General features: G+C 36.9%; 2 protein-coding genes across 13 annotated transcripts; both read left to right on the plus strand.

Moving 5' to 3' along the window:
* Nucleotides 1–9,490: 9,490 nt before the first annotated feature.
* atp1a3a (ATPase Na+/K+ transporting subunit alpha 3a) lies at nucleotides 9,491–43,748 on the plus strand. Its single transcript, XM_051872989.1, has 21 exons — nucleotides 9,491–9,839; nucleotides 18,977–19,093; nucleotides 19,472–19,531; nucleotides 21,261–21,464; nucleotides 22,981–23,094; nucleotides 23,929–24,063; nucleotides 25,265–25,382; nucleotides 27,248–27,516; nucleotides 33,318–33,516; nucleotides 33,702–33,946; nucleotides 34,673–34,865; nucleotides 35,090–35,402; nucleotides 37,224–37,374; nucleotides 37,508–37,676; nucleotides 38,913–39,067; nucleotides 39,187–39,310; nucleotides 39,432–39,577; nucleotides 41,332–41,462; nucleotides 41,616–41,717; nucleotides 41,812–41,903; nucleotides 42,644–43,748. The coding sequence occupies exons 1-21, from the start codon at nucleotides 9,834–9,836 to the stop codon at nucleotides 42,670–42,672; spliced, it is 3,072 nt and encodes a 1,023-aa protein (XP_051728949.1). The 5' UTR covers nucleotides 9,491–9,833; the 3' UTR covers nucleotides 42,673–43,748.
* A 16,471-nt stretch (nucleotides 43,749–60,219) lies between these two features.
* On the plus strand, nucleotides 60,220–112,715 carry LOC127501164 (POU domain, class 2, transcription factor 2). 12 transcript variants are annotated; one of them, XM_051872994.1, is made up of 16 exons: nucleotides 60,220–61,838; nucleotides 96,846–96,914; nucleotides 97,502–97,536; nucleotides 98,651–98,707; nucleotides 99,928–100,041; nucleotides 101,775–102,017; nucleotides 103,667–103,799; nucleotides 103,983–104,074; nucleotides 105,350–105,517; nucleotides 105,625–105,766; nucleotides 105,853–106,001; nucleotides 107,727–107,918; nucleotides 108,168–108,216; nucleotides 108,305–108,452; nucleotides 110,086–110,159; nucleotides 111,672–112,715. In XM_051872994.1, the coding sequence occupies exons 1-16, from the start codon at nucleotides 61,736–61,738 to the stop codon at nucleotides 111,977–111,979; spliced, it is 2,076 nt and encodes a 691-aa protein (XP_051728954.1). In that variant the 5' UTR covers nucleotides 60,220–61,735; the 3' UTR covers nucleotides 111,980–112,715. The 12 variants fall into 12 exon arrangements, with proteins under 12 accessions (XP_051728954.1, XP_051728951.1, XP_051728952.1 ...); XM_051872991.1 differs by having other exon boundaries at nucleotides 60,221–61,838; nucleotides 105,317–105,517; XM_051872992.1 differs by having other exon boundaries at nucleotides 60,221–61,838; nucleotides 96,849–96,914; nucleotides 105,317–105,517.
* The last annotated feature ends 19,124 nt before the right edge of the window (nucleotides 112,716–131,839 follow it).

The following is a 131,839-nucleotide window of genomic DNA, read 5'->3' on the forward strand; positions in this document are numbered from 1 at the left end:
TTCATTTCAGTTGCTGTAGAGGAAGCATTCCAGACAAAATGTGTAGGGGGAGGAAGGAGAGCGACAAGAGGTGCTTAGCAAGAAAGAGAAGAGGAGGGTAAAAAAAACTAGCTTGAAGGCAGATTAGGCGCTCCAGAAAAATGAGAGAGAGAGAATGATATGCATTAGCAACCAAATCATGTTAATGGTAGAGGAAGTGTGAACATTTTACAATTGTGGAATAGTTCCAGCATTAATAGCAGTGGAAGCACAACAGTTTTGGCTCTCTGGATGCATAAACTAGCATGAAAGCTTCATGAGTCATATGAATGGTGGTAATAGTTAGGACATCATTGGCTATAAGGTGTTTGTTTCAAATGCAGATTCTAGTGGTCATACACTTACATCTAAACTCAGCTATCAGCCCTCACTCATGGGTTATGTAACAGCAGGTGTGTGTGTGGGAGGGTTTTGACTGCAGTGGTCCTCACCAGAATAGTAAAATCTGAAATAACCTATTGTGTGGACCAGTTAACGGTCCCTATGAGGAAAACACCTTTAAGGGTTAGTTCACCCAAAAATGAAAATTCTGTCATTAATTACTCATCCTCATGTCGTTCCACACCCGTAAGACCTTCGTTCATCTTTGGAACACAAATTAAGATATTTTTGATGAAATCCGAGAGGTGTCTGACTAATCAACAGACAGCAATTTAACCACCACTTTTAAGGTCCAGAAAGGTAAAGACATTGTTAAAATAGTCAAAGTGACTGCAGTGGTTCAACCGCCATTTTATGAATCGACGAGAATATTTTTTGTGTGCAAAAACAAAACAAAAATAACGACTTTATTCACAAAGTCGTCACACAACTGATGTGTGAGTTGATCAATGTTTAGATGTGAATATAAGCCTAAATTCAATCTGTTCATCATATAAAGTGGTCTCTTAAGAAAGTTTGGACTAAATGTTTATTAAATGCAAAACGGTTTGTATGAGGGATATGTTTAAAGGTAATATAGATAGAAAATCATCAATAATTAAATCATTAGAAAATGTCAGGGTTTGGTTGAGTGAAAGGAGGTACAGTAGGGATCTTTATTAGCAGTATGTTTAAGCAAAACAAACACGATTAAAATATATGCTGTGTCACTGAAGAACAAGAACACAGGAGAACCAAACCATCCAAAAACAACAAGAACAGACAACCAAGAACTAAGACACAGGGCTATGAATACACGTACAAAATGAGGGTTAAAACAAGGAACAGGTGATACTAATGAATCAATGAGTATCCAAGGTAACAAATGAACAGGGACTAAACCAGCAAAGAAACTATGAGCCGTTTGCACGACACCATTTTCAACTAAATGTTAAACTTTTTAGGCATTTTGGGGGCCTGAAAATGCAAACTTTTGAAAACAGGTTTCAAAGTGCAAGTTTTTGAAAACGATACTGTTATCGTCTCCATATAAACAACAAAAACATACATTTTTGTGAAAACAGTGACGTCATGTGCATGCGTGTTCAGTCTATAGGTGCATAGTGTTTCTTTACAAAATGAAATTGCCAACCACTGGCCTGGCATGAATAATACAGCGCTTGTAATCGTTTTCGTGGATCCTTGTGAATGAGGATCGTCTTGACAATGTTGTCGTCTGTACGCGAAAAACGCAAAGGAAAAAAGTTTCCATTTTTAGTACATCATTTTCACATAAATGTACCATAAATACAAAGAACCAAACTAAACAGAACCTAAATGTGACAGATAATCATTCGATCACTTTCAAGTGGTTTTTTCAAGTGGTACTCATTTACATTTTATAACTTTTTTTAAGGGATATTGCATATATTTTATTTCACAGCTCCATATTAAAAAAAAAAAAAAAAAATCCACAAATAAACATGCAAAACCAAACAAAAATAGATTAAATTACACAATTTTAAAGACTAAAATATTATTCAGTTTCAATTAATAAAATTAAAACATTTTTAAATAATTTTATTTATATATTTATTTTTAGGTGAATGATTGGATTTTAAAAAACCTACAGTTTCCTTCTGATTTAAAGAACTTATTTATAGTTACTTGGCAAAATCACCTCAAATACGGTAAATGCACATAAGCTGGGATGCTATGCATCTTAATGACAAATTGTGGGCCAATTTCAACCTGAATTCACCTTATGACAACATTTGCACATGCACACCTCTTCAGTCTTACGGGTTGTGGTGGTTCAGTACTCCTACTAGTACTAATGTACACTTATAAGTTATACTCAAGACACTCAAGATGATTGATCAGCACCAGAGAGCTGCTGAAGTCTTGAGCTGTTGAGAATGGTGCTGTTGCTAAAGCTGCTGCAAATCTTGAACCCTTTTCAAATCATTTCAACCTTTAACTTTCTTGCATGAGAATGAGGGTAAATATGAGAATGACACAATAAACCAAGCACTAATCTAGTAAAGACTGACCAACATTTGTTTTATAAAAAATCTGGTTCCTCCAAGTCTATAAATAACACAGTACTCATAAAGTTATTTGGCACCACTGTTACGTAAGTGCTTGATGTGTACTCAATTTCAATAAATATTTCAAAAAGTTTTCCTTATATTTAGGCACTGGAGAAACATGTTCTAGCATGGGCTCCATTAAGCACTTAGCTTCAGCTCCATTTTCCTGTAGCCACCACAAAATTGGTCTTTAAAAAGCTTTATAAGTTATTCAGGGAACTACCCTTTTTGTTGTATAAAGACCTACTGATGATGACTTCATGCCTCTCACGACACAAAACAGATCGTGATCAGCACAAATCATGTTTATCCTTGCTGCAAGTGAACCTGAATTTGACATTTTAAAAATAAAAAATACTAAAATAAGCCTATTTTTTATATATACATATCAGAACTATGCAGGATATGATTATCTGCATTGTATTATTTGCATTTAACATTTTTTGAGAATTTTTAACCAGTCTGATGAACCCTAGAGGTTGCCTCGAGTATGCATTCACTTACATTTAACACACTTTGGATACTTCAAAAACCCTGCTTATAAAGTTTGATACAGTATTGCATAGTTGCATATGTAATTTAATGAAGAATGCAAGAAGCTGCATATTAAAAAGCAAATGGAATCCAACTAGACCAATGGGAAGACTCCACCATTATAGCCGAGGTTTCTTGCATAGATAAAGACAAAAATAGATACAGCAATGACTCATATTAGTTGACTTCTTGAGCATACATATAAAGAACAATGTGTCATGTCCTAAGCTATAACTGAACTCTTCTCTTACACAGCAAAATCCCCAGAGTTAAATCAACTCTGCTCAGAGAACATATGGTCCCTCTCTACATAGAGTTAAAATAACACTGAAGCAGAGTTAAAGTTAATGAGATAATATGCTGTTTGTGGAGTTGTTTAATCAGATTTTGAGAGATTTAATGTCTTTTTATCTTCAGTTGAGTTCATCTTAGGCTGTGGCTAGAAGTCAGCTGTAGTTCTTGTGTTTCTCTTCAGTGATTCTGCTTGTTAACAGTAGGTGTTCATCACTAATGTTCAATCATCACTTAATTATCTCATTAACTTTAACTCTGCTTCAGTGTTACTTTAACACTATATAGAGAGGGACATATACTCTGAGCAAAGTTGATTTAACTCTGGGGATTTTGCTGTGTACGAAGTAATGAAATTCACCTCAGGGATTGATAACGCATCTATCTGTGGCATAAATATATAACACTAGCTGCAGGATGTTATAGAACGGCAAAAGAAAAACTAATAATCACTGATGAGCGCCAATAGACTTATTAGGGAACAGAATGAGTGCACTTCAATCAAAGAAATATGAACACTGTTTTAACTGCACTTTCATGCCAAGACGAAGGATTAGACACATTACCTGAAACTTCTACAGCAATTCAGAATTCAGAAGTATTGTCTTAAATTAGAAGTTTTAGCTTAGAGAGGTTAATTAATCATGTCCTTCAGCCCCCTGACTGCACCTCCACATATCACTTTCTCAATAACTTACAAGCTTGATTAGGGGACAGGGTTACTTAGCAGCTGTTGCTATGGAAAAGAGGTTAAGTATAGTGTGTCTTAGATACTGTCAGCTAATTTGTTCTCTAGATTTGAAGAACTTTGTTTACCAGACTCAGTGGGACATAAACAGATAATGTGAATAACAAGCTCAGGTTGCAAAAAAAACAACTGTAAAAGATTTATTGATCGAAGCACTACATTCGTGTGTTCTCATGTGGCCTTGAGGACACAGTTGGAAAGTAATTTTATGGATTGCACAGTATCTTATGTAAATACAGACAGACCACTACTTGCACCACTTGTTTTCTGAAGACAGTGTAAAAATCTTGTAAAGGGCAACCAAAAGTATTAACTGTTCATTCCAGGGTTTTGTCACAGATTGAGTTTATTGGTTTGTTGGCAGTTCAATTAAATTCAAGTCTTTGTATGAGGCTGGATCCAAACTGGAGCTGGCGTAGTCTCTAGTTACCACGGGATGGGCATCCCGAGATAAAACAGAAAAAACAAATGGAAAGTAATTAGTGTAGCTGCTGTTTATAACATTTCAAGCAAAGATAATCATGTGCATTTCATCTGATATAACTAGAGTACAAGGTTATGAGATGTATTATTTGAATGTTTGGCTAAAGAGATCTGTCTTTAATCTAGATTTAAACTGGGAAATTGAATCTGAGCCTCGAACATTATCAGGAAGGCTATTCCAGTGTTTAGGAGCCAAATGATAATGCTCTTCCAAAAGTCCAGAGTTTGGTGACCTTAAAGAGTGTGATGGATTTTAGGGTGATAGAAGACTGGTTAAATACACAAGCTGAACCATTTTGGGCCTTACAAGTCAGTAGCAATACTTTGTAATCGATACAGAACATAATAGGTAACCAGTGTAGAGATGATAAAATTGGTGTTATATGATTTCTTGACCTGGTAAGAACTCTGGCAGCTGCATTTTGGACTAACTTTAGTTTGTTTATTAAGGATGAAGGACAGCTAGCTAGTAGTGCATTACAGTAATCCAGTCTAGAGATCATGAATGCATGAACTAACTTTTCTGCATCAGAAACAGATAACTTAGTGATGTTTCTGAGGTGGAAGAAGGCTGTTTTTGTAACATATGAAATGTGATATGATATTCAATATTCGAATATGATATTCGAAAGACAGGTTACTGTGAAATATAACACAGGTCTTTAACTGTCGAGGATGAAGTAACAGGACATCCTTCTAAATGCAAATTGTATATTAAGAGATTCTATAAGTGCAGTATTTTGGTCCAATAAGTAATACCTCAGTCTTATCTGAATTTAATAGAAGAAAATTACTGGTCATCCAATATTTTACATCTTTAACACTGTCATCTTGGATAATTTAGAGATTTCATCTGGTCGTGATGAAATATACAGTATAACTGAGTATCTTCTGCGTAACAGTGGAAACTAATTCCATCTTTTCTTATAATATTACCAAGTGGCAGCATATATACTGAAAATAACAGAGGGCCTAACACAGATCCTTGTGGCACTCTGTAATTAGCAGAGCTAATTAATTGGCAGAGCTCTGACACTCCTATCCTCTTGGTGTGAGCTTGCAGTTTCGAGTTCGCTCGGGCCGTGAGCTCTTTTGTCCACGTGCTAGTACGTGCGGAGCGTGGTGTTCGGATCCTGGCACTTCTGTGAAGTTCAGGTTTTGGTTCAGTGTCAGGTCACAGTTGGTGGTTGTGCAATCATTTTTCAATCTTTTTGTTTAATCTTTAGTCTTTAATAACTGTTAATAAGAATTATATTGTTTGATTCTAATTATACAATAAAAAGAAAGACTGATTAAACTAAATAACAGTCTGTGCTTGGCTATATGGCTATATAATATTTTTTTATGTTAGTCATTTTGCTTCCACCTTGCTTAAAAGGTAAGATATATCACATATGTATTTTTATAATAGAAATACATTATAGCATAGGAAACGTCTGTGTGTGTTCAGAGAGTAAGTTGCTATGGCTTACTATCCTGAAACTTACCTCATTTTTGGAACCGAAAGCTGAGGTTATCCACTGACTTACCCTTAAACATACCCCGGTATGTCACATAACCTGCTATCTGAAATACCCCCTAGCTATTCTAGTGTTGTTGTGTTCTGTATAGCACACAGTTCCTGTTTATCATCGGCCGTGTGCTTTTTTGTTGTCATTTTTTGTGTAGCATGCGGTTTTTGTCGTCATCGGCCACATGCTTTCGTGTTGTGTTAAGTGTAGATACGCAGTCGGTGAGTTCTTATTGGCTGCGTGTTCTTATGTCATGTTTTGTGTGATCACGTCTTTATTTTTTGTGTCTATGTGTCATGTGCTCTGCTACCTATTGTCTTAACCACGCCCTTCTTGTTACCTGATTATTGGTTAATTTGTCCCACCTGCTACCCTGCTAATTTCTTCTCCTGTGCCAGTTCTTCATCAAATGTATCCCTCATGTCCTACTGTTTCTGTCCTGTCCTGGCGTGTACAGCCCTGCCTTGTCTGCCGTCAGCGTTTTCCCTTACGGGGTAGTTTTTGATTTATTTTTAATTCCAAATAAAAGCCCACTGAAACTCATATGAGTCCTCACACCATTCTTAACCCAAAACTTGACACTACATGTATTTATCACATTGTGAGGTTTACTGCCTTACATTAAGTGAGCATTTAAAAAAAATAATCATTTGATGTCACTGATGGTAATGCAGTAAAGTTTTCAAGATCCATCCTGGAAATATGATTCTCTGATAAATGGTGTGACCCTGATTGTTTTAGGCCTCATTAATCTATTCTTAGCACCTGGTGAAACGCTTGTCACCTGTCTTCCTGAGCTTGTTTCATCTGATTTATTCTGTCTCTTTTATGTTTATTTTCTCTCTCTCAATCCAGACTCTGATTAGATGGCTGCCTCATTCTGTCTCTTCAGCTCATTTATATCTCTCTTATTCCCTGTGTTTGACTTATTTTTCTTGCTGCATTAAAAATACCTGATCGCTTTATCTCTGTTTGCCCTTTCTGCCATCCCCCCTTGTACATACACACAAATATCCAGTCTTTATGACTAATAGACAGCAGCATCATCCCCTTTTCGCCACAAGAACCATTCGCACAAAAACAACACTGCCTAAAAACATTTAGTTCTTCATATTTAGTGTTTTCAGTCTATTATTATATTTTTTTTTACATTTTATTATTCTTTTTTCTGTTCATTTCATTCTGTCTTTTTATCTGTAATACACCCACACAGCTTTAAGATTCGGTCCATATTGGGGATCAGATTACACCATTAAATTGGCTGTGCCACGAATCAAAATAAGTTTGCCATCCATTAAATGAACTTTTAGTAATTTGTTAAACAGATTTATTTTATACAGGCTTACAACACATATTATAAAATGAGAAAAGCATTGTATGCCAACATCTCAGTATAAATAATGACTATCATTGACAAAGATTGCTTTTAGGAACATTTAGGATGTGTTTTGTTAATGTTTACAGGTTCCAGCTCCAGTTTTGACCATTAAGAAAAAGTAACCTGGCCGGGTGCTTTGATATATACGTGAATGATTATCATATTCTTCTACCGTGGTAATTTCACTCCAAGGTGTTTCAAAGAATAATACAGAACTCAGAACATCATCGTAGTACAATGGTAGGGTGAATTGCCCTAATGTGGGACACTTAGGGTCTTGTGTTTGTAGGTCCCCCATAAATACAGCCAGTGCCAGTGAAACTATGGCTGCATTCCACTCCAGTTTTAGACCCGCACTCGCGAACTTCCCTAAGCACTTCCCCTCGGGGGAATCCCTGCCACCATTTTGAAGTGCGTTCCACTTCGTGAAGTGGATGAGGGAAGTTTATATGGACAGACCCTTGCTCCCTCGATTTTGACCGAGGGACCGAGTCTACATCATATGTACACTTCAGGCAGCTCCATAACCCACAATGCAACACAACTGTGACATCACCGCATATCGCGTTTAATTTACCCCACCACAAACAACTCTATGATATATAAATTTTTTTTTTTTAAATATTTAAAACACACTTATGTACATATAGAATGCTGCATTAAACAATTTTGTAAAGGGAAAAAATAAATAATAAATCAGCTCCATTGCAGATTCCAAGTGATCAAGGGCTTAGGACGTTCCAATTCAGCCCGTTGCAAAGTTTTTCGCCAGTAGTGGGCTCTCGTGCAACATAAGCAATGATGTACATCCGAGTCAACGAGACTGAGGGAAGTTAGCGAGGGAAGGGCATTTAAAAAACGAACTGGAACGCAGCCATAGGGTTAGCTAAAGCTGTGGAGTCATGTGATCAAAATAACATGACCTCTCAAATGTCTATATATGAGGGTGGAGCAATCATCAAACAGGAAGCACCTTGTGTGAAGAAGACCACCCAAAGGTAAATGACATAAAGTTTTGACAAACTTGATATTGAGGAGTATAAATTTATTTTAAACAAAAAAATCCTGCTACTTTTTGGTCTAATGTGCTTATGAACTGTTTCTCATCACAAAATAGTATAACTTTGTATGTATAAACTATACATTTTATATTTTTATCAAATTTTAGTGTCTCACTTTAGGGGGAATGTGGTTTTGAAAAGTGGGACAGTATGATTAGCCTAATGAGTACTTCAGTCAGTCAAAAATGTGTGTTGGGGCATGGTTTGTGGGACAAAAATGCTTATTTACAGGGTTTTAGTGTTGTTATGCAATATTAGAATGCTGGTACTGCAGATGTTTAAGGTCAGGGTAACTTTTTATTTTGGGGGGATGGCGGTTTGAAGGCTCTTGAAATGCAATAAAGCCATTCCACTTTATTTTATGCATCTAATGATTAATTCAATTAAATGTATTTCAGATCACAATGACAAAGGGGAGAAAGGAAGATATTGTGCAATGAGAGAAGCAGAATCAGGGAAAGGATAAGAGAAAGAAACTCAATCAGTGGAGGCAGGACAGGATGAAAGGAGCCACACTATGTATGCACTAGTAATGATATACATACACTATGTATATCATTTCTTTTATGAATATGTTATCGGCATTTTCTCTTTTGATTTGATTAGGACACATCCTGGGGGTTTTAAAATGGTATTGGTGTGGATTTAATGCTTTGGCTACACATCGCAATATGTCACAGAAGTCTCAAATGCAAAAAATGCCCCACATTATGGCAATTCACCTCACTTCATTGTTAGTGAAATGTCCATTATAACAGTGGTTTGGCTGTGATTCAGCATAATTATCCATTTTAAAATCAGGTAGGCAGGCAATCAAGCAAGTGTCTTATGATATTTTTTTTTCAATTGAGCTGAATACTTGTAATATTCTCTTAATATAACACAATCTCATTGTCATGTCTGTACATTACATGCATTTACGGAGCTACTGTCACACGCGGAGGGATAACGAGTATGTGCACTAGCGGCGGAGGGACACAGAGAGGCAGACAGCGCTTCGGCTCCTCGCCTCACCGGCATCATTCAGCCAGAGACGCTTCATAATCCTCTGCGCTGCATATGCTCTTCTATCATTATATCAAAGGCAGCCACATGTGCTTTTAAAACCAATGCAGCCTGTCCCATTCTTTAAGTTTTTTATTCATGTAGAGCCCCTCTAATATATTATTATGCATGGTAACCTTATGCATAAATTGATTTAATTTATAGACAGAGGGTCGTTCAAACGCCGCCCGTCGTTATCCGTTCAAGAGCTTCATTTTTTTTCTTCTCTCCCGCTTGACTGAAACCAAGCGCAGTTGATAGACTGAAGAGACAGCGACTGACGGCTCCAAAATGGGGGTAAGAATGTATATTAAATGTTTGCACATTCTGTATGACATGCACCTTCAGAATATTTCTGGTTTATGAGATTTGGATGGTACAGGCTATTTCGTGTCAAATCGTTGCATTTAACAGGTGCATGTTTCTCAATTAACGTATTGCTTACTAATGACAATGCTGTAAATGATAACATTTATCAGTTATTATGTGGGACTGTGGGTTTAACATCATTGACATTGTGTATACATAACACTGCACGATCTTTTGGCAATTGCGTCAAGTCGGATGCTTCATTTTTGCACCATATCCGATGCGTCATGATGCGGTTAAAGGGAATAAATAAAGCATATTGGTGAATTTAAATGCACATATTGTCATATTAGGTATATACATCATTAATATTTAAGGCGTTTGGCATAGATAGGCTAGCTAAAAATGGGAATAGGCACTACTAGTCTCATTCGGTGCATAAAGGCGCACCGAGTTAAACGCAAAAATGACATAAAATATCAAAATGAACTATGATGACTAATATGTTTCAAATACATACATGTAAGATAATCATAATAAAACATATTCAGTAGTAGCCTACATTATATGAATAGGCTATAACGTTTCCGTTTGCGCGTTCTGTCAAACGTGATTGCGCGTCAGGAATAGCTATAACGTTGACGGCCGCAGTAATGACCGTTTGCGGTTAGCGATTCGGGATTACGAGTGTTTTTAAAACGACACCAGAAAACATTTCCATAGAGAGGTCAATTTTGTTAGTCCTCATTTGTGAATTCAGGTAACATTGTAACCTATACCTTTTTGAAATCATAAATCGAATATTTTCCTTTTAACGACGACAGCAAAGTTTACTAGCTAGAAAAGCGACATCTTAAATTAATTTGATTGAATGATTTTTTTTCGACAATTATTTTCTGTCTGTGAAGTCTGAGGAGAAATGCTGTCAGTCTCCTAAATGAAAGGCGTTAACCACGGATGGGTGGGGGGAGCGTATGGATTTGGGATGACTGCATCTGTTCTGACCCGTTTCAATAGTTTCACAGCCGACTATGCAACATTAAACTTGTGTATCACAGTTATGACAGTAAATCTCAAAGCCGTACTGACCAGAAGACGCGCAGACAACTGCGTCAAAATGGATGTCTGATGATTCACGATAGAAGCGCGAATATATCGAACTCCTCGTCACACCAAACATCTCCTAAGGTTATTTTTGCGACCTGGGAATTCTTAATAAGATAAACAAATCAGGAAAATAGCCTACTCTCCTTCAAAGGATATCTTTTTATGGAACGGGATGTTTTGTATCTCGGTCTCTGTGTCGTTTTTACATGCTGATATCGGTCGTGATGCCCGGAGGGGTAACCGGGCTCGACGGTCGGTGACTGCGTCAAAGTGGAGGCTGATCAATGAGAGTGGAAATTCCCGAACAAGTACCGTGATTGGTCTGTGTAGCGCCACGAGGGCGGCGATGATGAGAAGGCGGGGTCATATTCACAGTCGCCGATGATTGATTGGTCCTGGGCCAATCAATCAATGGGTAGAGAATGCGTGATTGGCAAAATACGCTAGGCGAAGGCTGGAGCTTGAGAGGGTGGTGGGGATGGAGAATAAATTGAGCATGGAAAGTGAATGATGGGGTTACAGTAGGTGGTTACCTGGTGTCACCTTGAGAGAAGCAGTGAGTCATTTGTTGGAGGCTCAGGTGCTTGGGGATGTTGGCAGTTTGTATCAGGTGGACATTTCTTGCAGTTTGAATTGCATACTACAGTTTCTAGTGTATACAGTATAATGTGTGTATAGTATTTATTATCACATGCATAGAATACCTGTACACTTCTTACAATTATGTACACTGTATAATATGTTAATACTTGTTGGCAGTTGTTTATATTTCCAGTCATTATGAACTGAATATTAGGCAAAAGAACGAAGATTTATTGCATTGATTTACTGTCACTGATTTTAGTACATACTATAGTTAGGTACGTGGTCTCATTTCTGTTCCTACAGCACTAAATGACATGCACTATGTAAGGAATAGTGAATGAGTGAAAAATTTAGTGATTTTTAGACATAGTATCCCACAATGCAGTGCACTCAACTTGCTCTTCTATTTCTAAACAGGAAGGACTAGCAACCAAAATTTGATACACTGTTAAAAATAAAGGTTCCAAAAGGGTGTTTTACGCAGTGATGCCGAAATTGAACTATTTGAACTGTTTTCAGTGAAAAGTTCTTAAAAGAAAAATTTTTTTTCTTAGTGTGAAGAACCTTTTTAATAATCTTAAGAACATTTTTTTCACTGTAAAGAATCTTTTGTGGAACGGAAAGTTTCTTATTGGAACCATCAATGCCAATAAAGAACCTTTATTTTAAGTGTATCTTAAAGGGTTAGTTCACCCAAAAATGAAAATTCTGTCATTTATTACTCACGCTCATGCCGTTCCAGACCCGTAAGACCTTCGTTAATCTTCGGAACGCAAATTGAGATATTTTTGTTTAAATCCGATGGCTCCGTGAGGCCTACATAGGGAGCAATGACATTTCCTCTCTCAAGATCCATAAAGGTACTAAAAACATATTTAAATCAGTTTATGTGAGTACAGTGGTTCAATATTAATATTATAAAGCGACGAGAATATTTTTGGTGCGCCAAAAAAAAAAAAAAGAACAAATTATTTAGTGACGGCCGATTTCAAAACACTGCTTCAGGAAGCTTTGGAGCATTATGAATCAGCGTGTCGAATCCGCAGTTCGGAGCGCCAAAGTCACGTGATTTCAGCAGTTTGGCGGTTTGACACGCGATCCGAATCATGATTCGACACGCTGATTCGTTACGCTAAGAATCTTCCTAAAGCAGTGTTTTGAAATCGGCCATCACTAAATAAGTCGTTATTTTGTTTTTTTGGCGCACCAAAAATATTCTCGTCGCTTTATAATATTAATATTGAACCACTGTACTCACATGAACTGATTTAAATATGTTTTTAGTACCTTTATGGATCTTAAGAGAGGAAATGTCATTGCTCCCTATGTAGACCTCACGGAGCCATCGGATTTAAACAAAAATATCTTAATTTGTGTTCCGAAGATCAACGAAGGTCTTACGGGTGTAAAACGGCATGAGGGTGAGTAATTAATGATAGAATTTTCATTTTTGGGTGAACTAACCCTTTAAAACATTATTTGAGAGTTTATACAATTTAATGCATTTTTAAAAAAATGTACATTTACATTATATACATATATAATATACATACATATACTTTTATTTCAGAGATGATAATTGGATGAATTCAGCCATCATAAATTATGTTTATGATTACTCCCTGAATTAATCATGCAATGTAACATTTGAAATGTTTATATTTGCATAATTTGTTCTCTCACATGGTAATTTAAAGAAAAGTAGGCAGCATACAATGTGGACTGCATAAGCTGTATGATAATATTCCATTGTAGCCAAGGTTTTGAGCATTGAAATAGTAATGGGATGGGCTGATACAGTAAGGGAATAAGGTGGGCAGGGCAGGAAAGGTGAACAATGGGGTAACAGCAGGTGGTTACCTGGTGTCACCTTGAGAACAGCAGTGAACCAGGAGGCTCAGGTGCTTGGGGTTGTCGGCAATTAGTATGCTGTGAATGTTTCTTGGAGGGTGACTCTACAATGCCCTTGGGACATGCATCTAAAGACGCAAGTCTGTCTGAAGGCTTCAAGGGTACTGCAGGTGATTAGGATGTTTAGAATTGCAAGAAAGTCATCTGCTAGTGTGAAATCAGGTGGAACATTTACATTTGAACTTATGTTTGAGCTTAAACAGTTTCTTTTGGTTTTAGTTTCCTAGAATTCCACTATATGGTGTCTCCCACCATTTTGTTTTGAAAATATAGGCCTATTAGTTTGTCGGTGGTGAAAATAAATATCTATTTATATAAATTCAAACCGATTTACATGTTGCTTGATTGATAATTGTCTATGCGTGAATGAGAAAGAGACTGGTGGTGAAATGTCTTATAATAGATGGTTGTGTAATGGACGCCGTTCAATAGCTCATTCTCACTGAGTGATTTTGGATATGTATGTGTGTGTGTACTTTCCACTAAAGCATCCAATCAAGTCTTATTTTGTGTCAAAGCCCCAGGTCATATGAAGCAAAGCTAGCAGACACGCTATCAGTCAATTTGTCAGACGCCAACATGATGTCATATCCTGTGGGACCTTCAAGGTCAGCCGGCAAGCTTATTTGATTGGCCCTCAAATGTCAATAGCAGGTTTTAATCAGTTTGTTCCACGTCAAGGTTGCTTTACTGTATATTTAGATAACCACTGATTGCTTCAACAAACAGTCTGGGGTGCTCTAAAATTAATTCTGTATTATTATACATAATTTAAATTCTAATTACTTACGAATTTTAGCCACAAGGACAGAACAAAAAATAAAAAACAAATTATTTTTTCCCTTTAAATTTATATCAAGGTTTATTTATAGAATTCACATTTAACATATTTAAATTAGATAGAGAATTGTCTATTTAATAGCATATTACAAACATGTAATTTGACCCTTAAACACCCATCGTTCTCTTACATGATTTTCTACTGCTACATGATAAATAGCTCTAACATTTAGTCATTTAGCCTCAGCATTTTTATGTGGTTTCTTTTTTATTGCTGTCTTATATGTAGTTATTAAGAAGCAAGGTTTCCAAAGGGAGTCAATGCGTTTTGTTAATTTACTACTGCATGTACTGTACACTGTGTGTTTCCATGTCCTCAAGACCATTACATGAAGCCTTGGACAGAGATAGAGATGAGAGAGAGAGAGAGGTTTAACTGATGGCCTTGTTTCATCTGTAACTACAATTTTGTGATTTATTTTTTTATCATAATCATTTTTATATCCACTAGCTCCTAATGGAATAGTTCTCCAAAAAATTAATTTATTAAATGAATCATTTACTCATTTACCTTTTGTTGTTCTAAATCTGTAAGATTTTCTTATGTGAAGCACAAAAGGAGATGTTAGGCAGAATGTTCACACTGCTCTTTTACATACAATGAAAGTGAATTTGGACCAATGGCTGTCAAACTCCAAAAATGGCAAAACGCATTATAAAGGTGGTCCATACGAGCCATGAAAGTCTTCAGAAGCCATACAATGGCTATGTATCAATGATACCAAACATTTTTGGTTCTCTTGTGTCTTGTAACCGGTTGTGAAATGTCAAATTTGAATTTTCGCATATTTACATAACACAAATGAGACTTGTTTCCCTCCAAAAGTCTACCGTATAGTTTGACCACAAAAGACTTGCAATACGTCTTAAGGCCCATTTATTATATTTAAGATAAATATAATAAATACAAAGTTCTGTCATGAAACTCTAGATAGCACAGGCTTAACTCTGTCCTTAACTCAACCTTCTTGCAATTATATCATTCTCTATATGGCACTTGGTTAGCATGAGTGCAGCGCTTTCAGAAACCCTCCCTCTTCCCAGCTCCACTTGTATAGATTTGCTACAGGTAATTCATGTATGCTATTTTGTATAGCAGCAGTATGTCTTACTTGCTCACAGCAGCTTGTTGTGTATGTACTGGCAGTAACAAGTCTCGTAGCAATAACAGTATCAGCAGCGTAGCAGATCTATTTTGCCAAATATAGGCAAAATTAAATTATTAAACTATTAAAGACCAAATATATCAACATTGTCATACCCAATACCATGCCAAACACTTGTTGAGTTGTCATGACAGAACTATATTAGTGTCTACACCAGTGGTCCACACCAATATCATTCTGTTTATTCTAAGTACGCTGCAGTTTTGTCGTTTGCCACTTTAAATCCTCAAGCTCTTTAAAGTAGGATGAATTCTGATTGGCTGTCAATGTTTTTATCATTCATCAGCTGGAAAAAAATTGTTCTGAAAGTGATTCCAACGATATTGTTTCTCAGTGCCGTTATCGTTATAGTTATGGTGTGGATTCTGCTATTCTTTTTAGAATTTTTTTTTTTAACTACAAATTTATCATTATAGTTATCGTCCTTGGTGTGAACGGGCCTTTAAGGACTATTTTAATGGTGTTTTTGGATCATTTTGACTATGTATTTAAAAGATGTCAAAACATCTTCTTTTGTACACTGAAAAAAAATTGCCGTAGGATTGAAACAATTTTTACTCAGAAATTGCTTGAAAATTTCACAAATAATTACAAAGAAACGCAAATAACACATTGAATTAAACAACATTTTGAAGTTGAAAAACTGATATAGTATTTTCTTTTAAAACGTACTCCAGTAATCTTTTTTACAACTTCAAAAAATAGTTTCTTAAAAAAAAACATACAGGTTTGGACAACTTGTGGGTGATGACAAAATTTTCATTTCTGAGTGAACTTTCATTAATATAAACATGATGGTCTCAGACTTCAAGTCCTCATCCAGGCACCTCTTACGTTTCAGTCGTGAGTCTCTGAAAGAATGTAATCTTAATCAGGTCTGAGACAGTACCCATTGGATTTACTTAAAGTGGAGCAGCTACAGTTCTCCCGAAGCTTTGACGCTCACACATCCTATGGCACAGCGGCCAATGGGCTTTGACATGAATGTGCACGTGTCCCACATCTGATCTCGGGGTCATGACTGAGTATGTAACTGTGACTGCACGCGTGCAAGTGTGCGTGAGTGATGAAGAGAGAACTGCAAACAGTCAAATTTATGTTTCACTGAATGAATACAGTGAGAACACAGTGTACCCAAGTAAGGCCGTGCTATCAAGTTGGTTAGACTACATTAGACAGCAAACTCTGTAAACTAAGGGCGTAAAGACAGTAAATATACAAGCAGACAGTATATAATGTATCTAAAAGAACGTGAGCGATTGAAGGTATGAAGAGGAGAAAAGGAGGGAGCAGGATTACGATTGTTCAGTAGGTTAATCCAGACTGTAGTAAACAGTCTTAATCCTACATTGCCGTCTCACCCAGAGGATATAAAGAGGGAATCCTTGACAGATGGTCAAACCGTTTCAACACACTGCCACAAGGGTGCTACAATTTTGGCCTTTTGGCTATTTGTAGTGTTTTGGGTTTATTTTTTATCCTTTCTAGTGCTTTTTTTTTTTAAACAAAAGCAAGTCTGTTGAACATAATGATGAACATACTGTATTTCATTTAAAACAAGTGGTTAAAGAGTTGTTTTATCATCGTTTTAGGGATTGGATTTGTTTTCACTTTTTTTTTTATTAATACTATAATATAGTTTCTAAATAATATTGAGTTATCCCTTATGAGGAACATAAGTTGTTTCAGATAAAAAAATAATAGTTGCTAATAAATGATAGCTTTTTTTTTATCATCATTCAGTATTTGTAATCTATCTATTGTAAATTAAAATAGAAATATAAATTAAAATTCGAGAAAATTGATAATTGAATATTTGATAATTGAATATTTGAATTGATAATAATTGAATAGTGTTAAGTGGTAAGTCTTATAATAAACAATTAGTTTTTTTTAATACATTTGGTCTGTTTTTAGAATTATTCAATATTTATATTCTGTTGACTTTCTATAGCATTTTTTTTATGTGTAGTTGAACCTTATAATCAACCAAATGACAAATAAAATCTGTGTACATATATATATATATATAAATGAAAGACAAAATATTTATGACTATTTAATGTTTATATTTTATCAGTGGTTAAAGTTAAATATTAACGACTTCACCAGGTATCCTTCTATGTGCTTGGAATAAAGTTCTATGTATTAAAATCTAAACACTCAAACTATTTTTTCTTTTAATATTTTTTTAGAAAATATTATCAACCAACCTTTACATCAGAAACATTTATGGGTACATTTTATGCATTGCGTTTTAACATCAAGGCAAGCTGGTGTGCTGTAATGGTGGATTTAACCATAATGCCATCTAGTTGTGCATGCAAGCTAAAATAGGTCACAGAGGCACACGTGGCAAATCAGGGGATGTCACATCAATGAAAAGCCCTAATGTGGATTTAACCGCACTAGATCACCCTCAACAGCCCCCATGCTCGTGCCACCCCCATATCCTGCATGGGGTTCCTGGTTAAGCTTTGCAGTTTCAAAGATAATCAGGATTGTGGATGAAGCATTATCTGGTTGGCATTTCCCCTCTCCCCCTCAGACATGGGAAGAGTCAGTTCCTCAGTTCCTGGACTGTGTGTCTCTCGCAGTGCAGCAGAAGGGGCTGCGGCATGATGCTTAAATATGAGCCCATCTGTGTGTTCATTTTATTATATCGAGGTTTCGACTGGGACACTTTTCAATAAAGTCGGCATGAAATGAAGTTGCGATAGTCTTTTCTTCTCTGTTGTGATGTATATCTGAGTGAAACGGTGTCTTGAATAAGGAAAAAATGTCGAGTGGAACTTGATTTTGTCTATCATGAAATTGATTGGATCGATCTCATGTGAGTGACAGGTTGTTCCGCCTTTGTAAAGGCCCTATATACTCATGGCAAAGTTCTTTTTCGTTCTTCGCTTAGGGGTAAAATTAAATTTGAAATATGTGACCAGTGGTATATTGTTAGCGAACATCCCGATGCCACCAAAACTGCTGAGAGCAGCCTTTAGATGAATATGTAAATATGTGCTGCACGCTTTCCTTTCAACAACAAAATAAAAACAGAACAAAAATGACAATGGTGAGAAAACAGCAGTTAAGAAAGCATCTGATCATAGCGATGTTAATATGTTTGCACAAGCTCTGCAAATCGGCACTCCAGTCAAGTCACATCTCGTTTATTTATATACCACTTTATACAGTATATTGCTTTAAAGCGAGCAGCTTTACAGTATTAAACATGAAAAACAGTCAGTCTCACTTTCATTTAGAATTACAACTTCATTTTCTACTATAAAGCGGATCTCCAGTGTGTTCATGTTTTTACTCGTGGACGTCTGACCTCGACAGACTGAACTGAAGAAAGGCGGAGCTCTTTAAAGCAGGATTCTTCAATTTATCTTGAAGTTTATCGGGGCCTTAAACACGTCATCGGAGATGAGAAAAGATACGAGGGCACATGAATTTAAAAATAATGTTGTGCACAGATAAATGATTCGCAGATAAGTAACAAAAAAAATTTCCCTGCAGTATGGACGGTCGGACAGCTACCGCGTGGCGACCACGCAAGACAAAGATGAGAAGGAGTCTCCCAAGAAGGGAAAGGGAGGGAAAGACCTGGATGACCTGAAGAAAGAAGTACCACTGGTAAGACACATCAACACATATAAAACATCCTCATGTTCTTGTTTGTACTATATATGAATATTTTGCTATAAACTTCAAACATTTAATGCTTATACTCCAAGTATTTTATAGGCTTACTTATAAACAGTAACCTATAATGAAACATTTTATGCTCTACAAACTGATTCAATTATGTCATTTTACCACAATGCTTCATAGGAGAAGTAGGCTAGTTCAGTGGCGCATACAGAATTTTAAGTACACCATATTTTATTGATTTACAAATACTATTTTGCCTTGAATCAAATGTAGCAAGGATGTGGTTTGTGGTCAGTTGCACTCTATAGCAATTCATTCATTCTTTGTGCGGCTTTAGACTGTCTTTTTCTGTTTCCGCAGACAGAGCATAAGATGTCAATTGAAGAAGTATGCCGAAAGTTCAACAGTGACATTGTACAGGTGAGTTTCTCACATCTGCAGTGAACAATTCGAACATTTTAAAAATAAATCATGTAAAGTAAAGCCAGCTGTTTCATATGATGGCATTGTAGAGCAACAGTAAAATAAATGTGAAAATCTTACAAGAATAAAGTTTTTACTAGAGACTTTTTACTAGAATAAAGGTATAGTTTTGAGAATAAAGTAACATTTCCGAGATTAAAGTGTAATATTTTGGGAATAAAGTAGTAGTAATATGAGAATCGTAAGGAAAGAAACATCAAAGTGAAGTGGAGTCGGCCACTGCTTGTTATTTGATATTGCACAAAAGAGGCAATTTCCTGAATATCTGTCCTGTTCTTTCTCTTGAATAAATTCAATTTCCTTCATAACTGCTGCTATGTCTGGATACTAAAGATAATGCCTCAGAATCGATGCTGATGCCTCAAAAGACCAAGGATTCTTTCTTGGTAAATCTTATCCAAGTATAATTGAACTAAATCCTCCATTACCTCACAGATAAGGCTGCCCTGGCGCTCTATTCCTATTATTAATGTGATTTTTTTTTTTCTCTAAATATTTCTACATTATTCACATAACGTTACATCATCTGTTTTCTGTTTTTTGGGATAAAAAATTAAAATTAAAGTTGAAATAAAAATTAAAATACAGTCATGTACCCTTGCACCATTCCAAACCTGTATGACTTTTTTGCTTATACGTAACATAAAAAAAGTTTTTTTTGAAAAATGTTTGTTGCATACTATGTAAGTAAATGCAGTCTGACTTTTTTATTTTGACCCCATTTAGTTTTAAAATCTTATTGAGTTGACTCTCCCGACTCCCTTTAATCTTGTAGCATTTATTCTTGTAATGATACAACTTTATTCTCAGAATAAATTTTTTATTATTATTTTGCTAGGCACTAAAACGCAGTCATACTTTCACTATGTACTGCAAAACAGTTAGATATAGCTTGTATTAACCCTATAAAGCCTGCTGTATCACATTTGATATGCACATTTCTAAGGCCTCTAAATTATGAACATGATCAAGTAAACTTAGAAATAACTTTTATATTATAAATGTTTTTTTTTTTTTTTTAAAGATGAACAGTTAGACATCATTTTTAGAAAAAGCATGTTAAGATATGAGAATCAAATATGATACATCAGACTTCTGAGGAACATTTATTTCTCTCAATTATCATTGCATTGTATTGTTTTGCCCCCACAATAAAAACTACAGAGATTTGATAATGAAACTAAGCATCTAAATATCATCTTTCTAAGACATGATTGGAAGATATAGAGTGGCAATTGATATTTATATGCATTTTAAGTTGCCTGATATACTGTTTGCATTATAAGCAACCAAATCTGTTTGGCCACATAAAGATCAGCAAGTGCACCAAATTGCATATATTTGCTCAGTTTGAACGTGTTTTGGAGGTGTTTTTGAGGTGTTTTTCCTTCTTGAGTATGACTTCCATATTCTCCTATATCATACCATATGAGCCATAAAAACCTATGAGCCACACACACACACAAAAAACACATATACAAACATATTCTCCTCATCCAAAGCAGCTTAAAAGTAAACCTTGATGAGCTTGTCTAAAGCACTACTTTTTTAGAGCAGGAGCTGTGATCTCAACAAATCTCCTTCGCCCCCTAGTGGCAGTGCAGTAGTGTTTGAGGATGTGAACTCTTGAATCAGATTTGTTCTCACACTCTCTTGTCCCCTGAAGGGTCTGACTAATGCTAAGGCGGCGGAGTACCTCGCTCGTGATGGTCCCAACGCTCTCACCCCGCCCCCCACCACCCCGGAGTGGGTCAAATTCTGCCGACAGCTCTTCGGAGGGTTTTCCATCCTGCTGTGGATCGGAGCCATCCTCTGCTTCCTGGCCTATGCCATCCAGGCCGCCACGGAGGACGAGCCTGCTGGAGACAATGTGAGAACTCACACATACGCCTCATTAGAACACTGCATACATTAACACTGTTTGGCGGGTGCATGAAATATGTAATATGCTGTTGTCTGGAGTATGCAAGACAATTTTCTTGCAAGTAGATAAGGCCATAATCGGTAATCCTTTTATTTGTAATATGAGTATTGTGTTATTTTTGTTAATAATTCCATATTAAAACTGATCTATTTCTTTTCATAATGTATTTGGCGAAAAAGCACTAAAGCAAAAATTTGGAGAAAAGCCATGAGCGGCAGAAAACATTTTGAAAAGGTTGGGTTAAGAATAAAAATGAGAAGTAATACTGACCTCCTCTCACATTTTAATTTCAGTAAACTAATTCTAAGCCAAAACCATTTTCAGTCCCTCTTACTAAAAAAGTCTTTCACTTTGTTAAGAGGTCAATGTTTTGGTCTATTAACGCATTGGTCTATTAACATGACCAAAATTCATCTTTAGCTTTGAAAAGCTGTCAAAGGAGATTCATATATTTAATTTATTTTTATCATGAAACATACTGTACACTACTTAGCCTGCATTTATTTAATCAAAAATACAGTAAAACAGTAATATTGTGATATATTCTTACAATTTAAAATAAAAAAATTCTATTTTAATATATTTTAAAATGTTTTTTTCCTGTGATGTTAAAGCTGAATTTTCAGCATCATTACTCCAGTCTTCAGTGTCACATGATCCTTCAGAAATCATTCTAATATGCTGATTTGATGCTCAAGAAACACTTCTTATTATCAATGTTGAAATCAGTTGTGCTGCTTAATATTTTTGGGGAAACTGTGATACTTTTGTTTACTGTTTTTTACTTTTTTACTGTTACTTTTGATCAATTCCTTGCTGAATAAAAGTATTCATTTGATTTTAAAACTACTGACCCCACAGTTTTGAATGGTAGTGCATTTTATTACTACATTTACGTTACATTTATGCATTTAGCATACAATTTAGTTACTTACAAATGAATAAAATAAAATAAATATAAATATATTATTATGTTTCAATATGTGGTATCGTCAGGTTTGTATACCTCATTTAAAACCATGTCTACAAATCTCATGATAACAAAATAACAACAAAACTAAGATTATTCCCTAAATCATGGGAAAAAATTAACAATTTGAACTCTTTTGTGTCACATGATATAAATACCTAATAGCGTTGCCTATCGTACCTCTATAAACAGTACTTATTCAGGTTAAGAATACACTGTAACAAGAGCCAAAAAAGAGGAACACAAAATAATGATGCATGCAAAACAGAGAGAAAAGACTACCTTTATATCATAATTATTCATGGTTTGCTTCAATTACATGATTTCTGGTGTGATATATTGGAGATTCTGACCGTAATGCCTTCCGTTTTGGGTTCTCACCTAAATGGGACAGAAAAGCTCACAAGGTGAATCAGAGAAATCAAGGTGTGACCTCTTGTGAATTTTCTAGTTTGATAACCTGTCCTTTTGCTGTCTCTCTCTTCTCTGCAGTTGTATCTGGGGATTGTTCTGTCTGCTGTAGTCATCATCACCGGCTGCTTCTCCTATTTCCAGGAGGCCAAGAGCTCAAAGATCATGGAGTCTTTCAAGAACATGGTTCCCCAGGTACACAAAACCACTTCCTCCAACAGCCTTAATAATACCTTAATACCTTAATAATGAGAATGGGCAACAAATTTCTATCTGGATATTTAAGATCAAAATTTGTTGCATATACTCAATGGTGCCCAAGCAACAACATTCGGCAACATTGCTCAAAAAGTTGCCCATGTATCATCACCTTTAAGGTCAGATTTACTAACTTAGCAATTAATTTCTAGGAGTTTCCCTTTCAGACGCAAAATTTATTGGAGGAGAGTATTTAAATGAATCATGCAAGGTGATTTACTAAGGTTTATGCTAGTCAATTTACTGGTATTTATGCCATTATTTACCACCCAAAAAAAGCATGTCTTAAACCAGACGCTAATTTGCACTAGTCTCGGTAGATTGTGTTGGTCATTATGGAAATGATCTGACTGCATCTGTGTTCTTTCATTTGCCCATCGTCAGTAGATCACACGCAGAACTTTCCACTCCCATCTGCGCTTTTTTTGAGTCCTAATCCTACTTTATCCAAATGATAATTCAAAATTGCCAGCCGTCACACTGCATATTTCTAGTTGAGCTTCTCAACTTGAAAATAACAGTCTGGGTGGATCAAAAGAAGAATGAGGTGCAATATACTCAAATAACCAATATAGTCCAATAATCTTAATCCCCGTTTGCCTCTCCGGTCATAATCCTAATTATTATCTCCCACCGCGGAAGTCTCTGAAGCCTCTAGACTGTATTAATGCTGCTCTAATCTCTCCTTTGGCCTTAGAGCCATTAGAGGTTGAAATTGATGTGTATGTTTGTGTGTGTGTGTGTGTGTGTGTGTGTGTGCGTGGTCCACAGCAAGCTTTAGTGATCCGTGAAGGTGAGAAGCTTCAGATTAATGCTGAAGAGGTGGTGGCTGGTGATCTGGTGGAGGTGAAGGGAGGAGACAGGATCCCTGCTGACCTCAGGATCATCTCTGCACACGGCTGCAAGGTATCTATACAAACATGGATGGAAATATTTACTATGAACACTTGCAATCTTTCTCTTGCACCTGTATGTGGTCTACAGTAGAGATATTGCGGAGATGTACAGTTATACAGAGATGCATGTATATTGCATTAATAATTAATATAAACTCTGACCATCCCACTGGCCCCCCGATGCACCAAGCCCATGTTGATTGTTTGGTTAGTCCACCCAAAAATAAAAATCCTGTCATTTATTACTCACCCTCATGTCGTTCCACACCCGTAAGACCTTCGTTACTCTTCGGAACACAAATTAAGATATTTTTGATAAAATCCGATGGCTCAGTGAGGCCTTCATTGACAGCAAGTTAATTTAGTAAAGTGTTAAAGTGTTTCGATATTTCAATGGTTCACGTGACTTTGGCAGTGCTCCAAACCACTGATTCGAAACAAAAGATTCGTAAAGCTTCGAAGCTTCATGAAGTAGTGTTTTGAACTCGCCCATCACTAGATATTGTTGAATAAAGTCGTTATTTTGTTTTTTTGGCGCACAAAAAGTATTCTCGTCGCTTCATAACATTAAGGTTGAACCACTGTAGTCACATGAACTGTTTCAAATATGTCTTTAGTGGCTTTCTGGGTATTGAAAGTGTAAATTAACTTCCTGTCAATGCAGAGACATCGGATTTGATCAAAAATATCTTAATTTGTGTTCCGAAGATGAACGAAGGTCTTACAGGTTTGGAACGACATGAGGGTGAGTAATTAATGATAGAATTTTCATTTTTGGGTGAACTAACCCTTTAAGGTCTACGATTATCAAACATGGACTTAAATATTTTATATCAAAATTCATCAGCAACGAACATTAATATATTTAAAAAATTCCTTCTCAAACTCCGCCTCCACTTTACTCACACACTTTAATTGTACTGCGGTGTTCGTTTGACTAGTGTGATCGCTCTGTACCGCACCCTGGGCGGTTCATTTAACTGCCCCTAGCCCGCTTGCAAGAGGTGGGCCAGAGCACGGTTCCATTGGTCTTGGGTGTGTTTCTTCAAAACAAAAAGCTGCATTGTAAATGACGTAAGCGTGCTTAAGTGCAATGTGAGTGCAAGCCAGGAGGGGAATGGGGAGGGGGGACAAACACGCCAGGGTACGGTACAAGGCAACCGTGCCTAGTGTGAGTACACCCTAAATGAATATATATTATAATTCTTCAGGTTGACAACTCCTCCCTGACCGGTGAATCAGAGCCCCAGACCAGGTCACCTGACTGCACCCATGATAACCCTCTGGAAACCCGTAACATCGCCTTCTTCTCCACCAACTGTGTTGAGGGTACGGTTGCCATAGCAGCTGCATCACTGCTCCATTTTCTCCCCCATTCTGTCTCTCTCACTCCATTATTTCATTTCCTGTTTTTTATGAACTCATCTTCTCCCATCGATTTTTGCTTTTTCATTTCACTCTTTTTCCCGTCTCTTTATTATTTTTTTTTTCTGGTCATTTTGCCAAGAACAGCCATGGAGGAATGATGTTGTCATGACAACAACCTCTCACTTTTGCTCCCCATCTTGCCACTTGTCAACTGCCCACGCGATTGCTCACACCCTCTTGTTTTTCCACACATTTCTCTTTCTATGTCACTCATATGGCTTCATTTTGATGATAAGACACTAATCAATTCAGATCCAACTGAATAAATGAATAATATGCAGACATTTTCTTCTCTGTATCTGTAAATGAAGTTTCATCAGTTGTTTCACAGGTTTCCATCTTCAGAATGATGATTAATATTCCTTATAACAAATCCAACTGCTTTAATAAAAGCTATTACATATACTGTATAGGCCTAGTTCTCTCAGAAATGACCCTGATTTCCCTCTCAGTCAGTGTTAGTGCAGTATAAATGTGTCAGCACTTCAGTCAGTCGTGTAATGCTGTTGTTTTGATAGGTCAAGAGATGTTGCATATGTCCACTGCTCAGTGTGCTGTCAGCAGGGTGTCAGTGTTTCGTGATATCATGATGTCCTTAGATTCAGGCTCAGCTCCAGGGTGACACTCTCCTGCCACCATGTGGTGGATTAGAGGATTACACAATATGATTATGAGGTTTCTAGAATGTTGCACAGACCTCATGAAAAAACAAGACATCAAACCAATGTCATACTGGATATTTTTACTGAGGGTCTGAGATTAAGAAAAAAATATTATATTAATTATATTAATTAATATTTAGTGTTTTTTATTAAAGAGATTTATTTGGCCAAAGCTAACATCATGTAGTTGTGGTCCACAGTTTCCACAAAAATATGAAGCAGCACAGCTGTTTTCAACATTGATAATAATAAGAAATGTGAAATTAAGATGTGAAAATAAAAAATTTGAAAATAAGAAATAAGAAATTTGAGCAGCAATTCAGCATAGCATGATTTCTGAAAGATCACGTGACACTGAAGACTGGAGTAATGATGCTGAAGATTATGTTATTTTTGATTTATTTCACAATAGTACTGTTTTTACTATATTTTGAAAAAATAAATGCAGCCCTAGTGAGCATAAGAGACTTCTTTCAAAAACATAAAAAAAAAAAAAAAAAAAAGTCTCACTAACCCAATACTGGTGTATTTATAATATATAATTTGTATTAAGGCAAAGTAAGTGCACTTAAAAAAATGTAAGCCTTTTTTAAGATTTTCGCAATTTAATTAATTCCATCAAATTGAATTGAATAGTCCTTACATATTTGAATTAAACAATTGATTAAGGATTATTCAATTCAATTTGATGGAATTTAATTAAATTAATTAAATTGCGTAAATCTTAAAAAAAGGCTTCAATTTTTTTCGAGTATAATTTCATTTGCCCAATAATTGAAATGGTATCTGGTATAATTTATGTACACCTAGCACCACACAATTCAACAGAAATAACAGGTGGTCTGGAATACTTGATTCTGATTGGTCAATCATGGTATTCAGTGGTCAGATATTTTATCAATCTACACTCTCTTTCTTCTGACGTAATAAAATAATTTCAAACCAAATCAATATTTCCTTTTCTTTTTTCCTTACATATTTGGCAAGTAGCCATGTAATTAGTGGAATAATGTAATTGTCATTTATAACAAAATAAATGACAGGTTGATTAGGTCACTAGCCAGAATGGACCATTAAAAGTCCCTGTTTTCTCTTCTCTGTCAGGTACTGCTCGTGGTATTGTCGTTTGCACCGGTGACCGCACTGTCATGGGCCGTATTGCTACTCTGACCTCCGGCCTGGAGACCGGAAAGACACCCATCGCCAAGGAGATCGAGCACTTCATCCAAATTATCACCGGCGTGGCTGTCTTCCTGGGCGTGAGCTTCTTTATCCTGTCAATCATCCTGGGCTACTCCTGGTTGGAGGCCGTCATCTTCCTCATCGGAATCATCGTCGCCAACGTGCCCGAGGGTCTGCTGGCCACTGTCACTGTGAGGATCCCTGGTTTTTCCCCTCTCTTTCTCTGTTTTAGGATTTTGTAGTGTGTATTGGTATCTCTGCTAGTGTTTAAATGTCTTTCTGTGACACATGTTTGCCATTTTTCAGTATAATTAATGTGTGTTTGTCATCTTCTTTGGTTTGGTATCTCATGGCTATGTTCAGAATGGAATACTAACGTACTGCACAGTATGTACTAGTGTTGTCAAAAGTACCAACTTCGGTACCAAGTCGGTACTGAAATTGTAAAAATGTGACAATACCAGCATTTCCCTCTAGCATTTTGAGCCCTGTTGAGCAGATTCTTAAACACCTCTGATTGGCCATTGTGTTCACGAGCTCAACAGATATGTCTGTGATTGGCTACATTGATCAACGCTTCAAAAGCATGTTGTAAATAGACATCTTTGACGCTCTTTACCGAACGACAGCGGTCTGCTGATAGACGCCTGCTTTCAAACGCTCACGTATCTGTCGTATCTCCCGATTTCAAAAGGTTTTCAGACCCTTCTGTGTGTTGGTCATTGTAGCCAATCACAGACACATCTGTTGAGCATGTGAACACAATGGCCAATCAGAGGTGTTTAAGAATCTGCTCAATAGCACTCAAAATGCTAGTGGGAAATGCTGGTATCGTCACATTTTTAAAATTTCAGTACCGACTTGGTACCTGAAATCGGTACTTTTGACAACTCTAGTATGTACTGCATACCGCCTACTGAGTATGTGAAATATTAGGTGAAACAGTACATTTCAAACAGTAGTGTGCTACATTGTATTCACACTATTTGCATAATTAATTCAACAAGTGGCATCTCATAAGTCAGTAAATAAACTTATGTACTGTTCAAAAGTTTGGGTCAGTAAGATTATTTTTGGAAAGAAATTAAAACTTTTATTCAGCAAGGATGCAATAAAATAAATAAAAAGCATTTTAAAATATATTAAAAACTGTTATTTTCATAATATTTCAATACAGCCTTGGTAAGCATACAGTAAGAAACTTCTTTTAAGAACTTTAAGAATCGATCCCAAACCTTTGAACAGTAGTATATTTTATGTAAAAAAGTATAAAAAATATTGGTAGTCCATGTTTGATATTTCACTTTACATCACAGTGGAAATGGAGCAAATGTCAAGTAATGCACTGCACTGTGGGATACAGTATCCCATGAAGTGTGCTTTGTTGTAGAATACACATTTTGTGCATGTTCAATAATATAGACAAAAAACTGTAAGTAAATTTTTGGTTCCGTTTAGTTTCATACTTACATATTTACAGCACTGGTCAGGTCAAGTCAGATAACAGGGTTCAGTTCTCTAGTTCAAATATTAATACTGTGGCATTCCGAAAATATTCCATGAGATTATACACTGGCAAGCCAAAAAAAAGTGACTGTTTGGATTTAAATAGTAGACTTTACAGAGTGCTCGACTCTTGCATTTTCAATACAAGATCTTGACCAAAAACTGATGCACCTTTTTATGGAAATAACATCACAACATTTATTTCTATCGAGAGGTGCATCAATTTTGGGTCAAGATCTTGTATTGACAATGCAAGAGGTGAGCACTCTGTAAAGTCTACTCCAGCACATCCCAAAGACTTTCAATAAATTTAGGTCTGGACTCAGAGGTGCCAATTCATGTGTGAAAATGATTCTTCATGCTCCCTCTCAACCATTCTTTCACAATTTGAGCCTGATGAATCTTGACATTGTCATTCTGGAATATGGCCGTGATTCATCTTCCGTTCATACATGGTTGTTTTAGAAATGAAAAGCTACACAATCCATCAGTTAGGGTTAGAAAGACTGTTGCCAAACATGATAGAAACATAATAATCACTGTAATAATGATCCCATCTTAGACTCTAAAATATTTGTCTATTTAAATCCAAACAGCAACCTTTTTTTGGCTGGGCAGTGTGTTTGGACAATTTAAGCTGTGTGTTTCGTGTATTCATTGTCTGTTCCGTTTATTCTATTCAATCCTTTTATTCCATCATTGCGTCTTTGGTTCATTTGTTTTGTTCTTTAGTGTAACTCTTTACAGTGTTAGTGAAGTGTTTTGGCTTCTCGTCTGTGATTGTGTGATGTCAGTAAACGCTCGAGTAGTGTTATATATCATTGTGTGTGTTCTTGAACTGTATTCCCTCTCTCTAATCCTTCATATCTGTAACTCTTCGTGATTCTATCGCTGTCTCTCTCTCTCCCTCTCTCTGTTTCTTTCTCTCTTTTTCTTTCCTCTGTTCTTTTACAGACTCTCACTGTTGAAAGCCTAGGTCAATATGAAAATCTGAAAAAGTATTACTCTGTGGTATCTCTAGTTGCCTGTGCAAGCTAGTGGCTGCCACATAGAGACTGCCACTCTGAGACGGGGCTCTCACTGTGCTGTGCTCGGCTGTGCATTGGGGCTCTGGCTGCGGTGCACAACTCGGCCTGAAACATACCCTACGCAGACGTCATATTCAGTTTTGTGCATCTTTGCATTCCAAAATGTGCCAGAGTGCAATTCGTAATGTAAAGCAAATATGCATTGGCTATGCATGGCCTACACCGACACTGAGGACATTTGTAATTTTTGCATTAATTATATATATTTACTTTGTTTTTTTTTACTGTAATGTTGTTAGTTATTGGGACCAAACTGGCAAATTATTATTAGCTACATTTTTAGAGTAAATGTTAATTATTCTTTAGCATTAAAGGTCCCATATTATGCCCATTTTACAAGATGTAATTTAAGTCTCAGGTGTTCCCAGAATGTGTCTGTGAAGTTTCAGCTTAAAATACCCCACAGATCATTTATAAATCCATGTTGTAAAAACCCATTTCTGACTAGTCAAGAACAGGCTGTTTTCGCGCATGTGCCTTTAAATGCAAATGAGCTGCTGTGCCCCGCCCCCTCTCTACGATCACAGTTCCTGCCTCAATCGGATTCTCTGCCAAATACAAACATCTGCTTGGTTTTGATTATCATCTATATCGCGAGCACTCTCACGGATAGCATAGTTTTTCTTTAATCATTAAAATTTATTATTTCAACGTGTTTTAAAGCTATATCAGTTTAAACTTCTAATGGATCGTTTTCTGAGCGCACATTTCTGAAGCGCACACACACAGACAGCTGGCTGTCAGACGTCAAGTCTTGTGAGTAACTTCTCTTTCACATTTTTTTGTTTTGTTTAAACTGTCAAATACGAAATACACACAAGGTTCTGTCAAAAACACACACAGTTCACATAAACAGTCTGTTATGTCTGTGAACGTAAAGAACAGGCAACGTTACAGAAATCGTATGTGTATATTAGATCTGTGGCGCATTCCCTTCACAAATAAAACGGATCCACTGCGTTAATGAAGACTGTTATGTTCACTCTTACATCCAACAACAAAACATCTCAATTACTTACCAGACATTGTTGTTGATACAGCTGCTCGAGCGTGGAGAAAATGGCGGACAGCGTACAGCTCGCTGAGGGCGGAAACTATGATAATACAGGACTGTCAGTCAGCGGTTGTGGGCGTGGCATGAATAATGTGACGTCACATTACTCAGAGAATCAAAACGGCTTGTCTAATGAGACTGCTTTGGTTTAATGGGGATTAAAAAAGTAGTGGGTGGATTTTTATCATTGTAGGATGATTGTGTTCACACACTGCCAACACACATTTATATCCAAACACCTTATAAAAGTGGATTTAGCATAATAGGTGACCTTTAAAACACATCATTTTATTTCATGTAAAAGAAAAAAATATATATATAAATATTAAAGGGATAGTTCACCCCAAAATGAATTTACTCACCCTCATGCTGTTCCAAACCTGTAAGAGTTTCTTTCTTTTGTTGAACACAAAAGAAGATATTTTAAAGAATGTTGGTAATCAAACAGTTGACGGTAGCCATTGACTTCCATAGTAGGAAAAAAATACTGTGGAAGTCAATGGTTACCAACATTCTTTAAAATATCATCTTTTGTGTTCAACAGAAGAAAGAAACTCTTACAGGTTTGGAACAACATGAGGGTGAGTAAATGATGACAATTTGTTTTATTTTGGGGTGAACTATCCCTTTAAATTTATTGTTAACCTCTTTTTTTTTAGCTACATTTTATGTCCATAAGAAGAATTTGCATGCTTAACTCCGCTACCTGTTTTTTTTTTTTTTTTTTTTTTTTGGTAGATTTTTAAAACTAATGAAATAATAATAATAAAAAGTTTTTTTTTTAAAAAAAACTACAATAATATGTTTCCCCATGCAGCTTTTTTAGATGTGAACTACTTTTACTATAACCTAAAATTAGAGATACACTGATATATCAGCCAATAATCGGTATTGGCTGAAAAAAGCACATTTTCATACTGTTGGCTATCAGCCGATAGTTTAAAAACAGCCAGTAGTCATGGCCGATATATCCTGTCAGTCGAAAAAGGGCACTGCACTGCATTTGAGCTTTGTGTAAAGAAAATGCTAAGAAAGTTCTGATGTTCAATATTATTAGTAATTGAATGAATTAATAACAATCAGAGAGTTAGGAAATATTCATTAAATTTTCAGAATTTAGTTAATGTTTGTTACTATTAATCTGAGTAATGTGTTTGTTTATAACTGATACCAGTTACTCTGAAACAAGTTGATGAAATGGAGAGAATATATTTTTTATTTGCATTTCTTTCAAAATATAATAATTTTAAAATGTAATGATTAATTATTGATTGTAATGAAATTATCATTAATTTAAAAGAAGGTATGAAAGGCAGAACCCCCAAACTATCGGTATCATTATCAGTATCGGCAGATATCACTCTGAATAATTGTCTATCGGTATCGGTGGAGAAATGTAGTTTCGGTGCATCTCTTATTTTTTTTTTTTTCTATTTTAATACATTTTTTAATTACATTTTAATTTATTCCTGTTATGGCAAAGCTGAATTTTTAGCATCATTACTCCAGTCTTCAGTGTCACATGATCCTTCAGAAATCATTTTAATATGATGATTTGCTGCTCAAGAAACATTTCTTATTATTATTAATGTTAAAAAACAGTTGTGCTGCCCTTTATATCTTCTATAACTTAATCTTGATTTTTGGTTTTATGCAAAGTGCAAAGCTATGTCAAATGCTGGAAGTTTTTTAATTAAATTTTGATTGATTTTTATTTCAATTTACACACTCTATTTTCTATAGTTGAACCAAACTCATCTGTCACAGGTCAGATCTTAGTCTAAAAAGACAAAAAAATACAGTTACTGCATTTTGCATGTTCACGGCAGATAATTGTTCACCTCAGAAAATAAACTGTGGTCTGCACATATGTTTTTCTCACTACAAGTGAACCCTTTTCTAACAATCTGGATTGAATAATTATTTTTTTCCATGCTTTGGATGATGAGGGCATGTCACACCCGTTCATGTTGGCATCTGTCTAATTTGACTGGCTCCTACCAAGTAACAGATTTATGCCAATTTACCTTAGATTTTTCAGATTTTTGCCCTTAATTTGAAGTCATGTAGAGTATGTTTCTGACCACTCTGCTTACCCTATCTGTGCTCTGCTTGCTTTGCTCCTCAGAGCTTCTTTTTGATTTAACACTGTTCTATTAATGCACGATGTTGCATTGTGCCACACTATGAAAAAATGTAATATCACTAAAAATTCTGTTCGGTTCTCTTTCTCTCCACCTCCATTTCCTTTTAACTTCTGCCTCAACCACTCTCCCTTTTGCTCTGTTGTTCTGGTCCTCTGTTTCTGTTCCTCTCTTTCTATCTTTCTGTTTCCATCTCTCAGGTGTGTCTGACCCTCACGGCTAAGCGCATGGCCCGTAAGAACTGCCTGGTGAAGAATCTGGAGGCTGTGGAGACTCTGGGATCCACCTCCACCATCTGCTCTGATAAAACCGGCACCCTGACGCAGAACCGCATGACTGTCGCCCACATGTGGTTCGACAATCAGATCCATGAGGCGGACACCACTGAAGATCAGTCTGGTAAGATGCTAGAGAATTACTAGGTGGTTGCTTGGGTGTTCTGGGTAGCTGGGTAGTTGCTTAGGGAAATAAATGCAGGATGGATAGATGGATGGATACATAGATAGATACATAGATAGATAGATCTGGTTTGTTTCTAGGCTCTAGACAGATACTATATTGATCCCCTGTGTGATCTCTACTAGGTGCGTCCTTTGATAAGAGCTCTGGGACGTGGTTGGCTCTGGCCCGTGTGGCAGCTCTCTGTAACAGAGCTGTGTTTAAGGCGGGGCAGGAGTCTCTGCCGATCCTGAAGCGTGATGTTGCAGGTGACGCCTCTGAATCGGCTCTTCTCAAGTGCATCGAGCTCTCCTGTGGGTCCGTCAAAGCCATGAGGGAAAAGAACAAAAAAGTGGCTGAAATTCCCTTCAACTCCACCAACAAATACCAGGTTTGTTTACTGTTTTGTATTCAGTGTGACTGGATTTACGAAGTAATTGTAAGTCCAGCATCCATTAACTTGGTTAACATTCAGTCAACATAACCTTTATTTACTTAATACTTAAAATAATATTGTATTTTTTACTGTCGGTGCAAAAATAAAATGTAAAAAAAAAAAATACTAGTTTGGTGTAATAACATTTCATAGTTATTGTTCCAGGTAAATTTTGTGCAACTCAAAATAATATTACACAGTATGATATTATTTTAACTTTAATTGCAAAATGAATGGCTGACATGTCCAGGCCCTCTTTTTTTTAATTAACGGCAAGATTTTATGTTAAAATTAATATGAATGTGTACGGAAAGTGTATATTGTAGGTCCTGTCACCATTTATAGTTAAAATGTCAAATGATCCTGCAACCAAGTTGTTTATTAATTAAAAAAAAAAAAAAAAAAAAAAAAAATATATATATATATAATGAAGTAAAGAGTGAATAAGATGAGGAAAATAAAGTTATTAAATACTAATATATTTTGAATTTCGTCAATACCAAACTTTATCCTTTTAATTATAATTTATTACATTAATTAAGAATTATTTTGTATAAAGATAACTATAGACTTGTTTAGTCCATCATTAAACAATGCAGTTTCTCCAAGATTTTTCTTTCTCACATTATTCAGTTCTCATTAGCACTCATTCTCATGTGCTTGGATGTGTTTTCACACCAGCTGTCAGTACACGAGTCAGATGAGGGTAACGATAGCCACTACCTGCTGGTGATGAAGGGGGCGCCAGAGCGCATCCTGGACCGCTGCTCCACCATCCTGATACAGGGGAAAGAGCAGCCCATGGATGAGGAATTGAAGGAGGCCTTCCAGAATGCCTACTTGGAACTTGGAGGGCTGGGAGAAAGAGTGCTTGGTGAGAAATAGAGAGATGTGACCTCAAAATAAAAGACATGGGATATAAAAATTAAACCATCTCTTTTGTTTCCTGTTACCTCTCAACTATCCTAAAAAAGCTCTTAAAAATAATTTGAAAAGGCATAAATATGTATATAAATCCAAGACACATGAAAAACTAAAACATTGGATCCTCAAAACTGTGGAAAAAATCCATTCTGACTGTTTCCTTCTTCCATCCAGGGTTCTGCCACGTGTTCCTGCCCGAGGACAAATACCCCAAAGGATTTGCTTTTGACACGGACGACATCAACTTCCAGACAGACAAACTGTGCTTTGTGGGTCTGATATCCATGATTGACCCGCCCCGGGCTGCCGTCCCTGACGCTGTGGGCAAATGCCGCTCAGCTGGTATCAAAGTCATCATGGTGACCGGTGACCATCCAATCACAGCCAAGGCCATTGCCAAAGGTGTCGGTATCATCTCTGAGGGTAACGAGACTGTGGAGGACATCGCCGCTCGGCTTAATATTCCTGTCAGCCAGGTCAACCCCAGGTAAAGTATTAAAACACACAGAAAACTTAATAAAAAAAAATTAAAATAATCAAGGAAAATAAAAAAATAAACTTCACTTATTTTCTTTTGCCTCTTTCTTCCCCTTAAAAAGGAAAAAAAAAACACACTTTAGGAGGCCTGTGCTAAACATTCATGATTTTCCCAAGGACATGTTCCTGGATCAACATTAAATCCTGGAACAACTTTCCTATCAACTGATCAGATTACAGGATTGGGATTATGTTTGAACAACATTTGTTTCCACCAATTGTATGCTTTTAGAAGTAGGCTAGGGTTAGGATTTGGTTTGTGATTGCTCTATAGGAATATTGTTTCTAGGAATGACAAAGGATGTTGATCCAAGAACACGTCCTGTTTGGCTATATTGCGTCAGGCTGGTTTCAACCAAGGACATCTATAATACCTTCAAAATTTGGTCAGTGGTAAAACATCTACAATAATATACTAAAATATTTGTAAATTATTTTTTACAAAAGTAGAATACGTTGCTACTTTTGAATGTCCATTGATGGAGAAAAATGCTTTTATTTCCCTATAATGGTGCAGTTACAGTATCTACCTGCAGGGAAAAACATGCAGCAAAACCTAGTCACTCTTCAAGAACTACCAATGATCTGGAAAATTAGTTTTTCACTTTAAAATAATAATCCAGATCACTAATAGTTTCTGCAGTGACTAGGAAACATTTTAATAATTATGATGTATTTTATGACCATGTTCAGAGTAAAAAAGACAACTGCTCACATCTCAGACACGTTAAAGGGTTAGTTCACCCAAAAATGAAAATTCTGTTATTAATTACTCACCCTCATGTTGTTCCAAACCCAAAAGACCTTTGTTCATCTTCTTAAACACAAATTAAGATATTTTTGATGAAATCCAAGAGGTTTCTGACCCCACATTATCAGCAACGCAATTAAAACTTTCAAGGCCCAGAAAGGTAGTAAAGACATCGTTAAAATAGTGCGCAAAAAAAACCCCAAAATAACGACTTTATTCAATAATTTCTTCTCTTCCGTGTCATGTGAGCAGCACGAAGCATGCATGTGATGCTAACGCAGGAGCCAGCCAATAATGAGCCGGCGTTCTGACGTAGAACCTGGAAGTGCTGCACTGTGTTTACAACGTGAACAGCGTCAGAGACTGACATGGAAGAGAAGAAATTGTTGAATAAAGTGTAAAAAAGTATTATTGTCACTTCATAAAATTAAGGTTGAACCACTGTAGTCACATGGACTATTTTAACAATGTCTTTACTACCTTTCTGGGGCTTGAAAGTGGTAATTGAGTTGCTGTCTATGGGGGGTCAGAAAGTTGAACGAAGGTCTTACGGGTTTAGAATGACAGGAAGGTGAATAATTAATGACAGAATTTTCATTTTTGGGTGAACTAACCCTTTAATGCTGTGATAATTGGTAATTGATTGGTAATTCTTCATCATTTGTGAGGCTAATCTTATGCAGTAATTATTGATTACCTAATATGGAACTATCTCAGTTCTAAATTTGCTGTTTCTTACTGATTAATTAAAAGTAGTAGTTGAAGTGTTAATGTAGTACTACTCATTAGTCCTGCATTACTTCCTGTATAGTTACCATATTAATGACGGACCATTAGCCAGTGTTACCAAAAAAACTAAACTGAAACTGAATTCTGGATCATGTGAAACTGATTTGTCTAATAATTATTGCACTTTTTATTTAATAGCTTTAATAGCTGAACAGAAGCTGTACATTGTCAGATTTTGGTACAACTGGAGAGCGAGTATCCATTTTGTATTCTTGATGTGTGTGTTGTCAGGGATGCTAAAGCCTGTGTGATCCATGGCTCAGATCTGAAGGATCTCACGCAGGAGCAGATGGATGAAGTGCTGAAGAATCACACAGAGATTGTGTTCGCCAGGACCTCTCCCCAACAGAAACTCATCATCGTGGAGGGCTGCCAGAGACAGGTACACACGCACACTCACATTCACCAAAATAACACATGAAAAGGATTTCAACTGTTCATTAGTAATCATAATTACAATGTCTAAGGAAAAACTGACTTTTTACACACACTTTCTGTCTGTCTGTGTCCTTTAGGGCGCCATTGTGGCCGTGACTGGTGATGGAGTGAACGACTCCCCCGCTCTAAAGAAGGCAGACATCGGTGTTGCCATGGGGATCTCGGGCTCAGACGTCTCCAAGCAGGCTGCAGACATGATCCTGCTGGACGACAACTTTGCATCCATCGTTACTGGAGTTGAGGAAGGTACGAGAGAGAGGGAGACAAAGGATATGAGAAAGGTAGCTAGGAATCCAGTGCAAGCCAGGGGCAACTCATACGAGGAAATTGTTTTCATCTATGCCTCAGATTTTTGCTCTTTATTCTTTAATTGGATCTCTATTAGTTTCCACAAATCGGTTGAGAGTCTACCTGGGGTCCACATAAACATTTATAATATGCAAATGCAAAAAAATCAGAATAAAATGTTCAGATAATTAAAGTCAACAAAAATATGATAAAAAAACAATAAATAAAATGACAAAAAAGTATATCATTTTATAGTATGGTTAGTATAGTATAATATAGTTTAATGCTTTAATAAAAAAATCAACAAAATAACAACAGTGAAAAAAGTAGGTAATATTTAAAACAAATAATAAACACAATAGTTTGTTTTGATATTAACTTTTTGAAAAAAAGGTTTTGAAATATGTATTAATTAATTCAAAATAAACATTTATTTAAAACAACCAAATGACTTATGGTTATATTTAATATATATAAAAACAATCTAAATTAAATAGCAGATAATTAAAAGTACGATAAAATATAACAAATCAAATTTAATATCATATTTTTTTATACATTTTTAATGCTTTAATAAAATTAATATTTTAAAACATCTTTAATATTCAAACCAAATAATAAATAATATTATTATTTAAATATTAATTTATTAAAATAATAAACCAAATAATAAACACAATGTATTAAAATATTATTGAAATATGTATTAATTCATTCAAAATTAATACGTTACTTATGATTATATTTAATATATGTAAAAAAAAAAAAAACAACAACAACAAAAAAAGAATTGGAAAGCAGATAAGTAAAATAAAAAATCTGATAAAAAAATGGAATTTTTGATTTATTGTTATATTTTATTTATTTTATTTGTCTTTTTTAAAAATATTTTTATTTTAGTGTTTTTTAATGCTTAAAAACCCCCTGACAACAACAGTAAAAAAAAAGAAAGAAAGAAAGAAAGAAAGAAAGAAAAAAGTAGGCAATATTTAAACCATATAATAAACACAACTGACAGATTTCCTAGGCAGCACAAGCATAATGCAGGGTACTTTTCTGAAAGCAAATTATCATGACAAATCTTTAAAAAAACAACAACAACAAACCCAGAAACAGTCTAGTTGAATGAGAGAAAAGACTTTAATGACCCGGGTAATAATGTGTCTGTGTTTCTGGTTTTTTTTCCTCTCCCAGGTCGTCTCATCTTTGATAACCTGAAGAAGTCCATCGCCTATACACTGACCAGCAACATCCCTGAGATCACTCCCTTCCTGTTCTTCATCTTGGTCAACATTCCTCTTCCTCTCGGAACCATCACCATCCTCTGCATTGATCTGGGCACTGACATGGTGAGACACATACACATCTAATGTTTTATTTTGATAATGAACATAATTATTTTCTAGTGGCAATGCACTTTTTGCTGTAATACATTCATACATTAACCAATTGTTGCATGTCATCTCAGGTCCCTGCAATCTCACTGGCTTATGAAGCAGCAGAGAGTGACATCATGAAGCGCCAGCCTCGTAACCCCCACAGGGACAAGCTGGTGAACGAGCGTCTCATCAGCATTGCCTATGGACAGATCGGTTAGTGAGCTGCTACATTACAAAAATGTCTTTATTTGAGTTTTGGTTCGATTAAACTCCTGTTATCTGAAATGAACTGAATACTGGCTTACTGTCTCTCTTTCTAAATATGTGTATGTAGGTATGATTCAGGCCCTGGGAGGATTTTTCAGTTATTTTGTGATTCTGGCTGAGAACGGCTGGCTTCCCAGCCTGCTGGTGGGCATCCGGCTAAACTGGGATGATCGCTCTAATAATGACCTGGAGGACAGTTATGGACAGCAATGGGTAAACATTACATTGCATCAGATTACACAAACTATGCAGTGCGTATGTGATAGAACATGCTCTTGTCCAAAGCAACTTGCATTGCATTTCATTTACATTTATTTTTACATTTATATTTAGCAGATGATTCTAAAAAGCACCAACTATCCTGTTTTCAACAGTCTTATCAAAACAAAGAATTAATAATCATATTTCCAGCGTTGGCCTGTCATTAGCCATTGGCTTCCATCTTAGCTATTAATTATCTGCTTTTGATAGTAAAAAACAATAAAGCAGAAGATGCTGATTTTCAAGACAGGAAGTGCATCTAAAGTGCAGAACAGAAGTTTAATTAATAAAGATGCATCTATATAGATCTATAGAACACATCTGGAGGGATATTTCACAAGTGTTCATCAATGCAGGGAAAGTTCAAATCAGATCAATAGATAACAACAACAAATCTAGCAAAAGTATAATGTACACAAACATTTAAAGGTTAAGTGTCAATAGGTTTTTTTGAAAGCATTGCTTATGCTCATTTTATAAAATATGAGTTTTATGTTATATTTTAAAATGTAGTTTATTTCTGTGACTCCAGTCTTCAGTGTCACATGATCTTTCAGAAATCAATTCAATATGCCGATTAGATGCACAAGAAACATTTCTTATTATCAATGTTGAAAACAGTTGTGTTGCGTAATATTTTTGTGGAAACTATAATACAGATTTTTTCAGGATTTCTTTGATGAATAGAAAGTTCAAAAGAACAACATTTATTTGAAATAGAAATCTTTTATGTTATAAAAGTATTATAACATAACAAAAGATTTCTATTGTTATGATATATCCTATAATACAGGATGCCAGTTTTGGGGAAAGTTACTTTAAAAGTAATGCATTACAATATTGTGTTACTCCCTAAAAAAGTAACTGATTGCATTACTTAGTTACTTTTTATGTAAAGTAATGCGTTACATTACTTTTGCGTTACTTTTTCTCATCTGGGCTGGGCTTACTTGTTTGTTTTTTAATAACATCAAAAAAGTTTTTTTGGCAAACGTAAAGGCCCTTTCACACCAAAAGTTAAATGAATTTTCACACAAAAAGTGAAACTCAGGCTAAAGGAAATTCATATTTACGCCTGTCCAGTAGAGGGCACAGTTCAAACAGACATTTCAGCTGTGCTGCCATTCTGGATCAAAGAAGAATAGGATACAGGAGAAGAAAGTTCAACACTCTTATTTCTAAATCTAAAGTAATTTTTGCTTATTAGTATGGTTGAATTAGATCATTGAAGGTCAGCAGCAAAGACATTGGTTAATAAAGTGAGATTAAATACATAAAGTATATTTTATTCATTTTGAGGAATACTGAATGTTTTCGTGCAAGTGATTTGAGTAAATGCACGTTCACATTTAGTCTAGAACCATCATGTTCACACAGCGCACACAACACCTCTGCACTTTATTTCTCTCAACATGGGGACAGGAGAGCTGTTAGTCAATAAATGTGAAAAAGTAACTTGCGTTACTTATTTGAAAAAGTAACATGAAGATATTTTGTTGTAAATTGAAAAAGTAATGCGTTACTTTACTTGTTACTTGAAAAAGTAATCTGATTATGTAACTCAAGTTACTTGTAATGCCTTACCCCAACACTGGTCCTTGCTGAATAAAAGCATTAAAAAAACAACAACAACAAAACATTTGAACAGTAATATATGTAAACGTGGAGCATGCAAGAATGTGTAATCAGTAATCTCTTTCTCTTAGACCTATGAGCAGAGGAAGATTGTGGAGTTCACTTGTCACACGGCCTTCTTCGTCAGTATTGTGGTGGTGCAGTGGGCCGACGTGATTATCTGCAAGACTCGCCGCAACTCTGTGTTCCAGCAGGGCATGAAGTTAGTATCTACCTCACAATATGCTGGTGCTAACAGAGATTTAAAACTAAGATTCTACGTTTACTGGAATTATTTGTTGGATCAAATTTAAAGATTGGGGTTTGTAGTGACTAAACCAAGGTAGCTGAGCTAAAAGATTGTGCTTGTTTGTAGGAATAAAATCTTGATCTTCGGCCTGTTTGAGGAGACGGCTCTCGCTGCCTTCCTGTCTTACTGCCCCGGCATGGATGTGGCGCTCAGGATGTACCCTCTCAAGTGAGTGTTGCGTACAGAGAAACTTCCTCATGGAACATTATAAAGCAATTAAAATAATGTGAATTCTCTTTTTTTCTCTCGTTTCTTCTCTCAGGCCCAGTTGGTGGTTCTGTGCGTTCCCTTACAGCTTCTTAATTTTTGTTTATGATGAGATCCGAAAACTTATCCTGCGCCGAAACCCAGGAGGTACAGAGCCTGAATTACTCTCTTATGCAGATATAATATATATACTTTTTTTTATTTTTTATTTCTGTGTACAGGTTTTTGATATAAATATCGGATTTATTTATATATAAGATTTTTTTTTTTTTTTTTTTAATGGAAAAAAAAAGTCTTTGTTTTTGAAATAAGTATTATTTGTTACATTTGAAAAATAATGTAAACAATTTAAAATATGTTTAAATCATTCTAATATACTATTTTGAAGAAACATTTTATTATTATTAATGTTGAAAACATTTTTCAGGATACTTTGATAATTAGAAAGTTTTAAAAAACAGCATTTAATATATATATTTGTAACATATAAATGTCTTTACTGTCACTTTTGATCAATTTAACGCAACTTTGCTGAATAAATGTATTAATTTCTTTAAAAAATTCTTATTGGCCCAAAAATAAAATACATTAAATATCTATAATAACTATATCTATAAAATATCTATATCCTAAAATGAATCAAGGATTTTTTTTCTACAGTTTTTCACTAAATGAACCAGAAAGAAGAATAAAAACAACATAGCAATAAAAAGCTAAACTGACCTACATACTGTATGTTTTGTTTTGTTGATGATGCAAATGAATCACTGAATCAGAATTTTGAATTGATTCACTGAAGTTGACAGTTTAAACTGACTGAATCAAACTTAACAAATCTTAACATTATTTTTTTTAATTATGGCCTTTTTCTCTCTGTTTTACTTCAGGTTGGATTGAAAAGGAGACATACTACTGAATTGTCAAATATTTCACTCATCATTTCTCCCTCATTCCCTCACTCTCTCTTTCTTAATCTCTTTCTCTATCTCTTTTTCACATTTTACCCATTCCTTCCTTATAAACTATAAAAAACCAATACAGAAACAACTGTGTTACATGTCCTATCTTCTTTCTTTTACTAAAATAAAAAAATGAGACGAGACGAGAGGACCAACAACAGAGGAAGATGACAAACCTGTTTTTTTTCCTGCCCAAAGACTACAGCTGAATCTGCCAGAATCATAGTTGTATGGTTTACTAATACTGTTAAACACACTGTTAGCATGTGCACACGCACAGCTTTTGTAATGGATGTCACACATCACGTCTTTCCAAACCCAGCAGCTGCATTTAAACTCCGTCACGGCCGACAGGGACTCCTGTACAAACACTGCCACGCTAGATTACTGTTGTACATCCCTCTCCGTCCTCGCCATCGAACAAATACAAACAACCTAATCATCATGAAATTCATTTAGACTCTCGCCCTCTGCTGGGGAAAAAGAGGAAGACAGCCGCCGTCTTACCTGCCACCTCCTCCCCTTCTCAGTGTTTTTTCTTTCCATGTCGTTGTTATTTTTTGAGTGTTGTTTTTATTAATCATTCATAACTTTTTTGTTCGATATTTTTTATGTTAGAAGTGTCTGAGAGCTGCTTGGTTTCATTTTTTCTCAGACATGACAAAGCACACTGCCACCCTCTCACTCTTTCTCTCTCTCTCTCTTTCTCTCTTGCTCCTCTTCTCCCTCCCCTTTTACCCTGCACTACCCCCCTCCCTCCCTGCTCTTGCTCCTTCTGTCCGTCTGTCCGTCCCCGTCTGATTGTCTGTTTGTGAACGATGTGAAGAAGCCTCCCTTCTCTATCCGTCCCCCCCTTTCCCTCTTCCCCTGTTAAAAAAAGAGAAAATACAATCTTTCTGTGTCCTAGGAAAAAGAGATTTCTCTCTAATGTCATTGTTTAAATAAGTGCAGAAAAAATTGAATAAAAGCAATGTACCAATATGTGAATCAACAGCAAAAAATGAAATAAAAAAGAAGGATCTCTCTTTTCTCAGCTTGGCGTCAGTTTGTTTTTGTGTCTCATGTCTGGCATGAATTTTAATGAAATATTACACTTCCTTTTGTGTAATTTATGGTAATTTCAGGATATTTAAAGGGATAGTTCACCCCAAAATTTTGTCATCATTTACTCACCCTCATGTAGTTCCAAACCTATATGAGTTTCTTTCTTCTGTTAAACACGAAAGAAGATATTTTGAAGAATATGGGTAACCAGACAGTTGACGGCACCCATTGACTTGTATAGTATTTTTTTCCTACTATGGAAGTCAATAGGTGCCGTCAACTGTCTGCCGTGAACTATCCCTTTAAACGTGCATTCACATGTCACTCAGGTGTTTGAGCACATAATCAACACTTAATTTATAAATATCTTTAATAAAATAATATATAATTAATAATATAGTCAAAAAATAATTTTATATGAGTGAATCATAGTGTGCATCCAAATGTCTTTTCAGTTCAGTGATTCTCATTATGTACTCATTTCTGTATTAAGATGTGTTGTTTTTGTTATTAAAACCATCATAATGTACAAAAATAGTGCCATGATATATAAATACTTCACAATTTAAATAAAATCTTTTGCAGTATGATAATGATAGTTTGGGGGTAAGAAATGTGATTAAATGTCATGAAATAATTATTATTTCATGACATTATTATTATATTATTTTGGGCTGAAATTTAACCTACACCTTAAAAAAATATTTTCATGATTTGTTATCGAACATTTTTTTTTTTTTTCAAATCAACTTCAGTAATTAATGCGGTGAAGATAACTCAATATTTTGAGTTTCTGTTGATTAAACCTATTGCCTTCATTGTATTAACTCAAATATTTAATTTCAGTGAACTCAAAATTTTAAGGCAACCAGGTAACTTATTTTTTAAGTTAAATCAACAATTCTTTTCTTTTTTTTTAACAGTGTAGCCATGTTCTTGACCAGCTTTGTAAGATTCAGCAAGTTAAATGTAGTCAGATAATAAAAATATCACAGCTATTTGTTCGATAACATGGACAGTGTGAGAACTTTTACCTCTGTAATGGGTTTTCTCTGAACTCTGAAGACTGTTAATGGTTTTACTGTCATTAATTCACTCTCACAGGTTTATAACCTTCTTTATAGGTTTTATGAGTTCAGTGCTATGACATTTATAGAGGTGGCTTCTCCCAAAATAATATCACAACAATAATCACATTAAACATCTCGCTTGAAACCACTCACTAATATTTTAGTAACATTCGTCATTTTGAGGATGTTGTTTTTCAATACCATTTCAAAACAGAATGTTATAAATTTATTTTGAGATATATAATAAATCCTGTAAATAAATAAATAAATAAAATAAAATTGCTTTTTCGCAGCCATATCACCTAGAGGTGTGGGTCACCCCGTTTAAAGAGTGCCTGCACACACAGATATAGAGACAAAGGGCCTATAACACCTTATATATTTATACAGGCTGTTATATATATATACAGTTTGGGTTTTTATATGAAAGAGAAGGAGGAGACGGGCTGCAGTAAAGTCTTTGATGAATTCCCTGGTTACATTCAGCCGCTGTTTCATTTTGATGATGAAGAGGGCTCACAAACACACACAGAACCACACCTCTAAAAACAGAATTACAAACATGCCTTGAAGCCAACTCTCCAAAATAACAGAAATATGTCTCCTCATTATGAAACACACACATACACACACGCTCCCCTTGTCAGCTGTCCTGCCTGCTTTAATCTTTCTGCTCAATGCAGACCCCCAATCTCTCTCTCTCTCTCTCCCCCTTTCCCCCTCTCCCTCTCTCGCTCCACTGTTCTGTGTGATAGAATATCGATCGCTTGCCTCGTCTCAGCAGAAAGGGGGAAGGGAGGGGGCAATGGTCAGATGTGCTCCAAGGTTGTCTCCTTGGCAACTGATAGGTTGAACCGGATAGGTCACAGGGTTGCCATGGTGCCTAGGTCGTCAGGGTCACCAAGAGGGGGAGGGGTCATCGGGCTGACCAGTAATGTTTGGGTGATGAGTAATTGTGGACATGCTCTGTGTTTGGGTGTGTGAGTGAGTGCAGGTGGAGATGGCAGTCATGTTCATTCAGCTCATGTTTGGCTGTTGTGTACATTCTTAAAAATAAAGGGGTTTTCACAGCAATGCCATAGAAGAACCATTTTAGGTACCTAAAAAAGCTTTTTGTGAACCGTTCTTAAAATAACCATTTTTTCTTAGTGTGAAGAACATTTTAAGATAATATTTTCCTCTATAAAAACCTTTTGTGGGATGGAAAGGTTCTATGGATGTTAAAGGTTCTTTGTGGAACCATCGATGCCAATAAAGAAACTTTATTTTTATGAAGACGTTTTGGCTGCTCTCCACTTCTCTCTCTCTCTCTCTCTCTCTCTCTCTCTCTCTCACACACACACACACACACACACACACACACAATAACAGGTTACAAACAGACTATATGATTACACATTTCATAAGATGGCGCTCTTTGCTACAATAGTTGTAGGCCTATTCAAACAGCCCAAGTAAAGAGTTCAACTTTGACGTGTTTAAAGGACAAATTCTCAAATAATAATATTAAAGGCTCAGATCAGTTGCTCAAATCAGCTTCTGTTCTTCAAAACTACTTTACTATTATAAGAATTTGAGGAACTAGCATAACAAAATAAAACAAAAGTCAAAAGGAAGTCATTTTCGCGCGTTTTCTTGAGGCCTATATATGTAGGCTATAAAGTACTTTTTGTGATATATTTGTTATATGTAAATCTATAATAAACCATATAATGACATAGATCTTGAGCACTTGAGCGGCAAACTGTTGCTATGGTTACCTCCTAAGGCAAACGGGACTTCTGTTGCATGTGCACTTTGACTTAACTTAAACTAACTTTTGTGGTTACTGAAATCATTGAAATCTATGTATTTAAGACTCCCTCAACCTGATTTTACTTCATATGGCTGTTCAATTCTTAGTAATTCACCTCAAGGAATTTGGGGTGAGACGTACCGTTCATTGTTGATGTTTCATCCTTGTAGAGGACGATTCACACCGCGAGATGGCGACCAAACTCGCCAAATCATGTGATTTCCTTTTGATAATTTTTTTGAACACCGAGTTCAATGGAGATTCAAGATTCTTTGTATTGAAGTTCATCCTTATATCCAGGTGATATTCTTACATATTTATGCTTATGCATATGCTCATCGCACACATGGGGCTTCTGACAAGATTTACTATTGAAAAGTTATTCTGCAATTATTTTATTCTTGTGTTCTAGCCAAAAGGGATTAAAAACAAGACGTAAATTATTTTGTTGCTAGAAAATAAACTAATAGGTTGGTTATAAACTGTGATTATGAGGCTCTTACCTTGCCTTACCTTACTGATTTGTATTTAGACTACGTTAGTATTTACATTGTATAAAATGTTTGTTTACATGATGTTAGCAGACGCTTCCTCTCAAAAACGACTCGACTCAACTCAAATTTAGAGTCAAGTACAGAGAAATGTGCGATAGTCACAAAAAAATAAAAAAATAAATCCAGCTTGTGTTTTGGAACACAATAGTTAATTTTTAGTTGGAGCAATGTGGTTATTGGCTAGTTGAGCAGCCACCATGTCCCAAAGTACACCTTAAACTGGTATGACCGGTTTGTTGGTAACATATATATGACCAGCTAGAAACTAATTGCTATGCTCCAAAACACAGAAGCCATCTTAAGCTTCATTTCCAGTGCATGTACAAAGCTTTGGCCTAAAGGTCAGGTAAGAAACCAATACACAAGAAATTCATTTTGATTAATCAGTAGTACCAATTCACACTAAATCTTAGTGGAACAGTAGTGGATTAATTAAGTTTTGATATGAAGCCAAATGTATGTTTTTGTGGAGGTAACACATGACAAGGTGTATCTGAATTTGATTTTAACTGATCAGCTGTTCTGATATTTGATATTTGGAGTTTGTTCCAGTGAAGAACCAGGATAAAAATGGATGGACGAGCAGGAACTCTTCGCATTGAGGGGATTTAAGCCACCAGTAGTGGCTGATCGCAGTGACCAGACTGGGTTGTACGAGTTTGATGAAGGATTTTAGGTAATGGTTCTGCGGGCCATTGGCAGCATTGCAGGCTAGCAACAGTGTCCTGCGTTTAATTCTTAGTTACTGGCAGACAGTGTAGAGAGCTGAGCACAGGCGGAAAATGAGAGAATTTCCAGAGGTTAAATACAAGTCGAGCGGCAGCATTTTGGATGCGCTCGAAGAACCGTATAGCAAATACAGGTGGACCAGAGATGACTGAGGAGCGGTAGTCTATCTGTGATTTAATAGAGCCATGACAAGCACTATTACTGTTATTCGACATATTCCTTTTCTTTGTTGAGAGCTCTGAACCATAAAAGGTTATCTTAACTGGCATTAACCCTATAAATTCCACTGTATCATATATGATACACAAATTTCTAATTATTAACATGACCAAAACTTAGCTAAAAAAATTGTACACAATCTACTAAATTTTTTTCCAGCAAGTAAAATACCTTTTTGTATAATTCTAAAAATGTCCATATTTATACATTTCTCAATCATCATTTTATTGCACTGTATTATGTTTTTCCCCCACAAAAACAACAACAGAGCTTTGATCATAAAACTAAGCATTTAAAAATCATCTTGTGAGTGATAGCTGATATTTTTAGGCATTTTATATAAGTAGTCTGCTGTACTGTTATTAGGATCTCATTGATTTACATTACAAGCTATCATAATTTAATCATTTTGGCCATATAAATATCTGCAACCACACCAAATTGCATATTCAGGCTTAGTTTGGGAACTTTACAGTCATTGATGCAATGATATCTCCAGAATACTTGCATGCAGCTTGAAGTCAACATGAAATGTTATTTCAACCCATTTTAAAAGTGAAGAAGGATATTTAATGACAAAAAAAATATTTTATCCATTGGAAAGTTGTTGAAGATTTTGATGTAATATTACAAAGCCAAAGATTATTTCTTTGGAACAGAGTGCACCGATGAATCTTGTTTAAAGAAAGTAAATAGCGTAAGTTTTGAATTCACAATGACTTTAAGAGGCAAACATTTTATCTAATAGCACCGTGCCAGTTTCATTAGAGACAAATATAACCCTGCGCTTCAGTTTTTATATATGCAGAATTATAAAGCTCATCCATTAAGTCAAGTATGATGGATTTCAAATGTGTCAATGTCCCACTCTCAATAACTCTCAGGCTTTCTCACAAATGTGCCCCTCTTCCCCATCAGTATCTACTCGGTCGTCATGGAAACAGCCAAGATGCTGGGTACAACAAGGGAAAGTGAGAGAAGGAGAGATGGAGGGTGAGGGACGCAGGAAAAAAGTGTCTGAAGGTCGCTCACAGATTAAAGGTTGGTGATGACAACTCAGACAAAAGGTTCAAGTCTGGGTCCTCGTGTTAGTAACATTAACACTATTTAATGTTGTATTTTTGCATAGTCCTGCACAAACCCCCAAATATATCGCACTTGGTTGTTGTTCCATCGGTTTCTCGCCATGTCACGCCCATTGATCTTCCACTTTCTTTCTCGCTCACTCTTTCTCCCTGAAAGAGCCAGATGGGGTGAGCGTTTTTTATTCTCGGAGGCCTCCTGCACGTGCCTCCTATTCAGAGCCTTAAAGCGTTTAATTCATGAGGGGTTTGATTCTACAGAGAAGGGGCCTCTACATCCCTCCCTCCGCCCGCGTTCTTTCGCCCCTCTCTCTTTCTCTGATCCACTCTTACACCATCTTATTTCTTCCTCTGTTCACCTCACTTTTTTTCCCCCCTCTCAGCTCCTTTATTCACTCCCTTCCTCTCTTTGAACGTTTCTTTCCTTCAAACATTTCTATATTTCTGTTGCTTCCCCTCCATTCAGCCTCCTTTACCTCAGCACTTTGTATGTTTACTGTTCATAACTAAATTTCATATTTAAAAGCATGGCCTTACCTTTTGGAAAAATGCAATGGTAAAAATGGGAAGTGTAATAATAGTAACTGTCATTGGTAAAGAAATGGTGCTTTAAGCTTGGGTTTTTCGTTTCATATAGATGCATAGAGTATGTGCAAGATTGACCCTCCCGCTCTCTGATAATTACACATTGAGTTAGTGACCATTATCCTGTCAGGTGCCTGTTTGATAAAGCCGTGATAAACCTTTCTCCTGTCCTTGCTTTGCTATCTCACTGTCTTTCTCCGTTCTTGAATTTCAGAGCAGGTTGTCTCTGATAGCCTGAGATTCTTACCTTTTTAAAAATACAATGTAGAAATTTGGACCTGGTGTCCCTTGGAAACATCCTCACCTTTCACCCAATAGCTAATATTTTTGATTAGCTTGAATAGGAAAATGGTTTATTTTCATAAACACAACTGTAATCATTTTAAAAAAGTTTAAAGAGGTTCACAAAAATCAAATACATGTGTTTGTAATCCTTATTCTCTCAGAACATGGCTAGTCAGACAAAGGTGTGTTTATGTTATGAATATATTTGTGTAATTTTAATTAATGCTTTTGTAAATGTATTAGGCTATAAATGTATCTATAGGTTATAAAATGACAGAACAGAGGAAGCATAACTACGGGGAAAATGTGCGCACGTGCTCAATTCTGCTTTAGAATACACGTGTTCCCTCCATTTTGACGACCTCTCCACCTGTCGAGGGGACCTCGGTGGCAGAAACAGTGGGATTATTTAGTGCCGTTGGGCTTTAATTGATATTGAATGTGGTCAATATTTATTCGGCTTCAGTTAACGCGAAAATAATAAGGCCTTATGTTCGCGACCGGTGTGTTCCCGGATAGAGAGGCCGATGCGCCGTCGAGTGAAAATCGATGAACACACTGAGTTAATTATGAGAAATCAATTAAAAGGATGGAATTGTGACTTTTATAAAGAGCGAACTGCCATCGGGATATCGACAGGTCGAGAGGGGCGCGAGAGACACTTCCTCCCAGCGCGCGCGAGCGTTTGAAGTCTGGAGCGCGCGGCTGGTATCTCTCTATCTAGAGAGACGGAGAGCGAGACAGACAGACAGAGAGAGAGAGAGACGTGCTGACACCAACTACAAAGATTCAGTGAACATCTTCCAGGTTTAAACTCCGTCTGTCTGTCTTTAGGAAGCTGTATTAGCAGTGTAAAGGGCTTCACGACGCAACTTAAGTTATGTTTAATAGAGCTGGACATTTATGACATTATAAATTTGAGCATTGTGTGTATAGATATTTTAATGCTTAATTTGTCAAAAAAAGTGTCCACTTTTACCTGACTTCACCTTACGTAACCATACGTAAGACCTGCTTAAACATTCTTTCTCTCCTCACATTCTTTTTTTTTTTTTTTTTTTTTTTTTTTTTTTTTTGCCATCATACACCAGTTCGTTTAAGGGTTTAATAGTGAAGTTATTCTAAAGATATAATTTGAGGACTAAGAAAACACGGATTTAAGATTGTTCTTATCCTTTTAATTTTATGGTTTGCCTTTGTTAAATGAATATTATATTTAACGAGACGTTTCCATTTTTTGTCTGCAAAAAGAAAAAAAAGATACACACACGTATGTGTGTGTGTATAGGTTTATTATTCTTCAGCTTTATCATTATTCAGCAAATATACAATATCTAAACTTTTTATGTGTTCACTGTAGTCTATTTCAGAACGAAATGAAATGTAATCGCGTATGTTTCTGTTTAAAGTCTAATAATTTATTATTTTTCGATTAGTTCAGTGTTTAAGCCAATGTTTTCTTTAAGTTTTTTAGTTCTTCGTACCTTCAAGCAACTTGAATGTTGGGGTATTTAGTGTAGTGCTTAAGAAATAAATAATCGAATTTACAGTTTATTTTAAATAGCCTATTAGTAGGCTATTTCATTGCTTCGATATTTACTCTTAGATGTGTGATGTTCATGATGTAACATTTTTATTATTGCTAAGTGTTTACAATTTATAATATGGAAGCATTTGCATGTATTGTTTAATTATGCATTAACATGTTTGCATTTTTGCATATTCAAAATGCAAACATGCTCTACATAAGATTTTAATCTAACGAACATATTAAAATCTTGAGTGTAAAATAAACGCAAATTTATGTACAAACTTGAATATTAATATTAATTCTAGTGCCTTAATCCCTTTGACTTGAATCGTCAAATTTAGATTAGGAACTGAAAGAATGTTTACTACACTCTTTTTATTTACGACCTAAAAGAACGTTTAGATATTTGATTTTAAAAATGCAAATGTGCATTTTTTAAATGCTAGTTATAGGCAAATTGTGTGCAAGTCGGGTAAGAGTATTATTAATGCGTGCGCATGCTTTGATAATTTACGTTATGAATATATTTGTTTAATTTGCTTAATGTGTATTTAGATATATATTCATTTCAAATGACAGAATTACTAAAAGGAAACTGAACGTGCAGTTGTTGATAAAAACTAAATAGAAGATGTAAAATCTACGCAGTGGTCCAGTATTTGATTTATTCTGCACATCCTTTTTGTGGTATTACGTACTGCTTTAGGATAGAATTATAATTAATGTAGTTATGAATTATCATATGCATGCATATGCTACAAAATAAATTAATTTTTTGTAAAGTATTATCTTAATTATTCATGTAAATTACTCAAAATCACGTAAAACATATTGCATAATTACATGATAAATCGGTGAAATATAATATTCATATTTCAAGATATTTAATAAATATTAGTGTGGACATATCGTTCGAATTTTATAACTAAATGGGAGTATAGATGAGTGTGAAGCTTGAAGGACTCGTCAGGTTCGTTGTTTTCACTGGTATTTATTTCGCTCACCTCGGCAAAAAGCTGCAAAATAGTATCGATCTTTCAGTTTTACCAACAATTTAAACAACTTATTGTCCAAAAGGCTTTGATGAGCAAAATAAAAATGGAGAAAAAACAACCCTGACATTAACGCTAAAAAAATACCATTTGTCCACACAATGTGCAAAGCTGTGCAAAGCCCATTAGCTCACGACCTCAGTGTCAAAGGGCAGCTGGTCAGTCTCCAGACGCTCTGGCCGCGCGAGCACGCATCGTCTTCTCTCTTTATTGCTCTATATTTCATTAGTGAAGAAGCACATGCCCAGCATACACATCAAAACAATATAAAATATCGGAAATTCAGAGATATAGACTTTATATTGTGGTAGTGTAAATATCCATACCTATTCATAATTGCTACTTATTTTTACTTAAATGAAAACTAAACCTAGACTGTTTAAAATGTTGTATCAAGACATAGGCTAAATAAAATTATTTTATTTTCTTATATAATTGTATAATATAAATTATAGGCTAAATAATAGAAAATGTATAATGTATGAAATTGAGTGTATAATAGAAAATATTTATGTGTTCCTCCAAAATAATAAATTTGATAGATATTAAATAATGATATTTCATGGTGGCGTTTACTTGTACTTAATTTTGCTAAACACATGGACCATAGAATGGAAACAGTGTGTACTCTGTCATATTTGGTCTGTTTGTAATCAATAGCTTTGATTATCTTGAGCTGATCATTGACTTTTTGATGTGCCATCATAAGGAGAGTCAGTGAGGTATTGACCTCCAGCACTGATGCTTTGTGTGTGCTTATATCAGAGACCAAATCAATGTGTGCATGCATTTGTGTTTTTTAAACGCAAGTTACATTATGTTTTTGCTATATTCATACAAACAAAAAATTAAATAGATAAATCCAGAAAGTTAATTTGAATAAGTTGAAATGATGATGATATTCTCTACAATTGCCAATATATAGGTTTTGTAAAACATTTATCCATTAATTTTTTATGTACAGAATGAATAAAATGATTTGATTGTTTTGCGACAAACACACATACGCATGCACACACACGCCTGCTCCGTGAGCTCTGTGCTGGTTGGATGTTCAGGTGGTTAGAATGCGGGCAAGCGATCAAGTTGAGGGGTTGAAGGTCAATTTCATCCCAGACGAATGACCTCATTCGCTGCAGGCTGACCCCTGTGGTCAAACTGGTAAGGGGAGGAAAGAAAGAGATAAATAGAGAGAAAGAAAGAAGAAACGATTGGCATTAGGGCTGGTCATCTAACAGTCATGATGTTAGGTGTTGTGTGAATTTTCCTTTGGTCAGATTCTGCCATTGTCTTTTAATATTAACTACATTTTCACTCTCTGTTTATACGTCGTCCTCTCTCACTCGCTCTCATGAATTAACACCTGACCTTGACCACTGACACTGAACCTAACCTTCAAGAGTGCCTAAACATCAACCCCCACTGCCCCATAAGACACACACACACACACACACACACACATATAAAGAGAGAGAAGAGAGAAACAAACACACACAGATGTCCAGCTAGAAGCTTGTGTGAGGATGGTAAGTAAATGTCGCATCATGAATTGCACTTTAATCTACACCGGTTTCTCCTCTAAATATTGCTCTTTTTTTATTTAATACAATAAAAAGAGAGGGATGATGTATATCTTATTTTCTTTTGCTTCTTTTTATTTTTATTTATTTTGAGAAAACTACAGTAATAATGACTCCCCTAAATATGATTCCCTTTCACAAAATGTGAGTTTTGTCATGTAGTGTAATGTATATTTTTTTCAACAGCTAGAAGTGAAAATTTTCACTGCCAGCAACAACGATCACCTATCACCCTATACACACACACACACACACGCACACACAGATAACAGATATATATATATATATATGTATATGTATATGTAAAAAGTATTTTTAATCACATGTTTTTCTTTTGTCAAATCAACTTCAATAATTAATGTGGTTCAGATAACATATTTTGAGTTTCTGTTGATTAAATCAGTTGCCTTCATTGTATTAACTCAAATTTTTTAATTTCAATGAACTCAATTTTAAGGCAACCAGGTAACTTGCTTTTTTAAGTTAAACCAACAATTCTTTTTTACAGTGTGTGTGTGTGTGTAATATATATATATATATATATATATATATATATATAAGAAATAGTATTAGACACAAGGCACAAACGCGGGAATGCAAGGCCAGGAAAAAAACGCTAACCACAGATTTCTCCAGACTAAGTATTTACACTCCTATAGGTTTTGTTACTTCTCCTCCCCCAAACACCCCTCTCTTTCTTTCTTTCTCCTTCTTCCTGCTTAATCCCTGCCTACTTCACCACATGTTTTCTAATCCCAAATATCAGAGGTATCCCCCCCTCGCCTTTGAGCCCCTAATGCTGTAACCTCCTTTGATACAACCTTCTTTGCTTCCTCTTCCCCTTTTTTCCCTTCGTCTTATCACTCACTCACACTCCCTGCAGTTGTCCTCTCGTGCCTTGTGTATTGTTTCCCTCTGTTCTTTCTCTTTTGTATATAATTTCCATTTTGTTTGTGCAATTTATTTTTCTGCAATGAGGTTTACCTTGTTAAGCTACAAATAATTTCAATTAAATGCATTTTAAAATATACATATTATATATATTTATTGATTTCTTGATGGAAAAAAAAAATCCATGAAAAATTATTTAATGCTGTATTTTCTTGTTTACTGTGTCTTGATGTTGTTTGAGTGTGAGAATATGTATCCTCATGTGCATGTTTGTTCATGTTGCCAGATGTCATATCAATAGGTTAATAGGTGTGGTGTCACATTCAGTAAGTCGCTGATTAGTTGGCACTTCACCAATCCATACACTAGTCAGGAGTCATATAGACCCTTCCGCATTGATTTCCCCCTCGCCTTAAGAATGAGGTAGAGGTCGGCATGAGGTTCAGGTATTGATCGACCCCAAATCACAACCCACCCGCTTCTAGTCAACCTGTGCCACCATAGCTATCCCATGCTTTCATAGGGTGAGGCTTTGCTCTGCTTCTGCCTCACCTGATTGGCTGGATGCGGCTCGGTCAAGGTGCGTCTGTAATTGGGCCTTGTTTTGATTGACAGCTAGGTTTACATGCTTACCCATGGATGAGCGCTCCTGTGTTTGACCATCTGATGGGACCGTTGAACCAACTGCTATGCTCGCACATAAAAAACATGGCCGCGGATGTGCGCGCTAACCTTTGACACCCTAATTTGCTTAGTCACCATTTAAAGTTGTGTGATGGTCCATTTATGTTGGCCGTCGTCCATAATTGAGTCCTCTCGCCAGCACTCGTTCATTATTTGTGTCAAATAATTCCTCCCTTCCCCTCTCCCGTCCGCTTTTTCTGCCTTTTCTTCACTGCTGGATAATTACATGTCATAGTCCTCTGTTTTTTCTTCATCTCCACCAGTTTCATTGACTCTCTACATCCCTTTTCCTCGCCCACTTCCCTCTATCAATGTTCAGCTTTTCAGCTTCCTGATTCCCAGCTGTAATCTCATCGGCATTGCTCCCCTCGTTCTCCTTTTTCCCTCTCCCTCTCTCTCTCGTCTTCACTGTGTAAGCAAGAGAGTAGAGGTTGTTAAACATTTTTCTTCTCTCTTAATTGTTTTGACTTGTGCCATCGGCATCCCGATTAGGGCCCATTGATTTCCTAGTGCTAAGTGCATTGATTTCTACATTTCTTATTGATCTCGGTTCTAAATCTACCCACACACAGTCTCAATGCACAAGGCGAGACAGAGGGAGAGAAAGAGAGAGGGGAGGAATCTGTTAAGTGTGTCATATTGTTACCCTCAAAAGGAGTTAAAAACTTATTAGAATTACCTTGAAAGTAAGTGTGGCTCTAATGAAATGAGTAGTTCATAAATACTCAGTCATTGGTTGTTTACTTATGTTTGATTAGTTGAATCATCAAAATTTACTTTGAAAACCTTTTTAAAAATTATTTATTAAATATTATATTAATAGTATTAAATATTATAGTGATTTTTAAAAATAGAACACTTTTATTATACATATTTTTATATAGTGAAATGATTTGTTTATATTTTTTCAATGAAATTTAGTTCATAAATGTCCATTTTTAATGCAAAAGTACAAAACTAAACAATGGATATTGAATAGGGCACACTTATTTACCCCACCACACACACATGCTCAGAATAACACGCATGCTTTACCTTTTGCCTCTGCGTAGCCACACACACACACACACACTTAAACACACACTCGGCACCCCATAAAGATCACAGACGGGGTATTGGGGCTTTATCCTCTTCCGCTGTAACGGTGGATCACATATTCAGCAGGCCTCTGACGGGGCAAAATCAGCTCCCCCTCTCAAGCTAGTCTGCGCGCTACTGATAGCCCCGTCCATGTCATAGCATTAGGCCGCTGCAGGCCGCTGCGGGCGAGACACATCGCCAGCACTTTGGGGGTCGATGTCTTTTACTAGCGCTGACTGCTGGATCTTCAGCTGCTGTTTCCCAAGTCTTTGATCGTGTTAAAGCTAGCATAGCGTGGAATGATGGTAGAATCTGTATGAAATGGAAAAGACTTTTTGTGGTGGGTCCTGTAAAGGATGCATTAATAAAAAAGAAATAAAAATCTTGTTTGTGAATTTTAGCCCCCATAAGCAAATGTGTGAAATCGAAATATTGTAAGAATGTTTGGAAGGCTATGCAAGAAAAGCTCAACAAGGCAAAAGATGTAAGCAGCCTAGCATACAGTCAAACTGTATCTGAGATTATAAGGGACATTTGTTGTGGTATATTTAAAGTCATTATAATATTAACTCCATTGATAATTGAATATCTTCTTATTCTTCTCCCTTCATCCCAGATGTTAAAGAGTTAGTTCACCCAAAAATGAAATTTCTCACCCTCATGTCGTTCCACACCCATAAGACCTTTGTTCATCTTTGGAACACAAATTAATATATTTATGATGAAATCTAAGGTTTTTTTTTTTTTTATCCTCATAGAAAGCAACGAAATTACCGTCATTCAAGGTCCATTAAAGACATCGTTAAAATAGTTAACGTGACTACAGTGGCTCAACCTTAATATTGTGAAGCGACGAGAATATTTTTTGAGCGCAAAAACAAAACAAAGATAACTACTTCTACTTTCAACAAATTCTTCTATACCCTGTCAGACTTGTACCAAGTTGACACAGTGAACGCATGTGTTGTACTGCTCACATGAACTGCGTCGGACAATACCGAGCTGGCGTTCGGACGTAAACACGGAAGCGCTGAACTGCGTTCACTGCGTAGGAGAATGACAGGGTAGCGAAGAAATTGTTGAATAAAGTCATTATTTTTGTTTTGTTTTTGTGCACAAAAAGTATTATCGTTGCTTCATAACATTAAGGTTGAACCACTATAGTCACGTTGACTATTTTAACGATACATTTACTACTTTTCTGGACCTTGAATGTGGTAATTACATTGCTTTCTATGGGGGGAAAAGAAAACTTGAATTTCATCAAAAATATCATAATTTGTGTTCCAAAGATGAACGAAGGCCTTACGGGTGTGGAACGACATGAGGGTGAGTAATTGATGACAGAAATTTCATTTTTGGGTGAACTAACCCTTTAACGGTGCCACTTTATCAATGAGGAGATAGAGGCAAATTATAAATCCATTAAACAAGAAATATCATAAAGAACTACAAATCCCAACATTACCTGGCATCGATGAGCATGCTATCTGTCAAGAAAGACAAGATCCAATATCTATTGAAGATAAAGAGGAGACAACATTAGCACTGTGCAATTATTACCCAACTGCGTGTGTGTTAAAAGAGAGCGGCACGGAGGATGGATTTGTATTAAGGGTATTGGCAGTCTTGAGCTGGGTATTGACAATATGTCAGCACTGATCATTAGATCAGCTGAACAGAGAAAGTGTGCGAGTCCCTGCTTGAATCACTTCTAACTCCATCATTCAGGAATTTAACAGACGATGGCTAAAGTCTAGTGAAAGTTGATCATTTTTTACATCTTTTTTTGATTAAGAGATGTGTAACAAGCGCAAAGATTGCATAAAGAAAATAGATTATATTCTGTATGTGTAAGTGAAATCTAGGGTTCTTTCATGTATCTGTCTGTGTTTGTGAGAAAGTATGATATTGTATTCTGTGTGCCAGTGTGTGTGTCCAAGGGTTGCACCGCAGTGGGAATGTGTCCTAGCCACAGTATTAGCTGCTTGTTACAGCAAGAGGGGGTGTTGATATAATTGTAAGCTGGTATTGATTGGGGCGCCTTGTTATTGATGAGAGAGAATTTAATTCAACCAACGCATTTGTCAACATGACATTGCCATTTAACGATGAACTCTTTCACTATCGCTGTCTGGTTCACCCACCCAGTCACACACAGGAGGAAGTTTCTTTTTATGTGTGCACTGGGTAATGATTATTTCTATTGATCGCCAAGTTGTTTATTTTTTTTATCACAACAAGAACAACATAAATGGTGATAATGAGGCCAGAAATAATATTAATATCTGCCAAAAAAGAAAAATGTGCATAATCATTACAGTGACTTTATTTTCTTCACACTTTATACATTGTGGCAGGTGCTTAAACTGTTTTAACTAATGTCTTGGTACATTTGCAATAGTTTTTTCTGAAAGGAGTTTTTAATCTGCATTTGATTTTTAGTTTTATTTTTAAAATGATGACATGTCAGTCATAATGGCTACTGGTGTTCAGGGACGTACTATGAGCTGACCATTGAATGTAACCAAATGGAAATGTCATATTTGGAAACCGTGTTTCAGTCTGCACACCTTTCTTCCTTCTCCGCGTTATAGACGCGCAAAACACACTATATTCTACAAGAAATAATTGCTTTTGTCTGGAAGGAGTTTGGATGGGGGGGTTCGCAACGCGTGCCCTTTCAGGCGAGGGGGATTCGTGAAGGACAACTTGTCGCTTCTTTTTTTTTTTTTTTTTCTTCCGTTCCCCCCTCTCGCTCGTTGGACACGCGGATGTCATCTGTCAAATGGAGGGGGGTGCTTGGGGACAATAAAGCCCAAGGAACCATTGTGAGTCTGTTGTGTTGCAGAAAAATATGATTTTTTAAAAATAGTATGGTATTTAAAAAAAAAAATCAAATGGCAATTAATAGCAAATGAAGTTGTATGTATTTTTTTCTTATGATACCCTGGGCAATAATTGATATAGCCTATATAAAATCTTTCACCTCGGATATAGAAGAATAGATAGTCAGTTAGATAGATAGAGACAGGAAGATTGGGGCGAGTGTGAGTTTGGGGGTAGGGGCGGGGGGGGGATCAAGCGCTGCGCTTTCGATTTTTCCCGTATTGACTGCGATGTTTAGCGTATAGATTTTTCTATTTAAAAAATCTATGTCGGCAATAATCTGGAGTGTAAGTGCGCGGCATAGATTGTAGCTTTATTACTGACAGCATTCAATGTGTCGGAAAGAGGGAATGAAAGGTAGAATCAGAGAGAGAGAGAGAGAGAGAGAAACCCTAGACTAGCAATAGACCAAATGAAACTTTTGTGAGGTAGCGATAATCGGTTTCTGTTTGTTGCCTATTCACAATGTAATCAGCTAGCTACGTTAAATAATCACCATAACATATCAATGTCTTCTCCATAGGATGGTCGCTTATATCGACCGTATCTTTTCCACAGACATATACCTGCATGTAGATGAGGATATAATCACCTGATGTAAGCCACTCGGTGAATGTGTGTAAGCCTATCGATCAGCGGCTCACCGCGATCATCAGAGTCATCATAATGAAGAGTAATCAAGCGATCAATACGCAGGATAGCTTGCCTTATATGGGATTAGTAAAAAAAAAAAAAAAAAAAAGGGAAGGGGAGAGGGGGAGGTATGGATGGAGGGAGAGAAAGGGGGGCGGGGGGAGTATAGCGGCTGCTCCTCTCGTTTCAGTGTTGCTTTCGTACCGGGAGGCGGACAGAGCTCGCAAGCTACCGGGGTTCCCAGATAACGGGACTATCGTAACGGACACACACGCACACACAGACGGATGGTGGTGGGACAGAGCCAAAGAGCTGAATTCCGCTTAACGGGTACCGTGTTGTTTTCTTTTCGTTCAGTTTTAACATTTCGTGCGCAAGCAGTGTTGCTTATTCATTTATTTATCGATTGATTGCGTTTTAATTACTGGCTCGTGAGTGGAAACGAAGGGGGAGCGTGTAGAGCCGCTGCGTAGCCTTATACGTACGTGATTACTTAAATATATTAAGCGATTATATTATATTTTATACAAAAAATAATAATAATATGCTGCTTGAAATGCATGCAATGTGCGCGAGATAAACCACACAGTAGGAGAGCTAGAAACCAAATAGAGAAACCAAATATTCCTGTTAAACCTTTGTAAACCGTTTTAAAGCCAGCAACCGCGATTGATTGTAATGAGCCAAGTAGTTTTTGTACTAAAGTGAACAAAATTTTGACTCGAGATTTGTTTAAAAAGCGAAACCAAAGTGGAACCGGATCGCGGCGCGCACAAGGCCATTGTGACGTTTACCGGCCGCACACCTGGTCTCGCGCGGGATATGCAAAACCCAGGGAATGTTATGAGTTACGACAACAAGTGAGTTTTGAATTTTAAAAAGTTACAGTTTCAACCAACGGTTCGACATTTGCTAGCGTATGTCTAAACGTGCTCTACTCAATTTGCTTGTTAGATTAACCGATTTTTCAGACAAGCAATTGTTAAACCAAGTGTTTAGTGACCACAAAACACTTTTAATATATATTTAGACGATATTTAGACCGCTTGAAAGATCCGGACTATCCGTCTGTGTGTCAGTCCGAGATAGAGTATCCCTGAGGAAGCAGTAATGACTAAGAGGCACAATACCAAAAATGTAAAGATAGCTTGAGCAGTTTACTTACGTTATACATTTTAAACCAAATATTAACTATTACCAAAAAGAAACAACCTCAAAACACAGTCTACTTGACAAAAAGCAACCAAAGAAAACGAAACTCAAGACAAGCGCCAAATACAAGAGACCATAGAAGAAAAGCCCAGACGACAACGGATCATGTTTGTTCCCTTGCCGGTGCCGTTAGTGTTTCAGAGAACCGCTCCTGATTTCAGCGCCTGGCGACTCAAGTCTCCGCTGCCTCTGCGCTCCGGTAACTCCGGTAAGAGATACCTTTACCTTCCTCTGGTTAATGTCGATAACAGCTTTTCTCTTTTTTTTCTCACTACTGAAAAGAAAGAAAGAAAAAAAAAACTAAATGTGGAGTCGAAACACCTGTTCAGACCCAGACAACCGTCTGAATGAAATCCATATTTTTGTATTTCTTACAAAAAAAGGCTAAGATCCTTTTTCTTCCGATTGTGTATGTATCATTAAAATGTGCCACTTTGAGTGTGTATTAATGAAGGCTGGTTGAGGTGAAAAGACGTCTGCCCATAATTGCCCTTGTTTGAATGGTTAGTCTCGGCCTCTTTTGGCTTCTTTCATCCTTCTGTCCTCCCCGTATCTGCTTCTCCATCTGCCGTCTGACTCTCTTCTCACGACCGGTTCAGGGAATATTCATGGTAATTTATCGATTCCGCCGAGATCGATACACAGACGCTGGGGGGAAAAGGACAGAGCGAGTGTGTGAATTTAACGACAAGTTTGAGAATGATGAGACTGAATGTCACTTTATTTGTTGATGTTTTTGTCGATTTTAAGAGCTTTCACTCTAGGGTTAAATAATTAGCTTCATTTAATTTTAAATTACAGTCATCACCTGACTGTAGCCCAAGCTTTGAAAAGGCAGAGAGAACTTTTATTTTTAGACTTTCAAATAGACTTTTAATTGTTGTATTCACGTTGCAGTCATAAGTATTGCAAATAAACAACATGTGGAATAATTTATGGCCAATTCTGTGGAGCTGCTTGTAGTTTAATGAATATTTTTTTTCAAATTATAGTAGACTTGATAACATAAAACGTGTAACATGACTCTGTAATGCAAAGTATTACCAAGAATGTTTCTTGTAGTGAAAAGAAAGAACATCGTATTTTTTCTTGTATACAAGGAGTGTTGGTTCTAAAGTGCTGCATTAGTGAGGGGGGCGGGTACGCGCAATGTGTGCGCGCAGCGTCTGGCATTCAACGAAGCGGAAATTTTCCAACCAGCAGATGGATTAAACGTATACGCCACTTATAGATCATCTGTCACATTAAACACGTCGCACATCAGCACACAGCGACTAAAATGTAAATAAGGAAATTTAAAGTCTCCATTTCGCGCTATGTTTAACTCTAAAGAGCTAAATACTAGAAAGTGGATACACCATAGACCTTATTGAGAGTGGACGCCATATTTATTTTCAATGTACTTTTTTTGTTATTGAAAACGAGGCTGTGAGGGACACACGTAGTTTCCCTCAAAATGTTGGGCCTATAAAGGTAAAGTCTAATTTTTATAACACCTGTTTTCACTGTATTTTTGTTGCTGTTTCTGTAGAATGATTAACAGCAAAGTTAAAAAATAATACAACCAATTAAACAGACTGTGTCCCTCACAGCGTCGTTTTAAGTCACAGAAAGTAGCCTAAATATGGCGTCCCCCCTGAATAAGGTTTATACCTCAAGAAATAAGAGTGAGAGTCTTTAATTACTTACTGGCGCCTAAATGAGCAAAGAGCCAGACGTTAAGCTTTCGTCAGCTGCACCACATAATGGGCCCACATGGTGATGTGCTTTCTTGAAATGCAGGTAGTGTTAAAATTGGATTGGCTTGCTCGTTTGAGGCTGGTTGGTTAGGCTATAGGATTTGTCTTTTTATGTCAGAAGTGAACTGGAGGGAGGATAAGAGAGAGGGGATTCTATATTGGATAGGAAGTATTATTCCTGGAACAACAGAGACATTTATTCTTAAATTTACAGGGGGGAAAAAAACAATGTTAAAATTAATAAATGGCAAACCTAAAAAATATAGTGAATACATTTAATTTTGCAGTGTTTATTTTGAGCAGGTTCTACTAGTAGATGCATTATTGATCTGACAGTGTTGTGTGTTAGTTTTGAAATAACATTATCGCTCAATTTGTCACATTTTATATTTTTTATATTTAAACTGACTTGGAAAAAGTGAGCTGAATGTATTTGGTGTTAGGTTGCCACGTGGTTTCAAGACTTTAACCTTTTTGGATTTTAAAATTATGCCATAGGTTATACCTTTCACTTCTTTGATAATATAAGACTCAAAATGGACACCAGGCGCCACAGCTGACATTAAATGCTGCAGAGGTCAGAGTGACAAGCAGAGCAGCCAGTAAGGATCTTTATGTTGGGTGAGGGAAAGTACATTTATGTTCAGCCTTACTTATGGATGATAGACACTATCAAGGGCATTGGTTCAAAGTTTTTACTAGGTTTTTCCTGGCGATGACCATGAAGATATCTTACAGTTTTTACCCTGGGTGTTTACTGTAGAATCTTGGCGTCAGGGAGATTGGGATAGTCTGCACACTATATTTATAATGAAACTGTGAGTGCTTAGGCTGTTGGGAAGCGTCTATTTTCTAGCAAATTACTGATGCATCAGCGTTCATTTTAATAAATAGCAAAACTTCATATTGCAAACATTATTATCTTTAAATGATTAATTTAACAACCTCTCTGTAATTGTATCAAATATTTCACACATTTTCAGAATTGTGTAACACACTCTCACCAAGAAACGCTATGCAGACCACCTAAACATTGGTTAAATGTAGCTAACCGAACCAATGCTGTCAATAGTGTCTATCTTCTGTAATTAAAGCTGAAAATAAATGTACTTTCCCTCACTCAACTTATCCATATTTGCTGTTATGCTTGTTGAATTAAGATGTTCGGTTTGGTCCAAAAGTCTGAGACGACATTTAAAATATGTTGTTTTTTTATTTTATTATTACACCTGTAGAAATGTTTTAGAGAAAAAATACAAAGAAAAGTTAGGAAGAAAATAAAATATATTTTTATTTTGAGATCACAAAATATAGCAATAATATAACATGACATTGGCCGTGTTAACTTATGGAGTACTTTCAAGCTGAAGTGCACAGTCAGGTTAATATACAAAATACTAAGAAATTCTGATTTCAGTTCAGTTTGTCTCTCAAATTATGCTGATAATATAATTATAATAAAAGAAGTTTAGTACCATTTTTACTAGTGGTCTGAGACTTTTGGACTTTTATCGTGTGTTTTTTTTTAGCTCTTGGGAGCGAATGCTTATAGAGAGGTTTAATAGGTCCACCATCGTCTTTTTAGGCCTTGTCATGTTGTTCTCCTGGTGCTGTGATTATGAGCAACATTGTTGCTTTGTTCGGTAACACTTTATTTTACAGTGTCCTTGTTACATAAGTTACATAAAGTTACTATAGTAATAACTATAAATTATGCATAATCACATGCAACTAATCCTATCCCTAATCCTAACCCTATAGTAAGCACATGGTTGATTATTACTCAGTAATTAAATGTATAATTACACTGTGACAAGGACACTTTCAAAAAAGTGTAACCCATTGTTCTTTTTTTTTATGCAGTCTTTAAACCCCTTTCAGGGTCTTTTTTATGGAATAATAAGTTTTTTTGATTTGTATGCAGTAAATATTTCAACAGCATATTCGCTGTGGCAAAACCACAAAATAGTTTTATGTTGCAGTGTAAATCCAGAAAGGGCGATACAAGTAGCTGGTGTTTAGGAGAATTTAGGGGTCTGCTTGAGGTTAAAGGTCAAATGCGATCAGGTCACTCGATGGTTCCGTCATGTGTCTGTCTGTGCAGGCGAGCTGTGTTTACACTGATACAAATTTACAGTTTGATGCGCCGTAAAGTGTTTTAACCTCAAACAGGTATTGATTAAGGAAGATCAGCCCTGCCGTCCTCAGCAAGAGAGAGCGCGCGTGTGTGTGTATAGATCGGATTTGAGCGGGAACGTCGGCGAGTCCCAGTGCTAACGTGATTGCGAATGACAAAATGTCCACCCGGGTTTGTTAGGGACATAATGGGGAATCAATAGACACAACAGAGATGTCAATACAACATGCTTTATTGCATTAAACCACCTCTCTCTTCCCCATCCCGACACCTAGGCTTACCCTCCACGCCTGCTCTAACTCACACACGCATCAACACACGCATCCACTGGTTTGCGTTTTTTTTTTTTTTTTTTTTTTTTTGATGTTGCACTTACAGGAAACTGAAATCATTTGAAGTACTGCACTCATTGCACTAAGTATCTCTGGACACATACACACACACGCATTAAAACAAACGCACTCACACGCGCACAGCAGTTCCCCGCTGAGAGCCTACCTTTCCGATCGGAGCCATCTCTGTCCCTCCATCCATCTCTCTCTCTCCCTCTCTCTTGAGTATCCATGGAGACATTCATAGGCCATTAAGCAGATGGTAATAAAGGGATGTAGGTAAACACTCTCTCCCCTGCGCCGGCCCTCACCTCTGCGATGGAGACCACCATCAAGACCACTGCCGACTAAATGGACCTCATTCGGACTCCAATACCCCATATCTGACAGGGCCAAGTGTTTTTTTCATGCTGTAGTGTGTGTTTGCATTACCTGGTGTGTAGGTGAGGACGTATGCGTAATGATCGCTGGAGGGACAGTGTGTTGGCCGATTTCTGATAGCTCTTAACACACTGAGCGCTATTACGGTCCAACCGTCTGAAATGGAATCCGGTGGTCATATTGTGCAAGACATCACAATCTCTCTTTTCTCTCGATGGACCTTTATCAGACTCATAAACCAAATTACACGGTACGGCCATGTTAATACACTCTCGCTGGTCAACTGTGACCTGTCCCTTTATGTTTCTATGCCTCTATTGTTGGGGAACCAAGTGACACCAGTTTAAAAGAATAGTTCACATTAAAACTGTATGACTTTCTTACTTCTACAGAACACAGAAGAAGTTTTGAAGATGTTCACACTGCTTAATATGGTGACCAAGAACTGTTGAGATCAAAGTGCGATAAAAACATAATGGAAGTAGTCCATGTGACTCTTCTGAAACCACATGATAGCTTTATGTGAGGAACAGCCTCAATAGAAAAAAGTAAATAAATTAAAAAAAAAGATGACTGACATCCATGGTCACCATTTACTTTCATTGTGTGGAAAAAAAAAAGCAGCTTGGACATTTTGTTTAAAATAACTAAATTTGTGTTAGAATTAAGAAAGTAATATGGGTTTTGAGTAAATTATTTTCTTCACTTTTAAAATTATAGGTTGTTTATTGACTTTCCATTACATAAAAGCTTCTTTTTTAGTGAAAAAAGATTCATCAGAATATTAAAATATTCTGCACACTAAGAAAAATGGTTCTTTTAAGAGCCAAAATGGTTCTTCTATGGCAATGCTGCAAAAACCCCTTTTGGAACCTTTGGCTGAACTATTATTTCAAAGCCTTAAACATATTTTATGTATGAAAATGTATGTACAAACACATACTTTGTCTTAACTAATTTCATAAGGCAATGCAAATACAGTGGGGTCCACATTGAAAATTTTCCATTTTAATCTGGAAATAACAAATTTAAATTTTGAACATTTTAAAGCAATACTGGCTTAAAAAAGGATAAATTAAGGTTCTGCAATATTTCTATGCACAGCATGTACAACAGGACCACATGTTTGCAATGCATTGGCTATGCATTTGCATCTCGCTTAGAGGCTGTTTCTGGCCTAAGGTGTTCATTTATTGCTGGTTTATTGCTGGTCTAGGGTGGTCTTCCAGCCCAAATAAGCATGACCAAGATGGTTTACCCAGTTGAAAACCAAGTCCAGTTGGTATTGGACCAGTAAGAATCTTCAGAAGCTTTGTTTCGCAGTCTATTCTCAATCACCCTTTCACTCTTATACTAGTTGTTTGTACAGTATGTAAACAAATGCCTCACACCTTTGCCTTATTTACAGATTGTAAATATCACTCTTTTTCTCGTCCTGGAAACAGCATGTGAATAGCTGTAGGGCTCGTCATTGAGGTCAGGGTCTTACAGCCCCTTAATTAAACTTAAGAATTAGATTTCAGCACGCACACACACAACATTTACCCATGAAAAACCACAAACATTTACACCTATACACAATTCTTATTGTGGAACCCACATATGAGCCATCTTGCATTGCTTTCTCCACCTCATTCCCACTTTTCTGAGCCCTTGTGAGAGAAAATCCCACTCTTTTGAAGGGAAAGAGTCAGGGTTCACATATTTTATCATTGGGAGAAAGAGACCGTAGCCCTTTGGTTAAGGAGAGCGACTGTGCGCCATGTAGAACAGATGGTTAGCTGTTGAGTTTTTGTGTTAGATGAAGACCAAGGGCAGATGAGTGCAAAACTATCAGGTACACATTCATATTGCTTTTTAATTCCAACTTGCTTGAATTAATATTCACTTTTAAACTTTGATTGATTGATCTGGGTTTACCATGTAGGTTTTAGAGTGCATATGTGTGTCTTTCACAAACCGACCACCCGCGATGTGGCCATTTTAATAATAACGTAGGCTCATAACAACCAGAGCTTGCTTGATTGAATTTGTCCCCCACCCCTGCATTTCATATCAGCTCCTGGACCAAGAGTGTCCGGTTTTTGGGTGGGTTTTTCACCACCCGGTTTAATTTGATGGACAAGCTGTATGAAAATGAGCATGTGCATGTATGTGTGTGTGTGTGTGTGTGTGTGTGTGTGTTTGGACCTCAGGGACGTGCTGCCCTTCCCCATAGCTGTGTAGTGGTTACAGTCAGGTAGAAAGGGAGAAATTTAATATCCCTCCACAATGTATACACAATGAAGGGGGTATTGCAACAATGGTGCGGAATAAGCGAGAGAGAGAGGCAGGCGTGAGCGGCAGCTTTTAATAAATCTGAGTGCTTTTGCGCTTCAATCTTCTCAAAGTAACCGCATCTTTACCCTACACCCCCTTCCTTCGAACACACACATTCACGCACAATGTGAACATGTACTCTTTCACACTTTTGACAGTGGATGTGGCCAAGTGAATTTATAGAAAGTTATTCAAGCCCACGTTCATGGAAAGATCACAGACAAACTCTTTTGAATTGCAAAGTTCTATCAAAAACATTTTTTAGTAAAAAATCTATTGAAAGTTGAAAGGAATGATTGAAAATTCAACACTTGCTAGTGAGCCCAAAGGAATGCTGAGGGCCAGATACACACCGTACATACACATTGTTAGGTCAAGGTATTGGTTTATGTTTTTCCACAAAGACAAATGTCCAAGTTCAGCATTTAATTTTCTTGTTTTTTGTTGTACGTCCACTTAACAGTCTTTTATTATTTTCTTTCGTGGTCTTTTCATTCTTTTGACCCTGAAATCTACCGTCTTTCAGCCAGCTTTCTTCTATATTTCTTAGGCCTGTGCGATTTAATCACTTTTTTTATTCATTTTTTATATATATATAATCATCTTCTGATGGTTTCTTAAGCGGATTGAATTTCATGCACAAGATCAACACACATACACACATTGATATGCATCAAATACATCCTCTCTCACTCCCAGACCTTGGTATGTTGAGCAGTTGTCTGAAACACAACACCATTTAGTTATCTAGTGACCAAACCACACTTACTTTACCTTGATCAGGCAACACAGAATGAGTAGGGAGCCGTTCAACATTGTAGAGTTCAAAAGCAGCTGGATGAAAAAGAACGCATGAATCAAATGATGTGTGTGTTTTAAGTTTAAGGACTTTTAACTTGATAAGGCTTTGTATGTCTCTTTAGGGTCACTTTTGATTAATTTAATGCATCCTTGCTACATAAAGGTATTAAATTCTATTTTTTTTTTTTAAATCTTTTAAACAGTAGTGTACATAGACCAAAAAAAAAAAAAATGGTGCAGATGGAATCTGTCTACTTCAAAAAAAAAAAGACTAACTCTATTGCAAAATGTATTGATGTGGATTGGCTTATGTTCAATGATATAGAAATCAAACAAACTATATATTGACTTCTAAAGCCACTTTTTGCTACTTTGAACTATTTTTGTGAGCTTTTATTTTAGCAAATATTGATATATATGATTAATTTGATCCAAATCATATCATGTTATTAATTTGGCTTCAAAGAAGAATAGCACAAGTAAAAATGAACAGAAAGCAATGTTACCAATCTCCTAATGCACTTCTGTATTTACTCATGATGACACTTCTGATTTGTGTATATATGAATAATATGTATTTGTATGTTGAGAATAACTAGGTCAGGTGACACCCCCATCACTCCTGCTCCTCCCTACGTCTATCCATCTTTCCCTGTTCCATATGCAGGATGAATATGGTGAGTATACATGCCGGTCAGCTGCATAATTTTATAAAGAAATCTTGTGCTGATTACCCAAGAGGGTAACCACGGGAATGGTGCAGTTGGTGCGGGGTGTGGTTTACCTGACAGGCAGCCCGGCTAATCCCGCAGATAAGATAAATAGCTAGCGTAGCTCCGACCGTAAGTGGACTTGACCTCCGCCGGCACGGCAGCGGTGCATGTTTTAAGATAATGAGGGAGTTGTGACATGCACTCATGCGAGTGTACTGTGTCTATATTTAGCAGGAGATTTGTTATCATTTTCTTTGAGTCGTAACGTATGGCAACAAAGGAAATCTCCAGTTGCATTAGCGTATTCAAAAGAGCCTGCGCGCATACGTGAACTTCTAGAGCAACTCTTGAAAAGAAGACTCTTGTCAGGGTGACTGTATTCAAATTTCTCTTTTTTAAGACCTTGAAAAAAATCTGAATGTCTCAACCGGTTCAAATGGACTCAAAGGGATGCGCCGTGAGCATGAAAGACGCTCTTTTCTGCGTGTGGCTAAAGAGACACCCCCGATTGGAGTGTGTTCACCAGTTGTCCATTCAGCCGTGCACTCTGACCCCTCTCGCCTCCCTTTGTCTGCCCATGAGGGGCAGTGGGGGTTGACAAGTTGACCCCTGACCCTCGCCTCAGCCCTACCCCTCCTCCACCCCTCTCTCGTGCCCCCTTCTATTCACATGCAGCCACTCATCATCCCCCCCACCTCTTTTTCATCTCGTCCCGTCTTTCTAAAAGCGCCGTTTTCTTATTGACTCACTCGCCGTCTCAAGTTCAAGGCCTCGTGGGCCGCTTGCATTGAGGCGGGACTGAGGAAACCTTTGCCTATAGTGTCTTAATACACCATGTTCTTGAATTGCAACCAACAATTGTGATGTGCACCAAAAGTGCCTCCAAAATTTGGAGATATTGCACATCGTAATGTTGTTTGTAATAGATCATTGAGATTGCCTCCAAATTTACCACAGTCCAAGTACATCAAATGTGGTTCATTGAAAATAATGACTTGTGTTGAGTTGATAAAGATTCACAGTAATGAACAAATGGATGAAACAAAACAATTCTTGTGGTACTTGTGATGTTTTGTTTGTTTTTGACGACGTATCCATTATAAATGTTTCTGTGATGTTAAAATTATGATAAAAAATACGTATTGATGCAGTTCGAAAGTGATTTGACCTCAGTTTCAAATGCTTGTTGGGAGTCCGTCAGCTCTTACAAGATTCATCAAAACAAGCAGAAAAAACTGCAAATCTGAATGAACCAACATATGATGTGCACCAAAAGTGCCTCCAAAATTGGGAGATATTGCACATTAGGCCTTTTCACACTTGAAATAGTTAACCCTGGGTCATTCTAAACCCCGGCTAAACAGAATCCTGGGTTATCTTGCTTCATGTTTCACACTGCTCATAATTTACCCAGGGTTAACAATCAATCCTGGGTATTCATAAGCTGACGTTTCACATTGTGCATTCCTGGGTTAGGACGATGATAACCCGGGGTTAAGCGCAGTGTGAAAATCAACTTGGTTTGAATATAATGACTTGTGTTGCTTATTTTAGCCAGAGTTAATGAAAGTTAACAATGATGAACAAATGCACAATTCTTGTGATTAAATGTGGTGTTTTGTGTTTTTGGTGATGTAGGCATTATAAATGTTTCTGTGTGGTGTTCCAATAGAATTTCTTGACTTACATATTGATGCATTTTAAAATGTTTGACCTCAATTTCCAATGCTTGTTGTGAGTCCACCAGCTCTTGCAAGATTATCAAAACAAGCAGAAATAACTGCAAACCTGAATAAAATAACATTGGTGTGCACCAAAAGAGCTTTCAAAATGTGGAGATACTGCACATTGTAATGATGCTTGCAATAGATCATTGAGATTGCCTCAATTTATCTCCAAAATCCAAGTAAATAAACTGTGGTAGGGTTTAATATACTGACTTGTAAGCTTGTTTTGAAGGGTTAGTTCACCCAAAAATGAAATTTCTGTCATTAATTACACACCCACATGTCATTCCACAGCCGTTAAGACCTTCATTCATCTTCGGAACACAAATTAAGATATTTTGATGAAATTCAACAAATTTATCTCTCCACTCTCATTCTCATAAGCTATTAATGTTGCAGCGCTTCCAGGTTCTATGTCCGAACGGAAGCTCTGCAACATTAATAACATAGCAGAATGACAGGGGAGAGATGAATTTGTTGAATAAAGTCGTTATTTTTGTTTTGTTTTTGTGCACAAAAAGTATTCTCGTCGCTTCATAAGGGTTAAGGTTGAATCACTGTTGTCACGTTGACTATTTTAATTATGTTTTTACTACTTTTCTGGACCTTGAATGATGGTAATTTCGTTGCTTTCAATAGAGGATAAAAAAACCTCTCGGATTTCATCAAAATATCTTAATTTGTGTCTTACGGGTTTGGAACGACATGAGGGTGAGTAATTAATGATAGAAATTTCATTTTTGGGCGAACTAACCCTTTAACCAAAGCTAATGAAAGTTCACAATGATGAGCAAATGCACAATTCTTGTGATAAATGCAGTGTTTTGTGTGTTTTTTGACGAAGTATCCATTATAAATGTTTGTGTGACGTTTCAATAGAATTTCTTTCCCTACATATTGATGCGTTTTAAAAGTGTTTGACCAGATTTGAAATGCTTGTTATGAGTCTGGAAGCTTTCGTATGATTAATCAAAACAAGAAAGAATAACAGCAAACCTGAATGAACTAACATTATGATGTGCAACAAAAGAGAATTCAAAATTTGGAGATATTTCACATTGTAATAATGCTTGCAATCATCATTGAGATTGCCTCCAAAATCTAAGTTAATCAACTGTGGTTGGGTTGAATATAATGAATATAATGTTGCTTCTTTTGGTAACATTCTATTTTACAGTGTCCTTGTTCCATATGTTACATACTATAGTAATAGCAGTGAATTATGCATAATTACATGCTACTAACTCTAAACCAAACCTTAACCCTAATTATATAGGAAGTACATGCTGTTAATTAATATTACTCAGTATTTAAATGTGGTTACACTGCAACAAGCACACCTTAAACTGAAGTGTAACCCTTATTTTAACAATTCTTGTGGTACATGTGATGTTTTGTGCAGTTTTGGTGACATATCCATTATAAATGTTTGTGTGACAATCACATAGAATTTCTTGACATACATATTGTGTTTCAAAAGTGTTTGACCTCAATTTCCAGTGCTCATTATGAGTCCAGCAGCTCTTACAAGATTAATCAAAACACGCAGGAATAACCTGAATGAACCACAAAATACTTGGCTGTTAGTAAATACCGCAATACACAACCAATGACCTTTCGCATGTCACAGAAGTACAGACTGTGGAAACACACAAAAAAAAAACACGGCGTCTTGCGCACAAATGTCATTATTAGCTGCTCAGCAGACACACATTCTCATGCTTTCCCTCTGTGTGGTTCAATACGATAGGAGAGGTGGAGGTGAGCGACGTGTGAAAAAAGAGAGACACATGTAAAGGTTGAAAATTAATCAAAACATATTTATACACTTAAACTCATTGAGTGTTTTTGTCCGAATGATGTCCTTTCTTTGGATGGTGCAATTGAATGATTATCAGAGCGGCCTCAGAGTTGAGGATTGAAAATAAAAAGAGAGGGGAGGCTTGAGATCGGGACAAAGGCAGAATTTGTCGGATTTCACGTGAATGAGTTCTTAATGTGTTATCAGAAATCTCTGAGCTGTAGAAAAGACAAATCTCAAGGACATGGTATATTTTTAGTGCTATTAAGTCTGGATGTCTTAACTGCAATCTAAAACACAAAAAAATGCAAAGTTTCTGGTGTACTCTGTTAAACTTAATTCTAATATTTATTGAACATTGTTAAAATTTTGCTTGACAACAGACTGCTGAATACTCTACCATGGAAGATGATAACAGTTTATTGTATAGCTGTGAAAGGAAATTAAATATTACTCTGTATGTACAATCTGTAGATGCAGTTTTTAAGACCCCTCTTTTAACACACACACACACACAGATACAAACTTGCTCTCATACACACACACCAACTGCGCTTTCTGTCCTAAAAGCCCCTTTTTACTCCCTCAATTTTGTCCATTTCTCGTCCATCCTCTCGGCTTTTATATTAGAAGGCGGTGAGAAACCACATACTGAAAATAACACAAAAAGATGTGCTTGTCAGAATTATGAGCCTCACCACATGTGTCTTACCTTCAGGATTTTTCCTCACCCCTTTATTTATCTGTTTGGAAATTACAAAGATAACAATTATGTGTATTGATGCACTTAATGGTAAATTGGAGTATGGCCATTCGCTCTGTGGCTGTACGACTTTAGGAATGGTACATTTGTGTGCATCATTTTTCACAGGCTGGAATTATTAAAACATTTGTCACTCTGACGGAGTGTTTGGAGAACGATGTATCTGTCTACATTGTGCTTTAGTGTCATTTCAGCAACAAACATAGTCATTAATAGTGAGCCTATGTTTAGATAATGCTGCATATTAGAGCATTTCCAGTCAGTTTATTGTTTAAAAAGTCTCTCATGAATCCAAGTAATGCTAATGAAGCTGTCATGTAGCATAGTGTATATTGTGTATGCTGTTTTCAAGAATGCATTTAATATCGTCAGTTTGTTCACTAATATGTTATACTGATAAATAGCTACCTGTTGCTTTTTTGGACTACTGAAATTAGCTTTTTAAAATTATTTTAAAGTTTGGGGTCAGTAAGTTTTTTTAAACAAAAGTCTCACCAAGGCTGTATTTATTTGGAAAAAGGAGCACTAAAAAACAGTAATATTGTGAAATATAATTATAATTTAAAATAAATGTTTTCTATTTTAATACATTTTAAAATATAATTTATTTCTGTGATGGCAAAGATAAATTTTCAGCATCATTACTCCAGTCTTCAGTGTCACATGATCCTTCAGAAATCATTCTAATATGCTGATTTGCTGCTCAAGAAACATTTCTTATTATTATTATCAATGCTGAAAACAGCTGTACTGCTTAATATTTTTTTGTAGAAATTTTGTGAAAACTGGATTTTTACTGATTTTTTTTTTTACTGATGACTAGATTACTTTAAAGCTCAAAAGAACAACATTTTTTATTGAAATAGAAATCTATTGTCACATTATCAATATAATTCATCCTTGCTTGAATAAAAGTATTAATTTCTTCCTGACTTACTGAGCAGTAATATAGTTTAACTGACATTTAAAAAAATGAACGAGTGAAATGAGAACATTTTATTTGACTTTTCACTTATAGGTTACTTGTAACTTTTTTTATTTGTTAATTTTTTTTTTTCATTTTTTAAGCTGTATAATCTCTTAGTTAACATGAATTTGCATAATTAAATAATGCTGATTGTTTGTGTTATTTAATTAACACAAGGTAGGAGTTACAGACATCAATAGAGTCACAGACATCGTATTGATGAAGAGCGTCCAGAGAGGTTGTTGCGTGTTTCCATCCGTATCGTTTCTGCAATGAGAAGGCTAGTTAACAGGAAGGGGGGAGGTGAGCGTCCAGGGTTCGGAAATGAGAAATGACCCAATGCCACACCACCAACCCCTCCTTCACTGTCCCATCCCCCTCTCCTTTATCCTTCCCCCAGGAAAGAACGTAGCAGAGGGATGGGTCAGAAGAAGAAGGGGTGAAAAAAAAGGTGGATTGGGGGGGGTATAAGAGAGAGAGAGAGAGAGAGAGAGAGAGAGACAGAAAGCATTAAAATTCATGGCCTTTTTTATTTTCCCCACTGAAAATCAATACCGTCTACTATGGATGAGGTGAACAGTGGACAACAGTGGTTGTGGGCAGGGGTGGGTGGGAGGAGGTGGTTGGGGGGATAGATAGATGGATGATGGTGGGGGGGGATGGATAGGTTGTTGTTCATTAAGTGTAAGCTGCAGTGGTGGGGACCCTCAGTAGAGGCTATTGTCCAAGTGGCAGTAACATAAGGAAAAGGGGACGATGGGCCGAAGCATGACCACTGAACAGGGGCAGGTACACACGGAACACACGCAATTCCAAACTACCCTTATGGATTAGCACTGTGATGTACCATAGTACTTAGATATTGGGTATTACCATCAATGGAAAATCTGGGATTCAATATTTGGAAAAGAGCAACGTAAAACAAAGAAATGTTATGATTTGAAATTAATAAATAAAGGAACAAATCACCCAGAAATAAAAATTCTCTGTTCGTTTTCTCACCCTCATGTCATTTCAAACCTGTTTGCATTACTTCTGTGAAACACAAAAGGATTTTTTTTCTTTTTTTAGACAGTTAAAACATTGTTCAAAATATTTCATTTCCTGTTCCACAGAAGAAAGTTAGTCATACAGGTTTAGAACGACATAATGGTTAGTAAATGATGACAAAATTGTCTTTTTTTTTGGGTGAACTATCGCTTTCAGGTTAATTTGTGATCATGTGAACTCTTTTGTGCAGACAAATTTGAATTTCAATCAATTCATGCTTCAAACTTAATTTGACTCACTGCACTTTTGACTCAGATCCAAAACTAAGCTGAATCACTTCAAACTTTAAAATTAATTTTTCTCTTTTGTTTAATTTCAAGCAGATCTGTGACCTTGTGAAGCATCAAAGCTTTGAATCGAGTTTAAATCAATAAAAGCGGCAAACTAAATTTGAATCACTGCAACTTTGAATCAAATTTGAATCACCGTCTGCAAGATGCAAAATGAATCTGAATCACTCCAACCTTCTAATTGACTATGAATAACTGCAAACATCAAAATGAATTTGAATAAGTCTAAACTCCCTATTGAATTTAAAGAACATTTGTGACAATGTAAAGCTCCAAATCAAATTCAAATCACTGCAACTTTGAATCAAATTTGAGACACTGTAAGTTTCAAAACAAATCTGAATCACTCCTAAATTCTAATTGACTTTGCAATCACTGCAAACCTTAAAATGATTTTGAATCACTCTAAGCTCACAAAATAAATCATATTTGTGACCATGCGAACTTCTTTGTGCAGACGATCAGATGTTCTTCCTTCCACTGAAGCACAAAATACTCTTTAGATTATTCTGGAGAACATGATTGTCAGGTTTTGTTCATGTCAGCTCCATTGCTGCTGTCATTAAAGCAAAAGAGAAGCACATGTAAATTTGAAAGTTTTCACTGAAACGGTTATGCTGATAATATGGTTTGCAATGAAATAAAGGTGTTAAACTAGAAAAAATGCTAAACAGAAAACTTTATATTTATATATAATGTCCTCGTATGCAGACTGTCATGCTTCCGTCGGATATGACAGCTTCTTGTCCCTGCTTGTTCACACTCAGCGGTAGTCTGGTTTCTCACTCTATTCTCAAAGGCATGGAGAGACACTCACCTCTTACACTTTCTCCCCAGGACACCAGGAAGCCCATTACGATTGTGCATACATGTATGTCCAAATGCGCGCACACACACACACTTGTGTATATGTGTGCTCTGTGAGGGGGGCTCTCTGTGCATATACAGGACTTGTGAGGTTGGTTACTATGGGGATAGGTGTGGAGGTGTAGGCCCGTGCTTTTTTCTGACGTGGGTAAAAGAGTCATAAATAATGAAAAGGAAACTGCATTGAAATGCAAAGGCTGAGGCGTAGACATGTGGGTCGTATCGACATTTGTGAATTCTGGGATCCACACAGTGCGGAGTTTCTATCTCGAACCTGTAGAGCCTGAAAGGGACTGAAATGTAGCGGCATTTCTACTGATCTTGATAAGTTGTCAGCTAATATTTATGTCATAAATTATAAAGATGTTTTTTTTTTTTTTTTTGCTAAAAAAATCTGAAGTGCCTGAAGATTTTTGTGCATTTACAGCATTTTTGGTGCATTTAAAAAAATCATTGAATATGCAAATGTATTAATTAATGTATACATGCATATAATTAATTAAGCAGTACATTGACCTAAAAGAATGAATCATTTTATTGCATATCTTTAGTTATTTTTGATCAGTTCAGTTTAGTTTCTTATTTTACCTTTTCACATAGTTTTAGAATGTTTGTTTATAGGGAAGTGTTGTAATATTCATACATTTGTGAATTAATTATAAGTAACAGAAAACATGCATGTTTTTTTTTTCTTTTTAGAATAAAATACTTTTTTTTTTTTTCATAATTTGGATATGGAAGCAGGAATTCAGAAGTATTGGTGTTTGTTTTGTGTTGTGCATCGTCCGACAGCATACACTTGCTAAGCTCATAATAGATCTAATTTTCTAATTTCACTTTTGGACATTTCCATTCTACGATTGAACACTTTTATCATTCTTTTTACACATAAGTGTGCAAATATACGTGCATTTGAATCACTTCAAGCTTTGAATTGAATTTTAATCAATACAAGCTTTAAACTGAATGAACATCAAATCAAATTTGAATCACTGCAAGCTTCAAACTGAATTTGAATCACTGCAGCTTTGAATCGAATTTGAATCAGGGCAAGCTCCAAAACACATTTGAATCACTCCAACTTTCTCATTTACTCTGAATTACTACAAACTTCAAAACTAATTGGAATCACTTTAAACTCCGTATTGAATTTAAATCACTGTAAATTTTGAATCATATTCAAATACATTCAAGATTCAAACTTAATTCTAAATTAGCGTTGTCAAAAGTACAGACTTCGATACCAAGTCGGTACTGAAATTTTGAAAATGTGACGCTTTGAGCACTGTTGAGCGGATTTGTAAACACCTCTGATTGGCCATTGTGTTCACACGCTCATCAGATATGTCTGTGATTGGCTACAATGATCAGCGTTTCAAAAACATGTTGTAAATAGACATCAGTGAAGCTATTCACCGAGCGCTTGCACAGATACACATTTGAAAACAGGCGTCTATCAGCGGACCGCTTTCAAAACTCTTTCAAATTCAAATGCTCCCATGCGTTGATCATTGTAGCCAATCACAGACATATCTGATGAGCATGCGAACACAATGGCCAATCAGAGGTGTTTACGAATCCGCTCAAAGCGTCACATTTTTTAAATTTCAGTACCGACTTGGTAGCGAAGTCGGTACTTTTGACGACTAATCTTTTAAGTTGAATAAGTTGACTGCAAGTTTCAAATCAAATTGAAATCCCTGCAAGCCTCAAAACAAATTTGAATCAACTGCCGCTTTGAAACGGCTTCAATTATAATGGGAGTGTTTTAGTTTTGTCGTGCTGCTCGCTCACTGCATAGATGGGGTTTTATAGACTTTCAGATGACAGATAGAGGTTTGAATTGCACATTGAATCGCACTTTGAGTGGCCTTTTTTATATCTAAGATTACACATGGAGGTGGACATCACGGATATAGGCCTGAAGTACAGATAGAGGTTGGAGTGCATTTCATGCTCACAGGTGAGGACGAATGTATGTGTGTGTGTTTGTGTGTGTGTGAACGCGGACCCTTTGAAGTGGAAAAGGCCTCTGGTTGGCAGTAGGCCAGTGCATCAATAAAGGCAACTGGAGTTTGAGAGCCAGTGAGAGGCATTTAAGTTCCATTTCTCCCAGGCCTTACAGCTCAGGAAAGACCTGCTCTCTCTCTCTCTCTCTCTCTCTCTCTCTCTCTCTGTCTGTCTTTCACGCACGCCCTCACAGAGAGAGAGTAATCAGGCCAGACTTGTGCACTACAATGTACGAGTGTGCCATAATTGAATATGTGTGTCCAGCTGTTTATGTGCGTGTGATTGGTTGCTGATTTTGAAGTGGCTTGTTAGACACACTAGCACAGTAGGGTTGACTTTCAAGTTTAATCATGAAAGATGTATTTTTGCACAACGTACAAAGCACACAACTGCAGCGGGAGACGCAAACATACACATCTTTCTTTAGTTCTTGTCTGTTAATCTGGCTTCATGTTGTCACTAATAACCGCAACGTGTAGCCACACCTCTCACTTTGTCCATCTGTTTCCTCAGCAGTGGTTTACAATTTTCGTCCAGTACAAGAGGTGGAAACCTGTGATTTATGCTGAATGCCTGATAACCTTGTGTTAATCATATTTCTTTCCAGTATAGTTTCAGGCTTTTTGCCATTTTTATTGATACTAAGTGTGACTCGAACCAGAGTCTTAAGGGTTATTGTGTCTGGAGCACTTGTGTAAAGCTAAAAAAAGCATATTTTATGCCGTTACACAAATGCTCACAAATGACCCTTCGCAAAGACCTGTCCCCCTCAGTTACTGTTGTCCAACAAGCCATGACGCTCTCACGCCACACATCATGTTCTTGTGTAGTGAAAAATACATCACGGAGCAAAGAGGACACTGACAACATGCCAACAGACAAGACAAAGTCTCAGATTTTTTTTTTTTTTTTTAAGGAAATTCAAACAATTTATATCGTTTTGTAGCTCTTTAATGTGTCGTGACAGTTTGCTGTAGTGCCTCAGTTTAAGCTGTATGTGAACTGATCATCTCTTCCTACTAGGTATAGCACAAAATAAACATGAATGAACATCAGAAGGTATATTGTTTCAAACTTGGCAAGATGTCAATACACACCAACTCCACCGATCTACTAACTCTCCTGTCTGGTTTGTTTGTTGGACAAAATGGCGGATTCTGCGTTATTATTGGTAAGATTGCCTGTCAAACTCCTGGCGAAGGTTTAATTGTGCCACATGATTTTTTTTAACTTTTTGATGCCACAGACCCTTATATAGAGGAAATAAATGCATATATTGTCATATAAAGACCCATTTATATTGAGAAACAGAATATTATAAATATTATATTATCTGAAAATGTTTACACTGTATTTTTTTTCTACCCACCTTTATAGCACTAAAGAGAAACATAAAGGTTTGGGGTGTAAATAGAATAAAATAATTTTGGTTAATTAAAAATTCAATGTATTTATTTAAATATTATTTATGATTATTATAATTTGCATTTTTACACAATTTTTCTTCAAACTTTTCCGCAAACCTACCACCCATTTGTGGGTTTCCTCTGATCTTAGTTTAAAAATCTCTGGTCTGTGCTATGATTATTAAACTGAATGTGCTGTTATCTTGTCAAGTTGCTTATTATAAACTTATCAACAATTTAAATAACTTTAACTAAGATTGCTGTGCCATGACAGTAGTTGACCTAGAAGAGAAAAGTTACTGTAGAAGACAACAGCTTAGCGCCATTTAGTTCAGTGTAAAACAAACTTGCATTGTATTATGAATTGTGCTCAAATGGTTTGTAACACATTTTGGAAGGCAGTAAGGTGAGAAATTGAGCTTGTGTAGTATGTTTTGAGCTTTAACCACTAGCCCAGCTGAGTTGGCATTTCTCTCTTTTTTTTTTTTTTTTTTTTTTTTTTTTTTTTTGAGTTTTTGAATTGATTTTCAAATGCTATTCAAGTGATATAAAAAGGATAGAAAGAATGAGCAGAGCAACTTTTTTTAATGGTTTCTTCGCAGAGTATTTTTTTTTTTTAGTGTTCACTAACAACGACAAATGCTGGAATCGTTTCCCTGTTTTACTTCCATTGACTTAACAAAACACTTTCTTTTCTTTGTCCACCCCAGTGTTCAGTGTCTTTTTCGGTCCTGTTTGCTTCGTACAACTGTTGCATCACTCAGCTTTTTTTCTGCCAACTCACAACCTATTTGCAGTACCCCCACAAAACACGCAGCCGTCCTCCTTCTCTCTTTCTGTGTGTGTGTCTCTCTCTCTCTCTCTCCCCTTCTCTCTATTGATCTAGTCATAGTTTTCTGTCTTCAGCCTGCTGGCTGGCTGGCTTTAATCAATACAGATAATTGTCTGCTTTCTCCCGATGCCAAACAGTCTGTGTTTTTTCTCAATGAATCCAGGTCTTCCCCCAACTTACACACATACACACACACACAGGGCCCACCTACCCGGGATTCCCCCCCATTAATGACGGGAGATAACCTGCTTTCCTTACCGATTTTTTCTTTCCCCCCCCCTCCGCTCCCCCTCTCATCGATTGCCGTGAGATATCGCCCCACGTGCCCCTCTCTCCCAGTGTAAACACGCCGAACACGTGGCACCACAACTACATGCTCTCGCATAAACAAATACGCATTACGAAATATGCGCAGTTTTACATTTAGGTTATGTTGACATTTGCTCCATGTGATTATAAGAGTTAAGGATTTCAGAAACTTAGTCTTTATATCATACTTAATTAGTAGTTCATTGTAGTTTAATAGAGCAAATTGCTTTAACTTCAAGCCTCATACCTGTAAATAAATGTCTTTTGCATAGTGAATTCAACTTGCTTGGTAGAGTTGGTACATATATCATTGTTCTGATTCAGTTGATGACAAACATGCAAGCCTATGAAATGTTCAGTATGTGAGGAATCTAGCATTGACCTTGGTTTAACAACTTTTTACAGGTTATTATGTGGGCTTAGCATCCTCAATACAGTCAATTTGCCTTTTTTTTCAGCATTTTCTTACAGAGGCGGTTTCAGACAAACTCAATTCCAACTCATTCAGACATTCACACCTGATGACAAACATCACAGGTCAGTGAAAAGGCAAGGACGTCTTTTCCAAAAGCAGCGTTCCTCTAAATATTGCATGATTTTGTAAATCTTTAAAAGCGAAGGACTCTACATATGGATGAATATGAATCTACATATGGAGCTGTTTTATGTTCAGTGTCATTGCTTAGAAATGAGGTTGACAATTCAGAGATGGCTTGAATGGAAGTGTTCACTCGATCAGAACTGAATTGCTATCATGAAATCATTTTTTTTGCACACAACTTGAAGAATGTTCTTTAGATCTCTGAGCATCATTAAGCATGCAGGAGAATCTGTTTCTTTGTCAGGTTAATGCTACATATAATAGCATTCATGTGTTAAAGACAACATTAAATCAATATCGTCTCCATTTACTTTATTAATAAATGCCCCCTGGTCTTACTGTGCACGATTCATCAGTTCATGTATTTTTTAAAAGAAAATATTTTTTATAAACTGTCATTACTTTCTCTGCCTGTGAAAGCGCATGACTTGATTAACCTAATGTAACTTGGGCAGCATGGGTGGGGACAAATAATATTAACCAATAATATCACAGTATGAGATGTTAGGTTAGAGTTAATCCAATCAGGTCTATCAGTGACGCTGGCTTTCTGGCAGTCTGGCTTTCCCCGTTTTCTCTTTATATTGCCAAAAAAGTGGCAAAAAAGGGCATAAATACTCGTGAAGGAAAAAAAATTAAGTTCCTTTCACCTATATTTCAATTTTCTATTATTCTAAAATGAAATATTCATTCACATTATAAAACATTATGGTAGCAGGTCACTACACTCTGCATGTTGCATGTATTTATTGTCTTTATCGTCATTTCTTTACATACATGACTTTACATACGTTATTTCCTTACATTTGTTCACTTTGTGATACAAATTTCTTCCTCTATTCATTAGTCAGTGGTCCAGTGTCCAGTATTGCGGTCCTGGAGATTCAGCCATTTTGTGCGTCTGATTTTTTGCTGGTGCAATGAGAACACGGCCTGATCCAATTTGTGTTGGTCACCAGTGTGAAATGGCGGTCGGCCGGGGGACCGGCGCTCTCCAAAGCCTCTCAGCTCTCTTCCTCTCCTCATTTTTCTCTCTCTTTCACTCTTTCTCTCAGCTGGTGATGTGCCACTCACCCAGCACCTCACTACACTGGCACCCAGCACGACCACAACCCAGCAATCAAGAGACAGCACACATATACATGGTCATACACACTCATACATGCAGGCACTGACAGAAATAAGTTCTCTTAGTCTTTTTTTTTTTTTTAAATATTCACTGAGATATAAATCATTTTAAACTAAAGTTACACTGTTTATATATATATATAATATATATATATATATATATATATATATATATATATAATGTGTGTGTGTGTGTGTGTTAACTATGACTATATATATATATATATATATATATATATATATAATTTATATTTTAAATATAAATATTATATATAATATATATAATAAGACATTTATAGAAACAGTCTTGCTTAGTGTTTTTTAAAAATAATCTGAATATGGGTTTTTTTCATAGTATTTTTTTTTATTGAGATATAACATTTTTAAACTTTTAAAAATGTTACACTTAAATAATAATTAATATAATGTATACATAATATAGATTATATTGTAAGATTTTCAAAAAAATCTATACTTTTTACTGTTCTTACTGTAACTTTGATAAGACATTTATTGAAGACTTAGTACTTTAAAAATAAGGATATACCTTAACAAATGTGCCAAAGAAATTTCATAACTCATAAAAAATACTTCTAAATAATTTTAGTTCATGATGGTGAGAATTTTGCTTGTTCTTAAGTTGAGTTTTTGAATAAGATGGTATCAGTAGCATTCATTTTATACATTTTTATGACTTTATTTCTTTATTTTATTCTGGTCCTTTATTTTTACATCCACAATAAGATCTATTTCAGTTCTGTTTGCTCCTTTTGACAGAAAGTGCAGTTCCCTAACACACTACAAATCAAAAGGTGACTTCACAAAGTACTTTTAAGCCACATTGAGCACACACGCACTCCCCTTTCAACATCTTTAACACAAAAACACATATCTTGCCATTTCCCCTTCAAATACACACACTCACTGTGATTTTGGCAAAATTGCCATGCTTGACGACCATATAGCCGACGACGTAGCAACAAAGAGAGTGAGCGAGCGATGGATGGATGGATGGGGGGAGATGGGGGTGTTTGTGTGTGTCATTTGGTGAGTGAACATAAGTGGCACTGAGGCGGTGGAAAGGTAGGCTGATGGAGAGGGCGAGGTAAAATTAGACAGCAGAGTGGCCACCTTTTTCAGCCAGAGCTTAGGTTGCCGTCCGAGAATGAATGTGGCCATGAGCCTCGCGATTCAAAATGGAGTTTTGTTAAATAACGTGTGATGGCTCTCAAAAGAAGCACAGGTGCCGTGGCCGAAATGAACGAAAGAAAGACAGAAGAAGGAGAAGAGGTTGAGCACACCCCAGGGAACCATGGGTGAAAAACCTTGCCCAAGGGCACGAGCGAAGGGTAGAGGGGGCCTTCATCCACCCAACTATCCCTCTCTTTTCCCCCCCTCCATTCTTCAGGGGAATTGTCGGTCAGTCTATTTCCACACAGCCTTTCTAATGTTTTCAGATGCTGAGGTGCTGTTAGCATCACCGCGCTAGCCGACGACAGCACACCTACCTTACAAAACAGCCTTCGATCCTCAAAGAGCAAAAAAAGCATGTATCTTTCTGTCGATTGCTCTCCCTTTTGTCACTTTTTCACCTCCCTTCACAGGAACGCTGACATTTGTTGAGCCCACATCAAAAATAGCGCTTAGCCAAGTGCGCGAGACGATAAAAGAGAAAGGAATGAAGAAATTAGGCTGAGGATGAGGGAATAGGAGATCTGTAAGTTTGTGTGTTTTCATCCATGTTTGAATTGTGAGGCCCGCTGTTGATTCGACTCCCCGCCGCACTCGGGTAAATACAACCCAGTTCTCGAAGCACCTCGAAACTGTGATTTTTAAATCCCCAGGCCGCATAAACGATGCAAGAAAGAGTGCGTGAGAGAAAGCGAAGCAAAACAAGAAAGAAAGAATAAGAAGAAGAAGAAACGAGAGGAAAGGGGGGAGGAAGCCGGCGTTGCAAAAGTGCCTTCAATATGTGCAGGTCTGAGCGCCCTCCGAGAGGGGCCCCGATCGATACCAACTCGGAGCAATAAAGCTTTCTCCCTGTCATCTCCACAGAATACAAAGCAGAATGGGGGAGAGAAGGGGAGGGTGGTGGTGGAGGGGGGATAGAGGGGTGAAAAGCTGTTCCGCTAGCCAGACCAATTTCCTAACCCTCCCTTCTCCTCTCCCTCCACCTTTTTTAGCCCTCCAACTACTACTACTACTACTACTATGTACAACACCTTTTCTCTCCCTTTTCACGCACTTCTCCCCGTCTGCCTCGAGTCGAGGTGTTGTGTCTGCTTATATTATTAATAGTGTTTGAATAAATAAACTTAATAATTCATCTCCGCAGTTTTAACCGGATTGATAGCGCGTGAAAGATTTCGCAGGATCCATTCGAAATGAAAGAGGCATGCGGAGGGACCGGCCGCCGGGTTTGAGCAGGCCGGAACAGGTTTGAGGTCGTAGCCTTAGAGCGAGAGAGAGAGAGAGATGGATGTGCAGGTGAGGAAAGAAAAGAAAGAAAGACGTGCGGCGCAGGCGGCGAGGAAGAGGTCAAATAAGTGTTCTCTTTAATTGAGAGCCAATTTAAGTCCAGTGCAATCGATAAACCTATACACCAAGCAATCTGCCGTCCCCCATAACACATACATCATGCTGTTTAGTTGCTTAGTAGATTCTGTCACGGACGGACACCGTCCCCCAAATGGGATTCGCAGACACGTCGGATTCAGTACGCTCTTTGAACTTGCCGTACGATTTAGAATTCTCGAAATTTTGCGCTTTTGAGGGTCATAATTATACGCTGCCTCCCTCCCTCTTATCCTTTATTAGGAGACAGCTGTGTAAATCTTCGTTGCCTTCTCCTGTCATTCCCTCCTTTTATTGTACAATCACAATGCACCTGCACTCACTTTTCTTCTCCTCTCTTTGTCTGTTGTCCTGCGTTTACTCATATCTTAATACGGTTGCTGCCACTTTTTTATTTTTTTATTTTTCCCGTCGTCCACTTCATCCCTCCATCTCTGACACCTCCTGTCAGGGTGAAATAATAGAAGGACAGAGGGTCGGGGTGGACGGACAGAGGGATGGAGGAAGGGTAGAAGCGTCGGCCTCCCTCCCTGTTTTGTGCGTTCCCCCGGGGAGGGTGGTAATAATGGTAGCCATACAGGGGAGGGGGGGAGAGGAGCGATTATTGTCTTGTAGGGAGTCAGAGGTATCGATCGGCCCAGAAATATGTGGTGCGCGAAAGAGGTACTGTATCGGATATAATATACACTCCTGAGACGGCAGGCGCAGAGGCGCACACACACAATAATACAAAATACCAACCGAGAGACGCTCACGTACACACACAAATACAAAATGCCCACCGCCGGAGAGGCTTGCGCATACTCGAGCACAAATATATTTACGTAAATCCGCTTTTAGAAACGCGTGCGGCTAAGATGCACTTGAAACACATAACCACAGCTAGAGGCCAAGAAAATACTCCAGACATGCTGCCGTAAACACACACAATACACTAATACAAATAAACCCCAGTAGATTCATAAGAGCTGAAAAGCCTCTTAAAAGTGCATTAAAAAACAAGGTTTTTTTTGTAAGAACCAAAAAAACATCATTTTGACCTCAAAATTATTTTAGATCACTAAAATGCATGTTGTCCACTACGTGATATATTTAAATTACGCTATGGCAGTCAGAAATTAAGGTGCGTCTTTGTTTGAATTGTGTAATAATATTTAAATGTAACAGGTTAGAGAGCAAATTTGATTGTCCAAACAAAACCAAACCAACTTATTACTCGAACACAGAACGTTCAGGTTTTTAGTTTGATTATCACATACACGCTCACACACACACACACACACACACACACACATGCAGGTCTTTCACTGCTGTTGCCTGGCAACGTGGCTAGGTGTCCTATTGGAGAGCTGTGCTGTCCAGTGATGTCATGACCGCAGCTGACCAGCACTGCTGCACGCTGTATCGAGAGAGAGAGAGAGAGAGAGAGAGAGAGAGAGAGGGAAATATACTGAATGACCGAGGCCTAGAGTTACCATAAAGTTTTGTAATTTTTGTTGTAAAAATGTGTTGTGTGTGTGTGTGTGTGTGTGTGTGTGTGTATATATATATATATATATATATATATATATATAATGCACACACACATATAGTATATATGATGTAACTAAATGTATTATTAAAATGCACCATGTCTGAATTGAATCTTGAATACAAAACCTGAGCAGAACATGATGCAACTTTATTAGTATATTTCGGTTAGGAAGAGAGAGAGAGAAAGAAAGTGCGAGAGAGGTCTACTTTTAAACCTGTACCCTCCATTGTTCTGCTCCATTGTCTTTAAATCAGGTCAACAGCCGATAAGATTTAACACCCTAACCTGCCTCTGCATCTCTCCTTGAGACGAGGGGGAGTCACGGCTGTGCTTGAAGTATGGAAAGGTGTGTGTGTGTGTGTGTGTGTGTGTGTGTTTGCACTGCATCTGTAGAGACCTGCATTTGCTGTTTTGGTATTGCATTAGTTTGGATTACAGGAGTATTCCTGGATAAGCACTATGGGCGGTGTTTCTTTGTGGTATGCTCCTGATTACCATCGAAAATGTTTTTGACACTTCCTTCACCTTGTTAAAACAAATGAATAATGTGTTTGGCAGTTTTGCACTTACAATGGAAGTCTGTTAAATGATTAACCCTATAGACTTTCATTTTCATATACATTTTGTTTGTTTGTACAGCAAAATGTCAACCTACAAAATGGGGTTAAAGTGGTAACATTTAAAATTAATTGTTTTTATCCAAGACAAAAATAGTATTTATGTTGTCATAATTAATCTTAATGATTAATTAATAAATCTTAAATAAAATATTATTATAACTTGGATTGGGCAACACTAACAAAAGTAAATTTAAGGTTTAAATCAGGTTTTAAAAAAAAAAGCTCCAATTGCAGGTTACCACTTTTTACGGTGTACAAACTTTTATGCCTTTTTCCTCCTGCATGTCAGTTTTAATATTAAAAGTATACTGTAGCAAAAAAAAAAAAATGTACATAAATATGTTTGCGTACCCATTTTTTGGCACCTAATTACATTAAAACTATTTGAGGGAACGCAACTAGTCTATGATCAGCAGGCAACCGTTATTTATAGAGCTGTCCCTGCGAGAGACCCCGCCTCTTGTTCCTCCGAGGCAGACGTACCCCTCACTGGCCTCCCCAAAGGTCAAGGGGGGCAAGACCAGGGGGAGGGGGGATAAAGGAGGGTGTGCAGCGGAGTGACCCTTGACCCTAACACACGCCACCCAGCATCCCTCTTTCAGTCCCTCGCACGGACACACACACACCCACGCGCCGTCTGTCACGGCCCTGACAGGCGTTACTGAAGAGCTTGGGGGGTACATAAAAGGGGGCCCAAAAACTTGCTAAACCCCTGACCGTGACCCTGAGCATTACACACACACATATTCAGAAGACAGATCCATTATGAGCGCTGGAGTAAAAGGCTTATGCTAGAGGGCACATCAACTGTCCTGTGTGTGAATAAGTGTGTGTGAGGAGTCTGTGTACCACGTTTGTGAAAAAGTGTGTGTATATATTTTCAAAACAAATGCAAGTAGGTGATTGATGGTTGTATAGCTTGGATATTGCATGGTTAAATCGTTAGTGTAACAGAAAAACCCAATGTTTCAAACATTTTCTCACTACACTTGTGAAATGTGTAGTATTATTAGTAGTATTTGTACTATGTAATGTACATATAATAAATGTTTTGTCAAGGACAATTCAGACACCATATTTGTGAAGAATAGAAATTTAATGTGATGTTCTGTTGAGTGTTAATTATTTACATGATGCAACATTGAAAATAAGCCTTACCAAAATTGGATAGCCATTTCCCTATGACAAAAAACTGTGTTGAGAAAATGTGTTGTGAAAATTAGACGTGATATAGACAGTACAGCATATTGAACGGACTGTATAGGCTATGTCTGTCCCTCAGAGCATCGTTTTACGTCCATCCCAAATAAGGTCTATAAACAATTAAATCGCGTAATGCCTAAACTCTTAATATTAGTTACTTATGTTGTACAGATAACACAATCATATACATTGAGATCTCTTTTAAGTCACGGAACGACATAAACATAATTTACTCTGAAAAAAAGATCAGCTTTTCAAATATAAATCTAAACTAGACGTGAAAAAAAAAAAAAAAAAAACCCGTAAAATTAAAATGGACAGGGAAGAAATTAAAGTAGTAAACGTCTTATTATATCTTTCATTTGCACGTCTGTAAAGGCGCTCGTCCAGCGTGAGACTGATTTATTTTCGGACTCTTTTAATTCACAGAACTCACAAGTAGAACCTATTTAGCCTACACGGGAATTAAACTCCTGTGAAATGTAAAATAAACATGACGATGAAAAAGTTAAAAGGTGGTAATATCTGTGGAGAAACGTCTTTTAGACCTGTGAAGAGTCTCGTGCAGGTTTAATAGCCTATTGGTCTCCCTTTTAAGTTTAAAAATTCATTTACACTTAGAAGCTTTATTAATCAGTTTAATTCATGTACAATAAATATGACAAAAAAAATAAAGTCGAAAAATCACAGGAAATCGCTCGTTTGATCTGTAATGCCGCTCGTGAAGCTGGTTTCCTGCATGATTATTAAAGCTACCGCTGCCCTCTTGCGGTTAATTCGCGCTATTTCAGTTTCATTTTCGCTGGGCAGATGTGGTAATTTTAGTACACTGAGAACGAGCAGTGGAAAAGTAATGCGTGTGAAGAGCGAAAATGATATATACTTGTTTTTCGTTCTTGTGATGAGCACTTTCCAGCCACCCCAGCACTTTCTTATGCTGACTAGAGCTGTTAGTGTCTCTCCCTCTTTCTCTCTCTCTCTCGCTCTTTCTGCCTCCTTTCTCAACATTTAGTTACACCACTTCAAACAGCCTTAATTACTGCCCACAACAAAACAACAAAGAATAACCACCTATTTTACCTAATCTGTCTCTTGATAATAACTTTTTCCTTTTTCGTGTGTGTTGTTCACTCTTAGCCGTGCTCACAGATGTCAGAGGAAGTGTAGGGGGTGAATACACCGGTGTTTGGGGGTGGAGAGAAAATGTGGGAGGGAAATGAGGAGAGAGTGACTGTATGAACTCTTATCTCATTCATTCTTTCATGTGACAATTAGTTGAACTGGCACAGCTGGGCACTTTTCGAGCTAGAAGTTTGAGTCAATAGCCTTGTGTTGAGAATAGAACTGAATATTCAAATAATATGAATATTTACTCAGCAATTTGCATAAATTCTTAAGCGAGAGCAGTGATTGGCCAGCTCGTTAAGGTGCTGTGAGGTGGACTGAAGTCTCGCACACTGATAAACCTGAGGGTCTCAGACAGAAGCAGACAGAAGGCTGTGGTTTATTTATAAAATGGCGGCTATGGCGAAATGTCTGAATTCCAGGTAAGTCAGTGTCTTTCTCTCTCGCTTTCCTTCCCTCTAATGATCTCTCGAGAGGGGGCCGCAAGGTTAATTAGCTTCGCCTTCACTAACAGACTCTGCTAATGAGAGGACATCAAAACTAACTGGACTGAGGCCTAAAGTAATGAAATGTCAGGAGCAAATCTCTAGAGGAATGCAAGAGACTTGAATATTAGTGTGTGTGTGTGTGTGTGTGTTTGTATATGAGGTGTAATGTATGCTGGTGCAGTGTAAACAGTGTGTACACTTTTCTTATGTAAGAATCTATGAGAGGTGAGGCGAAGAGTATGAAAAATCAGTGAAGTATATGTTTTATTTATATAGTATACTCAAGGTCACTCTATAACCAACAAGCAGACATTGGGCAGTCACATTGGATTACAAATAAATAAACCACAACCCAATAGCACAAATATGACAGTTAAAATAAGCAGCTAGAGATGGAGAAGACAGATATTGTCATAAAAGTTGAGCTTTTAGATTTGAATGTGGGAGGAGATATGGTGAAGTGAGCGACTGAGAGGGTGTTAGTTTTGTTTGCGTGTGCGTGATGGTTTACAGATGGTTTTAATTAAGTTGTAATCAGGGCAATATATCAGTTTGCTTTTTTCTGCTGTGTCTGTCTTTGTGTTAGACTATTGTAATAGCAGCAAAATTAATGAAACTAAACAAATAACCCACTTTTGAGGCGTTGTACCTTTTATTTGTAGCCAAAGTGTTTTATTGTTTATAATGTAAAATAATGTTTTATTTATTTGAATATTGTTTTTAATTGTATGCAGAGCATTTTATTACCTTAAATATTTTTTTTAATTTTTAGTAATAATTAACTAAAAAAAGGTTCAGTAACCCTTACGAAATTAAATTTATGCAAGCAACATGCCTCTTCGATTATTAAAGTGAAAATATTTTATTATAGCTTTAGTTGGTCAAAATAACATGCATAAAGCTGTAATTAAAATCTAAATTTAATCGAATTTAACTTATTTCATATTCAAAATCATATTTACAATAATGTTTATTTAAATATATGTATTTGGCTGTTGGTTTTATCAAAAGTGTGTTAAAGGTATTTTATGTGCATTCCAATTTTAATATGAATTAATATGTGCATTAAAAAAAAAAAAGATTTAAATATAAGAGCTTTCAAAGGCTCTCAGTCTAAGATCTTGTGAGTTTGTGTCCCTCAGTCAGCCTTATACCTTTTAATATGATGTGACTGATGCTGATTGATTGAGTTTTTCCAAGAATATCTCTCACTTTATCGTTATTTGTGCGCGTGTGCGTGTGCGTGTGTGCGTGTGTGTGTGTGTGTGAGTGTGAGAGAGAGAGAGAGAGAGAGAGAGAGAGAGATGAGAGTGAGTGGAAGGCCACACGTTTGAACAGGAAACAAAGTGACACTAGACTGACTCACACAGCACAGAGGTTTGTGGGTAATACTGACACACAAGCAATGGCATGTGAATCAACCTCAACGTTTTTCACACTATTCTGTATATCATCAAAATAGTCTCATCGGAATGATATTTCCAGTTGGCCTTCATAAGGGTTTTGGTTAGTTAGTCATGTTTATTGTGTTATTTGAATAAAAAGGTCAGTCATTACTGAAATATACCACAATCTTTGAAAGAGATTATACTGTAAAATGCCATGTATTCTACACAGTTAAACAGAATTTTTAATTAGTAAATATTTGAAAGGAAATTATTTTGATCCTTTTTAAGAGTCATATAAGCTTCTGAAGATAAAAATGTATTTTATCCAACAAAACGTTCTAACATTTATATGATGATTATATTCAATATAATAATACATTACTGCATGTAACGAGATTATAATATAGTAAGCTGGCACTGGCAGTAATTGTGGACTAAAATGTTAAGAAAAATTCTGTGTTCATCAAATTTACTTTAATGGAGTACCATAACTTTATTTTACAGTACGTGCTCTTGTTTGTACTTACAGTATAGTTACATAGGAAAGTACTGGAAATATAAGGTAACTGCATGGGTTAAGGTTAGGTTTAAGGGTAGATTCAGGGTTAGTACCTAGTTTTTACCCAGTTATTGCATTTACTATAATAAGTACATAGTATGTACATGGGGAACAGGACTGTAAAATAAAGTGCTAACAAAATGTTATTATATGAAGATGCAGAGTAAGGCTTTTAGAAGTGATGTACTATAAGAAAACCAAGTACTGGTGATTTTCTGCCAGGACATTATCTGATAAGTTTACGGATACTTCGTTTAACCTTTAACCCAATGCGTAATTCAAAATCAATATGGACAATTCCTTTATATTAACAGTACATTAGGCCCTTTTTTATGGACTTTGCAGTCTTACGGTTTCTTCGTCGTACATCTAGAGTCTAAAAAATGCTGGGTTAAAAACAACCCAAGTTAGGTTGAAAATGGACAAACCCAGCGATTTGGGTTGTTTTAACCCAGCGGTTAGGTTAAATGTTTGAGTTTTATTTAACTCAACTATTGTTTAAAATTTACTGTATTGCTTGCTTAAAATGAAAATTTTAGGTTCATTTTAAGCCAGCCATTTTAACACATTTTAAACAATAGTCGGATTAAATAATGTCCATTTTCAACCCAACTTGTGTTGTTTTTAACCCAGCATTTTTTAGAGTGTACATTAAGTTAAGTTAGTGTCTCTATATTTATTTTTGACGTGTAATTTATTACAGCCTCATTGGACCATGTATCTTTATCAAACACGTCTTTGCTGTGTAGGTTTCTTGAGTGGCTTTATGGTTTATTATACGCTTCAAAAAATGCTGGGTTAAAAATAATGCAGGTAAGGTAAAAATGGACAAACCCAGCAGTTGGGTTGTTTTGACCCAACCTGCTGGGTAGTTTTATTTAACTCTATTGTTGTTTAAAAATGAGTATATTGCTTGCTTAAAATGAACCCAAAATAGGTCGGAAATTAATGTTTATTAATGTTTAATAAATAATAAACATTCATTAAATTGCTTATTAATAAATGTTAACCTCTTGATTATTACTGTTGACTCTAGTAATTATGTGTCTGATTTTTAATTTCCAACTTATTTTGGGTTCATTTTAAGCCAGCCATATTGTCATTTTAGTTAAATAAAACTGCGCAGCAGGTAGTTCAAACATTTAACCCAACCGCTGGGTCATAACAAACCTAAACACTGGGTTTGTCCATATTTAACCCAACTTGGGTTGTTTTTAACCCAGCATTTTCTAGACTGTAGATCATAAAAGTTCTCTATATTATATTATAGGTTCTTCATATCAGATTCAGCTTTCTTAGTTTTTTAAAAAGCACCAGAACATTGATGGTTTTCTAAAGAAACTAAGAATAAGAAGTTCTTATTGGATCTTAAAAAGCTTCCTGGACCGTTATTTTTAAAAGTGAAGGGTCTCGAGTCGAACACACAGATGAAGGAAGTGCGAGACAGTTTTATGCAACCAGCACGTCATATTCTCCCCTCTAGGCCTTTCGTGGCTTTGCATCATGAAAAAACAACTCGGTGGCACGTTGACTGTGATTTGCACTGTGCTTACGATCTCTAGTTCACCTCACCAGTGTGACTGTCTGGAAGCAGGTGACCAATCTTTTTTCTTTCATTTCCACTCATTTGACTATCAATATCAGTGAGTAATTCATCCTAATTTAGTAACTCACTCGAATGCGGTGGGTGGCGGAGGATGGAGGTTTCGTTTGCCTCGGTTGGAAAGTGGCTTTAATTTGACTTTGCCTTCTATGACTAAAGCAAGTGAAATTTGTGAAACACCAAAAAAAGCGCCCACGGTCGTCATAGTGGCATATAGAGTGAAGGAGCTGTTCTCACCGAGTGATCAGAGGACAAGCAGAGTTGAGCAAAAAACATTACGGTGAGTCAGAAACACACCGACCTGCAGAAACATATCACACGCTACTAAAAGGCACCTTATTTGAATATTACTGTAATATCAGGTTTATAATTTGCTTTCTGCGTGTGGTTATTTGTAGTGTCAATTTAGTTGAGACTGTGCCATCATTTACGTTTATAAGTTCTGATCATTTTTAATGAAATATTTTAGTGATGAGATTTACTAACATACTAACATCTAATTGTATGATGTTAAAAATATTAGTTGCTGAAATTTATTTGGATAAAATTCATTTAAATTTAGCATATAGTAAAACCGTATAAATGTACATTTATTAATGTTTGTATAACTATTAATCATTGATTAACATGAATTACATGAATGCCTATTACTTTTTCAAACTGTATGTTTACATCTTGATGCTGTGGGACGTTTTCTAAAATGGCTAAAATGTTGTTTACGGTGTTATTTTCATTTAGCTTTTTACTGATTGACATGATTGCTTCCATAAAAAGAGTCTTTATAATAGTTTTTATGTTCAGCATGCACGTTCTAGCTGTGTAATATGAACTAATTTAACAATAAGTGAACTGGACAGGGAAATCAATTTGCTCTTCGAAATGGCTGTGTAGATGGTCTGATGTGGCCATCAATTTCAGCACGAGTAAGAAAGAGAAAAGCTGTTATCCTCCTGCGAAGTGCAACACGTGCTCTCGCGGGATGAAATCTTCTCCTGCCCGCATTAACAGCTATTGCGGGTGTGTTTGTGTTTGCTTGTGTGTGTACGTGAGTGTGTGTCTATATGAATGATGCCGTGCAGGATGGGACATGCCCCTCCATCCCTGCTGCGCTCTGGGAGGCGCAGGTGCTGTATTAGGATGAAGAGAGTGTCAAACAGGACCAAAACAGAATGAAAGAGAAAAAGGAAAGGACAAAGGAAAGACAGATAGAGCCGTTGAGCTGCACGCTGAATAGTTTTGCTGATGGAAATTGACTTGTGACGCTAAGGTGTTGGTTTTGCTAATTAGAGGTTTTGGTTTGGATTATGTTATGTTATGAGGTCAGTTTAAAAATTTATTTTTTTAATTATTCTATAGATGTAGTTTTTATCTCATAAATTGAAAATTAAAATGAGAATATTTGGGATTTCAAAGTGCCGTCAAACGATTAATCGCAATTAATCGCATCAAAAATAAAAGCATATGTTCACACAATATATGTGTGTGTGCTGTGTATATTTATTATGTGTATATAAATACACACATAAATGTATATATTTAAGAATTATTTACATGTATACGTGTGTGTGTGTGTGTGTGTGTGTATATATATATATATATGTATGTATGTATGTGTGTGTGTGTGTGTAAACAAAAAAATTGATTTTATATATATTTTTTTAGGTATTTTTTACAACGTCCAAAAGCCTAATTCCAATACCAAAAACAGTGTTGTATTTATAGTGCACTCTTTTGCTGAAAACGGTTAAGAAAATGACAGTAGCGGGATGAAAAGAAAAGGTGATCCGTTTCAACACCTACAATATACATTTAAATGTTTTAAACCTTGAATCTTTGATGAAAACAGGTTATTTGTCAACTAACCTTTATGTGGTTGATGATATAAGGATGACTGACAAAAAAAGCTGATACAAGAAGTGTTTTCAGTCAGTTCCTCTCTCTGTTTCAGTAGATATCAGGATGTCTAAAGCTGTCGATGATGATAAGACGGGGACCGAGTTTCCAGTCGATAGTACAGGTAAAAACTGATTACTACAACTCTTTTAAGATGTTGTAGGTGTTAAATTATTATATGTATTATCTATAGAATCAATATATCTATTGTTACTGGCATGTGAAGTCATCATGGAGATTTAGAAGTTTGTGTGACGATGTTGTGGAAGAAAAGCATCGCATGTATAAGCATGTTTTATCATGTACACTACTATGATTCATGACTATTCCTAGATGTGTTAGTGTGTGTGTGTGTGTGTGTGTGTGTGTGTGTGTGTGTGTGTGTGTGTGTAAGTGTGTAAGTGTGATGAGATTTTGTTTTGTCATAATTCTCACATTTTCCACTTGGTCTGAACCACACACAGAACACTTTAGTCAGCCGTGGCCTCAATCTGATACACACACACACACACACACACACACACACACACACGCAGCAGCATACAGTAACCCAGGTTAAACGCTCCATGGTATTCCAATAATGCAATGCCTCTGGCTAACCAGACCACGCTTTTGTTGATGTGAGGGCTGGAGCCTGAGGCACTATTCTGACCTGATGTGTCCTTGCGCGCGTGTGTGTGTGTGTGTGTGTGTGTGTGTGTGTTTTTACAGACTCTGAGAGGAACAGTCCAGAGGCCAGCGATCAGGTGAGTGAACATCTTTCAGTGCAAATTTGATCTTAGTTGTTCAACTTCAATGAGTGTGTGAAATCCAAAAAGAAGGATGTTCTCCAAAAAACTTGACCATCTAGATCAGGAGTGTCAAAGATTTGATTTTGAGGAAAAACAAAATGCAAATATGAAATCAGAATCATTAACAGATCAACTGTCATACTGTAGCTAATAAGAAAGCTAATAGATTTTATTTATGTAACATGTATGTTATACAATGCATCTTATAATGTGAGAACGTTTTTTTTTTTTTTTAATTACGCGTAGCATTCGTCATTTGCAAATGCCGTCCCAGGTGTATGCAGGGACAGTCCCGTGGCTAACATGTTCATTTTCCCACTTTGAAGTTTGTCGCTTACTGCAATAACAATATGGATAAATGCAATGAAAAATATGATGGGTAAAAAGTGAACTTTACAATGTTTCCAAGTCTCCACTGAATGAATATTAAACATGGTGCATTAATACTGATATTTGATTAAGAAGCAGGACTGCAATTCAACGAATGCACCGTTAAAAAAAGATTTTTTGAAGTTGTAAATGAAACATATTATTGGAGTATGTTTTACAAGAAAATACTCCTAACACTTTACAGTAAGGTTCAGTTTCAGGTACTTTAGTAAACATGAATTAAGAAGGACTTCTACAGCATTTATTAATCTAAATTAATGTTAATTTCAACATTTACTAATGCATTATTAAAATCAAAAGTTGTGTTTCTAAACATTAGTTAATGCACTGTGAACTAACATGAACAAACATGGATTTTTATTAACTGCCATTAATAAAGATTAACAAATACTGTAACAAATGATTTGTTCATTGTTAGTTCATGTTAACTAATGAAACCTTGTTGTAAAGTGTTACCAAAATACTATTTCAGTTTTTCTACTTCAAAATTTCAATGTTACTTGCTGTTTCTTAGAAATTAATTGTGAAATTTACTAGCAATTTCTGAAATTTACTAGCAATTTCTGCAGTTACTTTATAATCCTTTAAATATGTTCTGTTTTAAAACATTAAAGCTAAAGCTATCCAGTTGAGGGCAGTCAGTTTTTGTCCATAATTATTTTTTCTCCATCTCATTCAGATCCAGCCAATGAAAACAAGTCCTTTCTGCCTGTCTCCTGCACCCAGCAACACAAAGGTGTGTGTTTGTGTGTTGATGCCTAATTCTTTTTCTTTGATCTGCATTTGGTAACATGGATGGCCTCAGGTAATTAACGTTAACATTGTAATATGCAAATGAGAATTCTTTGGTCTGTTTGAGCCGCATTCCTAACAAGATGTCAGACAAGTTACAGGAGAGTGAGAGAGAGAGAGAGAGAGAGTGAGCGTGAGCATGAAACTTATATAAGGAGATGGATCAATCAGAAGTGAGGTAAAAAGAGAAGGATCAACTGATAGTGCAGATGCAGAGTTAGAGAGACGCTGGATGGATATTTACAGAGCAAACCTCTTCTTTTGAATTTGTGAGTAGTCAAATGAATAACTGAAAGTGTGTGTGTGTGTGTTTATGGAAATGGACTTGTGTGGTTTTTGTCTTTGCCAAAAAAGACATGAAGTGGTAGTTGGTATAATCGGTCGTTGATATTCAGTAATGGCATTGTGTATTTGCATATTAGTAGCAAACTGTGCCAGTAACAAATGACAGTGTTAATTTAATACAGATAAATAATAATAATAAATGCTATTTTAGCATTTTGTAGTATTAAAAGATTTTTTTTAATTGATTTAATTAAATTAAAGCACTTCCACTTCCAATTTATTCAGACCTTGAACATTTCATTCATTAATACAGTTTATTCACTATAGTTTAAAAAAATGGTAATAAAATATGACAATATCTCAGAGTTAAACTGTGTCAGAAAAAACTCATCTTAATTATGTCAGATAACACTTAAGCAAAACATGGTCAGGTCAAAGTGTCTGAATAATTTTTGGTTCCAAATTTGTATCAATTTTACTGGTAGTCCACTGTATGAAGAATATTTGGGTATAATATGTCACAGTTTACTTTATTTTGCTATCCTCACTTACATAAATGAACTATAGTGTCCTGCACCCACTAGTAAAAATATATAAAAAAATATCAAAAACATCTGAATAATTTTTGGTTTGACTATATATATATAATATATATATATATATATATATATATATATATAATATTATACAGTAGTCAACATTTGAAGTGGATCAAAACCTTTCATCAAAGTTGTCCTAAAACCTTCTTCTTAGGACAACTAAGTTCTTAGGACAACTTTGATGAACTTTTTTGATCCACTTCAAATGCTGACTACTATATTATAATAATAATACTATAATCCATATATTATTAATGATATATATGAATGTGTTTTATAGGTTAAAGCTGAGGAGGCCGCTGAGATGACCAGTGTTCACGCTCCTCCTCCTCCTCCAGTTCAGCCTGCTCTACCACACACACAACTCATGCTGGCAGGCAGTCAGCTCGCAGGGGTATGTGCTTATACACTCTCACACACACACACACACACACACACACACACACACACACAGGTTTGTTTTGCCTTTCCATAGGCGTAATGGTTTTTATACTGTACAAACTGTACATTCTCTCCCCCTACACTACCCCTACCCCTAAACCTACCCATCACAGAAAACATTCTGCATTTTTACATTTTTAATAAAATATTTAGTATGTTTTTAAAGCTATTTTAAATATGAGGACTCATGAAATGTCCTCATAAAACATGTTTATGTCGTAATACCAGTGTAATACCCATGTCATTATACAAATTTGTGTCCTCATAAATCATGAAAACAAGCACACACACTCACATGAGTCAAACAGGTACACAAGTGAAGTGAATGAAAAATCTTTGAGGGGAAACAAAACAGCAATAAGCAATTTAAAATAACATTAGATTGTTTGCAACTTAATTTTATTATTTTATTTAGTTAAAGCTGAAATGTCTTATTTTCAAACATGTGACTTAAAGGGATAGTTCACCCAAAAATGAAAATTCTGTCATCATTTACTCACCCTCACGATGTTCCAAACCTGTGTGAATTTCTTTGTTCTGCTGAACACAAAGGAAGATATTTGGAAGAATATCAGTAACCAAACAGATCTCACCCCCCATAGTATTTGTTTTTCCTACTATGGTAGTAAATTAGGTGATTTTTGGGTGAACTATCCCTTTAAATTATTTACTTCTTCAATAATTAAGCACCCCTGAATTTTTAAATACTTTTTAAAATAAATATTATTAATAATACATCTAATGAATCATTTAAAAATATATATATGATCTAATTAATATGTTCTTGATTGGTTTCATATGACATTTTTTATATAAAGGTAAAGTGTAATTTTTTTGATTGAAATACTTGTTTGATTGAAATATATTGTTAAGTCATTTGTTCCCACATAAACTAAACACTGGCTTTGTGGCACTTTTACTTCAACCAATGGACCCTTTTCACAGGCAGTGATGACATCGCAAATCTAGTTTTTCACATTTTCATTTAAAAATTTTTTTATATACATTTACAACACTATATTTTGTTATATTACCTTGGCAGTAAATTACAAAAAAAAAAAAGAAAAAAGCTAGAATTCCGAGTGTGTTTCTAATACAACGGCTGAAAGAGTGATGGCAAACTTTCTATTCCATTCTAGTTCTGACTTGTGTAATCAGTCTCTCCATTTTTTTCTCTCTTTCGGAAAGTTGTGGAAATGCTGTCATGGATTTTGTCTTTTGCTTTTGAAGCAATAGGGAATACAAAAAATATATTTGCTATCGTCTCCCATTTACCACTATAGACGTTTATCCAACTATGGCAACTTCCGTATCTGAGAGCTCTGGAAATGTGAAAAGGGTCCGTAGCGTGAGTTTGAGGCAAAATGACTAGTTTGGAGATCAGTTTAGAAATCCTGCTCTAGAAGTGAACTTATATTATATAATAATTCATCTGAAAGACAACAAATACAAATATTATATGCATTGCTCTCTTCCTCTTTTCCTCTATGCTTCTATTAACTAAATGCAACTACATGCTTTTGGTTGATAACCTTCATAACTTAACCATGCTGTGGATGCCATCTCAGGGTCTGCTTGCTTAAGAGAAGGTGCTACAGACGCTTCCTGTGCTGCTTGGTGACGCTGTTCTTTTCTCCATCTTTTCTTTCTATCCCTTGGTTCTCTTCTTCCTCTTCTTCTCTTTAGCTGGCCGCTCTCCTCCCTGCACAGCAGCAGCTGTTGTTGCAGCAGGCTCAAGCGCAGCTGTTAGCCGCAGCCGTGCAGCAGTCAAACGCTGCGCATGCCGCCCACGCAGCTGCCGCAGCCAATCAGCAACAGCAGACGCAACAGCAGCAAGCCAATCAGGCAGCAGCACAAGCCCAGTCTCAAGCCAAACCTGAGCAAGCTCCGCCTCCACTTCTTTCTCAGCCTATCCAGCTCACTGCCCAGGTACCTTCTGTGCTGCGGTTGTACGTTTTAGGAAAGTGCATTGTTGATCAGAGGCTGGATTTGCATTTTCCTGTATTTCAATTCAAGGAACATTCCTGGTCAAATATACTCTATAAACAGCATCTGTGGCATGCGGTCAGTTATGAACAGAAAATTATTGCAGTTTGTTGATTAGTTTGTAAATAAATAGTATAAAAACATGATTTCAGTACTCTTACAATGTAGACGATCTTGCAATACCACATTTAAGGGCACAATATGTAAGATTTTTGGATTAAAATATCCAAAAACCACTAGAACAGTATATTTTGTTGACTTGTGTACTTACATTATCCCAGATGTTTCCAAGAATGTTTAAATCCAGAGAAATAATTTTAACCAGGACACAGACCATGTCCGTGATTTCCGGTTTTATTTTGTAGGAACCATGGAAACACCAAAGATGTTTTAATACATTATTTGTTTTATTATACAAGAGAACAACTGTTAGGATACCTTTATAGACAGAAAACTAATCATTGTTATATAGCTCAACACGTTTAGTCTTATTGTTTGAATCTCATTTTCTTGATTTTCCACGAGTACCATGTTTTTACCATGTCTCAGAGACAACACTATTCGGTCAAGTGGCTAACATAGCATAATCAGATGCAGATTTATTTTTAGTAACAGTAATGAAGCATTTTCTCCGTCATATGTTTTAAAATTTATTGTGTGCCATTTAGCAACACAAGCCATTTAGCATTTATTAATATGATATTCTAATATTCTAATAATTCAGCAGCCGAGCGAACGCTCAGAGTAACGTTATAACATCAATTTCAACAAATCTATGTAATATGATAAACAGCTCTGCGTTAGCCCACATACGCTTGATCTGAAAAAGTGGACACGGCAACTTTGGCATAATAATTGTTCCGCTGCTTTCGATACGTGTGTCGCGCTCGTCTCTCATTAGCAATCGCTCCAGCGGCCTCGTTCCGCTCCAACATCACTCGGTTCTGTACTGCTTCATACTACAGTAACGTTAATAATCTCATCCATGAACATGACTTCTGCCGAGTCCCATCCCGATTCTTTTCCACCGGCTGTGAGGTGAAGATGACATCTCCCATGATTCTGCGCTCAATCATCAAGCTACGCCTTTGTTTTGATTTGGCGACATCTAGCGGCAAAAAATTACATATTGTACCTTTAAATAAATAAATAAAGGTATTTAAATTATAAAATAATTAATTATAAATAATAAATAAATAATAATATAAAATAAATAAATAAATAATTAAAAAAAAAGAAATTATGAATTATTTCATTTTATTATTCAAATGTATTTAATACCATTTTAATATAATTTTGAATAAATCTTAATTAGTACAATTTGAATGCATTTAAGTTTTTAATGAATGTGTGAAATATGCATCTTTTGTTCCTGAGACATCTGGTGATTTGTAAGAAAACATTTTGTCTTTTACTGATTGTAAAATGAGATTAGAGTTCAAATATTTAGTAAAGGGATCTACAGTACAATGCAAATTGCGATTTTTCTCCAAAAAATGGTTTCTGAATCTTGACTTTGTATCATAACTGGACCTTTTTTCCTATTCCCACTTGTTTTGACTTGCTCACTTGTCTTTTTTCATCCTCATAAGGCTTTCTGTCTCTCTCTGAAGGACATTCAGCAGTTGTTGCAGTTACAGCAGTTGGTATTGATGCCAGGTCATCCTCTACAGTCCCCTGCTCAGTTCCTGCTGCCTCAAGCCCAGGCTCAGCAGGGTCAGCAAGGTAAAACACGCATATTCACACATTATTTTATCATGACTATGGGGTCAGTGGAAACACTGAAACTGCACCATGTTACCCTGTGTATGCACTACCACTATTTCACATAATAGTTGACTCTGTGACACCATAACATTTGCATGCAGTGATGTCTTTAATAAGTAATTGCCATTCATGCTCTCTCAGGTTTGCTTTCAACATCAAATTTGATTCCACTACCTCAGCAAAGCCCAGGGAGTCTCCTGACCACCCCACCTAGACTGGGGCTTCAAGCACAGGTATGCAACAAAAAAAGGTTTCAAACTACATTGTCGTCCACCTCATGTTGCTTATTCAGTTAGCAAATGGTGTTCAGTTATCATCTCAGGAATAAATGTTTAATTTTTTTGCTTTTAGTCAGATCTTGAGTTAATGGCAATTTTTCACAGTCCAGTCAAATAATGAGTCAACGAAGGCATTTTACTTGAGACATAAGAAATGGAAGGTTGAGCACACTGCATTGTGGGATAGAGTATTGATGCAGTGTGTTCCACTGTACACTGTACAGTTTGGCAAATTTAATAAGTCAAATCAGTATCCTTTTGAGAAATTGTTGCATATTGTGCATAGTATCTATACACTACCATTCCAAAATTTGGGGTCGGTAAAATTTTTTAATGTTTTTGAAATAAGTATCTTATACTCAGCAAGATTGCTTTATTTTTATTTATTTATTTTTTGTTATCAAAAATACACTAAAAACAATAATATTGTGATATATTATTACAATTTAAAATAACTGTTTTTTTATTTTAATATATTTGAAGATGTAATTTATTCCTGTGATTAAAGCTGAATTTTCAGCATCATTACTCCAGTCTTCAGTGTCACATGATCCTTCAGAAATCATTTTAATATGCTGATTTGGTGCTCAAGTAACATTTCTTATTATTATCAGTGTTAAAAATGGTTGTGCTGCTTAATATTTTTGTGAAAAATGTGAGACATTTTTTTCTGGATTCTTTGATGAATAGAAGGTTGAAAAGATTTGCTGTCAAATCGATTAATCGCAATTATTCACATCTAACATAAAAGTTTGTGTTTACATAATATATGTGTGTGTGTGTGTGTATATATGTATATATATATATATATATATACACACACATATATTATGTAAACACAGATTTTTATGTTAGATGCGATTGATTTGACAGCCCTAATATATATTTTTGTAAATGTAATGTCTTTTTTGACCAATTTAATGTATCCTTTCTGAATAAAAGTATTAATTTCATTTAATAAAAAAACGTACTTTTGAATGTTATCACATACTTGTAAAATAATACGAGTTGAATAGTAGTGTGCTGTATAATCAGAGTCTAAATTTGTTTCCTTGCAGCTTTAAAAAACATAGGGGTAGAAGTCAATTTTATGCAAAAATTAAGGCAATCTTTTGGAATAGGTTTAAAATGGAAGGCTCTGTCTCACATTAGATACGTGTTTGAGAAAGTAGTGTGTTTTCCCAATCTGTGCTGTAGCATCATCTTGACGACAGGCTGTGGTCATTGCAGAGGGAGAAGAGTGTGGAGAGCATTGTAAGTTCCGCCCCCTCCTCAGCCCCACCCATGAGCTCCGTTCCCACGGTGACGCCACATCCTGAGGAGCCCAGCGATCTGGAGGAGCTCGAACAGTTTGCCAGAACCTTCAAACAGAGGCGAATTAAACTGGGATTCACACAGGTGTGAAACTGTTTGAAAGATCTTTTGCGTGTAACTAATTACTAAGTAATTAATTACTGTAATTTAATTACAAGCGAATGGCAACTCTGCTCTGTGTCTTCATGCAGGGGGACGTTGGTATGGCCATGGGTAAACTGTACGGCAATGACTTCAGTCAGACCACCATTTCACGTTTCGAGGCTCTCAACCTCAGCTTCAAGAACATGTGCAAGCTCAAACCCTTGCTGGAGAAATGGCTGAGCGATGCAGGTGTGTGGTTTTTGTCAGTTTTCTTATTGATGTTTCATGTTGGCATTCTTTACGATTCATGTGTTGTGTATGTGTTTTCGTTACAGAAACAATGGCGATAGACAACATGCTGCCGAGCCCCAGTTCACTGTCCTCACCTCTGCTGGGCTTCGAAGGGTTGCCTGGACGCCGCCGAAAGAAACGCACCAGCATCGAGACCAACGTCCGCATTGCCCTGGAGCGCAACTTCATCTCGGTTAGCCGCACACATGAACACACAAGCCGTACAACCAAATGTTGCAAGATACAGAAATCATATTTTCTTCAAATGACTCGTTCATTTGACTTGGATCATTCCGCATGGCACACCTCAGCTTCATGACCTCCTTTTTGCTGTCTCATGATAAAAAAAATATATTGGTTCTCTTTTTGAAAATGCTGAATCCATTTTTTTTCCCCTCTGGAGAAACGGAAGTCTACCAGCAAACTAATTTATTGCAATATACAGTATTAGAATTATGTCACCACATTAAACCCTGTATACTTCTGGTATGATTGTAGAAGTATTGCTTGAGCATATTTTTATGTATTATTAAACATATGATATATAATATAGGCTAAAATAAGAAATAATAAAATAACATGATATTTAATAAAATATATAAATATAAATATAAAAAATATATAAATAAAATAAAAAATATAATATAATAATGCATAAATGTATAATAGTTATACATTTTATGATATCTTATGTTGAATTTCTTGCAATGTTGTTAATTTGTAAGTCGATTATTATTATTATTATTATTATTAATTATTAATAATATTATTATTATTATTATTATTATTAAGTTTTATGTTATCTTATGATAATTTGCTTGCAATGTTCATTTGTAAGTTGCCTTGGACAAAATGAAATAAAATAATAAAATAAAAATTAAATTAAATTAAAATATAATAATATATCATATAATAATAATAATAATGTATTTTATATAAATAATAATAATAATAGGTTGTATATTGTCTTATGATAATTTGCTTGCAATGTTCATTTGTAAGTTGCCTTGGACAAAATGAAATAAAATAATAAAATAAAAATTAAATTAAATTAATATAATAATATATCATATAATAATAATAATAATAATGTATTTTATATTAATAATAATAATAAGTTGTATATTGTCTTATGATAATTTGCTTGCAATGTTCATTTGTAAGTTGCTTTGGACAAAACAAAATAAAATAAAAAATAAATAAATAAATAAAATAAAATAAAATAAAATAAAATGTTTATTGGTTTACATGGTAAGTGGAACACTAAGTAGCAATAATAGTAGGTGAATCTAAAAACCAAAAGGGAGACAAGGCCTAACTTCAGACATTTCTAGATCTTTTCAATGTTTTGAACTAAACAACACAGATTTATTACAGACAGTTGGCTGCACATGAGTCACAAAACCACTACAGTCGCACTTTTTCTCTGGTAAGCACCACACCTGTGTTTGTAAGACTGATGCATTTTTCCAAGGAAAACTGTCTAAGATCAAGTCTAGGCAAACAGCCAATACACTTGAGGCGACTCGTGCTGCTGCTTTCCATTTCTGAGTAACTCATTTTGCCGGTTGATACCACGCTGACAGAAACTTTAACAACAAAGCATGTAACCAAAACATTTTCATTATCAAATAATACAGCAATTATACAACAATTATAGGTCCTGTGTCCTCTCTGTGTCCTAGTTTTGGAAAAAAACAATTCCTAAAAGTAAATTCTCACTCTAATGATTTCAGTAAATCAGTGTTTACAGGCATCTTTGAGTTCCAGTTGCCTAACTGCGTTGTTGATTTACTGCATGCATTTACTCAAATATGTTGTGCATCAACATGAAATAGTTTTTGGCTGAAACTTGGTCTTGGCCTGAATGCAGGTGTCTGGCATGTCTCATGTACTCATCTCATCTCACCCCTTTCAGAACCAGAAGCCTACCTCGGAGGAAATCCTGCTGATGGCCGAGCAGCTCAACATGGAGAAAGAGGTCATCCGCGTCTGGTTCTGCAACCGACGGCAGAAAGAGAAGCGCATCAACCCCTCCAGCGCCACCCCTCCGCTGCCCACTCAGCCCCCAGCACCGACGCACAAACCCCCCTGCTACAGCCCGCACATGGTACACCCACTCATGGCTTTAGCGATTGATCTAGCCCAAAGCCATTTCAACTGACAACTGGTGTTGAAATGTTGTTTGGATGGTGCATGGTGAGAATGGGTGCAAATGTGGAATAAAGGAGACATGTCTGGTCATGTGTTTGAATAATGTTCCACTATAAAATAAAAATTGGACCTTTGAAAGTAAAGGAAAATATTAAAGAATGTAATGTATGTTTGTTAATTAGAGTCTCTTTCCTTTTGTCTATAGATGTCCAGTCAGGGACTGGCTCAGGTCGCTACCAGTCTCAGCACAACAGGTGAGAAGAGCAGTTAGAATGAATAATAGTGTTGTACAACCACATTTGTGGTTACAAGGACAGATGCTGAATCTCTCTCCTTACGTAGCCGTCAGTCCCACACCTTCTGTGGCCTGCCCCCTCAACCCCAGTGGACATGCAGCAATGAGCTCCGCCCCTTCTTCAGTGACTCCGCCTCCTCTCAGCACAGTCAGCCCCACTCCGCCGAGTCTCGGCAGCCCTGGCCTGAACACAGGGTAAGAAGATATTTAATGTGTTTAGGGCAAAAGATGCTCTTTTGACACTGTTTGAATTTGAAATAAGGATAATACTAATTATGAGAATTGATAACAATTATTAATAATGCATATTACATTATTATAAATTATTATAATATATAATTAATATAATATGTTATTCTAAATAAATAATAATTATTATTATTATCATTATTTTTATTTAATAATAAAATAATAAACCTTTTTAGGTTTATTTACTAAGAAAGTAATATATTGAGTCAAAATATTATGAATGTTTATTATTCTTGTTTATTATACTTTTCAATATTAGACATTTTAAACAATACTTGCAAATTTGCACAAATTTACACAAATGTCCAATGTTGTACATAAGATAAATGGTCTTACAGCAGGACTGTTAAAAATTATATAAATAATAATATTTGACAAGAAATTAACCCAATCAATTATTTATTTGGTTGATTTAATCAACTAGCAACTATTATTGTTGTTGTTGTTGTTGTTATTATTAATAATAATAATCAATTATTTGTTTAGGTTGATTTAATCAACTAACAAGTAATATATTGAGTGGTAAAATATTGTAAACGATCATTTTTTCTTATTTATTATACTTTTTTATACATTTTAAACAATGCTTGCAAATTGTTAAACATAAGGTAAATGATCTAGAGCAGGACTATTAAAGATGATGATGATGGTGATTATTATTATTTCAATCATTATTTGTTTAGGTTGATTTAATCAACAAACAACAACTATTATTATTATTATTATTATTATTATGATTACTATTATTATTATTTAACTAGAAATAATCCAATCAATTACTTGTTTAGGTTGATTTAATCAACTGACAACTATATTATTATTATCATTATTATTATTATTATTATTGCTATTATTAATGAATTATTGATTAGGTTGATTTAATTAACTAAAAACTAATATATTGAATGGTAAAATACTGTGAATGTTCATTTATTTTTATTTATTACACATTTGAACAATATTTGCAAATTAGCACAAATTCACTATCCAATGTTGCAAAATGATCTTAGACCAAGATTATTACAAATATGTATAGTAATTTTTTATTATTAAACATGAAAATCATTTTTTTTAGGTTGTTTAAATAAATTAACTATAATTGAATCATAAAATATTGTGGATGTTCATTTTAATATTATGATACCTCTAATATTTATGGATTTTTGCATAAATCCAGCATCCAGTGTTCTATATTACCTCAATTTTGCAATCATAAATCTGAAGATTGTGATTACAACAGATCATCATTCTGTCAGTAGCTTTCATTATGACTAAGAATTCTGAACTGAAATAATTGCAGCTTTACTCTAGACTTGTCTTATACTTGTTTTCACATTGAAATCTCTATTCTCAGTCGTGTTCCAAACCTGTCCATCTGAATGTAAATGTAATTTCTTGCTCTCCAGTTTTCTTTCTTTGCCTGTCTTAATATAATTCTTTCCTGCATGTGAAATGAACACAAACTCCACGATGGACATGGATGTTCTTGAAATGTCACTAAAAAGGCTTGCTTCTCTCCGCATGTATGAATGGCGTATGTTTGTGGACACGTGTAAATGACACATCACACACGTTACAGGAACACAATGATGGGTGTAAGCACAGGAATGAACCAGGCCCTCATCAGCAGCAACCCTCTGGCCACAATGCAAGGTTTGTCATAGAGGACGAGAAAAAGTATACAAAAGTAGACAGAGGCAGATTGATTAAAAGAAATACAATGTAAAACGTGAATCCTTACCATCATTCACCATCAAAGAGCCTTCTACTATTTTCAGTTTTGCTGGGATGTGTTTGAACAAGACCAGAACAGTGAAAATCTCTCACTACATATTCATCACATCTTCATCCTCACTACTTACATACATGTGTTTGTCTGCGTGTGTGTGAGAAGAACTGTTTGTGCACCTTGTCTGTCTCTTTCAAAAGCACCTGCCATTTCTATGCCCTTATATTTGTTCTTGAGCTTATTTTCATCCTCATCTCTTAAAAACCTTTTCCATCAACACAGTACTGGAGCCGACGCACAATCTAGAACTGCTACAAAGGCAACTCTGGGCCAATGTGTTGCCTCACAGTTGACCAAACACCCTGTATCTATTTTTGTTGTGTTGCACAGCTACTTCAACCAGTTTATTTTCCCTGTCTGTTATATATATATATATATATATATAGATATATATGGAATAAATCACAGGAATAAATTACATTTCTAAAAATATATTAACTCTTTCCCCGCCATTGACTGAATTTTCCATCATTTATGACAGAACGCTTCCCTGTCACTGACGGAATTTTCCAGCAACCCATATTTTCACTGTTATACGGTAGGGGGGTGCTGTTACGGATCTTCTGAAAGAGTACAGAATCTCCAAATCAAAACACAGGCGAAGAAGAAGCATAAACAAGTGATAAAAGCATAGCTTACACACGTTAGCTAACACGACCAAACATTAAACAGCATATGAATCAAAAGGATATGAATGAAATTTCGACCCAGGAAGAGGTATAGGACTGTGAAGCTTTGATGGACTCAATCTACTCTATCTATGTTTTGATCGTCTTTCTGAATCCCATTGGGAAGTAGCCTTTGACAAAAACGCGATTTTCTCAGCTTTTTTGTTCAAAATGTTGCTTTTTTTACATTTTACATTTTAAAAAAAAAAGAATGTATGAAGCTAATTATTTTTAAAGCAGGGACTTTGTTCTTTCTTTTGATATATTGCATGTTCAGATATTCATAAAACAAAACATTCTTGGGGCCAAGAAAGTTTTGTAAAAATTATCAAAAATGCTGGCGCTGGCTAGCAACTTTAAAAAAAAAATGCTGGCGGGGAAAATTGATCAAATAAATTAAGTCTTGGTGAGCATAAGAGATCTTACCGACCCCAAACTCTTGAGAAGTAGTATGTATATTATTAAAATTACATGAAAGCTGATATAATAACAAAGGCACTGAATTTAATTACTTTAAATATTAAAATACATTTTAAAAACTAGTAGTCAATAAGACTTGCTTTGTGGGCGGCAAGCACCAGCACCATTTTGGTGGAAAAGGGGCATCGCACAGCCATTGTACGATTTTTGTAAGAGTATATACATGCATATATGTCCTAATTTGCTCTCTTCATTTTTATTTCCCTCTCTTCTTTCATTTTTTTACAGCCCTAGCTGCCAGTGGTGGCCAGATTCCCATTTCCGCTCTTGAGGGCAGCGGTCAAATGTTCCTGGGTGGAGCTGGAGGTCCAGGAGCTGGTCTGCGCCAGTCCCTCTTCCTAAACCGCCCCACTTTACTGCCCTTGGCGAGGAGCGCAGGCATGGGTCTGGTCGGCACCCCAAGGGCGTCTCCGCCTCCTGGCGCCAGAGGCGCAAGCCCAGACTCGTGCTCCATCTCCCCCTGCTCAAGCCCCGCCTCCTTCTGCTCATTAGGCGAAGCCTCGCCACCCCCTCTGGGCGGAGCTATGGCTGAGTGACGCCCACACCAAGCTGCTGCACTTGAGGGGAGTCAGAGGGACAGAAGAAAGAAGACAAACAAGACTCGCCTTTTCAACCAAAGCCATCTCTCAATCCCTCCATTTCTCTCTTGTGCTCTCTCTCTCATTACGTCTTTGAATGCCAAAAATACAGAGAAATGAGCAGAAGAGAACAGGGATAAGGAGAGAACAGAACGGGGGACTGTTTAAACCAAAAAATTGATCTATTCAGCGTGGAGAGGTGGCTTCAACTGAGCTACTTTGAGAATGTACATTTATTCCTTTCTGAATGGAAAAAGACAAACCTACATGAACAGATTTTTGAGGGCAGGGTCGTGAGCCAAAAAACTTTACGAAGAAACAACAACAAAAAAAGAAAACGGGTGGCAACGAATGGAACAAAGGAAGGACATTTGACAAGTGTCACTGGATGGTAGAAAGAGAAACCAAAAAATAAACACATGGAAGATGAATGGAAAGACTCACAAAGACAAAAAATGGCGAAAAATACCAAAACCAAAATACCAAAAACCAAAACCAAAAAATCGGAGAGAAAAGCTTTACCTAAGACTTTGAAACCTGAATTGTCCAGGATCAGATTAACTCTACAAAACACCAAAAACCTTTTGCTCAATTTTCATTGTTTTCCATGCACCCCTTATAATGTAAACTCATTTTTTTCTTTTAAACTATTTGTAAATGTATTTCTCAATCTACCTCTGCTATCAACTGTTTAGATTTACTCATTCTTTTTCATTCCATTTTCACTTTTGATCCGTCACATTTTCATCAGCAATTTTTCCTGTCTAACTTAAGATGGAAAACACAGAACGACAGAAGAATTTAGAGGGATTTTGTCTCCACTTTAAACAGTATTACACACAAACACACACACATACACTGAATTTACTGTGACGCATATCCCGATTCCCCTATCCGTCAGTGATCATCCGTTGGAATCCATGCCTCAAACTTTGACACACTTTTCTTGGATACCAAAGCATTTGTCTGGCCTTTTGCGTCAGCTGAAAAGAGCTCAGACGACAAGACCTCAAACATGTCAAAAAAAACAACATACACAAGGACAAATTTTAAAAAAAAAAATCCCCTTGAGCCCCCAAACCCCTGCCCTCCATCCTCTCCGGACCCCTCTCCTGTGCCTCGGAAAAAATGTGTGATGAAAAAGGCCAAACGAAGAAAAGGAACGAAAGGCAAGAGGAGCAGCGACTGAAGAGGATCCGAGGAAACGTGCAGGGGGAAATCCAACAACCGAGATGAGGAGGGGAGACATGTGATGTCGCCGTTGTCTCTTTTTTATTTTTCCAACACACGGATTAAACCAAAAATGAAACCAAACCAAAACCAATGGACTAAAACTGAACTTTACTCAATGGAATGAAACCAAATACTAGGAGTGGACCACAGGAGGTGGACAAGGAGGATGTTTTAGAGTAGCAAGACTCGATGACATGAAAAGACTCAACATGGCTTTGACCAGAAGATCATTCCTTCACCTCCTCCCTCCTTTCCGTTAAGTCGATGCTTTCACTCTCCTTCCTGGACGGGAGAATATTTATTAACCTCATCGAACTGAACTTCAGAATATATATATATACATATATATTTTGTTTTATTGCTTTTTTCTCTTGGTCTGTCTGTTTATGCTGTATGACTCGTCTCATTGCTTTATATTTTTGGGATAATGGGGTGACGTATTGCCTATTTTCATATTTCGTGTGTTTCGTCATTTTGAATTGATCGTGCCGGGGGGTTTCCCTCATCAGGCGGTTTGAAACAATACTGTGAACATGTAGCTTCCAAGTTTTGCTTCGATTGCGAATGTTGTGAAACGAAAAGCCAAAACTGAAGAAATACCAAAAGCGAAAACTTTTTCTTTTTTGACGCCAAATAGCAACCTAACCAATGCACAACGCTTGGAGAAAGACCGTATTGGTGCTAGGTCTCTTCGAGGAGAGATAGGGAGCAAAAAGAGAGACGTGTGTGTGAGTGTGTGAACGTGGAAGCTCATCTCCAGCATGGAAACCAAACCGAAACACGACCGTTAAGCCAACTTAACTTTCGCTCGGCGTGTCGGCCAAACTGTTTTTGACTATGTGATCTTAGACGCATACAAAAACGCAGACAAACGAGAAATGTAGAGGTTGTGGGGGACGGGGTGGGATGGGGTTTAAAAGCAACTGGGAATCCAGTTGCTCTTCTAGAGGGAATGTACCTGTTAGTGCTTTGATAGATTTTGTAGGAAAAAAAAATCTATGTTCAACTGCTTACTATTGCTAATGTAAAAAAAAAAAAAAAAAAGGCTGTGATAAAAATAGTCCTTATGAAATGTTGATGATGATGATGACTTGATTTTAGACCAAAAGCTTTAAACTGTCTCTCTTTGATTTTTTTTTTTTTTTTTTTTTTTTTCCCTCAAAAATTTGTATTTATTGTGTGAGGGGAGGGCGTATCGATGATTTATATGTTTCCAACTCTTCATCTTATTTATTGGCTTATTTATGTATTTATAGCATTTTAATTTATCAATTCGGTCTTTTTTTTAACCTTCTTAAAACCAAACTGGGGAAATATGGGGTAGCTTCAGAAAATTAACCAAGTGTCAATTTTTTGTCAAGTTTTTGAAACCAAAACTAGCAACTAAAACTGACTGTTGTTTCTGTGGGCACCTTTTCAAAAAATCTGTCCACCGCTTTCGAGAGATGAAAAGTTTCCAAACTATGTCTCTATAACTTGATGTAATATATAGTTATGGGCTAATTTTAAGCATAACTCTTGTTCCAATTTTTTCTTTTTTTTTAGATTTTGCTCTGTTTTTTAGATGCGTTGGATGAGGGAAAAAGAGTGAGAGAGATACGCTTCTGCATATACCTCATGTTTGATTAGAAATGCCAAATAGATGGAAAAAAAGCTTTAAGAATTTGACAAAGGGGAGCAGAGGAGATGTTGCTCAGGAGAGGGTCTTTTTAGCGTCTTTTTCGCGTGAGTATAAAGGTTCACAGACTTCCCCAGATTATCTATCCAACGTCCGGTTCAAATATCCGGCCCACGATCGGTGTTGAAGAACAGTTGACGGCAGATTTTGTTTTCACATCGGTTTTCTATGTACGTTGCTCATGTGATTATTGGTTTTTGTATATATCTCTGTGTGTTGGTGTGTGTGGACGGCTCTGCTGTAGAGGGCCCTGAATGATACCAAAGTTAAACCTCTACCGCGGGGCCTCTCACATACTAGACGCGCTCAAATGCATGGACGTTCTTGTAGACATGCACACGCAAAACTGTTCTTCAACCATATACAGCAGGAATGTCCACGACTGCATCGTTGTCATTGTGCAGTATGTTCTGTTGTTTTGCATTGCCAAATAGAGGTAAATCTCACATTTAAACGGCATTGTTCTCAGAATTTTTCTTTCTTAGCTACATTCGAATTAGAACAGTTTGTTCAGTTATTTCGACGGTTTACTGGGTTTAATTGAATATCAAATGCAACATATTATTTTCCTGTTTTGTTTTTTTTTTCCCTTCAACTACTACAGCTTGAATCCAAAGGTAACTGATTAGGTCAACAAAGGAAGATTTTCATGCTAAAACCTCAAGAGTTGAAACCAAAGAGTTCTGCCGTAACATGTTGTCAGGAAACATGCCAATGCTTTTCCTTTTGTTCTCAGAACACATACCCGCTTCTCTTTTTGACATTTGATGTTGATGATGACGATGCTAACTACATGACGATGGTCACTTTCGACTCTGTATCTGCGTTTTTGCGAAGATCCTTTTTTCTCTCTGTCGGTGTGTCTCGCTCTTACCTCAGAAGCTCTTCATGGAATTTGTAATCTGCTCTGGATTTGAATCTGGATTTTGTTCAGAACTGTTGAACTGTCTGTTACTCATCGCTCTCTGTGTGCCTGTTGTATGGGGCGGGAACGGGGTGGGCAAAGACGGGAGGGGGCCAAACAGCCAATAAGTGTTAGGATTAAAGTGCAACTTTAGACCAAATATGTGTCCATGTCTGGTTCTGTTCTTTATCTTTCAGAAAGCTTGTGTGTGTGTACCCTTAACTCTAGGTTAATATTTTCAAACCTTAGGTTAAGTAATGTTTCACACCCTGGGTTATGAAGCTCTTTTGCAGTGCCAAAGGTATGCAGTGTCAAACAATGTTGCTAGAAAATCATAATGTTGTTTACCAACAGACAACCAATCATAAGGTAAACAATGCCTGCCTTTCTGAGAAACACTGTTGATATTTGAAATCAACCCAAACAAACACACCCCTCCCTTTATTGCTCCACCCCCAAAATGCACAAACACACAATACAAGCGTGGATGTCTCTTTATCTAGCAAAATAATGTTTGGGGAAAAATAAAGCAAAGATGACAAACAAAAGACAAGGAAGAACATAAAATGAACATACAGTACAAAAGAAGCAAGAGTGTGTTGTTAGCTGCCAGCAGCACACCAGCTCCAGACAAACAATAACACTCGAAGCTGTCCTGTTACTATAGCTAACATTACAACAACAGTGTATCTCGGTTTTGTGAAACATAGCAAAACTAATGTTACTCACATATGTAGCAGAAACAATGCAACCTCAGTGTCCATTTTCAGGCCTTCCCGCTTAGGTCTCTCCAGCGCTGGAAAGCTTTTCTAATATTAACGCAGGTCCTAAAGGTCTTGCCTGATCATAACCCCTTTTTTTCCCAGTGAAATTTCTCTGACCTTTTCTCTTTTGTAATGTCTTAGCCATCTCTCTTTCTACAGTCTTTCTTCAGATTTCTTCAAATCTGCCTCTTGCTCACTCTCTCTCCTCCCCCAACATGAGTGTTTATGCCCCCTGCTGCTGATAAGTGTTTTGTGGTACTCAGTCCAAGTCACTTTCAACAGCATTTCTCAGAAATTGCTTACTGCACCTTTAAATATTCATGCACTTTATAGTCACAGAAACTTGTGCACTGGGTTTAGTTTCAGCGTCTGAGGGAAACAAGTTACGTACATTATGTAACTGTGGTTCTATAAGTCCTGGATGACTGCCGGAGGCAGTGTTTCACTGAATATTATCTCTTGCTCATGCACAGGTCAAGTCTAATAACAACATCAGCACATGACCTGGAATGTCATGGGGATCCCCCCATTTAACCCCGTGACACCCAGCAAACTGTCTCTACAGAATCTCCTCGCCCAGACTCTGAGTGACAGGGTGCTCTGGCAGTCATCCAGAACTCATAGAACTGCAGTTACATACGCAACTCTCATTCTATTTTGTTCTTACTGACCACCAGAGGCAGTGCCTCACACTGGATGGCTCATAACAACAAGGTTACAGCGAGACTTCTCCTAACCTTAAACAGAAGTTGAGGGTCCTAAAAGGACTGCCGTTTCCATGGCACCAAGCGCCATCACATTACCTCTTTAGTATCTGGAGAAGGTATTAGTGGATGACCAAATAGCCACTGCACAAATGTCTGTTAGAGGGACACCTTTTAATGCTGCCCAAGATGTTGAGATACTTCTCGTTGAATGCCACCTTATGCTGGCTGGCAGTGTGAGGTTGTTGGCCTTGTATGCCTGGACGATGACTTCCACCACCCAGTGCGACAACCTCTGTTTTGACAGAGGCTACCCTTTTTTTGGCCCGCAACAGCAGAGAAAGAGTTGGTCTGACTGTTGCCGTTTCTCTGTGGCTCTCAGCCCCGAAGGGCTCACACTAGACATAGTCGTTCAGTTTTGATTGCCATCTTGTGTGTCTGATATAGAAGGATTAAGTGCTACCAACTCAATTGCTAAATTGAGTTCCTAAATGATGTTGAGAGGCTTTTGGGTGGGAATGAGGTGTCCATTGTTTCATCCACATTACAACATAAAGGACATATTGGTTGACAGTGCATGGAGCTCACCAACACGCTTGGCTGACGTTAATGCCAAAGGGAATGCTGTCTTCATTAAAAGCCACTTCAGGTTACAATACATAGGCTCAAAATTGTGTTGCATAAGTGTTCTTAAAACCAGACTGAGGTCCCATGAGGGCACCCTAACAGTCTGAGCAGGGTGCATTCACTGACCACCTTTAAGAAAGCGAGTGATTAGAATATGGGACCCTAATGGTTGACCATTTACCTTTACATGCAGTGCAGAAATTTCAGCCACATATACCTTTAGGGTAGAGGGTGCTCTGGAACCAACCCTCTTGGTGTACTCCAATCAGTGAAACGCTTCCACCTACAAGCATAGATATTCCTGGTCTAGAATGCAGGATTGTGTTTTGCACATTTATAACACAAGACCTCAACAGCAATTCTGACTCCTCAGCAGCCAGACACAAAGCTGCAGCTGATCTAGGTTTGAGTGCCAAATGTGCCCCTGCAGCTGAAGGAGAAGGTCCTGTCTCCTGGGCAGGCTCCAGGGATCCCCTTTGAGAAGCCTGCAAAACATTGGGAACCATGGTCTCCCGGGCCAGTTCAGTGGCACTAGGAGCATCCTGTGGTGCTCTTGAAATATCCTGTGGAGAGCTGGCAGAATTAGGGGGCTGGGGGAAAGGCATAGAGTAGCAGATCTGGCCAGGTATGCGCTAAATCATCTGAACTACTTCTATATTGCGTCTACATTCTCCTGAAGGTCTGTGGCGAGACTGCCACATTCTGTCACCACATTCAACACTCCCAGTACATGCATCGCCCTGATGCTTGGGAACCAAGGGAACGCCCATGTCAGAAGGTCCTATGCCACTCTCAGAGACTGGCTGGACCTTGTGCCGCCCTGATGGTTGATATGATATACCACCACCATTTTTTTTTTTGACAAGTCTGCTCCTGTGCCATGTGGGGTTCAGCTGGAGACTGTTTACCCATCTCTGATAAGGGCGCAGTGAAAGAAGACCCAGTGGAATCACCGTAGCTGCTGCTGCTAGCATGCCCATCAATCTGAGCACCCCTCTAAATGGCTTGATCTGTTTCCCGAAATGCTGAAGAAAGAGCATAGACTGACAGGGAACTAACTGACTCTCGCTGAATTCACCCTGAAGAGGGGGGGTCTTCATGCTCTAGGGTACTGCACAGCTTGATCTAGTTGCTGCTGCTGCCTGGCTCTAGAGTGTGCGGTGGCGTTGAACCAAACCGTTGGGCTGGGACTACCGGAAGACACTGCCAGCCAGACTTATAGGTCTTCTGTAGCTCCTCAATATAATCTTTGGATGGGGGAATGCTAAGAGCAGATTGTCTTGCGGCTCCTTTGAAAAAAGCACTGGAGGGAGCTGCCACTGTAGGGGCAGTGTCCAGGCTTAAGCATGCCAATGCAGTCTGGAGGGCTTTTCTCACTACACCCTGATCTGATTCTACTCCTTCCCCTGAACCATGTGCCATGTTCTGGGAGTATTCATGAGAGAACTGAGTGGATTTCAGATAAGAATTCCTCTTTTTCTTTCTCACAAAACTGGCTTTGAAAGGCTGTCAAAGACAGCACATCCTCCTCAGAAATGGGTAATTCCCTATTGGGATTTTCCCTTACCAGTGGTGGTGCCTCACCTGGTTGCAGATTTAGTATTAAGGATTTAATCTGGGCAAATTCTGAGGTCAAAACATCTACTCTTTTGGCTAAAGAATTCTTTTTATGTCTCTTACTGGTGGAGGCAGTTATGCTTAGACGTCACTTTGCCCTGCCAAGGAAGTGCATCTGAGGTCAAGAGTCCCTCTACTGCAGCTAGGCTGGAAACTCCCTGCTCCCACGACGACAGGGTGCTACAGTTCATACAGGCATCATCAGTGAGGCCCTGCTTCAGATGTTCCAAGCCTAAGCAGGGTGGACAGCAGTCATGTCCATCATCCTCCTGTAAAGTGGCCCTGCACACAGTGCATGTCAGGCTAAGTTGTTGAAGGCTAACTTACTGAAGCCTGAGCGAGAACACTCTGGGTGCCACTAGAATACTATAACGGTACAGGACCAGAAGAACAAGAAAATAGAAATATTATTTTTAAACAACACAGCTAGTGCTAATCCCTCCGCTCACTGTTGATAGAAGTACCAGGTATCAATACAGAGCATCATACAGAGCGAAAACACTCATAACATGATGCATATAGGCCCAAATTGAATGGCACAAACACCACTTTCACTGCCACTGTGCACATATGAATGACATTGATTAAGTCACTGGTCTGTTTCATAAACAAAACAATCTCTGGTGCGTATGTAAACAAACTTACTGCACTCTGGCAGCATCTGGAATAAACAGACGAATATCTCCTAACAAAGTAAAAGATTGTCTTCAGTCCACCGCAGCCTCTGTAGGACGCATTAATGTGCGGCTCCAACAAAAAGGCTGTGAAAGACGGAATCCAAGGTATTGTGAATGAAAGTTTTTTTTTCAACCTGCAAGCTTTGCACATATGTGAGAAGATAGGGACAGTTTGCTGGATGTTATGGGGTTGAATGGGGGGATCCCCATGACATTCCAGGTCGTGTGATGACTTTGTTGTTATTAGACTCAACCTGTGCTTGAGCAAGATATACAGTATAATATTCAGTGTGAAGCACCGCCTCTGGCGGTCAGTAAGAACTAAATAGAATGTGTGAAGAGCAGTGATGTAAGAGTTAAATTTATCAGTTTAAACTGTGTTTCCTTACTAAAACAAGTCTCTTGCTTGTTCTGTCTCTTGCACTTGTCCAATCAATGCTTTAAATTTTGTAATTATGCAAATAAGAATGCTAACCCAGAGTTTACATCAAATGTACAGTGTGAAATCACAAAACGCTGACCTGGAATTTATTATTAACCTAAGGGTCAAACAGAGTGCAACTTGGGAAAACTCAGAATTATGTTAACTTATAGTTAAAATGAATGTTCTTTTCATATGTGAAAATACCAATTAAAGGATTATTTAATACAAGTCAAGCTAAATCAATATCATTAGTGCCATAATGTCGATTACCACAAAAAATAATTTCCACTATTTTAAAAAACAAACAGATATTAAAGCTGCAAGCAGCAATGAAAGGGCCTTCGCACCCGGGCTCACTGCCACCCGTTGGCCTTAGGAAATCAGTGAACAGTGGGCGACATGCATGTAAGCGAGTAAATACAGGAGAATTATGGCAAAGTCATTTCAAAGTGCCAGACTTCCTGCTGCCAACAGGTGGCGCTTTGACCATAACTGAATATTGCCATGTTGATGTCTTCAGGCCAGGACTATTATTGAACATGTGAAGTTTGGAGCAGATCGGACATTGTATGCCTGAGTTACAACAACGTCCTGTTTCGTGGCGTTAATCACATATATTAGCACTCAGCCAAGTGTTGCATGATTTAACGTGTTTCTAGTATGTTTGGTACTTCTTGGCATATTAAAATGTGTTTCAGGGAGTGAATTACAGTGTAAAGCATGCCATTTCCTGTTGCCAGCAGGTGGCGCTATGACTAACTGAATATATAAGATGTCTTTAGGCCAGGACTCTCATCACACATGTGAAGTTTGGGGCAGATTAGACACTGTATGCTTGAGTTACAACAACTTCCTGTTTCATGACGATAATAGCATGCTTTAGCACTCAGCTAGGTGTTGCTAGCATGATTTAGAATGTTTCTAGCATGTTTAGTGCTAATTGCATATTTTAGTATGTTGCTAGTAGTGCATCACATTGTTAAAAACTTCACTTCCTGTTGCCAGTAGGTGGCGCTATTACTATAACTGAATATCGTCATGTAGATGTGCTCAGGGCAGGACTTTTGTCAAACGTGTGAAGTTTGGGGTAGATTGGACATTGCATGCCTGAGTTACAGCAACTTCCTTATTTATTGAATTAATAGCATGCTTTAGCACTTAGCTAAGTGTTTAGCAAAACATTTTTCTAGCATGTTGCTAGCCTGTTTAGCACTTGCTGGCACATTTTAATATGCTGTTAGGAGTCCATAACAGTGTTAAACATGTCACTTCCTGTTGCCAGCAGGTGGCGCTATGACTATAACTGAATATGGGCATGGACATGTGTCCAGGACAGGACTTTTATCAAGCGTGTGAAGTTTGGGGCAGATCGGACATTGTTTGCCTTAGTTACAGCAACTTCCTGTTTCATGGTGAAACATCGAAATTTGTCAGGCCGCCAGGGACACGCGCTTTGATGAAAAATCAAAATCTTCACAATTTAGCGTTGCACAAGCCTTATGATTACACAAACCAAATTTGAAGATGATCGGATTAAAACTGTAGGAGGAGTTCGTTAAAGTACGAGGCCTGAAAATGGCAAAAACTGCACAAAAATCGCAGAGGAAATTAAAAATGGCTGACTTCCTGTTGCGTTTAGGACTTCGCTCCAAGAGACTTTTTTGTAGGTAATGGGACGTTACATGTATGTACCGAATTTTGTACACGTACGCCAAACGTTGCTGGAGGCGCACACCGTTGAAGTTTTATAGGTGGCGCTATCGAGCCAATTTGCACCACCCAATTCTGAAACCTATATCACATGTCAATTTTCACCAGTCCTGACGCGTGTGCATAGTTTAGTGAGTTTTTGAGCATGTTTAGGCCCTCAAAAATGTGATTCTTTTCGGAGGAAATCCAAGAAGGTCCTCGCACCTTGGTGCTCGGGCCCTAAAAAGCCTGTTACAGTCAGACACTTAAATGAGTGAAAGTGAATGGGGTTGATTTTGGGAGGATTTAAATGCAGAAATGTAAAGCTTAAAATTCTATGAAAGCATTTCACATTTCACAATTTTTCTTTTGCAATTGGACATAGTTTGTAGTAGTAGCTGTAAACCTGGTTAAATAATTGTTTTAGAGTCATTTATAGCTTTGTTACAATGGTGACTTCAAAAACTAAAACATACATATAACTTCACACAAAAAAAGATTAGTGTTTTTTTTTTTTTTTTTTTTACACATAATGTTGACATGCATATTGTTTGTCTTCTGACTAAAATACTGAAACTTTTTTTTATTAGTTACAGATTGGCCTCATTCACTTCCATTGTAAGTGCCTCGCTGTAACAGATTTTTGTTCTTAAAAAAAAAAAATTAAAAAGAAAAGAAAAGGAGAGAAAAGTGGAAATTATTTTGTGGTATTTAACAACATACTACAAATGCTGTTGAATTAGTTTAATTTGTAAAGAACCTTGAATATTAAAGGGTTAGTTCACCTAAAAACTAAAATTCTGTCATTAATTATTCACCCTCATGTTGTTCCAAAACCGTAAGACCTTCGTTCATCTTCGGAACATGATTTATGATGTTTTTGATGAAATCCGTGAGCTTTCTGGCCTCTGAAAGACTGCAGTGTTATTACCACTTTGAAGGCCCCTACGCTGTTCATGTAGTAAACATAGTACAGTGCTTCTATGCCAGAACGCTGGCTTATTTTTGGCCGATGCTGTTCACGTGAGCACCACGACGCATGTGTGTGATGCTGACGCAGGAGCTGGCGAATAATGAGCCGCCGTTCTGACATAAAAACCGGGAGGAACCCTGTGAACAGCATAGGAGACTGACATGGAAGAGAAGAAATTGCTGAATAAAGTCGTAATATTTGTTTGTTTTTTTACACACAAAAAGTATTTCTCGTCACTTCATAACATTAAGGTTGAACCACCAGTAGTCACATGGACTATTTTAATGACGTCTTTACTACCTTTCTGGGCCTTGAATGCGGTGGGAGGAACATTAGTGGTGTAACCATTGTTCAATTGTGGCAAACTTTCAGTTACCTTATATACCTGATACAGTTATACAATCACTGTTTATTATTCTTGGACAGATATTCAAGCTGTTTTTTTTTTTTTTTTTTTTTACAAACTACATTTTTTTTTTTTAAAAACTGCTTTGTTTTCCTTTGCACTTTAAATGATTATAACTGTTGATAGACTCATGATGAAGGACTGATGGGCTAATACAATGGTTGCACTGTATAAGTGAACTGTGTTTTCAGATTTTCAGAGGAAACTATCTAATCATTATTCCCCAGAACAATCATGTTACTCTAGAAGGACTATCCTTCAATAAGTGTGTCTTCTAAATGACAGGTAACTGATTAAAGTTAATTTTATGTTAGCTAAGAAATGGTTAGTTATGAAAGAAAACTTTTATGTCACACCTGCCAACTGTCACGCAATGGAAATCCAGGTCCTTAGGAGAAAAACATTAAGTATGGGAATGTAAGGCATTCCCAAACACTTTCAAGTTTTAACACTAACAAGCTGATGACTGTTCTGGCGGGAGTCTCTAAGAACCACTCTCTTAAAAGCTAGTTATGATGTGTTTTGAAAAATTGGTCAAGCACCTCATTTTAACATCTACAAGCAGTTCTTGACCTCTTTTGCTATGTGACGTCATTGTGCTGTCACTTCTAAACACATGATGCATAAATATTTGGACCGTTTGAAATCCCTAATAGTCTGTTTACCTTCTACCCATCTACCTTTAATGAAGCATGTCCTAGTTTTGGAAAAGTAGCCCATCAGAGATGGCAAGTCCATTTGATATGGACCATGGTAAATGACTACAGTATACATGCACAATGTAATTTTCAAAATATATATATTAAATATTTTTTATATTAAAAACATGGTAGTTCTATGGTACTTTGTGTAGCTACATTTACCCAATTTCATTGGAAATAAAATATGAGTTTTAAATAAATCATTAGAAACTACCTACACAATCATTTGCATATGGTTTATCTGGTTTCTACCGGTTTCAAGCTCGTCAAACAGCCAATAAAAACATCATCTTGACCACTCTGACCTGGTAAGACCAGTCGGTCTGTTGCTGGTCTACCAGCTTGAAATAGTTAATGACCAGTTAGAAAACAGTGATCAAACATTTTTGGAACACAGCTTCCTTTAATGTTGTTCATAACGTTAGGAAAATAAGGAGTCATGATTCCCACACGCTTTTTCCCGCCTATTTTTCATTCTGATTCGATTAACTTGAATTTTTTGCAGAGATGTGGAATACCAAGGTTAACCACTAGATGGACGGCAAACTCCATCTGATTTCACATGGCGACCCTAAATCCCTCACCAAACAGATTTTACTAGATTACGGGAATCTGCGGTGAGAATTCAAATAACCTCTTGACTGTTAAATTCCCATTTCGTGACAGAACCCGATGTGATGGGTGAGTTATTTTGAATACATATTTGAATGTTAGCTGTGAGACAGTCTGAATAGTGGTTCGAAGCTGCGGAACAAGTACAAATGCTTTTTAACATCAGGCAAACTTCTTTTCCCATAGTTAAATTTAAAAGATGACATAAAAGACAGAAATTACTTGGCATTTTTAATTCATAATCTAAGTCTAATTATATCAAAAATATATGAAGTAAAATAGTAGTTAAAGAAATATCGCGTGAGTTAGTGATTTTACAGGGAAACAAAAATATACAAATGGTCGATTTTACCTGTTGCTTTACCTATTTAGCGTTTTGTCATAGAACTCTATTGTTACTCACTAGTAAGGGTAGGTCATGTAGGGCCTACCCTTCGGGGTAAAGTGGACCCAAAACCAGCCTAATTATACAGAGCTTCCACAAGACAGATCAGTTGACTTGTTTTGCAGGCAGTACCAACTATTTGATTACTTTTGCGCATCCCTATTATCCAACTGACAATGTATATACTTGAATTATGTGATAACAATAAGTGTTAAGCTCTTTTCATTGATGAAACCTTTCATATCAATGATGAAAATTCCTATCTTGATATCGGAGTGTGCTATGGCAGGCATTCACAATCCCTCGAAGAGCATATCATGTTGAACATGCTCATTTATATAAAACCAAACAAAAGGGAAGACACAGTAAAGATATCTCTCTCTCACTAATTTACTCATCCATGTCCTCCGCATTTAAACACAAAGCCAACAAACAAGGTCATTTACAGTCAAGGCCTTGTATTATACATCAGCTGGCCAAACTTGTAGGCTGGACTACTTGCAGAGGCAAGAAAACAATTGACACAATACATGTCAGCTTACAGTTTACAGTCACTCACGCAGAATCCAAAGCTACATCCACTAGAATATCTTAGGGAACACTCTAAACCTGTATGTCTGTATGATATTTTGAAGAAATTTAAACTGTTTTTGTTCATGCAATGAAAGTCAGTGAGTTCCGAAACAACATTGGACCCCACTGACTTTCATAGTATGAACCAAAAACACACATTTTTGGTGTTCAGTGGATTAAAATGGGGGATTTGAGTAAACAATGACAGATTTTTCATTTTTTGTGATCTGTCACTTTAAGTGGTAGATGAGTTTGACTGAATTTCACAGTATTCGAAAGGTTACATTGCAATTATATAGTGCACAACAAAAAAAGGCCTAAGCTTAAAAGTGTTAAATATAGTTACTTGAATCCTTTGTTCAGTATGCCAAACTGCGACGTAGGCATCACGGTGGCTTGTCATTATAACAGCATTTAATGATTATGTATTATTATCTTGGCTTATATCTATGTGCGGTTGGAGACTAATGGCCATAGCAACAGACACCGCGAGGTGTTTCTCGACACCCGACAAACGTGATTGAGGTTGGAGCATTGGCAAGCTGTCGGCACACCACAGTCATCCTGGCACAGGGTACGCAAACACATATTCTCACCCTCTTTCTTTATTTCTCTCCCCCTCACAAACCGACACTGTGTTCCTCTCACTGCAAAACACACATTTCCTCACACACACACATTTCCTCTGTGTTAAAAGGCAGGGCCGAGACTTCATTGCCAGTGAGGTAATGAGGCCACGGTTGCCACACAGTCTGCAGTGTTCGACAGACTCACCCCGGGCACTGTTTCACTCTTTCCGAACCCTGCGCTCCATCTCAGGTTTACTTTTTACCCCATATATCCCAATATTACCCCATCATTTCAGTTCCCTCTCTATTTTTTCCTCATCCCACTGTCCTTTTTTCTTAAATATAACTCTGAGCTTTGTTGCTTTAATATGAAACAAATTTTGGGGGGACTTTGAGGACGTCTCCAACCAAAACAAAGTGTAGATGTCGGTTTGAAATTTTTCACTCTGTGACTATTTTGGGCCAAAAGAAAGATGGAAAGAGAGCACGTTTGTGCATGGGAGGGAGCGAAAGGAGGAGAAGGAAGAGTAGGAAGTCAGTCGTGAATAGTGCGAATAGGAGTAGGAAGAGAAAGTTCCTAGCTGAGATACAGGAGACACTGTCAACACACACATGCCGGACCCGATATAAACTGACACCGTTCTGTACATACCAGCTGCCCTCGCAGCCACTTATAAACATGCGTACGCTTTCGTAGCCATTCGGTGTCCTCTAACACTTAACCTCGCTCATGTTTCTTGCGGCTGGTGCCCCGTGTCTCTGCTCCACAATTTACTTCTGTTCTCACTTTTAATTCCTCACCCTCATTCCAGCGCTCTCTCTCTCTCGCTCTCATAGGCTTGGCACAGCGCTTGGCATAGTGCCTGAAATGGGTCAAATATAACTCTTGCATTCCTCTCCTTCAGTCTCTTTTCCTCGCTGGCTTATGAGTCCTCACACACACACACACACACACACAAACACACACAAACACAGTCTCCCTCTCTCAGGGATTACAGTTGACTTTATTTACACCTAATCAAGTGGTCGGAGGGCACCTGGTTTTACCACTTTTGAAATATTTACTTTAAATAGCTCGAGGGTGCCTGTGTACGCACTGCCTGACAGTGTGTGTATGCTTGTGTGTGATATATTAATGCTACATTCTCATTGCGTTTGCTTATAGGAAGGGGCAAGTCAGCGTCACTACCCCCATATAAGTACAGTATATCCACCTGGTGTTTGAAACAAATAAGTTTAATTGTGAAGTGTTAAGGTCTGTATTTGTCTTTTCATCACTTTCTCGGTCAATTTCATTTCTATTGCTCATACTTGGTGGTAACCCTGAGTATTAAATGTCAGCGCTCACAGCACACATTTCCATTGAAGGAAGGATGTGAGCCATATCTAGGGATTAAAACATCATGAGATTTTTCTTTTTTTCCATGCAAGTTATGAATTTAATTTATGTGGAAAAAATTGGAATATTTGTGAAAACAACTGGCAAATAAGGCAGCGCTTCCCTCCCATGTGTTAGTGAATGATATTGTACATTTTGGAGCAATAGTCATAAATAGAATGAGATTAGAAAAAAAAAAAACATTTAGAACAAAAAAAGCCACTGTGTCTCTTTTACTAAATTTAGGCTAAATCTATCCATTTATTATATATTTTATATTAAATATTTTTTATATCCAAAATATTAAAAAGTACATAGAAAATTATCAAGTGTTTTTTTTCTGCATCTTTGTGTTGTTTTTATCCCAAAATTTGGGTAAAAATATATGAATGGCAACCAGGCTATTGACACTTCAGGGTGAGCTCTTTTGGCTTAGGCTTAGTAAGCACCTAGCAACCACTTTCTGGGCCTAGCAATGTCCTAGAAACCAAAAACACAGTCGTAAGCACATAACAACACCCTGGCAACAGCTTAGCAACCACCTTCAAGGCCTAGCAATGTCCTAGAAACCAAAAACACCATAGAAACTGCATAGCAACACCCTGGAAACCACTCTGAACACCCTATCAACACCCTGGCAACCACTCTGAACACCATAGAAACCACCTTCACGGCCTAGTGATGTCGTAGAAATCAAAAACACCATAGGAACTGCATAGCAAGACCCTGGAAACCACTCTGAACACCCTAGCAACACCTTAGCAACCACTCTGAACATCCTAGCAATGTGTAGCAACCCCATGAATCCCAGCAACCCCATAAATCTCTTTTCGTACCTCGTTACTTTCACCCCATCATCCCTCGTATACATCTAACTGCTCTTCCCCAAAGTGAAAGTGTGGTAATCCTATTAGAAATGTGTGAATACCAGCTGGGACAAGGAGAAGCAAAGAGTGAAAATATATCTATTTATTATATATTTTATTTTATTAAATATTTTTATGTCCAAAATATTAAAAAGTACATAGTAAATTATCAATTGTTTTTTCTGCATCTTTGTGTTTTTTTTATCCCAGTATTTGCGTAAAAATATATAAATTGCAACCAGGCTATTGACACTTCACGGTGAGCTCTTTTGGCTTAGGCTTAGGTTAGTAACAACCTAGCAACCACCTTCTGGGCCTAGCAATGTCCTAGAAACCAATAACACCACAGGAACTGCATAGCAACACCCTGGCAACCACTCTGAACACCCTAGAAACCACCGTCACGGCCTAGTGATGTCGTAGAAATCAAAAACACCATAGGAACTGCATAGCAACACCCTGGAAACCACTCTGAACATCCTAGCAACACCCTGGCAACCACTCTGAACACCATAGAAACCACCTTCACGGCCTAGCGATGTCATAGAAATCAAAAACACCATAGGAACTGCATAGCAACATCCTGGAAACCACTCAATACCCTAGCAACACCTTAGCAACCACTCTGAACATCCTAGCAATGTGTAGTTTTGCATATAGCAAGCAGCAACCCCAAAATCGCTTTCCCTACCTCGTTACTTTCACCCCATCATCCCTCATATACATCTATCTGCTCTTCCCCAAAGTGAAAGTGTGGTAATCCTATTAGAAATGTGTGAATACCAGCTGGGACAAGGAGAAGCAAAGAGTGAGGGGACACTGAACAGAATGAGAGGGAGAGTTTATGTGTACTTGAAAGAGAAAACATGGACGTCAATTTGCATGGTCCTCATCAAGAATCCCTTTGAGATATACATGTGCGTTTGAACAGGAGATATTGTCTTTGGGATTGCAGCACTATAAAATCCGTCTCTGAAGTTGTGTGTAAAGTCAAAGGTGTGTGTTATGAGGTTAGTGTGGCAGACAGCGGAGAGACAGGCCAAATGTGTTTCCTGAAGAGTTCAAGCGCCAAGAAAATAAACAACTCTTTTGATCACAAAGAGTCTATTCACACGCTCCTTTACACGCACACACAGAGATGTATACATAAACTCTCGCTCTTTTTTTTTCCCTTTCCCCCGATGCCCTTCCCCCTCCATTTTTGGGCTGCTGCTTTTACCCCTCGCACTTTTAGCATTTAAGACCCACCCCTTCCTTTCTCTCTCTCCCTGACACTCTTTCCTAATCCCCAATTCCCTTGAGAATTCCTCCCTACTGGTCCCACAGCACTTCTATATCTCTCTCTGCCTCTTTTTCTCTCTCTCTCTCTGAGCTGGGAAGCCTAGAAGATGGGACCTTGGATGCCAGAGTTTTTCTGTATTTTTGAAAACCTGGTGAGAAAAATAAAAAGGTATATCATGCTGTTGACCTTGACACCTTTAAACACCTTCATAACATCAATTACACATGCACACACACGCACACACGTAAGAACCTTCCGTCATTGGTGCACAAAGCTCCCTTTGTGCGTTTTGAGTGTGTGTGTTTGGATTCTGCATGCATATGTGGATGTGTATATTGGGCCCCCTTCACGGGGTCAGTGGGGGGTATTTACTACTAGAACTATAGCAATGTTTGGGAGATGACTAAAAGAAAGGACACTTTTGCTTACAGAACACCAATTGCATTATCATTAGATTTCCTTCATCAGAGCTCACTAGAAACATTCCCCTCCGCCCCCATTCTGTCTTTCTCAACAGGCTTCCATTTTTTTGCATGGTAAACCTGGCCGCAACATACATACGTTGCTTTGATCAGTCCTACATGAAGTTTTAATGACCACTCATTAATCAGTGCTTTAAGCTGTCAGTGATTAATCTTCATCATTTGCTCTGAATATTCGGTCGTGTGATCATTGGCCTCAAATGTGTGGGAGATGGGAAGCTAATTGCAGTGATTGTGGGTTTTGTGTAGACTTGTCAGCGGGTGAGAAGTTGAAGTAAAGGACAACAGGCAGAAGAAACACATTGATTTGTTATGACATCTATCTTGTCTCTATACGACAAGTAAATACATTCAACATGACTGAAATTACGGGTGTGCTCTAAGTATGTGGGCATAGATAGGAGTATACAAATGGTAATTGTTTGAATTTAATGGTTATCATATAATTCAAGGTGTTAATTAAAGCAAAATCTTGCTTACTGAAATTAAAATCGATTAAATTACAAACACAAGTTTGTGTCCAAAATGCTCTCAATTCCCTGTATAGTGCACTTAGTGGCTGCATACTTCCCTACTATATAGTAGGTAAACAAAAGAAAGATGTTTAAATTCACAGTACTCATAAAAGAGTAGGCAAAAAGTACCTAGATGGACTTACTACACTGTAAAAAAGAATTGTTGATTTAATTTAAAAAAGTAAGTTACCTTGTTGACTTAAAACTTTTGAGTTCATTGAAATCAAAAATTTGAGTTAATATAATGAAGGCGATTGGTTTAATCAAGAGAAACTCAAAATATTATGTTATCTGAACCACATTAATTATAGAAGTTGATTTGACAAAAAAATGTTGTGATAAATCATGAAAATAATTTTTTACAGTGTGCTCGAGATTATGAAGTGTGCATATGATGGACAATTTACTATCCTGTGATGCCATTGGAGAGGATTTGTGAATGGCAGTGATGCGATGCAACTGACACTGGTAGGTCGTGTGATAAGGGCAACATGGCAAATGTAGTACGACCAGATTACATTTCATACTATGAACATACTTTTTTTAGCTGCCACGAAGTAATTACTTATTCAAAATAAGTACCTACTCAAGAGAGTATGCGATTTCAGATGCAGCCGTTGTGTAGCCTTTTATACCCACAATGCACTCTGATTTATAGTGTACAAGTACAACCAATATATACTAGCTGATGCTGCACTCTAAAATATGCTGGGCTGTTTTAACCCATCTTTAATTCAAATATGAACAAACCCAACAATT

The sequence above is a fragment of the Ctenopharyngodon idella genome, chromosome 19 (assembly GCF_019924925.1).
Source record: "Ctenopharyngodon idella isolate HZGC_01 chromosome 19, HZGC01, whole genome shotgun sequence".
Lineage (NCBI taxonomy): Eukaryota > Metazoa > Chordata > Actinopteri > Cypriniformes > Xenocyprididae > Ctenopharyngodon > Ctenopharyngodon idella.

Bases quoted from the DNA above. Each gene is read 5' to 3' on its own strand.
- atp1a3a (XM_051872989.1), top strand. The intron at 19,094-19,471 runs GTAAGACACATC...CTGTTTCCGCAG, and splicing joins TGAAGAAAGAAGTACCACTG to ACAGAGCATAAGATGTCAAT. The intron at 41,718-41,811 runs GTGAGTGTTGCG...TTCTTCTCTCAG, and splicing joins CTCAGGATGTACCCTCTCAA to GCCCAGTTGGTGGTTCTGTG.
- LOC127501164 (XM_051872991.1), top strand. From the start codon at position 61,736: ATGTTTGTTCCCTTGCCGGTGCCGTTAGTGTTTCAGAGAACCGCTCCT. The intron at 106,002-107,726 runs GTTAGCCGCACA...CACCCCTTTCAG, and splicing joins TGGAGCGCAACTTCATCTCG to AACCAGAAGCCTACCTCGGA. The intron at 110,160-111,671 runs GTTTGTCATAGA...ATTTTTTTACAG, and splicing joins CCCTCTGGCCACAATGCAAG to CCCTAGCTGCCAGTGGTGGC.